The sequence below is a fragment of the Struthio camelus genome, chromosome 5 (assembly GCF_040807025.1).
Source record: "Struthio camelus isolate bStrCam1 chromosome 5, bStrCam1.hap1, whole genome shotgun sequence".
Taxonomy (NCBI): Eukaryota; Metazoa; Chordata; class Aves; order Struthioniformes; family Struthionidae; genus Struthio; species Struthio camelus.
Window position 1 is genome coordinate 4,706,471 of NC_090946.1, and position 123,932 is coordinate 4,830,402.

At 48.4% G+C, this 123,932-nt stretch overlaps 3 protein-coding genes across 3 annotated transcripts; 1 reads left to right on the forward strand and 2 right to left on the reverse strand.

Moving 5' to 3' along the window:
* The first annotated feature begins 2,991 nt into the window (after positions 1-2,991).
* On the forward strand, positions 2,992-8,987 carry LOC104141495 (prolactin-releasing peptide receptor-like). The gene is made up of 2 exons (XM_068944298.1): positions 2,992-3,042; positions 5,136-8,987. The coding sequence occupies exon 2, from the start codon at positions 5,138-5,140 to the stop codon at positions 6,263-6,265; it is 1,128 nt and encodes a 375-aa protein (XP_068800399.1). The 5' UTR covers positions 2,992-3,042; positions 5,136-5,137; the 3' UTR covers positions 6,266-8,987.
* A 42,548-nt stretch (positions 8,988-51,535) lies between these two features.
* CHST14 (carbohydrate sulfotransferase 14) lies at positions 51,536-53,548 on the reverse strand. The gene has a single exon (XM_009670835.2). It carries the CDS (start codon positions 53,466-53,468, stop codon positions 52,494-52,496), a length of 975 nt encoding a protein of 324 aa, XP_009669130.2. The 5' UTR covers positions 53,469-53,548; the 3' UTR covers positions 51,536-52,493.
* Positions 53,549-69,343: 15,795 nt separating this feature from the next.
* On the reverse strand, positions 69,344-107,524 carry BAHD1 (bromo adjacent homology domain containing 1). Its single transcript, XM_068944299.1, has 7 exons — positions 107,437-107,524; positions 83,209-84,861; positions 80,009-80,370; positions 78,109-78,268; positions 77,081-77,157; positions 74,531-74,622; positions 69,344-71,430 (listed from the first exon to the last, which is right to left on the reverse strand). Exons 2-7 carry the CDS (start codon positions 84,842-84,844, stop codon positions 71,241-71,243), a joined length of 2,517 nt encoding a protein of 838 aa, XP_068800400.1. The 5' UTR covers positions 84,845-84,861; positions 107,437-107,524; the 3' UTR covers positions 69,344-71,240.
* Between the last annotated feature and the right edge of the window lie 16,408 nt (positions 107,525-123,932).

Genomic DNA, 123,932 nt, shown 5'->3' on the forward strand with positions numbered 1-123,932 from the left:
GGTGAGAAACGAGCTCTGGAGGAGCTATGGGAAACAGGCTCTCCTGCAGAAAGGAGTGAAGTCAAGTCACTGCCCATGGAAGGGAAGGGGAAGGCAAGGGGGGAGGAAAAAAACAGTTTTCCAGAACTATAGTTTTTAAAAACTAGCAATGTTCATTCCAAGAGTGAATAGCGTATGAACAGCTTTGTTTTATTTTGAAAGCTATTTACGTTACTTGCAATGGCGTGCACAGTTAAGAATAAAAATCTAATCCTGCTTCCTGCGTGTCCTAAACACCAGAGTACATTGCAGCAGGTTTTTCAATAAAAAGTGTCTGTGCAAAGAGTATTTTAGTGACAAAGCTTTTCTCCTAGACTCTTAAAAATACCAGTAGTGCAGTTACCTTGAAAGTAGATGGTTCATTGATTTGAGCAAGTCTTATATTTCTGTTGTGCTTCTGTGTAAATCCTCTTGAAAATATGGAGTTTCTTGAGCACATCTGTGATAAAGGGTGACCTGAGATGTTTCCGGAGAAGTAGGGAAAAAAAGATGTTTTGGTGGAAGGAAACAAATCACCAGTGACGTTATGACTAGACCTGGCTCCTGCTTGCCCTGATGCAACCCAAACTTGGAACAATTCTGCTTAAAGGCCACCTCTTCTGTCCCTCTGCCCCAACGTGGAACAGGATGGAGGGCTGGGGAGCACCCAGTGTCGAGGTGTCTAGGTACCCGGCACCACCATGTATGATTCCTCCTCTCTCCTGGGGACACCCTACAGCTCAGGGGGTGGCAAATATAGCTCCCAAGGGAGCCCCAGAGCTCTCATGAAAGGACATTGCTAGGCCACTCTGCATCATCTTGGAAAGGTCATAGCAATCAGGAGAGGTGCCTGAGGACTGGAAGAAAGCAAACATCACCCCAGTCTTCAAAAAGGGCAAGAAGGAGGAGCCGGGGAACTACAGGCCTGTCAGCCTCACCTCCATCCCTGGAAAGGTGATGGGACAGCTCCTCCTGGAGGTCATCACTAAGCATGTGGAGGACAAGAAGGTGATCAGGAGTAGTCAGCATGGATTCACCAAAGGGAAATCATGCTTAACCTACCTGGTAGCCTTCTATGATGGGACAACTGGCTGGGTAGGTGAGGGCAGAGCAGTGGATTTTGTCTCCCTGGACTTCAGCAAGGCTTTGGACGCTGCCTCCCATCACATCCTCATAGGCAAGCCCAGGAAGTGTGAGCTGGATGAGTGGCCAGTGAGGTGGATTAAGAACTGGCTGCATGACAGAGCTCAGGGTTGTGATGAGTGGCGCAGAGTCTAGTTGGAGGCCTGTAGCTAGCAGTGGCCCCCAGGGGTCACCACTGGGTCTAGTGTTGTTTAACTTATTCATCAATGACTTGGATGAAGGGATAGAGTGCCTCCTCAGCAAGTCTGCTGATGATACTAGGCTGGGGAGAGTGGCTGATACACCAGAGGGCTGTGCTGCCATCCAGAGGGACCTCAACAGCCTGGAGAGATGGCTAGAGAGGAACCTCCAGAAGTTCAGCAAAGGCAAGTGCAGGGTCCTGCACCTGGGGAGGAAGAACCCCATGCAGCAGGACAGACTGAGGGCTGAGCTGCTGAAGAGCAGCTCTGCAGAGAAGGACCTGGGAGTTGTGGTGGACAAGTTGACCATGAGCCAGCAATGTGCCCTTGTGGCCAAGAAGGCCAATGGTATCCTGGCGTGCATTAGGTAGAGCATTGGCAGCAGGTCGAAGGAGGTGATCCTTGCCCTCTCCTCAGCCCTGGTGAGGCTGCATCTAGAGTACTGTGTGCAGTTCCGGGCTCCCCAGTACAAGAGAGACATGGAGTTCCTGGAGCGAGTCCAGTGAAGGGCTCCTAAGATGATGAAGGGACTGGAGCATCTCTGCTATGAGGAAAGGCTGAGAGCTAGGGCTGTTCAGTGTGGAGAAGAGAAGACTGAGGGGGGATCTGATCATTGTGTACAAGTATCTGAAGGGAGGATGTTAAGAGGATGGGGACAGACTGTTCTCCGTGGTGCCCAGTGATAGGACGAGAGGCAACAGGCACAAACTGAAACACAGGAAGCTCCATGTGAACATGAGGAAAAATTTCTTTCCTGTGAGGGTGACTGAGCACTGGCACAGGTTACCCGGAGAGGCTGTGGAGTCTCCTTCCCTGGAGGTATTCAAAAGCCATCTGGACACATGTCTGTGTAATGTGCTCTAGGTGACCCAGCTTGAGCAGGCAGGTTAGACTAGATGATCTCCAGAGGTCCCTTCCAACCTCATCCGCCCTGTAATTCTGTGACACAACATGCATCCCCGGCTGAGGCGGGGGGCGGGGGGGGGGTCAGCTCTGTGGTGCAAGTGCTGCTCAGAGCAGCGTGGGCTCCTTGCCTGACTTTTGTGTTTTTGGGTTTTTTTTTCCTCCTTCTTCACTAGGAAATAAAATGCGAAATGTCATCCCCCTCCCTCCCCTCAGTGGTTATTGGCTGGCGGCAATTCCACGCACACACCTCGCTCCCAGAAGACCCTTGCTTAAACTGGACGGCTGCGGCTCATTACCCACCTTTCACACATGCTCCCCACCCCCCCCAAATAACTCCTGCTCCTCACTGTCTGTTACTACCCCACTGTCCCCTGTCCCCACGGCGGGACCCCCCCCCCTACACCCGCAGCGCCCTCCATGGGGTGGGCACAGCCAGAGCCAGAGCCGGAGCCGGAGCCGGAGCCGCGGCTGGGGCTGCTTGTGTGGGACCCGATCAAGCAGGCTGTTGGCATACCTGGAAGGCCGATAAGTGCAGGTAGGAACACAAGCATCCTGTTGCTCCGTTCCTTTTCATTTCGCTGCTCAAGCGTCAGCGCTAAACAGGACGGAGGGCAAATGCATTCAGAGCCGCAGCTGCAAGAGGTCTTTCAGTGACTGACGCCCTGCGAATGAAACGGTCTTAGTCATCTTCGCTGAAATAATTTGCAAGCCAGCATGCTATTTAAACTCTGGTCTGCTTACCCAGGTCACCAGGAGCCACGGCAAACTCGAATTTCCAGTTTGTTTTAATGAAAAGGTAAGTCCGCTAACGGGAGCCCCTCCAGCAACCCCCAAGTCCGCGCAGATCTGAACACAGCCAGAGCAGCTCAGCATTAATACTTTTGATTCGCTTCAGCCTGAGAGAAGGATCTCTGTGATGTGCAAAAGGGCTGGCTTGATTCCTGTCTCCTTAAGAGAATTTTCTAACGAAAAGCTGAATATTTGTTATTGAGACTAATGATCCAATTTGCTTATTGGCTGTCAGTGTCCTTCCAGATTTCCTTTTGCAAACCAGGGCAGGGCATGAGGACCAGCTATTCTAAAGGTACATTACTTGTAGTGCATTACTTCTGTGTGCTTGGAGAGGTGTAGCTGTTATGCATGTGTGGCCATGAAGTAGAAAACCATGATCCCTCTCAGTAAATTACAGGGGTTAGTTAACTAACGCTGCTTTCACTGTCCACTGGAGGTAAGAAGAGAACTGTTCAGGTCCTGGTGGGGTGGACAGAGAGCTACATTTGACAGCATAGGGTCAGAAAGGGGTGTCCTGGAGTGTAAGTCTTCATTCCCTTATGCCTTGTGCCAGAATATATTTGGCATCTCCCTTGTACTGGTATAAGTAGTTTTGTGAATATATCCAGGAGCAGCAAAGTACTCCCTGTTGCTCCTGTTGCTACAAGGAAAGGTAGCAGAAAAACCATGCGGGGAAGGAAAAGAGCAAGCTTCACAGGCAATTAGGTAGAGCGATCTGGAAAGGTGAAAAGGGAGGACACTGAGTATAGCATGAGCCGGAGTGACCTGAAATCCTCCCAGCTGGAGCTGTCTGTTAGCCCGGCAGCTGAGTGTGCTGCTGTGAAATCAATGCACAAAGTGCAGGGCACAGGAGGGCTGAGCTGCGCGGGGTGGAAAGGATAGCGGGGGAAGGTGTTCAATAGGGTCGGCCTGCCAGGGCCATCGGGAGGGAGGGCTGACAAGTCAGCTGCAGTGGGTCTGGGGCAGGATGGGCGAGATGAGAGAGGAGTGGAGAGAGCAGTCAGAAACCTGTTTTCTGCCCAGCTGGAAACGGTAGCAGGATCTCTGCCCTGGGAGGCTGGCTGGGTGGCTGGAGAGCTGCGGCAGGGTGGAGAGGTGCTCTGGGATGAAGGAGGAAGCATGGGGTAGGGCATAGGGTTGGCAAGTGAAAAGCTAAAAGCAAAAATGCGGGAGTGCCTTTTTCTGCCGTATGTCAGAAGAGCCCAGAGATTACTTTCCATTAGGTATCCCGAGCCGCTGGAGGTGACCTGCAGCTCCAAACTGGCAGCTTCCCATGGATTCACAAACCAACAAACCAGATGATTAACTATTTCTTAGCCAAGTTTCAAGTTTTCTCCATACCAACGCTCAGCTCTACGTCTGCCACTAAGGATATTCCTTTTTTTTTTTTTTTTTTTTTTGATGTAACCTCTTTTAAGTCAGCCAGTGTGTCACTTGAGGCAACACAGGACTCTGAGACCCCTTTGTCCACCCTCCCTCCTACCCTTGGGTGATGCATGGATGTTGCCCCCTTCCTCCCTCAGTCCTCTGTCCTGGCTCTGGCAGGGCTGGGAGCTGGGAAGCCTAGTGACGTGGCCAGCCATACTCCAAGGACCGAGGAGGACGACACTAGCACCCTGTTCAGTCAGGGAGACTTTCCTGAGCTTCCCAAGTGTTGCTGTGACCACCTCTAGGCTCTTCACACAGGTGAGGGCCTGCAGCACCATCTCCGAGCATGAGCCACACAAGTCCAAAGAGCCAAGAGGTGGCAGTACTGGTGCTCTCATGACACCTCTGTTCCCACATCCTGTCAGGCCAGAAGGATGAGGGTGCACTTGGGGTTTGACCTGGCTGTCAGGACAGCCCTACTGCAGGCCAGTGGAGATATCTAATGGACAGTAATCTCTGGACTATTCTGACATATGGCAGAAAACCATAGCCAGCCCCAAATTGGGGCCACCTAAAGACAGCTTAGTATCACCTTTGCTAGCCCAGGCTAGTATTTGGCAACCAAAGGGGACCTATGCCCTGGAGACAGGTTCCTCTGCGCAAAAGTAAAAACAAAGCACGTTTCTTTCCTCTCCAGGTCTAACAAACTCATCTCTGTTTGACTTTAAGGCATGGAGAAGCAGCATCTGTTACAGGAGAGACCTAGCATGGCTTACAGTCAGCTCCCAAATGATTCCTGGCAGAACAGCTCAGCCCCTCTGTTCACTGGCCTGGACCTCCTCTTGGAGCTGAAACCGCTCTTCATCCCTCTCTATGCCACCTTGGTGACAGTGGCGTGCACAGGGAACCTCTTCCTCATCCTTCTCATTGCTCTCTCCAAGAAGCTGCACTGCACCACTAATTTCCTGATAGGGAACCTGGCTGCAGCTGACTTCATCATGTGCCTCGCATGTGTCCCACTGACCGTGTCCTACGCCTTCGAGATCCGGGGCTGGCTCTTTGGGATGTTCATGTGCTACTTTGTCACCTTGATGCAGGCTGCCACTGTGTTTGTGTCAGTGCTCTCTCTCACTGCTATTGCAGTGGACCGGTATGTTGTTGTTGCTTACCCTATTCGCAGAAGGATAAGCTGCAAATCCTGCATCTGCATGGTGACCTTCATTTGGTTGCTCTCTATTATGGCCTCCATTCCCACTTCGTTGCACACCCACTACTTGGATCTCAACAAGATTGGCCATGACATGATCATCTGTGAAGAGTTTTGGAAGCATGAAGAGAGAGAGAGGCTGCTGTACTCATGCTTGATGCTCCTCTTGTCCTATATGCTCCCACTTCTGGCAGTATCGGTCTCTTTCTGTGCCATTTCTTACCACCTCAGGAAGAGGAATATCCCAGGTGCTGCCTACCCCTGCCACGACAGATGGATGAAGACAAAGCAGAAGACCTTCCGGGTGCTCACCATATCAGTGGTGTGCTTTGCTATCTGCTGGCTACCTCTGCAAGTTGTAAACTTCATCAGAGACATAGATGAGGAATTCACCATCCTGGACAAGAGGTACGTGAACGTCATCCAAGTCTCGTGTCACTTGTTTGCCATGAGTTCTGCCTGCTACAACCCCTTCATATATGCCTCCCTCCATGACAAATTCCGATTCCACCTTAGCAACTACTTTTACCGCAAGAAGAAGAGCTCTAACATTATGTCTTGCAAGGCATCTCGATTCAACACCTGCTCCACCCTGGCAGATGCTCCTACTGGGTTCTCAGAGAAGATAGCTTTGCAAACAAGAGTATCTTAATTGAAATACCCAAGAAGATCAGTTTTGCTCTTGGACCTGATGTGCACCTCTGCTTTAGGCGGGTCATAGAAGCCCATTACTCAAGCCTGGTGACACTGATATGTTGCTATTCCCCAAAAGAGGACTCTTGTGCCTGAGAACTGAGAAATGTGAGATTTGTGTCTTTTTAAAGAGCAGCTCTTCTGAGCAACTCAAGTATACTTTGTTCTTTCTGAAAAACAAACAAGTGCAACAACAAACAGCAATTGCACAAATGCAGATTCTGAGCCAGCTTTACTTGCTCTCCTTCTATATATAGAAATGCTGAAGGAATGGTAGGTGCTTCTAATAGACTTAGTTCAAGGCATAAATAAAAAGAAGTGAGTGTCCATGAAACAACAGTAGCTTGCCCTATTGAAACAAAACAACGAATGTATATCTGGATTAATGACCAAACACTTAACTATTCTGATATATTTCTTTACAAGCCTCAGTGTTTAGAAATGGCCTACCTATCTACATGGTCAGAGTTCTGCCTCAGTTTTTGTGCTTGCTCAGTAGTGCTAACTGAAGCATGAGAGAGAAAAATGGCATTTTTATCACTCACTTACAAACTCTAAAAATTGTTCAGTTTTGCATGCCTCAAGGGTACAATCAAGCAGTAGGGACTAACAATCTGAACCATACACACCAGAGAGATGATACATGCATGCACAAAGATCCCTTTCTCAGAACTTTCAAGGCCACTTTTGTGGTTCTCTGATAATTTCGCAAATTTGGCAAACCTCTTAATCATGCAGCTTTCTAATACAGCTGCTGGACTAGTATTTGAAGGCAAAGCGTTGCTGTACAAAGCAAGTGTTTCCCTCAGGTAGGAGACTGCAATGATGTGATGACAAGCACCTTTGACATCATATGACTCCCACACGTGTGGGAACAGAGATCACATGCTCTCCCAGCATGTAGGGAGCTGGGTGAATGATGAGGAACACCAGCAAGCTGAAAATCTGCAGAAAACCTTTGGATGGGTGTGAGCCCAAATGTGTTTCTGGTTGGAGGTAAGTCCAAAAGGAGCAAAATGCCGAGGAGAAATGCCTAAGCCACATCCTTGCAAGCACTGGGTCATGCAGTGAGGAACATATGCCAGGTGCCGGGGCAGAGAAAGCGTGGGCTTGCTGAGACAAGCAAGTGTCCCATCAAGCTTTTATAGAGGGCATCCAGATTTCCTATCACAACTGGGTAGAAGTAGGTGGCCAGTGCTATTTCTGGAGCACAGGAAGACTTCTCCCCACAGCTTATTTAGGAGGTGGGTCCATTCTAGGCAAGACAAACACACATTAGGTGCGTTTAAGTCTTTTGAGTGTATGGATTCATTTTGTAGGATAAAGATTGTTCCTAAGCAACAGATAGCGTATTCTGCCTTCTGTAAGAACACCAGCTCTCACAGGTAACAGTTAAATTGCTGTGTATGTGTGTGTTTTTGTTTTTTTTTTAAATTGCAATTCACTGGTAAAGGACAATATACATTCAGCAATGTGCATTCTTCTCTTGGAGACTGTGTGGGGGCATGTAGCAGATTTCTCCTTTTGAGTGGCATAGGGGGACTTTCACAATCTACTTAACTTTCTGAAGAAGCCGTTTGTGTAACGAGACCGGAAGGTCCCAATTTCCCCGGCTTTTAGTGTGTGATGGCAAGCATGTAGGACATCCAAATAATGGAGAAGCATCCAGGACTCATTATTGAAATTCTTGCAGTTCCTCATAGCAAAGTAGTCCTCAAGGCGGAGGTGACACATTAAAGTGGGCATCTTATGTTGTTGTTTTCCTGAGGAAGAAATCTCAACCTCTGCTCTGAGAACAATTTAAGATCACCAGACAAAGTTCAAACTCCTTGGGCCGAGGTGGCAGTTCTGGCAACGGACTGTTCTAACCCAGAAATGACTGGCTAAAAGCTGGATTTGCTGGTCGGACCCAGCTTAGTTTCTCTAGGCACCTCGTGTATTTGCTGTCCATCAGCCTGGTGTTTAAGTGACACACCGTCTGCCCAGCTTAGGTTTAACCTTTCAGTTTCTCACAAGAAACCCTTTGGGGACAGCAGTGGGTCCCGCAGGCACCAGCTTTACCCTCAGCCCCGAGTTTCAGGGTCATGACTGGTGCCAGGTCACCCATAGCAATGCCTTTAGTTCATCATTCTCTACAGCACTCCGTATGACTGAGCTGTGTATCCATCACAGCTCTTCACAACAGGGGAAAGGACATGAAAGACTCCAGATTGCATTTCTTCGCTGCCGGATGAAAGCTCTCCACCATGTTGGACATCACTCATGTCACTCTGCTTTTAGAGAGCAGCTTGGCATCCTCCAGCGCAAACACAGCTGGTTGGGCCATAACAGTCTCAGCAGGTTCCCTAATCTGTTCTCGTTATGCCCAGGGATGAACTGCTGCATGCTTATGTTCCTACTGAGACCTTTGTGCATCCTAACGGTGCTCCTATAAGGACTTATTATTGTCTGTGGCATGACCAGCTGAGACTGGGCCCTACTAAATGCAAAGTAATGTGGACGCTTGTGATCTGTTCTGCACCTATAAAGCAGTTAATTCTGTTCGCTTTTCACAGCTGTCTAGTTATCATGCAGAATTGTGCTCAGGGGAAGAGGCTGGCTCATTTGTCCTGAAGGAGCAAAGGAAAGCAAACCAGAAGAGTGATGCTTGTCCTTTCCTCCAATAAAGGTTTGAAAAACTCAGACTGTGTGCTTGAATTGATTCAGCTCTAAAAAATAAGGCCTAATTTTGATGTCCTTGAGTGCAACTTAATCTCATTCCAGGAAAACAATAAATTTAGGCGTATTTATCTGTGTTGCTGTGACAGCACTAGTGACAGCAGCCACTTGGGGGTCAATCTGAGCTCAGAGATGGAGAAATTAGACTGGCTGATGTGTTAGGATGGCTCTGCAGAGAAACAGCTCTGGCTAAAGAGAAAAAGTTGGGTGTGCAACTTTTAGTGAGGTAATGAATCAAGATTTGCTTCAATTGACTTTGCATTTCTCACTGCAGTGCTATAAATGCTCTGTGTCTGTCTGCCTGAAATTTGCAATAGAAAAGAGTTGATCTTTGGGAAAGAAGGAAGGCAGAGCATGATATCCCCCTGGCACAATGGGTGCTCAGCTGTCGTTCAATCCTTGGCCATCAGAAACATTTTGGGACCCTTTTTATGTATTACTGGACTGTGCGCTCTCCAGCATCTAATTGTCTGCTAGCTCATCGTGGTGTTAGTGCCCGCTTCTGCTAACAGTGCTGTGCGTGCTCACACAAGTTTGACTTGCACCACCAGCACAAGACATTTCCTTCCAGCTCATTCATTAGGTGCCTCTCGGTCTTCCTAACATTTGCTGTAAAATCCGGTTCCCATTCTTGCCAGGGCAGCATGCCCTCCGCCAGACCAGTAAACCAGAACCAAGGTGACCCCTCTTTACGCAGAGCTCAGCAGGCAGCTGAAGAGCATGCATCAAGTGGGCGCAGCACGTCTAAACACCTTTTCTTTGGTCCTGCTCTCCCTGCTGTCAGCGTGAAGCCACTTGCATTCAAGACTGGCATGTGGGAGACAGCATCAAGGCCTGGGTCTGTGTTGGCCATGGCTTGGCCACCCCATTGGGTTGGCCACCATGTTGAGTTAGCCACCATGTTGGGTTGGTCACCATGTTGGGGTGGTGCTGCTGATGGGCAGGCACCCTAAGCTGCATGCATTGGCTGGGCTGCAAATGAAAGCGGACCCTGTGGCACCAGCGCAGCTCTACAGAGCTTATGCTCCTGCATTATCACTTCTAGCTTTTCACCTGCCCACTCTTTTCCAGGTAAAACCCATGTTCCTGCAGGTCTGTGGTTAGGAGTGTTACAAATGTAGAGCCTCTTGTGCTACGATGCAGCACTGATAGGACTCCAAACCCAAGAATCCCAGGTACCGTAAGTGGTGTCATTTAAGTCGCATTAAATGCCCATGAGGTCACAGATACAGATATAGATACATACCAAAATGAACTTTTTTGTTTGTTTGTTTGTTTGTTTGTTTTTAAAGCAATGCAGGAATTCAGCAATAAAATAGGGATATTCTGATTCCCAGCTCTATTTTTTAGCAACATCATCCTTTTAGTTATGCTGGTTGACCCAAGCCTCAGTGCTGATATTGCCATGCAATTCCTGCTAAAGGATCTATTTTCAAAAGTTTTAAGCAGCAGCTATTTCAGCTTTTAAATCTTTGCTTACAAAAATGTGATGGACAATATTAACATCCATCTTCACTATCAAAAGGCAGTGTTCAGACATAAAGGTCAGGATAATTTCCTTGCCACCGCCAGCAGCAAGCCAAAACAAGTTACACAGCTGCCAAGCAAAGCCAGGAGAAGCCCTAGTATTACAGGAAAGTGTGTGGCTTGCGCATAGTTTGGACTTGAAATATGCTTCTCTTAATGATGCAACAGGAGAAATATCCATTTGTTCCCCTTCTCCTCTTCATGTGCTAGCAGAGGTGGTTGGAACAGCTGCTGATTTCCTTATTTTTTGAGCTGTTGATATGGTGAAGCATCTATCTCTCCCCACGCTGCAGATAAGAACCACTGGTCTGCCACTGGGAGAGGTTTGCAGGACGCTTACTGGGATGGAGGTGCTTTGGAAGAGCATTCCAGTAAAGTAATTTTCCCCCACTGAAAAAAGGGTGGAGGAAAATCCCAGGGTTAGAGGACTCCTGATCCCATCCTGGGACCTACAGGTCTCCTTGGACCACTCTTCCCTCCTAGATAGACCCATCCCCGCATCAACCTGCCCCACAGAAAAATCTAAATATGAAAATATCATGTTTCTGGGAGGTGCCAGTTTTCTTCAGCTGAGGCTTAGCTAAAAGAAAAAAAAAAAAGAGACTTGTCCTCAGCAGGGACAATTTTGCGTGGCAGTCGAAGGTTGTTTCCTTCCCCCACCAAAAGTAACTACAGCTGGTATTGCTGATATGTACCATCCTAGCTATCGACTTTAGTTTGCAGTGTTGCCAGGAGGAGGCTTTTATTGGTCTCAGTTCCGCACAGAATTTCCCCAATCCCCATTTTACTTATCCGGCAAGCCCAGCTAAACCTTTCTGCCACCTTTTCACCTCATTAAGTGTTCTGAGAATTGCAGGGGAGGAACTTCTCCTGGGGCTGATGCAAGCTTTGCACTTTCACTGCTGCCCCTTTTTCTGAATGCCAAGCTCATACTCGAAAAGTCCAGCCATGCTTGCTGCCAGGGAATTTTTTGTGCTTCCGCCTTTGAGACGAGCAAAAGAAGACAAGGCCGTTTTGCTAAGCTGTGAGGCACGAGCAAGTTGAGCTGCAGCAGGAAATGGGAAGTGTCGTGGCTGGGGCAGGCATTGCATCGTGTGGGGGTGACCAGGTGGTACAATGCAGGATTTTTCCATCTAATAGTATCAGAAGCAGGTGGTGCTAGGTATGAGGTGGGGAGGAAGGTTGGGGTACTCATCCTCCTCATGGCCTGCTGGTGCTGTGGAACTTTCTGGCCTGAGCACCCTAAAGCTCTGGGGCCTGTAACCTAACTCAAATTCATCTTAGGCTGAGTTAGACTGGGTCAAATCCATTGCTCTTCCAGTCCCTCAGATGGTTGCCTATTTCATCTTGCTATTATATGTGTTTGTGTGCAGTCTGGAAAGACCTCCACCTGCCTCAAGTTCTCTCACCCTATGGGATAAAGTGTTATGGGGAACATTATCAGTGCATGGTATTTAACAGCTTTTAGGGCTTTATGAGCCAGTCCCTCCACCTGCTTAGTCTCAGGGCAAACAAAATCTTTTTGACCCTTGGCTAAAGATGCAGAGAAGAAAAGCTAAAGAGTTTTAGCATTTGCAGTGTAAAGGATTAAATAAGAAAACCTCTTGAGCATCATGCCTTATCCTATTGCCCTGCAGAATGTAAGGACTTCTCCCTCTTTAACTATCTTTTCCCCAGCTGGAGAGAGAAAGTGAGAGAGTGAGCTAGCTGAGACAGGCTGCAGCTGCTGCTGTCACCACTGCCTCTAGTGATGTTTTCTTGAAGATGAAACAAGAGAAACATAAAAAGGGAGAAGAGCAGCACAGACAGAAGATGCAGCTTCTCTTCCCGCTGCAGACCTCGCTGCTGCAGAAAGACCTGCAATCTTCTAGCTGTATTTTTTAGCCCCATGTAGATCTAGCAGAGGTGCTAAGGGGTTTGCAGACCCCTCACAGAATCCATCTTCTATAAAACTCGGTCTGGTCAAGGTCATATTTAAGATCTGAGGGTCAGTGAACCAGCTTTGGCCCATAGGATCCCAAGTGGCAGCTGCAATGGGAAGCTCATCCTGGCCTAGGCTGGGGGTGACAGGCCCTTCTTGCATGGTCTTATCCCCTGTTACTGTGACTGGTTTGGGGCCCCACACTCCTCATCTTTGCCCAGCACAATCCCAACACAGCCATAGGGTGGCAGTGCTTGGCTTAAATGCTCTTTAATAGTTTCCAGCATTGGGGAAATGGATACAGACATCCTGGACGCCTCAGCATACAAGCGGGGCAGAGGATTAAACGGTGCTGCCTTGTTCCCACTGTGCAACCTGGTGCTCCTGCAGAGGAAAAGCCTTTTCCTTCCTGCCCAGCAACCGTCTCACTGCCACATCTCCTTGTGAACCACCCAGGCTGGCTCTGAGAGCCGTGTAAAGCCTTGCAGGTGAACCTGCAGGCATCTTACAATCCTTCTGCGCCCTCGCAGGGCTGCCAGAGACTGCTTTTTGGGTTTCCCATGGATTCAGCACAGCAGCAAGGCCAGGGCTGCACCTCAACAGCCACAGCAGGATCTCCCATCCTCAGGGACACGCACCTCAATTTCCCGCTCAGGACTCAGGCAACCACATGGGTTTTAAAATGTACAAAACTTACTTGAGTGTGTTCTTTGCCCAGACAACGACAGAAATAGGCTCACGAACCATATCGTGATAGTGACGGCCATACGGGCAAATTTCTGGGAATGTTTCAGGGTCAAATTCGTATGATTTGAGAGACTGCACAAGCTTTGCTGTTCTTCATCTCAAAGGGATCAGGAGATGGCCTGAGATGCAAATCGATTTCTTCCTGAAGGGTGCTGAGCCTGGGTGGAGATGCAGGCCCGTTCCTTTCAAGTTTCTTACGGGAAAACAATATCCCACTGTTTGTTCATGATAAGACAAAGAAGCAAGTCAAAGCTGGAATCCAAGCTGCAACAGGGCATTTTCATTGCAATAGGCGCCTCTGTCTATGAAGAAATATATCTTACAAATTCTGCTGAAAATTTTCTTCTTTAAAAGAAAGCTACTTTTTTGATTAATTTCACCCACTGATAAAAATCTCTGTAGTTTCAAAGTCAAATCAAGCGTCTTCTAAATTCAAAACTGTATTAGAGGCATTTACTGAATGAGCAGAGTTCATGGACTCAGTATTTTATAGCTACATATAGAAAAAATTCAGTTTTGTATCTCTGACAGTATATATCAGTCTAGAAAAGGGAAGGACTATGGGTAGCATCCCAGCTGTTCCCTCATACAAGAATTCTTTCAGTGTTCCTAGCATTTTGTCCCACTTAGTTTTAATTGACCTGAAATAATGACATTTTTACTCCTTGCCTTGGGCTATTAATCCTTCTTCTAACTGATGGAACCATAGGAATGCAAGAGCCTGTTATCCAATGTCAATTCTTTCTTTCTTAATTTCCTCCTAGCACAAGCTCTATTACTCCAGCCTTAATTAAAACCCCCTGAATTGCCCTAAATTGCTCTTCTTGTCCCTTTTTTTTCCTGCCACACATTCAGAGGCACAAACACAATTGAGCAGGGCGGCTTTGAAAGAACAGACCTACCACCCGTTCAGAGGGAGAAGGTAGGCTTGCTATCAGGCTTTTCTCCTGCTTTCTCCCTTCCAATCTCTTTCATATATTCCTATAATCTGAAACAGTGCACATTTGCCTGCCCTATTGCCCTGCCAAGCGACGAGACTAGACTGAATGAACACCATCTCCCATTCTGCTCCCACTAGTAGCAAGAGCTGCAGAGCCAGTCCTCAACTTTTATAAAATTGTCTTGACTTTTGTAGCCCAGAGTATTTGCTCACTCAGTCTTCACGGCAGTGTTGATGATAGCAACCCCACCTCTGGTCCAGATTTTCTGCTCACCTGCCAAAGTTAAGCACAGCAAATGGGAAAACACTATTTTGCAAGGGTAAGCTGAAAAAAAAATGTGTTGTTTGAGAATAAATTCAGAACCACCTTCACAAATCCAGTAGCCACAGTCTCTGATTCAAATAAATTAATAATATAAAGAAGAATATGATCTGTTCATTTAATGAAATGAAAGTTTATAGCCCTTTTTCCTTGAGAAGAGCCCTAAGTCCCCACATAGCTCATGTAAGTTTTCTAAAACTGATAGGGATGAGTGGTTGCAATCTCCTTCTGAAGATTGGTCTTACTCTCTGACAGCAACATGCTTGCACACACGCAACATTCCCAAGACAAGATGAGAGCTGTTGACCACATGACCAATAATTGTAGCAGACTGGGTAGAAAAGTTCTAGGCTCCTGTGAAGATAAACTGATTGGGAATGCCTGGGAATCAGAACGACTTACCTTGAGCCAAAAACAAAAAAACCCCACAAATCTTTCTATTAACTGCATATAAATAAAGGAGGGGGCTATGTTGATTTGGTGGATTGCAATGGGTTAAGATTGAGAGTTAAAGATGCTTGGCAAGGTATCTGTGAGTTAGCAGGGGTTTTGGAAACTTTTACCTAGATTGCATGCATCTGGCTCATGTGATCCTCCTTAAATTGATTATAACTACTGACTTTAATAGTCCAGGCATGCAGCTTCAGTCCACCTGTTTTGAGCTAATGTGTCTTCGTCCTCTGTGCTTCCTGTGTTTTCACTCTCACTGCTTGCCCTGCCCCATTAGCCTTCAGTTTTGCATGATATTCCCTCCCTGCAGGTATGGCAACTGAAGCACTCCGAGCTTCCCTCTGTTTCCAGTGACTTGACAGCTTTTTCCTTACCTTTAGGTAACCTTAGGGATGCTGATGCTTCACAGACTAGGCAACTTGAGGTATCTCCAAGGACTACCTTCCCAAATCACAAATCTTTTCCTCTACTGCAGTCCCCAGCTTGAGCTTCAGGCAGGGATTACCTCCTGGTTTTAGGCAGGGAAGAGCAACCACACAATTGGTGCAGGTCACAGTCCCTGTCCAGTTTTGAGCCAGCACAAATTTGCCGGGCTTATGTGCTGAGCCCTGTGGTCCTGCTCTATGCTCCTGCCAACAAAGACGGATTAACTCCCCAGATGTCAAATAGGGGTGCTGACACAACCCTCCTGGTGGCCCAGGCTTGTGGCCAGTACAACTGGTGCTGTTTCAGCTCACCTAATCCACAGCCTCCCCAGACCCACTGCTCTTCTCATCTCTCTCTGCCTTGGGCTGCTCCTCCATCACCAACCTGCCCTCTCAAGGTCCCTGCTCTGACTTCATCCTCCAGAAAAGCAAATAATGGCCTTCTGGGTTTTTATCCCCTTTCCCCAGGAGGGTAAAAGAGGCTAGTGATGGGAAGAAGTGCCTTGGTGATCCCTGGGATCCTCTTGGTAGGAATTGCTGCGTGATCTTGGCTATGGTGGTCATGCCCTGAGTGATCCCAGGTTTGAGTGGAGTTGCAGGTACTCAGCCCTCCTGAAAACACTGGGTACTGCCACTGCGGTACCTGTTATCACAAAGGCCCCAAAATAGAAAATGTGAAGGATAAAGTTATAGAGGGAGGTAACAAGAGCAGCCTCTCCCAATGTGAGGGCTCAGGCCATTTAGCTTTAATCTGTTTAGATGTCTATAGCTCTAAGAGGAAGATAATGTTTATTTATTACAGTGCTGTTCTTTAGAAAGCACTTGAGAGATTATCATTTGAAAGAGCTTACATACGTGCAAGATATTATTACCATTATTTGATTACCATTCAGGTTTCTCCCACAGCTGCAAATGATGAAATCCTTTGTCCTCTTTTTGATAATTAATCAAGACATAGCATTAGTTATAAATGTACATGAAGGAGCATTGTTTTTTTTTCATGTATACTGAATCACCTCTTGGAAATTTCCTCCTTTGTCTTCCAGTCAGGCACAGCAAACAAAATTAGCCTGGTAGTTTTCCACTGGTCCGAGCCCACCTTGCTATGTTTGCTCTGCTACAATGTCATCAGTGATGGATGCTATTGCAGTTGACAAAACAGCCATTAAAGGAGAACATCCTTTGTTGTACTGGAATCATTAGACAAATTTTGTTCATAAAGGAACTTGGATGAAAAATGTGCAGGAAATTTTGATTTTTTTTATTGTTTCCTAGCTCATTAAGAATAATATTATGAATCTAGCTGGGGATCCTCTCGTTTCTGATTTCCTTGACAGGTCTTGCAAAATAGCTTTCACATTTGAAACCACAAACTTAGTTGTAAATAGCGGTTATAGAGGCTGTACAAACTGTCCTTCAGGATAGGCCCACCACTTTCTTTTCAGGTCTTGGCTCCAGCTGAAGATGACAGTTTGCAACATATAGCTGGCTAAAACTATACTTCTTTTGAGTAAAACCAGTTACTTCACCTGAGGTCTCCAGCCACGACTATTTCTCTGGCTTCTGCAATTCCTACTCTCCCTAGTTACCTTTCTGAGAGGTCTCTTCTTTATTCACAAACCCCCTTAGCTATCTTCAAATCAAAAAGGATAGATAAGACCAGTAGCAGAAAAAGAGAAATTTATATTTACCTCTAAGGAAAGAAGGAGAGAGCTCCTAGCAAGGTTCAAGTAGTGCGAACACTGCCTGTGTTGGCACACATGCTCATGCTGCTTCACAGCTGGAGATAATAAATAACATGTGAATTCAAGGCTTGCAGAGGGATTTTTCCAGCTGAGCTCAGAATGTTTTTAGGCCTGATAGATCTGAAGTTTCCTCATCCGGCTAAGCTCAAGATTTACTGCAGTTCATCCTTAAGTGGGAAAGGAGAAAAGGGTAGTCCTGGTTACAATTACGATTGTCCAAACTGGGCATGAACGAAGCAAAGAAGAGGAGCACCTGCTGAAAAGCAGCTGGAGGCCCAAGTGGGACAAGAGTGACGACTAAGAGGGTAAACATTTGGGACCAAATTCTTTGTGCGGCAGCTTGCTCTTGCTACGCTCTCTGCGTAGGGTAACTGAGTCCATGTCTCATGGACTTCCTCTAGCAAACTTCCTGAAATGAGTTTATTTTGCCCAACGTGCCTTAAAACTAGACAGGGGCTGGCAGGGCAATTCTCCGTGCATATATGCTCTGTAAGGCTGCAGCTGTGAGACCAGCAAGGCCATCTGTCATCAGCAAGACCCCGCTTGCTGACTGAAACAACATCAGATGCAGGATCTTAGTCTGTGGTTCCAGGGACCAAGAACCAAGGCCTGGAGAAAACGGATGCCTGAAAAAAAAAAAAAAGTCAGGACCAGAAAGCTGCAGTGTTGGCCTTGACCTGCTTACCGTCCAGTGTGTGAGGGATAAAGTGCTGTGGCTAGTTGACGTGTGCACACTGACGTGTGCTCCTAGCTCTCCTAGTGTAGCAGAAGCTTTGGCTCATCCTAAATATGCATTGTAGGAATACCTGGGAAGCAAAAGCCTGTTCCAACCCTAAGTCAGTGGCTGCAGAGTAATGCAGGAGTAATGCAGGAGTGAGTCTGGAAGGCGACTAAGGGGCAGCTGGCTGGCAGCGTCTGCACCCCAGGGCTGGAGCTGGTGGATATTTGGCCCTTTCGGAGTCCAAATTGAAATGACACCCCTCTCCCTCCTGAGAAGCTGGGTAGCTCTATGCGCATGTTAACAGCCTGCCTGAGATAAAGACATATTGTGCCTGTTCTCCCCTGCTTAAGTTTTCTCCTTTGACATTTGTTTAGCTGTTGTTTTGTATTAAAGACTCCTCATAGTTATGAGCTCCAGTTTGGTGTTCCCATTAATCATGAGTGAAGATCAGTGCAGAAATAGCTCCCATACTCTTCCCCATACTGGGAGGGGAGAAGCAAAGACTCGTAGCTGAGCCAAGCCCCCAGGGAGATCTGGAGCACGCTGCCAGGCTTTCCCAGCTATGTGCCAGGCAGCAGATTTAACACTTCTTTACTGTCATGCTCTTTGGTAATGCTCTTACTGGGGATCACTATTTGCCTTGGCCCGTTCTCAGTTATAGCAGTGGAAGAATGGGATTGAGGCAGGTTGAGAAAATGTTAGAAGACAGTGCAGCACTGTAGTGCTCACCTGGCTTCCAGGCTGGCTAGCTGATGGGTCAGCTGAAGCAGGGTGTACATATTCAAGGTGATGGAGCTGCCCTAAGCAGCCCAAGGGCATTTCTGCCTGTGGCAGGGGGCCCTTACTGGGTGGTGTCGGGGAAGCTGCTGAGACACAATTTCCATTTCTCCCTGCTCAGAAACAAGCTTCTCAGTTTGGGCTGAAGTTTAAAGCCACAGCTGATCCCAGAAGTGAACGCCATCCTTTTCCCAGTAATACTAAATTACCTGGGCTCAGCAGAAGTAAATGGAAAAGTCTGATGGCAAAATCACTTGGGCATGAGGTACAGCTTGAAAGTGAAGCAGTCAGCAAAGGGGAAGAGGTGGGAGGGCTAGGTAGGTACCCCATCACTTTTACTTCTGTTACACTGATTTTCAGAAACATAAACCTGTCCCTGCTCCGTTAAGCTATTACAGAGGTAGGAACTTCTGCAAGGCAGTCAGATAATAAAGCTGAAGAGCTTCCACAAGACCCCTATCACAGGCATGAACTGACCCCATTTTATGCTGGCTCAAATCATCACTCAGATTAGTGCTGTGCTGTCAGACTTCCTGGGGTTTGCTCACTCCCAGAGCCCTTGGGCATAGCTGAGATGAGTAATTTCTGCAGAAATAAAGAATAATAGCTTCTTTCTAAAGATGAATCACCTTCTGTGCATGAAGCTGGTTACAGCAGGATGCACGTGGCTGACCTACCCACTGCACTTGTATCTCATTTCTAGCTGCTCCCCACCACTGGCAGTGGTCTGGTCCTGAGGAGCTGGGGCACCTGGCTGGTGTTCCCCACACTCTGTCATCTTGGGGACGATCCTCCCTCCTGCTTCTTTGGGAAGCACAGACTGTTGTGGCTGGCTCCCACACATTGGTTTTGGAACAGTATCCCCTTTGCTCCTCTGGCCATGGAGTCTGCAGATGGGAGAGGTCTGGGAAAGGGTCCCTCAGGATGATGTTGACTTCTCGCTGGGGCTCCATTGAACAAGAAAGGATGTCCCTTGTTGCTTGGGACTTTCGTTTTGCTCCATGAGAGATGAACCTTTGTGGCCCTGCATGTTTTAACCTTGACCTAGGGAGGCTGCAGCCTCAGGTCTTGCCTTTGCTCCTGCAACTCCAGTTGGGGAACTCATTCTTCTGCTACAGGCACTTGCTTCTTTGAGGTGTTTCTTCCCATGCTTTTCTTATGGGTGGAAAAGCTCCTAGGCACAGTCAAGCAAAACTAAGGAGAGAAGGCTCATATATGTACAATAAGACTTAGCTTCTCTTTACAGCCCTCAGATACTAAAGGTTGTTGGTGTCCTAAGCAAGATGCTCAGGAGATAAAAGGGCTGGAGTTTCCAGGAGATCATTCCTGAAGAAGCCAGCTGGCCCCATTTCTTCTTGGTTAGCATCATCAGCCAAATTGGCTTTGAACTGTTTCACACTGTTAGGCTCCTCTTCCACCAATTTGCACCCTGCTGGAGTCTGTGGGACTTGGCAGGCCTCAGTGCTCCCACTTCTACAGAAATAGGAAGTAATTTATCCCATGGGAGAATGAGTCATTCTTTTTGGTGCAGGATGCTGGCTAGGTCAGGTGGTACACGGACTGCTTTACCCACTGCTGCCAGCTCTGGCCTCCTTCAAATCGTTCATCCAAGCTTACCTCGTTCCTGGAGAAAGCTGCTGGGCAAGTAGCTGAGCTCACTGAGAGCCCTAAACTGCACTAAGTTTGGTTTGTTTCTCCCACCTACCTGGCCTGGGCTTCTTGTTTGTCCCTTCCAGTCACTAGGCCTTGGTTAATTGAATTATGAAGTCTTGGAGGAGATACAGTAGTGTACAGTTGCAGAATAGGGATGCACAGGGATGAACCTGTTCTAAGGGCACTAGATGAGCCATTACGCTGCTCATCTGTAGCTGTGATGATGCTGTTGGGGAACCATGATTTTAGGTGTGCCTAAACTGTATGTTAAATAATAACAGAGTTGTCATCACAGCACAATCTAAATAAGTATTCCCTAGGTCACTGAAGGATTAAGGGAAACAACTTGCAGACTGAACAAAGCACTTAGCAAAACTAGGCTAAGACATTTTGACACTCATTTTTCCCGTCAGTATTCTCTGTGTCTTCTTTTCAGCAGGAGGCCAATGCCTTGCCTTGATAGGGTGAGATATGGAAGGACCACTCACCAAAGCTGCTTCTGAAATCCAGATGAACTGACTTGTAACAGTGGCTCCTACTCGTACACCATATCCCAGCAAAGCTTCAGAAACAACTGGGATTTCAGATAGAGCTAACGGCTAGGAAGAAAAAAGGAGCTAAGAAGAACGGGGACAGACAACAAACCTTCTAGAGAAGTATGTGGAGTAATTCAGGAAGTTCAACTGGAATCACTTAATCTCATTTGCTGGTTACTTCTGCTTTTCTGACCCAGGCTCAGACAAAGTAACAAAATGCAGCTCCATGCAGAGGCCCCTACGAAAGCACTAAAGGAAGGGAGCAACCACATCAGCACCACATCTGGAATGTCTCCACAACACTAAGTAGGTTAAGCTTCTGCCCTAACACTACTAGGCCATTTCCATTGCCACTCTAGTTCAGAGCTGGTTCATGCATACACGTATGCTGCATTTCTCTGTGGGATGTGGACATAACCTAAGGTATGGGCCATAAGGGCTTTGTCCAAAAGGCCAAATCTGAATGTTTGCAGGAGAAAGGAAACTTATATGTTGCAGACTCTCTCAAAGAGATGGTCAGAAATCAGGTGCATCAAATCCAGTAGCACCCAGGATGGTTCATAACCAACTAATCTGGTCTCTGTCAAGAACTAGTGATGAACTGGATTTATTAATCTCATGTATAAATTTGTAAAAAGAAATATCAATTTTTGTGTTTCTGTGCGGTTTATGCTGTTCAACAGACAGAAAGATTTCACATTGAAACTACATTTTGCCAAGCTAGGATGTGTGTTTTACCCCTCACTGGATTAATAAAGTGCTAATGGCTCAGTTTATGAATGATTCCTAACAGTTGAACCCAGCCCTTGTGGCTGCCAATCAAAGGCTGGCAGAGAGAGTATGGTGGCATTTTCCACTCCCCTTGGGCAAGCATAAATGGTTGCATCAGATCCAAGGCCCTGAGCCATCAAGCCTGAGAGGAGGAGGCAGGCCAACAAGGCATGTGGCTTGCAGAGAGATGCTGACACTTGGCTGGAGCTAGGGTAGGACGTGCCATTCAATCATCTGCAAGCTGGATCCAGGCCGTGAGACCACAGGGGAAAGGAATAGCCCAATGACTTCTGCTAGACTTTTGAACAGCATAGCAACAGTGCTGACTGCTGCTACATGCGCTTGGCGCTCCCCTGGGTGTCTCATGCAGGACTCAGCACCGAGGAAGGCTCTAGTCTGGCCTCTGAGTGTGGTCCCAGGGCACTGATGCAGCACTTGGGGCACTGTAGGTTTGAGCACAGTCTGCTGAGCCCCAGAGGTGCCAGGGTGGCAATCTCTGCTATGACTGTACACGTGATTGTGGAGACCGTTTGAATCCTGGCAATGCATAGTCTAATGAGACGCTGGAGAAGCAGAAACAGCCCTTTCAGCCATGAAGATGAGGTACAGTGGTCTCCCCCCGCTTCTACTGTAGATCAGCATTAAAGGATTGCACTCTCCCTCCTTTGTGCTATATCCACAGCTATATCCACCATCTCTTCCTCCTTTCAGATCCAAGGCCACAGTTTTCAGACAGGACTACAAAGAAGATATATGAACAAGCATAGCTGGCTGCCCAGATGTGAAGAAAACCTGTTAAGCAAGTTGGAAAAGGTGGGTCTGCCCTGTACAGGGCTCAGTAGCATGAAGTTATTGAAAAAACAAGAGTTTGGCCAAGCACCCACCACAGAAAGAAGAACCAGGTTTATTCCTTCTGGATTACCCAAGTTTGTGGATCTGAAACTATATCTCATCCTTTCATGCCACTGATATTTCACTGCTCTCGATGTTTAATTGTTAGTAACATTATTGTCCCTACAAAATTATCTGCACCACTTCACGTTACTCAGCAATATCACAAGGCTGGTCTTCCCTGAGTTATGAGCACTTGTTTAGCAGCACACTATGCTGTGTAGGTGCCAAAAGTGGAATAACAGGGCTCTCACTCAAGATGTACAGCACAGTGCATGCAGACAGCAGCAGGGCAGCCACAACGGCATCCCTCAGGGGTGCAGCTCTCCCCGCAGTTCTCCATGGCCAGGGCGCAGTGGTGGCAATTATTAAATATCAAGAGCTTTTAGTTGTGTTAACAGGCCCCAGGCAGGAGCCCAGAAGCCAGCCTAATGGGGCAGGAAATCTCCCGTTTCTAATCCTGGGAATGTCAAAGTAGGAATTTACAGGCCTTTTTTTTTCCTCCTGGAACAGAGTATTTGGCAACCAAATAGATAATGAGGCAGCACAGCAGAGAAACATTTTCACTTTAACCACACCACCTATTGCTTTCTTTTGTCCAGAGGGCCTAATGGAAACCATTGGCAAGTCTATTTCTGGCAAAAGGTAACAACACTGAAAGCACAGGCTGCAACAACAATGCGCTGTTCAGTGGACAAGAAGCACGAATGCAGTACTCTACTCATTAAGCTCCTCTATTTTCATTTATTGCTAAGAGTTTTGTATTGTGTTCCAAAGACCAAGCAAAACAAACAGTTATTATGTGCTCTTTTTTTCATCATTTATTAACTAACACAGCTGAGTCATTCCTGCTCAGTGGAGCTGTTGGCCAGGTCTGGTCTCAGTGCCTTGCTGTGGTTTGTAAAACTATTTTTTCATCCCCAGATGTGCAAGTGCTTTGGTTTCACTGGTCATTTGGCCTCTGGGGTTAAGAAGGATGTTTAGTGCTATGAGTATATTCGTAGGATCATAAGTATATTAATCACTAGGTACGCAGCTGTGTTTTCAGCTGGTAGGGTGGCTTTGCATCTGGGGTCCTTTTGCATCTGGCCACTGAGCTGGAAGAATGCATGCTGAATCCAAGCTCTGATGCACCTCCTCTCCTTCACCTTCACTGTTGTTTTTTGTGGGGGCTCTTGCTCTGAGCCTGTTTTCCCCACTGTTTCCTTAGAAATCATTCTTTCACACGTCTTTATCAAATAGCAGATCACCTCTGAAGCTGTTTTGCTAGTACTATTCAGACTAGATTAGGAGGTTTATGTTTGGTATAAGGTCGTTTTACGATAGAAGCCTACTGGTATGGAGATACTTCTTTATTTAAAAAAAAAAAAGACCCTATGAGCTCTGGCAATGATTAGCTTAGTGAAGAATTATTACAAAAAGCATCTCATGGCAAAAAAAGAAAAAGAAAATTTCAATTGTTTAATAAGCTGTATACATATAAGGCATACTGAATCTAACAAAAGCAGTTTGGCTTTCCTGCGTTAAAGAATCCTTAATATTTAGCTTAATCTGCTGGTGTCACTGCACTAAACACATGAAGAGCACCTTAACCATACATTGCAATGCTGACCTTCTAGTGCAATATTATCAAATAGTTCAATAACAGTCATCCTGAAATTATGATCTTGGCATTTCCACACGCCATTATGCAGAAGGAGTTGTATCTAATATGTACTTTGTAGCACCTATATAGCGCCAAGTACTCTTGGCATCATCAAAAATCTTCAGGTGTCTGACTTCTGAAACCACTATGGTTTCTTCCTGTGAGCAGCTATCTGGAGAAGAGGAGTGAGTTTTCCAGAGACAGCACATTCATTTTTGTTAAATGGACTTTTCTACTGACAGTTAATGTCATTTATGCAACACTTGAGCATGGCTTCCCACCATTTCATATAGAAGGTTGTCTTCTTCCTGCTTCACGGAACATTAAAAGCTGAGTTCAAACAAACAGTAATTTCAGGGATGACAAAAGCAAAATCTCTCCCTAGGAGAGTAGCTAGCTCAATGCAAGGCCTTTTCCACAACCAAATTACAACTGCAGTTATTCTTCTTGTCTCATGCTGCTCAGAAGTTCCTGAGAAATCTCTGTTAAAATTCACGTTCCTCTGTAAGTGCAGAGCTAACAAAGTCGGGCTTCCTTCAGGTTTGCCTCCATGCTTCCGCTAAGCCTCACCCACCCACCTGACTCACCTGCTGCTGCAACACCCTCCACTCCTCTCCACATCTTTTCAACCCCCTGTTATACTCATCCCTCATCTCTCATCCCTTAACTTTTAGCAAAGGACTCAGCGGAGCCGGCAGTGGCCAGTCACCTATGGAGCTTGGCCAACCTGAATGGTCTTTTGGACCTCCATTGGCCCATGAAGAGCAGGTATGAGCTGAGTTTGCACTGTGGCCTCCGGACAGCTCTCACCTTGATCTCTTCTACACAGCCACTAATTTTTTGTTAAAAGTCAGAACTCTTTTGCTGGAAACCTTGTCTTCTCCATTAGACGTGGTTGAAAAGGACCACTCTGTTCGAAATTTCCAAGGAAAAGATGAGGAATAGACTAGCAAGCAGCATAATCATATATATACTCCTTTTTAAAAGAAACTAGGTTAAAGAGATGCCATGCAAAGATGAATTACTGGCTTTTAACAGCAGAAAGTTAGATCTCAGAAGGAGAGAGCTAATGCTACATGGAGAGACTTGTTATACCAACATTAAAAATGCAGCTTGTATAAACGTGCGTAATGTTTCTTACTCTTTAAGGAAAACTAAAATCATGACTTATGCAAAATGTAATAAAAAGCAACCTTATAACAAGCCATTTTACACAACACCTTCTCTTTCTTCTGAATTTTGCCTAGTGAATTTAGTGTTTGGGCACCACTTTGGGAACTATCACAGTCCTACCAGCAAGGCTTGTGTGATAGTTTTACTCACTAATTTCTCCTTGCTTTGTGCCTGCTTTGAAAAATACCCAGAATTCACTCACCTGCTCCAGTTTCTTGTCCCAGCCTTTGAGCTAACACAGCTGGGTCTGAGTAAGTTATTAGCATTGAGAATCGAGCCTTGGGTGGCAGGCTCTAATAAGCACAAGCCTTTATTGCCTGAGCTAATAGCATCATTCTTACAAATGCTGTAGCAACTTTGTAAGCCTCTGGAAATTATAAAGGGGGACAAAATGTTGCAAAACAATGGATTACATACCACCAGGCACAAAAGCACTTCACCCTAACATGTGGCATCTTTGCATTGCAAGGTTTTGTAGGATCTCAAATTCCTTAATTCAGGACTACTTCCAGTTTTTCTTTCTTCTCTTTATACATATGTCTTCCAGATCCAGCTGCATGCCTGCAAGAAAAGCATAAATTTTACTGCTGGTCTTTCTGGATCAAAAGCAGAGCAAATTCTGCTCCACGTATAGCTAAAAACAAATGTAAGCCCTTCTTTCTTGCCTTGTGCACCTGGGAATGACTGCGCTTTGTGCAAACCAGTGATCCAGGAGCTGATTTCCTGGCTGGTGAGCAGGCAGCGCACTGCAGGACTCTCGTCACTTCCTACTCTGCCACTCCAGGTTGGTCCCACACAGCACACCATCCACGCCACCTTGGGGACAAGTGCCACTGCCACTGCCCCTGTACTTCCCGGTCCACAGCATAGCTGCCTCCACTTTGCCTGACCAAATCCTTTTTCCTGAGTTCATGAAGCCGTTTGCAGTGCTATTAAAACAGTAATTTCCTTAAAGCTCAACCGATCTTTTTCAAGCACAACACAACTCCTACCTAGCACCACAGCATCCAAATATTTGCCTTGTTTTTATAGCATATAAAATAACATATATAAGAGCCTATTTTTATTCCTAGAACTTTTTCCGCTGCCTTTCAAAAATGGACTTTCTTCAGCCCATGCACAGAGGCACCTACTCTTTCCCATCCCTTCTGCTTCTGCTAAGAATTTAAAACCTCATTTCCAAAGAGCTTAGATGATTATTTTGTTTAATTCAAATAATTTAGTTTGTTTAACTCAAAGCTTTCTATGATGCTAAGCCCTTGGAGAGTTGAAACCAAAAACCTTGCTGGTGACTCAGTAGGTGGTAATCTCCAATGGGCACATGGTCCATATACAATATCAAACATTACCATTTCTTGTATTACCCTGATTAGACTAGCTGAATCCTGTTTTCCCTCTGCAACGCTAGCTTGGAAAAAGGGCAGCAGGGAAATCACAGAGTCACAGAATCATTTAGGTTGGAAGGGACCTCTGGAGATCATCTAGTCCAACCTCCCTGCTCAAGCAGGGTCACCTAGAGCATATTGCCCAGGATCACATCCAGACGGCTTTTGAATATCTCCAGGGAAGGAGACTCCACCACCTCTCTGGGCAACCTGGTCCAATGCTCTGTCACCCTCACAGTGAAGAAGTTTTTTCTCAGGTTCAGGTGGAACTTCCTGTGGTTCAGTTTCTGCCCATTGCCTCTTGTCCTGTGGCTGGGCAACACGGAGAAGAGATTGGCCTCATCCTCTTGACACTTCCCCTTCAGATACTTGTACACGTTGATGAGATCGCCTCTCAATCTTCTCTTCTCCAGGCTGAACAGGCCCAGCTCTTGCAGTCTTTCTTCCTAGGAGAGGTGCTCCAGCCCTCTAATCATCTTGGTAGCCCTCCGCTGGACTCTCTCCAGGAGTGCCATGTCTCTCTTGTACTGGGGAGCCCAGAACTGGACACAGTACTCCAGGTGAGGCCTCCCCAGGGCTGAGGAGAGGGGCAGGATCACTTCCCTCGACCTGCTGGCAACACTCTGCCTAATGCACCCCAGGATCCCCTTGGCCTTCTTGGCCACAAGGGCACACTGCTGCCTCATGTTTAATGTGTTGTCCACCAGCACTCTCAGGTCCTTCTCGGCAGAGCTACTTTCCAAGAGGTCAATCCCCAGCCTGTACTGGTGCATGGGATTGTTCCTGCCTAGGTGCAGGACCTTGCACTTGCCTTTGTTGAACTGCAGCAGGTTCCTCTCCGCCCACCTCTCCAGCCTGTCCAGGTCCCTCTGAATGGCAGCACAGTCTTCTGGTGTGTTAGCCTCTCCCCCCAGTTTAGTATCATCAGCAAACTTGCTGAGGGTGCACTCTGTCCCTTCCTCCAGGTCATTGATGAATATATTGAACAAGACTGGACCCAGGACTGAGCCCTGGGGGACACCACTAGCCACAGGCCTCCAACTTAACTCTGTGCCATTCACCACAACCCTCTGAGCTCGCTGGAGGTATTTGAGGTATTTGTTATACCAACATTAGCTCTCTCCTTCTGAGATCTTCTCCTTCTCCATAGCTCTCTCCTTCTGAGATCTAACTTTCTGCTGTTAAAAGCCAGTAATTCATCTTTGCAGCTGGATCTGGAAGACATATGTATAAAGAGAAGAAAGAAAAACTGGAAGTAGTCCTGAATTAAGGAATTTGAGATCCTACAAAACCTTGCAATGCAAATGTCATGAATCTCACTGAATCAGGCAAACTTAACATCCCCACCTGGACTTTTCTGCTCCATGAATGGCCAAATTCTTTAGCAGTGATAAGTTATTGAAATGGCTGTAGCGGATTTATGAATGTACTTGTTTCCATCTTATTACCTATTCCCCATGATATCTACTACCCCTTAGCTCATTGAAAGATGGTTTTGAGAGCTAACGTTTTCATTTCTTTAAATATAGCAAGGTCTTGCTGCAGCAAATTAATGAAGATTTCTTAAACCCCAGTTCACCCTTCATTCAGTTAGCTTACCCTTCATTCTGTTCCCATAGCAGATGGTGAGAAGTTCTGTAATTATACACAAAGGTTGCAGAATACTCTCTCAGAGAACGATCTGGCATTTGCTGTGCTTCTGTCTTCATTTTCAACCAGCTCGCAAGGAGAGATGGGGCGCCTTGTGCCAGTCTGTAAAGACTTATGTGCTCATCCCACAAAGCATCCCCAGCTGGGTACCACTGTATAGGGTTCTCCCAGAAGGTGAGACGTTAAGAAGCTCCAGGGAAGACTGGACATTCATTGCAGACTTTGCATACCCTATATACCATACGATAACACCTCGTTTCCTGTGCCCATTGATGACTTTGCTGGAATGGGAACGTTAACAAGAAGTTTCCCCTGTGGGCTCAGGACGAGGTTCACAAAGGGCAAAGTGTATTGGGGGTGTCACAGCGCCACTGGTGGCTCCAGCTACTGGCTTGAGACTTCCTAGAAGTGTCAATAAAACTGGGGTTGGGCATCCCAGGACTGCACCACTCCTGCCAGGGAACGGCAGGAACAAGCTGGGCTTTGGCTAGGCAAAGAAGGCATTGGGAAGGGGTTAGCCTGCAGCCCCCATTTTGCTGTCTCTGGCAGCAGCCAGCTTTTGCCATTCCTAGAGCAGTCAGGCTGAGACCCCTCCATGGGGTCTGAGGTGCCTGGGCAGAGGGTAATCACCTCAGCCTCTGCTTTACTTCAGCCAATGTACTGAGTGCTGATTAGGATAATCACGTTGACGACATGCAAGCGGCACCACAATATGCAGGGTGACTGGCACTAATTTCAGAAAATGAGTGTAAGCGCTCTTTTATTGTCATGAAGGTAAAAGCTGCCCTGAACATCCCGCTGTTGCTATAGAAACAAATAAACCAAGGGGAAATGCCAAATAGCTGGACTGACTTGGCTCCTTCTGAGGTGGAACTGGAAATCTGTGGTATCTTTCCAATGACTTCCGTTAACACCCCTCATTTCCAAGAATAGCACTATGGTAACTTTGGGAAGCAAAAAGCAATGGTGTGGAAGTTTTCTAGCCATGCTCCGCTCTAAGTACTGCACACCCTGGTGCTGTTACATGGCAATACCCACACTGTGGACCTGGTACATACACAGCCTTCAATTCCCCTGTCCAAAATCAGGCATTTGTGGTGTAGATGCTTAGCTCTGAGCTTTGTTATACATGAGTGGAAATGGCTTGCTTATGCAAAGGTGGAAATGGCAACTCTGATGGTCTGGCTGAGCTCTGGCAGTGCCTAAACCTGGCCAGATGTTGTGCTCTGGAGATGCCTATTTTTTGTGTTGTCTATAAAGAGAACCTGGTTCTGATGTACCTGCCTCTATTTCAATCACCCAAAACTAGGTGAAATCCATTCCTGTTCTGTAAGGGATCCCTGTTTTTTCCTGCAGACTTGCAGACGAAGTAGAGAAGACAAACAGGAACAGAGGCAGGCATCTAAACGAAAGAGCTCTTCCCAGGGTGGAGACACAGGATGGAACTCAGCTCTCCAGAATTCACCTTTACCCTGCCCTAGGTCTCCGATTTCCACCCCTGTACACCGGGAAACTCAGACAGCTCTTTTGCCTCCTAGGCTTGGCCCCCAACCTTTCCACTTATCCTACCAACTTGCTGGGACCTGCCTCTTTTGTTTTTTTAAGCCTCATTCCTTGCATGTAAAGCTGCAGCACGAACATGCCACAATTTTTTTTTAGCAAATGTATAGTACGATGCTTTTGTTCAAGACTGAACAAAAGTAGGTCCAAAGATGAATTTTAGCAGCTGCATTGTGAAACCTCACCAGTTGCTTGCTAGCCAGCAACTTGCCAGTGTTGTCCTGCAGGCTCTAGTGCTAGAATAGAAGGAAACCCAGGAGACAATTCCATTGCTAAGCTGAGCTCATGATGAGCAAGGACAAAATCCAAAGGAAGAGATCAAAGGGGAAGAGGCAAATGAATGAAAAGGTCTCTATCATCTCTATCATCAAGCCACCATCTTCTAATTGCCACGTTTGCAGCTGGGAAGGGCTGGCTAGGAATCCCTCACAGGCTGGGACATATGTGCAGAGACTGTCTTTGCGGGGTATTGTCTAGAAACACCCGGTCTCCCGAGGAGGCAGAGCAAAATTCTTCCCTGCTAGCCTCAGGACATTAAATTCACTAATTGCTTTGGAATGATTCAGGTGTGGTTCAGGCAAGTGAGATGTCTGTCACTTCATGTCTAGAGATTCATCCCTACTGTTGCCATGCATGAAGGTTCCCCCGGCTGCCCTGAAGGGTGGCAGGATTGCAGCAGCATTGCACCAGCTCTCCTAGATACTGCGGGCTTGCAGAGGATGCTGTAAGAGCTCTTGTCATGTAATTGCTAGTTTTGCTGCTTACTTTTTTGAAGCAAAAGTGCTGCAGTTGTGGGAAGGACTAAAATGAACAAGACAGCAGGTGAGATGCAAGCTGTTGAGCACAAGTGGCCCTGTTCAATCACAGCACCTCATAGTCTTATCTATTTCTGAATCTGAAGCAATTTGCTCTGCAGTTATCATCAGGAGTGACAAAGAAAAAATTGCTCTTCTTGCAGAGATGGACATGGAACAGAAGGGGAGAGAAACTTGAAAAGAAAGAGGTCAAAGGAAGCAGGAGCAAGGTGACTTGGCTTTCCCACCTATCCTGTGCGTGCTGCCGGAGACCTGGGAGCTACATCACTGGAGATACACCAGTCTAACTCAGGGCTTTTATTTCAGACTCTGAAATAATGCCAGGTGTAAACTGAAAGTGGAGCAAGCACTCCAGATTAACTCCCCAGCACACTGGCTTTTGCATCCCCAGGATCTGAAGTCGCCAAAGCAAGGATGGTTTTACGACCGCGTCTGAGAGCAGCTTCTTCGTTTCCCTGTTTCACTCATGTGATTCGCAGATACTGAGTCTGATCCTGCAAACATCCCTGGGGCCAAGAGCTCTGCTGAAGCTGCTGGGATTGCTAATGCTAGGGAACTTTTTGCTCAGTGATGAAAACAACATCCAGCCTTACTGCAGGACACTCTGAAGTGCAGAGATAATGCTATGGTAATCACACCTCTCTCCAGCACCACCCTAGCCTACACTGCTAAAAGAAAATTATCACTCGCCTCCCTGCAATTGCCCAGTTTGGAAAAATTTTATTGGAAGCCAGGAAATGAGATAAATCCTCTCCTCGTCGTTGTTTTTTCTCCGTTGGACAGCTCTACATTCACCAGGAGCGCTATCACCAGGCTGCCAAGGACAGCGCACGCTGGCATTGGATTTTGCTCTTTTAAGGCAGAACAACATCTATCTCCTTCTGCAGTATGGCTCAGTCAAGAGTTCAACCAAGAGGGCTTTGCCAGGGCTAAAGCCTTCCAGATAGCCTGATGCTGTCCCTTAGTATTTTCTCCTTTTTAATTCACAGCCTCCAGATCTGAGTACTGCGCCGCAATCACTGAGCCTCTCTCTCATCTAATATATTGATGAGAGATAGGATCAGCTCAAAACTTTAGGTACATCTCCCGACTGAAACACAGATTTCAGATCTCAGACCAAAATAAGGATGCCCTACAGCTATTTTCTAGTGCTGAAAAGAAAAAAAAAATCCAGATCCAAATGTCGCTAAGCTCTGGAGTGTCTGAAATTAGGAATTCAGTGGGACGGCAGGTTACATTTAATAGAAACAACGGAAATCTGAGGGACATGTGAAGATGTCACTAGCTGAGCAACTTGGAACTGCAGCTTGTCTCTCCACTTCTACTTTAACCTAAATCTGCGATTCCCGGCAGCCCAGGGTCTCGCCATATCCCATGCTCCCAGCCTCGAAGCCCCTGCACAGCCGTGCTCCAAATGGAAAGCTCTTGACGGACGGCCACGGTGCACGAGCCCCAGCCCTGAACACGGCTACCATCGCAGCGCTTGAGCTGCCACGGATGGGATCGATTTGCCCCTTCTCCGTTCAGAGACGATCTTCCAGAAGAAAAGCAGAAAGCGGCTGTGTCTTGAAAGGCCAGTAACACGTCAGCAGGAGCACAGTGTGGCTGGGTGTTACCCAGCTGTAACAGCTGCCTTTCCAGCTGCAGATGGCCTTAGCAGGTGGAAATTGGCTGTGAAAACATTTTAATTGGCATAGATAATTTCCTATCAATATGTTGTTTGCAAACCACAGGGGTTCTTAGGCGCAAACCAGAGAGGAGAGTTGTGATCCCCTTGTGAAAGATGAAGACAAGGGGGAAAAAACCCAAAAAACTCCTGGCCCCAAAGCTTGCAGGCCAAATTTAAGTCAGTAACTAAAAGGTGCCTAAGGCCAATGGGGTTATGCAAGAGCACCCTCACCGTGACAGATAGCGGTGTCAGCTCACCAGTAGCCCAATCAGGGTAACATTCTCCTAAGTGTCAGGAAAAAGGAGGAGTTGCAAGAGGAAAGTGAGTGGCAGTCCAGGAGAGAGAGCACAGAAACGCTTGGCTGGGTGATGGATGCAGCCATGAGCATCTTGAGAGTTGGGGGGAAGGACTGGCGGGGCGAGGACAGGCTGAACAGGGCTCTGGGGAACAAAAAAGAAAACAAAAAATTGTACTATTTGCTGCGAGCGTGTAACGATGCTTGCAAAGGCCCAAAGTTTTGGGCTAAGATCCTTGCCGCTCTTTATCCAAATAAACACAGCAAAAGAAAAGGACCTGGCACTAATCGTGCAAGAGCCTATACAAAGTTGTATCTGACCATGGGGAGAAAAGGTTGAATTTTAAAGGTTTTCCCCTCCTTAGGCTCGGCCATGAGCACAGCCTGGCCCCTTCCACCCCGGCAGGGACCCTCACCCTGCTCACGCAGCCCAAAGCGAGGACGGGAGACACCAGGGCGGCTTTCGCGCCCTTCCATGTGACGCTCGCTCCTCATGCGTTAACAAGCAAGCTTCATTTATACCCTTGCCGCAGGGAGTTTTCCGGCTGCCAGGTCCTTCCTTTCACAGAAGACAAGGCAGTTTCTGCGGCTCCATAATTATTTACACGTGGGCTGTATTTATTGGCAATTAAATGGTTAAGTGGCTCTGAGACATTAGTCTCCTCCAAACATGCTATCTGCCAGATTGCTTCCTGCCAGCAGGCCCTGTGGGCTGGGAAATTTTGTCGAGCCGGCTGCGGCTGCGCGTGTATCAGAGGGAGCAGCTGGCGGAGGCCCCCCGCCACCAAGGCCACGGCACCCCGCGCTCGCTCGCTCGGAGAAATAATGATATAACGCAGCCCCACGTTGGGCAATTTGGAGTCCATGGGAAGGGGACGGTGTTTGTTTGAAATTCGCTTGCGGCCAGGCAGAGCTGAGCCCCAGATCGGCAAGGTTCCCACGGCTGGCGGGCGCAGAGAGCTGCTGCATGGCACCTGCACGTGGCCCCCCGGGAAACGGCCCCGGAAAACACACTGCGGCCTGGTAAAACGTGCTGCGAGCCTGTGAAAACATGCTGCCACCCTGGCAAAGCATGCAACAACTCTGGCAAAACCTGCGGCGGCCCTGGAAAAACATGTCTGTGACCCCGTGAAAATATGCAGCAACCCTAGTAAAACCTGCAGCAGCCCTGGAAAACCATGCAGTGGCCTGCAGAAACCTGTAGCAACCCCACTAAAACATGCAGTGACCGTGGCAAAATATGCAATAACCCCAGTAAAATATGCAGTTATCTGGCAAAACATGCAGCAGCTCCAGTAAAGCACGCAGCGATCCTGGCAAAACATGCAGTGACCCTGCTAAAACGTGCGGTGGCCCTGCTGAAACATGCAGCAGTGCCAGTAAAACACACAAGAGACTGGCAAAACATGCAGTGATCCCAGGGAAACATGCAACAACTGGGTAAAAACATGCAGTGACCCAGGAAAACACACAGTAAACCAAGTAAAATATGGAGTAGGCTCAGAACTAAAGGTCTGGGAGCAGAACAGACCGGTCTTGACTGCGGCGATGGAGCTGCATGTGGCATGGTTCAAAGGCATTTCTATCCACAAGTGAATCTCTGAAGACAGGTTCCTGCGGTTGCTTGCAACACCAGCTTAATTAAAACAACTTATATTTTGAAAAATCATCTTTTTAGTTAAAACAGACTCCTGAGAATGAAAGGTGATTTCAAAGTGGAAATTCATTTCTAACCTCAAAATTGCACGTTGCCTTGCCAAAACAGCAAGAGTGGCTGCTACGCTCCAAAACCTGCCCTCCCCCGATCAGCCACCATCCCCAAAACAGCCACACTGAGATGCCTGCACAAGGCTTTTTGGGTATAACTAGGCTTCAGAAAAATCCTGCATCTTGCAAACAGCAGCCTAGGCTCGGCACAGAGCATTTTAGTATCAGGAACCATCACCTGCAATCGTTTCCCTCTTTCTTGCAACCAGCAGTGCTTAGTGCAGTGCTCTGCATGTCCGCTTCTTGCCTTGGGCCGCCTCAAAATTACCTATGATAAAAAGCAGAAAGTGCCAGCCTTGACGAGGCACTAATTAGACAGCATTGCATACACCAGCCACGTCCGCAGGTGGCGTCCCATTTGTTAACGGGTTCACAGGGTTGGTCACAGAATCACAGCATCACAGAACGGTTGAGGTTGGCAGGGACCTCTGGAGATCATCTAGTCTGACCTCCCTGCTCAAGCAGGGTCACCTAGAGCATATTGCCCAGGATCACATGCAGATGGGTTTTGACTGTCTCCAGGGAAGGAGACTCCACAACCTCTCTGGGCAACCTGTGCCAGTGCTCTGTCACCCTCACAGTGAAGAAGTTTTTCCTCAGGTTTAGATGGAACTTCCTGGCTTCCAGTTTCTGCCCATTGCCTCTTGGTCCTTCCCTGGCTGCTTGCATTAGGAAGCCTGTAAATGCCGTCCCATCTGTCACCAATCCCCTTTCCCAGTCACCCATCAGCCGGTGACTGGGAAAGGGGAAAGGCTAAGGGATGGGAGCGAAAAGATCCGCACTGAGAGCCTCTCTGCATTGGAACGGGGAACGCAGCCAGGCAGCTCAAACTCCTTTCGAAAAGCAGGGGAGTGGGCAGGGTCTTAGGAATCACAGGGGAAAAGGCAACGTTGGATCTCCAGCTCAGCTCCTCGCGTTGATGTGAGTGCAGGGTAAAGAACTCCACCCTGTCAACCAAGAGGAAACGTTTGGCCTCTGGCCTTCAGGAGGCGGCTCTGATTTTTAAGGGTCGGCTGCTGCGACAGATCCACCGCAGCAATTGTGCTGGCATAAAACTTCTCAGACAGCCTTTTGGTGATGGGACGCAAGAATGAGAAGAGCTTTATGCTGGGCGAACCACGTGGGAAATATGACCTCCTGTACCAGGAGCATCACAAGCCAGCAGGGAGAAAGCGGAGACGCGGAGTTACCCGACTGAGCACCGAGGAATGAACTCATGCTGTCCTAACACCGCCGCTAGAGGGAAGAGCAAACGCAAACAACCAGGCAAAAACACTAAAAAAGGATGCCTGCGTTTATTCAAAGATTCGTTACAGTAAGAGGCAGGGCTTGCTCGCGTTATTGAAAGATTTATTTCGTAATTAATTTAAGAGATTGCCCGCAGCTTCCAAGCTCCTGGCAGACAGCCCTGGTCTGCAACACCCCACAGGGATCATGTCCAGCGTGGTGCCGATGGCCTGGGGCCGAAGCAGGGCTCTGGAGAGGGTTTGCATCTGGCAGCGTCATTGCTTTAGCGCGGGGGATTTGCTGCCAAAGCCTCAATCCCCGCCCCGCTCCATTGAGCAGAAATGCCGATCAGCCTGGCAAAGGCTTTCGTGAATCAGCAGCAGGGAAGAGAAACAAAATGTGCCCTTCCACCCAGGGGAAAGAGAGGTTTTCTCAAGAAACCAGATGTTTTTGCTGCTGCTCCACATGTCCCCTCCCCCGGGAGTTGCTGCTTGTTGCAGAGCGAGGTTCATTAAAAGCCTTGTGAACCAAAAGCACCTCCAAGCTCCTGTGAGCTCTGATAACGCCAAACCACCTCATTCTCTTCAAAGGTCAGGCTTTCTAGAAGTCAGTCTCTCTAATCAGCTTAAGATCCGCTTGGACTTGCTAATGAAGACCGATATTTAGCTATTTAGGCTTTGCTCCTCACTTTATTTGTTGATTGGCTTAAAAAAATCTGTTAAATAGGGGCCTCAGCTCCAGAGGTGTTATTGCCATGGGTCTGTGTATGGTTCCTCTATTTAGCATCCCTGTTTCCCTCCTTGGTTGTCACCTGAAGCTCCCGTATAGAGATACAGCAACAAATAGGATTTTTAATGTTGTTGTGAGCATGTTTCCATGCTACTGATCACTATGTGTCTTATTGGGGGAAATGCAACCCTACCAGTCCTAGCATGGCAGAAGGACATGAGTTGGGCCAGGAGTGCATTGTTATTTCCTGCTTTAAAGAATTTTCTTGCTTAGCCCGGAAGATACAAGCAATTCACTTCTGAACCCAGAGAATAAAAGAAGTCAAGCAAGAAATGTGGTGATCGCTAAGCTCAAGCATTCAGAAATATGCAGAAATAGTTAAGTCCACTGCAACATCGCCACCCTCCAAATCTTGGAAATCAGGAGTTTTTTTGAAAAGTTCATTTGGCTTTGGTTGGTTTCTAGGTTGGCTCCTGAAAAAGCAGAGCTTAGTCAGTCCCAGTGTGAGATTTGGACAGCCTATTCCCCTGCCTCCCTTCTGTGTAGCTTAACTGATTGGCGCTGTTTGGCCAATTTAGCAAAAAATCAACAATCCCTCCTTTGCTGTGTTGCTTCAAGGTAAAGCTTCTTCCCTCACAGCTACAGTGGACGTGGAAGTTAAGATACTCATGTACTTTCTAGGCCCCTGGAACTGGTTTTTCTGTGGAAAGGCCAAAATCGCAAGTCCTGACACCAAGTTGCAAGAGCTAACAACACTGCATCCACGAGCACAGCATGGTTTCTGTGGCTCCTGTTAGCACTTCCAAGAGTATAAAGTGAATTCATCAGGCTCCTTGGCTCAGCTTGCACGAGAGCAATTGCATCAAGCTGTGCTAAAAGCAAATGGAAGATGCATTTTATAATTCTGTGTTTGGGGAATGCAGGAAAAGGCTCTTTGTAAGTTTTAAAAAAATAAAGATTTTTTTTCCCTAGAAGAATGGGGAGGCAAATCATACCTTTTTAAAGGCAAATGCAGAACAAATTTGGAAAATTCACTGACACTGAAAGGAAGTAGGATGTAACGGTAAGCCAGGAGCCTCCTCTCTACCACATGACATGGCACTTCAATTTTGGCTACCAGCTCCACCAATGACCACCTTTGAGATCCCAAACACCCAGTACATCATGGTTGTTCTTTACTGCTTTGAGGCATGTGAGACCTGCTTGCGTAGGAGGTTGAAGTGCCCACAGGAGCAATGCAGAAATCACTTCAGGTGTTATTCATGTCAGGCAAGATCATTCAGTTAAGAGTAATTAACAATGGGGAAGGAGAATATGGAAATGCTGGTCACTGCCCTGCTGTTCAGAGTCCCTTCCAAAGGCTCTGGAAAGTTGCTGTATGGACACGCTTCAGTCATCACCTAAAGCAAAAGCTGTTAATCTAGCAACAACTGATTAAGCATTGAAGCCAGCAGAGCACATCCACTCTGCCTGCACAGGCCAGTTGACCCCGAGCGACTCACTTATCTAAAAATGATCCCGGCAAAACACAGCTCAGACACACAGAGGAGCCCGAAGAGGAAGGAAGGGCAGAAACAGTGCCATGCCTTGGTTCAGAAATCCTGCAATCAAGAGCAGAAGGATTTTGACCAGCCTTCTTAGGCCACATGACAGGACCTGTCAGCCTAGGATTTGCCTTTGGCGGTGGAGGCATGGGACCCCTCTCCCATGGCCACCAACACTTGGGACACAGTCTGGGAGGTGCCCCTTCCAGGTCCTGATCTCAATATTTAAGTTCCTTTAGCCTTTAATGTCCTCCTTTGGTTTATTCACTGCACCCCAGACTCAGCTGATTCATAGGTGTTACCTTTTTCCTCCAGAGTCTCCCCCATGCCCAGGTATGCTTCCCAGTTTTTGCATGATTTGAAAATGTTACTTTCCCCTGATTCCTGTGTCTGGTGTAAGAGTATAGAAAAGCCCCAGGTGCCACAGCCACCTTGAGCACCGATTTGGGAAATTTTAGTCTTGTTCCAAGCCCAGGTAGTTTGTCCCTGGAGAAAGAATTTCTTCTTGGGCCAGATGCTCATTCGCGCAAGAAGCCTCAAGATCTCCTGTCTTAAGGCAACTTTGTGTAACTGCGGCATCATGGAGTGGGGTGCAAAGAGGGCCAGCATCAGCAGAGATGCTGGCAACACTCATCCTTCCAGTCCCTGGGATGTCTCGTGAAACACCACAGCCATTTGCGTTCACATAAAGTGAAAAATGCCCTTTGGGAGAATTTTATGGTGCTTTTAACCAGAGCTTTTTGCACAGAGAAGATAAGATTGCATAAAATAAAGGCAGCCCCATATGGTCTTTCTTCCATTCTCTACACACTGGAATTTCAAAAGACTGTCATTACATGCAGTTGTCTCTAATGCATGGGCAGACATCACACTTTTGCTCCCAGAGGCTAGAGCTCGTGTGCAAATCGCTTGATTTTCCTAATTGCCATTGCTAAGGTCAAACAGAAATCATCATTTTGCTCTTGGGATCTGAAACAAGCTCCCCAGTCACAAACCCCAGGGAGGCACACTTCATGGGCCAAATAGCATCTGTCATCCATGCCTTTGCATTTCTGCACGAAGGTTGCAGAATTGGTCCCGCAGAGATTCCTCCAACATGAAGGGACATGGGTTCCCGCTAATGTCCCTGATGACAACAGTGAGAAAGTCATGGGTGAGCTGACCCCAGCACCCCAAACTCAGAGTCAGTTTGTACATGGTACAGGGAAGAGGCATTGAACTGGCCACATGTAGGAAGGGTTCATTTGTGAACACATGGAGCACACACTTAGTTGGAGGCAAATAGCTCTGAGCCCTGCTTCTGCTTTATTTGTTAAATACTTTTTCTGGTATCTGCATTGATTAAATTCTTTTTTTTTTTCCATTAGAGTGCAGTCAAAACTTACACATAAGCATCGGCAACCAGATGTCATAATCCCATAGCTTTCTGTGACCTTGTTGAAACAGACCTGTTTTATAGCAGAAATAACCAGCGCCGCCTTAAATGTCTGCTAATGCTCTAGCAAAACTATTTGTGAAAACTTTGGGTGCTGTCCCAGCTTTCAAGAGGTTTACTTTCAGATCCCATCAGATATATTTGAGCTATAAGCTCTGTGGCCTCAGCTTGCAGTTTAAAGGGGGGAACATTTTTTTTGGCTCAAGCATCACTGAAGTGACCATGCTGGCAGTGCTCAGCCAGCGGCTGATGATTAAGCAGAAAAATCTAACAGCAAAGGGAGGAGGCGCTGGCTTCAGCGATTGAAGAGCAGTGATTTATGGGTTTTATTTTAGGGAGCAAGGCAGTGGCTGAGAGCCTGCGCAGAGCCAGGCAGGAGTGAGCCGGGAGCTCTCAGTGGCTGTTTCACCTGGGGTCTTGGCAGGTGTTACCCTGTGCCGAGCTGAGCGTCCCTTCATGGGTATCTCTGCACGGTGGCTGCAGCGTCCAAATCTCTGCGTGCTGGAGGAAACCTGTGGCAGGACAACTCACTTTTCCTGCTCAGTAAAAGGTGTGAGTACCCCAGCATGCCCCACCGCTACAGCCGCACAGCTCACAGCCTCAAATAATGTGTTGCCTACCAGAGAGCCAAGTCTGCACTGGCTAAAGAGCTAGAAAAATAATCACTGTGGCGCCCTGAAGCACCTACCATTCTGTGAAGCCCTGAAGCCTATAAAAACTCTCTTTTATAGCATTAATCAGTTTTTCTCTCGTTGTTGCAATAAGAAAGGAGGAAAGATCGATGCGGTGTAGCAAAGCAGCCTGGGCTTGGGCTTAGGCGAGGGGGACTAAGCAGTTAAAACCGAACTGTGGACAGGGACTTCATGCCAAAAAAGCAGTGGGGCAGGGCTCACAGCTCTCTACAGCCTGGCTTGCTGCTCACCCAGACTGTGATCTCACCGGGAGACTCGAAAATATTACAGCCTTTTTCCCACGATTGCTCCCCTACTATTCTTCTTAGCAGCCTGTGAAGTGATTGTCGCATCCAGAAGCGATTTAGCTAATAGGACCCAAATCTAAAGCACGAACTGGCAGCACTGAGGAAAGCTGAAGGGATGGAAAAAGATCACCAGGCTGTCTATATTTCTAACATGTTCTAAGGAAACAAGAAAACCCAGGAGTTAAGGAGGCCCGTGGGGCAGAATCAGGCGCTGCGCTGAGCGCTTGCTGGCCGCCTGCCCAGGGATCCCCATCGGAAGCCCTTCATAGCCGTTCCCTAGGGAGATGCTCCCTTTTTTCCCCTGCCCCACAAAGCTTGGAGACAAGCCAGGACCAGCCGGCTGGCCGCAGGATGCTACTTTAGCAGCCATGCTCATGGAGAGGCGCAGGAAAACAGCTTTTCAACATTATGCTGTTAGACCTCTCCTCCTTTTTTCTTTTGTTCTTTAACTGCTTTATCAGCTGGACAGCAAATCTGTCTTTGGGAAGGAAATTGTATCAACATCTCCTCCTTTGCGATAGCTGACAATGACTCCTGCTGGGAAATGTACGTTAATCCCTAACTCCCATCGAGAGAGAACAGACGACGCTGACTAACCGCTCCGTTTCTCCATTGTTGGAGCAGTGCCTGAAGTCCCAGCAACGATGATCGTTTCATTCTGCAGAACTGGGATTGCGTTCAAGGAAAGCGATAGCATAAAAATGCCATCTTTCCCACCAAATCTGCTCCATGTGTGCGTGCACTGGGGTCGTATCTGCTCAAGTTAGCAGCCAGGAAAGTCAGACCTTTTCACGTGGGAATCCACCTGGCTGCCCTGACTGTGAGCGAGCTAGCCGTGTCCCTCTCTGGCTTATTCATCAGCAAAGCTGTTAGCCAAAATCTGCCCAGAAGCCTGACTTTCTTAGGGAGGGCATCGCCAATGAGGACAGCATGCAAATAGAGAAGTGAAGATGGGGACCCATGAAGTAGCCCCAGGGTGACAAGGAGGAAAGAGCCTGTCCTGCAGAAGTTATTTCTGTCCAAGCCCAGTGGAAGCTTGGTTGCTTAAAAACAATAAATTGGCCTGTTTATACGAAGAGTGGATTCAGATCTGGACCCCCGGGACACAATGAACCTAACTTCCCTGATGCCAGTTCTCTGAAGTCCCTTTCCAGAGTTGACTAAAAGCCCTTCACTAAAGGACTCTCAGCAGTCAGTGCAATTCTTCATAAACAAGCTTCTTGCATGGGGCTGCATTGATCTCTCCTGCTGGGACCGAGAAGATAATTAAGAGCAACCTCTTCAGGCACCACTTAGCAGGAAGCAAGACACTTTCCTATCAGCCTATTGCAATCGTTTGCAGCTGATGGAATTCACTTGTTGGCTCTCTCTGCAGCACATGTGCACAGGGCTGGCCACCCACCCCAATTAAATGGTCCAGCTCTGCTTCTGCCGTTCAGCTGGGAAAAGCGAAAGCTTTCACACTCCTGCTTTTTTCTAATTGCCTCATTTGGCCACTGATACCCAAGCGCTAATCGATGATGGTCAACAAACCATCAAAACTAGCTGGCACGATTTTAACCAGTTGTTTTTGTTTTTGTTTTTTTCACTCTCCCTTTCTTGGCAAGACTTTGTCGTTCCACTAGCAGAAGGTCAAAAAGCACAGTCCTCCTTGGGGTACCAAAATAGCTACATGCACAGTGGACCAGGCCCCAGCCTGGGCCTGGGGAATTTGGGGATAATGATGCTGAACTCCATTTTTCGTCCTTGATCCCAACAAGGCTATTGAAAGGTATAGCCCTTCCCTCCAACTAAACATCGTAAGTAGATATCATGTGTCTTAAAGCCCACTGTGGTCACCCCAGGTATGTTCTGCGCTGCCTTGTAGCCACCTGCTGCAAAACCAAAGCCTGTAATTCCTGGCGCATGGGTTACAAGGGATCAGAAGCACCAGACGGAATCTTTTTTCAGCATCACACATTTGGGAGCTGAGCTGGCAAAATGATCTGCGAGCACACTACTAACGCCAGAGCTGCCAGCTCCCTTTCTTTGATCACTCTGCCCTGGTATCTTCCCGCTGCCAGAACAGAGTATCCATTTCTAAATTACCATAACTTGATGCTAACAAACAGCTGAATTCAGCCTTGGTGCATGCATGTTGATTTTGAATGATGAAAGACTCATTCTCATTAAAATGTAGTTCTCTGGAGCTCTGGACTGGGGGATACATGTCACCATCTAATTCCAAATTCATACCTCTGTTAAAATAAGGATTATCATTTCTTAACGAGTCCCAACCTGGGGGAGGCTAAATTCCTTCTAAGCTATGCCACTTAAATCCCAAAATCTGGAAACTGTCTCTTTTGAAAGGAGGCCCAGCAGCATCTTTTAAAAACAAGAAAGCTTTTGTCCATGCCTAGAGTTATATAGCCAGATTCTGAAGAAATTGTTTTATCACAAAAGACAACTTCTTAAATCGCTCTAGTCACTGTGCAAAGCACTAGTATTATAGGGGAAGCATCCTTTATCACTTTGACCCCAGATCCCCACAAATATTTAGATAAATGCTGCGGTGAATTAGAAGCCCAAGTCCATCATCCTTGAATTCACAGTACCAGTTTTCTGAACACCCAGTAGTTGTTCCTGAAAAGCCTGACACTCTCACTGATTTCCTTGGATAGTCAGTCCCATAGATAGGGCACCTACTTGTTTTCTCTTTGGAGCTCATTGCCTGTTTTTAAGCATTGTACTCATTCAGTCAGCAAGCAGGGGCAACACCTCGAGGCTTGTGCTACTGCCAAATCCAATAGATGGACACTGAGCAACGGCACGCAAGAGTTTCAGCTGTGACATGGGCTGGCTATGTCCTCATCTTCCAATTTCTTGATATGCTTTCTCAAAGAATGAGAGTATTGTTTGATGGATGTTTTGTTAACCTGAAGAGATTTTAATAAATCAACTGATTCTGATCTTATACAGCAGAATAAATCTGCATGTGGGGCAATTTTGCTGAAATCAATGGTGTTAGCACTAGAGAGATATCAGATCTGGCATCTATGAGCATTTTCTATGCAGTTATGAGGTTTCATATTTCTCCATTTGTTTTGGCTCTTTTGAGCCTAAGGAAAAATTGCCAGGAATAAGGGAAACTGTCGCAGGTATCTGAGCCCATGGATGTTCCTGTTGAAGCCACTTACTATTTGCATGGAGCCACGTGGGCTAGCTCCCACCGAAGTTGTGTAGCAATCAAGGTGTCTCCTCCTCCTCTGCTCATCCTCTTTCCCACCAGCTTCAGGCCTGAAGACATTTTGCTCATGATACAACTTCAATTATTTCCATAGCAACCATCTTTTGTCACATTTCAGGCTAGAGATTTTTAACAACTTCATTTGCCAATTCAAGTCGCAGAAGGAAGTGGGCTGCAAAAGGAGAAAGTTTTTATTCAAATGCAAATAGCTACGATAATAGCTGAAGTGGTATGGGGAGGGGGACAACTGGCTGGGCATGTTGGATTTTATCCAACTGGTGAGTTTTATGTAGTGTGAAAGAACCTCATCAAGTGACACTTTTGACAATGGAAGCCATGATGTGCTTTGGGGCACTCAGACAATGCCCAGCCCAGCTGGCACAGTCCTAAACGAAATTTTCTTCTCCTTACTGAAAATACATTAGCTTACTTCAGTGAGAGCTTTGATCTATTTCTGTCAAAATCACCCTGGGGTCCCTTGGGAATATGCTTGAGTCCTACTAGCCCCAGTTCCTGTAGGGCAAAGCTCTGAGCTCACTGTCCTCGGGTGCATTGGTCACCTCAGCCCAGTACTGACGGCAGACAACAATCACAGAAGAGAAGTCCTCTGCTCTCCGTCCCCTTCTTGCAAGAAGTGTCATCTTCCATTCAGTTGCATCTCAACTCTTGATAGGCCTAAAAGTAATGTTTGGCCTGCAATTAAAAAAAACAGAAGAGGCATTTCTGACTCTCTCTTTCTCCAAAATTTCCCAATGTGAAAGTGGAAGATTTTCCCAGCTGGGTTGCTTCATGACTGGTACAGTACAGCTGAGAACTTGCAGCTTGCTGTTCCTCAGTGCCTGGTCGGAGTAGCCTGAATCGCATTGGTGCCAGCCAGTTGTGACCATGGGGCTGGCAAATGCACAGCAACTCCAGGCTATTTTTCCTATACAAATCAGGACCCAAAGATCCTTGGAGAGAACCTGGGCACCCTTGCAAGGGGCACAGTGAGATCAGTACAGGTGACACAAACTCCCCTCTATGCCAGTGCCATAGGCCCCTGTGCAGCATTTCTGAGGGTTTTCAGCCACCCCTCAGCCCTGCCCCAGAGCCATCTGCATTTTGACATATGCTCTGAAGTGGGCTACAAAGGGGCTGCATATTGTCACACAGGGCAAGAAATGCAGGAGTCTCCACAGCCAGTGACACTGCCGAGCACTTTGTGCAGTGCAACCACAGCCCAAGGCGATGAGGCTTGTCGCTTCTGCCCATCTATCAGGGCACAGACTGTTACCACTGATAAATGATAAATATTTCACGCAAGCATACTGTCCTGTCTTCCCTAGCTCCTTGCTAGTGTATGTGGACACCAGTCCATATTGGACTCTTTTGAAGCCAAGGGAGTCCTATAAACCCCAATAAATCTTAGCCTAGAGGGTCCTATTGGCCTCATCCCAAATTTCTGCCCAAGAGGTCCCTCCTGAAACCAGCTTTGCTCTGCTTCCTAGGGTAAGGTGGATGTTTCTTCTCCCAGAAGTAGACTAGGTTCATCAAAGTCAACCTCTTGCCAAATAATTTGGTTGATCATTAGAAGAAGTAGTGCACTAAAGAAGTATTTTGCGCTTGTGTCTTTGGTTTTTCTTATTGTCACTTGGTTCTGCCAAAGTCAGCAGCAGCCTAGGCCACCTTCGTGCTAGCCTGTTTCATTGAGGCCGCTTTCCTCTTGTCTCCCAGTATAAGCTGTGCAGTGTTGGGACTGGAGGCAGCCTTGGTGGCAATGAATCATGCGGTGGAAGGGGCGAGGAAGAGGGGCTGACAGCTGAAAATGCAGCCTTTCCAGGGGCTTCCCAGAAGGAAGACATCTCCCTGGCCATCAGATGTCTGCCTACAAGTTTCATTCTCCTCCATGAAAAGCAGTGAGCAAATCTAAGGGCAACCATGAAAACTGGTCTTGCTCTAAGGAGCATGCAGCATCCCCAGCTCCTGGCATTAGCAGGTTCTGGCACGGTGGTCTCATGCCTGTGCTAGCCATGTTACTCCCTGCCTGGCCAATTAGACAAAGTATCTTTTAAGTTGTAATCCTGCAAAGAAAAAGACCCAGGAAACTCAGACTCCCAAAAGGAGAGCTTTGAATATCCTACCCTTCCCTGCAACCTTTTATAATATCTTTGACAATGGCTGCGCTGTCCTTTTCTGGGACCTTTGTCAAACTGATAACGATGTCAGAGTCCCACCACCTTGGCAAATCTTGGCTGATATCATTACCAACAAAAGACTCTAAAAGCCTGTTTGATGTTTTCGCTTGATGATTATATTTTTGCTCTTTAATGACTAAACCCTTCTGTGACTCAGGAAGTTGCTGCTGCGTGTGTGGATATACTTAGCCCAGAGGAAATCCCAGCTCCAGCCCGAGAGGAAAGCTTTCACAGGCTGCCTCATGGGGGCCATTGCATTTGCTCCAGCTGAGTGTTCAAACCCATCTTCAGCTTTCATCTCGCCCTAAGTACCCCGATCTTGGCACAGGCAAGCAGGAAAGATATCTGGCCTTCAGGACAGCGGCAGCCTGACGTCAAAGTATGTGTTTATCCTCCACATGCCAATGCCTTTTTAACTTGTAACTTTTATCTTAAGCTGCTATGCTCCCCTTTGGCCTTGCATTGAAGAAGGCAAAGCAGAGCATCATGCTCTACCTGGGAATCCTTGGGCAAAAACAACTGTGTCAAAGGAGAAGAGGTTTCCACTACCTCCCTGAGCCCTGTCACCCAGAGCAGGAAAATCCTCCCTCTGAGCACCTGACGTTTTTCAGCATGGGGAAGCTGGGGAGGCCACTCTTGTCCCAGAAAGCACTACCCCTTCACAACTTTCTCTGCAGTCGAGGAGGACAGCAGCACGCACCTTGGCTCCTTCCCCTTCCAGGGGGAGCAATGTAGCCCCGCGCACCCGCTGCTGCCTGAGAGGGGTGGCATGGGTTCAGAAGACAAAAGTCAGGTTAAGCAGAAAACTTGCAGTGGTATTTTTACCTCACTTTAGGAGTGGATGTCCCCTTTGGCTCCCAGACACAGGGCCAACCTTTTCAGGCACAGCTGCATTTTCACAAGGAGAGAGCACAGGAAGAAGATTTTTTAATAGGGCAGTTAAAGGATAATACACCCCAGTGGAAGCACGAACTGACGGCAGCTGAGCTATCAGCTGCCCATACACAGTAAATGTGCAAGGGCTGTGAAAGCGGAATAGGCTAGGTCATGCTCAAGAAAGCCCAGACGCACTTGGGAATGCCCCAAGGCAGGTCCTTGCATGCTTGGTGGAGACCTGAGAACACCTCCAGCTCAACCCTTTTCCCTCTGTCGTGGAGGTGGGCATATACACATAATTTTACTCAGCTTCAGCCTCTCCACCAGCATGTATGACGGGAAGGACCCAACCGTTGGGCCCAGGGTCACCATCTGGACATTGCACCATGCAGCCCGAGAGTGTAGTGCACTGTAGTGCTGAGCTCTAGTGCTGTTAGTGCATAACAGTGGAGAGGTTGGGGCCCCTGCTCCTTTTTTTTTTTTTTTTTTTTTAATAAAAAAGGTCTTCCTGAAGCTAGGTGGCATTGCTTTGGCTTCATCTGCAAACAAACTCTGCCCAATAAACCGAGACAAACTTTTCTGCCATTGCAGAAGAAAAAGCACACTGCTCACCCGCATGCTGCTATGTAAAGGGCTGGAGCCTTTAATCTGTGGCGGCCAGACTAGGGGAGAACTATGTTTGTTTTTTTTTAATAATGCTTTGCATTTTGATAGTGCCATAGTTCAGGATTTTCGAAAGATACTACCAACTCTTTCCATTCACCTCCCCGGAGCAACGTAAGCATTTGAACACAGCGGCGTGTTCGCCTCAGCACTATCGTCATTCGGTACAAATGACCTAATGGAGCTGAGCGGAGCAGAAGCAAAGCTGGTTTTATGCATCGCGCAGGCATTAAATATGCCATCTGTGGCACTGCTTCCTCACACTGCGCTTCAGCAAGCTTTATTCCAGTTAGACACAGGGTTACGGCTAGCAGCCAGCAAGGTGATTGGCAGCATTAATGCATTGACTTCAGCACCACTGACTGGTAGGGAAGTTACTTATTTCTGCAAAAGCCGTAGGAAAAAGCCCACAGGAAATAGGAAAAAAACTGTGACATGTGCAGTAAAGCTTGTTTGTGCAGACCGAAAAGGAACATGTTTCATACCCTTTTCTGCCTGTGAGCGGCTGCCTGAACTGACCTCCATTTTGAAATCAGGAGCCACCAGGCTGCAGATGCCAAATTCTGGCTGGCTCAGCACTGGCTCAGCTCCCAGTGGCCGATGCGCCCTCCTGAAGCAACCAGGGCAAAAGCGTTTCTTCTGCATGCCAGAAAATCAGTGTTGCATTGTGAGAAGCCAGCTCCTCTGGTTTTAGGTATGGTGAAATGAAGCTTCCCAGACCACATACCAATGGAAAGGTAAACAAGAAGACCCAAGAAACAAGATTTTTTTTGACTCAATAAGGGAACCTGACCTGTCCCAGTCCCTCATCCATGCACCATGAGATACCAATCAAGCAGATTCAAATGCTGAAAATCAAAGCAGAGAGCTTACTCTTCCTCCATGGTGGTAGTCTAAAGGTAATCTTGAAGGTATTAAAAATATTGACTTGATGATGTGCTGTAATTATTTAAACAACAGGACACGCAGCCCAGGGATTAATTTCCCGTGCCACTCACAAAATGCTCTAACCATGAGGAAACAGAGGTTTTCCCACACGCAGAGGTTTTACTGCATGCCAGCGGCCATTTTTAAGGAAATGCTCAGAGCGACAGTATTTCCATCATTTCAGACATCGAGGTCCTTTTCCATTTGTCATTAAGTAGCTTGACGTATGAATTTCATTTCATAGGGAGGATTGCCTAAATCGGGCTTTTCCATGTGAGCAAATAAATCAATCTAAAGCATAACGGATGAAAATAACCCAGCAGATTATATATACATTAAAAAATCATAATGACAGGACTGAATGCATGCCAAGCGTGACTCTACTTGCAGATTAACCATGTGATGACCTAGGTATTTGGCAATATAAAACTGGGAATCTAGCGCTTGACCTGACAGAGGAGGTTTGTCCCTGCCAGACTCTTCATCTATTGTCTTCTCTGATCACTGTATTTCTTGGAAGAGTGATTAAAGCGTCTGTAAAACCTTGGACAGTTCTCTGTAATTAGCAGCAAGTTTTAGGATAAAATCAACTCTTTTGGACCGGGTTCTTAAACATACTTTTGAGATGGTCTCAACAGACTTCCTCAGAGCATCAGGGTGATGCAACTGGCCAAGATGCTCGATGCACTTCTCCAACACTGCCTTATGGCCAAAGGAGTTGGGAGCAAGAAAAGGATGTGGTAAAATATATTCTTCTCTGCTTTGGTGGAAGTCAATTAGCAGATAGAAGAGTAACTAGGGGAGGAGGCATAAATAAATACGCAACAATGGCAAAACTGATGAGCACATAAAACACCTTTTTTTTTTTTTCTCTTTAGGCAAGCCTGCTAAAAAGGGACTCATGGAGAAGTCAAATAAAATATCCTTCAGATAATTTAGAGGGGTATTTTCAGAAGCTCGCAATATAATAAGGTGGGATTAAACTACTGACTTGGCTCCATGCATCTTTGCATGCTTCTATAGGGAAAAAGTCAACGCTTCAGGGCACAGTCTTGGGGCTTTTCAAGCCTGACCAAGCCGAGGAGGAAGCAACTTCCAGGGGATTCCCACGTCTTTCCCAGCGCAAGCATCACTAATAAGTTAGGAAAGGCAACAATTTCCTCAGAATCACGGGAAGTGTGGCAGAAACATGCATATGCTGCCAGCTCCCTGTGGCATCAATGCTAGGGGCCTGGCATCGAAGCCCAGCCTGGCGCATGCTAGCAGTTTCTCTGATTTTATGGCTCTTGGAATAAGCCATGCAGCTCTATCCGTGGGCACAGAGGGAATTTCACAACTGGCTTCCCAGGTTCGTGGCTGGCCATTCCCAGCCTGGGGAAGAGCTCAGCTTTTGCAGGGGCACAGGCAGGACAAAACAGGTGAATCTCTCACGATTTAAGCTTGTCGGCTTCCCCAGGGTTGAAGCAATGCTCGTTAAACCCAGGAAATGACTTCTGTTGCCTCTGGTGGATGCCAATCAGAGCGCTACACTTCCCTTAATCCCCCCTTTTACCTGTATTTTTCCATTAGCAAATGCTTGCTTTGGCTCATAAACTCTTTATGGCAGGAATTGTTTATTTGGGGACATTTGGGGCACTCGCTACAGTGTTGAGGCTTGATATGTAATAATAATTCCTAAGAGAAAGGATTGTCTTTTTATTGTGCTCCGTGACCGCAAGCCCTGAGACAGAAAGGCAGAAAAGGAAGCACTTTTGATGCTATTGTAGAGTAACCAGCAAGGAGAGCTGCCAACCCGGAACAGACTCAGAGAGAAGCAACGTTAAACACAGTTTGATCAAACTGAAAGAGTTAATGGTTTTATGGTTACTTCCTCCCAATTCGTACTGGAGCTGGTATAAAACCCTCCCTCCTCTCTGCTTTTGCATACGTTTCCCCTGTATTAAAACGTTGCTCACCTACAAGAAGGTGAGAGAAGGCTATTTTCCCTTATTTAAAGAGAAACAGGTAATCAGTGACATCCAGTAAGAGGATGAGAGTAAGAGTTAAGAGGAGAGAGTCAAAGGGAAGCAAAATCCTTCTGTGCACAGAAATTAAACTAAGGGGACTAGAGAAGAAAAATTTAATCTAGAGGATGGAAACTGCAGCAGATCAAACAAACAAGCACTGCAGACCTTTAAAACTATGAAAAATAAGCATTTAATTAAAAACTCAATAGCTAAACAAGTAGGAAATGCTCCCTCAGCCTCCCAGATGCAGACAACAATAGTAGATCCTAACTCGGTTATTCCTGGTCAGAGACACCTGAAGGTCAGATTTAATTAAAACTCAACCTGGTCCATGGCTGGCATCTCTTTGGCAAAATCAAAACAAATCAATTTCCCAACTATTATCTGGTGCATTTGGCTGGAGAACAAGTCAGATACCTCCAGGTGATCCCAACAGTGGGAGACAGACATCCCCACGCTGGCCCAGAAATCAGTGAGGACAGGAATTGCGCAGGTCACGGCTTAGTCACGCAGAGACCAGACCCAATAACAGCGAAACAACGCACTAAGTCATTTTTTTCTAAGGGGCAGAGGTAGACAGTGGGGCTGGGACACAGCCAGGTTGAAATCCCTGTATGCACCAGTCTCACTTAAGTTTCCTTTCCCCTTGAAGAGATTCCAGGAAGCCACCAGTTCTCCATTGTATCTATAAACCACCTGTGCTGCTCCGTATCAATGCCACAGCAATTAGGCACCTATTTGATCGTTTACTACTGCTTTTCGTCAAGTTGCCTGTATCATATAATTGGTCTGTTGTTCTGCTCACATGTGTTTCTTTCCTTGTTACCTCTGGGCTGACGCTTAAATTATTCAAGACAGGAACTGCCTGTACATAGTGACTGCAGAGTAGGCAGTGACTTAGCACGACGTGCAAAAGGCCTTTCACGGCTGCCAGAATACTAATAAATACTAACACTGAAGGGAAAGCACTAAGCAACAGATTAATTCATATAGAAATTTTATTAAAAATGAGGACACCGCTTCCCAGGAACACCACTGCACAGTCTCTTCCAAACTTTTACGGTGTAATGCTCATACATACAAGTAGCTCTTAAATACAAGTAGCTACGAAAATGGTCTGCATGAAATATTGAAGAAGGAGACCTAATCATCCAATTTCAGTTGTTTCAAATGTGGCTAAGAGGGTGTTTTTCCACGGTGGTTTGCATGAATGTGGGCTCGCAAACATTCCCAGAGGCTGTAGGCAGGCACATATAAGTTATTTTGGTTGTTGTTCTCTGCCATATGAGCTAGGATCTTTTCTTTCTTTTCCTTTTTCTTTTTTTTTTTAATCTTATCAGAAGTCTGTATTGCTTTCAATTAAAGAGAAGCAGCAGAACAAATTGTTAGGACTCGATGTGGCACAAAATATGCTTTACTGGGTAAATAATTGGTACTTTCAAGCCTTAAATCACAGAAAATAAAACAAAGAGTCTTTTTATTGTCTTATCGTCGGTTTTATTTAAATGCTACATTAAAAAAAAAAACGCAAACAAGAAGTATTACTGCTAAGACAGAACAAAACCAGACTCATTTAACCACCAGATGAGAAAATAAAAGGATAGTAGGGCCTAATTTACAAAAGCTTTTTTTTCTATTCCCTCCCCAAAAACTACCTTCAGTCTGATCTGGGAACAGTTTTAACTGCCTTGGAGTTACTGCCTTGGAGTAACTTTCGGAGTATCAAGCACTATATTAGGTTCTGTCTGTGGTTCCACCAGGTACTATGTAGTATGAAACACAGAAACGGAAGAAAAATACTTTGCAGTTAAGATACGGCTGGTCCTTGATTTTCTTATGGACATTTTCTGTGTCATGCCATAAAAAGAATTTAAAACAAAAGAGATGATACACAAAAGCTATTGTGCTCAATTCAGCGGCATATGTACACTTTAAAATTGGAACAATAGAAAGATTAAAAAGGTACTCTGGTAGAAAAGGCAATATATAACATTTTATATAAAAAGTGTTTCAAAAGTATAAAATTAGAAACTAATGCATAGAACAGAGCGTTTCACTGACCCTGAAGCAACGTATTACTCATAGAAATGGCTATATTAGCAAAAGCTGGCAGTGCAGGTAAGAGTTTAAACTAGGTCCTGAAACAAAGCTGATGAGAAGCCCTTTATGTCGGGCTACCTGCTTTCGCTCGCATTGAAACATGGCATCAAAACCAACAGAGCACCCCCCCAAAAATCCGCATTCCAGACTGCATCCCTGTACCAGCAAAACTGTATTTGGGAACCTGGCCGGCAAAGCTCACTGCCTGCAAAATTCGCTGGTTACATTTGGAAGAGGGTAGGCAAACAAGGAGAAATCCAGGATGTATTTTGGCAGCAGTTCTTTTATGAGCCGGCGCTGAGTATTGCACAGATAGTAATGGAGCGTCTCTGCAGTCACCGGCTTGTACCACGACTGCCTTTCTGGGAAGCGGATGAAAGAGGGCGACTGGACTCGCTCCAGCACGTAGTTGGCGTCCGCGTTGAGTCTTTCGTACGAGCCGATGAAGTCGTACCGCACAGCGCAGGGCTGGCACAGGTTGTAGATGGGCATCCAGTGCTCGTTCATCCGCTCCGCCTCTTCATCCAGCAGGTACCGCAGAAACTCGGAGAAGGTCACGTCGTCGCCTGCGGACTTGCCCGCGTTCTTCCGGTACCGCCTCACTATCTCCACGCCGTACTTGAGCTGGTATTCCTTGATCTCTCCGAATTTATTCCGATAGGCCGATAGGAGCCGCTCCATCGGGTTTCGCACAAAGAGGAACTTGTAGTAGTTCTTCAGCCTGTAGCTGATCTCGTCGGGCTTCATGTCGCCAAGGAAAACCAGGTCGCTCTTGTGGTCCATCTTGAGCTTGACGTCGACGCTCTCCAGCGCCCCGTCCAAGACCTTCAGGATGCGCTTCCAGTTGGAGCAGGCGACCTTGGGGACGTAGCAGTAGAGGAAGCGGTACTTGTCGCTGACCAGGAGGTGCTTGAGGACGGTCCTGCGCTGGCCAGCTGTCAGGTCCCAGATGCTGCGGGGCATGGCCCGCTGGCCACACACGGCGCGGATGGTGCGGTTACGGGTGTCCTGCAGCACCTGGTGCTCCAGGTCGCCGCTGGCTGCCACCGGCCGCCGCCGCGGGACCTCTCCTGCTGCCGGGTGCAGCGGCGGTGGCCTCACCTCGGCCAGGATGCCCTTCTCGATCATGAGCAGCAGCCCGCTGGACGCCAGGATCACGGCGAACATGAGCATGGAGGGCAGCAGCACGGCGCCGCCGCCGGCACCGCCCCGCGGCCGCGACCGCGACCGCCCGCCCACCGCAACCCGCCGCCCCGCCGCCGCCCCGGCCTCCCCGCCGCGGCCCGCCGCGGGGCCCAGCGGCCGGGGGAGCATGGCTCCCGGGGGGGTGTCGGCGGGGGGAAGCGGGGCCGCGGCGCCGCCGTCAGGGGACAGCGGGAAGCGAGCGGGGAGGGGCCGGCAGTGACGGCCGCGGCGGGCGGGGGCCGCGGCCCGGCGGAGGCGGCGCCATTTCGCGGCGGCTCCGCCCCGGCGCGGTGGCGCCTGTTGGCGCCGCCCGCCCTCAGCAGGGGCCGGGGGCGCCGCCGCCGCCGCGCAGAGGCCGGCGGCCGGGTGAGGGGCGGCCGCGGCGGGGCCCTGGCGGAGAGGCGCCCCGCGGCCCTGTGGTGGCTTCGCTGCTGTTGGGCTCCTTAACGCTTGGCGGGTGTCTGCAAAGATGCACGACGCTCCCCTGAGGCCCTCTTTCAATTTTTTAATTGAAAGAAACGAGACAAAACGAAAGACAACGCCTCGGGGTAATGCCGCGGCGTACGGGGATCCAGCTCCGGACCCGGCCTGCCTCGCAAGTGGGGGAAGGCCGCTGGTGCGCCGCCCTGCCAAGTGCCTTTGGGGATGGGGCAGCTCTGCGAGGCCCCGAGCACCACCGGCGTTCACAGCCCGGCTGTTTGAGGCTACGCGCAGCATATGCTGCCTTGTGCCTCGTCGCTCTGTGGAGACCCGCAGCGGCGCCATCTTTAATCGCACCACTGTGGCCCGTATTCCCCACGGCACTTTGTTAAGCGTCCAAGCAGGAGGCCCACTCAGTTAATTAATAGCTGTTTCACGCTTCACTTAACCTTCGCGTTCAGGGCCTAGGTGCCAGGCTTTCTGCCGGCGCGGGAGTAGCGCCCCGCGAGGCAAGAGCAAGAGGTGAAGTTGCGGTGTGAGATGAGTGGCCGCAGTTTGCGCAGCGAAGGGTAAAACTCGGCCAGGTGTCTAAAAACCGGAAGAGCAAATGGCAGGTCCCTTCAATGCTGCGTTCGGTCTCCAGGTGACCGAGCGCTGGAGATGACCAAAGGAAAAGATTGCTAAAACTTGGTAGGTACTTCCCCCTAACCTTAGCACTTTGAATTAGCTGAACATCTCCAGCCAAAATTTCCCTAGCGTCACCTCAGCCTAAGACAAACCGCTTGGCAAGAAACCTTTGACCAAGTCAGCTAAACTTGCAGCAAGCTATAACCAGAGGCCTGTAATTAGAGCCAGGTAGGCAGCCCTGATGGCAGGCAGTGTTAAGCCAGCCATAATGATGGAGTTTCTAAAGTGGCCCTTCCTGGAGTCTCAAGTATTTGGTATCACAGAATCACAGAATGGTTGAGATTGGAAAGGACCTCTGCAGATCACAGAATCACAGAATCGTTTAGGTTGGAAGGGACCTCTGGAGATCATCTCGTCCAACCTCCCTGCTCAAGCAGGGTCACCTAGAGCATATTGCCCAGGATCACATCCAGACGGGTTTTGAATATCTCCAGCGAAGGAGACTCCACTACCTCTCTGGGCAACCTGGTCCAATGCTCTGTCACCCTCACAGTGAAGAAGTTTTTTCTCAGGTTCAGGTGGAACTTCCTGTGGTTCAGTTTCTGCCCGTTGCCTCTTGTCCTGTTGCTGGGCACCACGGAGAAGAGATTGGCCTCATCCTCTTGACACTCCCCCTTCAGATACTGGTACACGTTGATGAGATCGCCTCTCAATCTTCTCTTCCCCAGGCTGAACAGGCCCAGCTCTTGCAGCCTTTCTTCCTAGGAGAGGTGCTCCAGCCCTCTAATCATCTTGGTAGCCCTCCGCTGGACTCTCTCCAGTAGTGCCATGTCTCTCTTGTACTGGGGAGCCCAGAACTGGACACAGCACTCCAGGTGAGGCCTCCCCAGGGCTGAGGAGAGGGGCAGGATCACCTCCCTCGACCTGCTGGCAACACTCTGCCTAATGCACCCCAGGATCCCCTTGGCCTTCTTGGCCACAAGGCCACATTGCTGCCTCATGCTTCACTTGTTGTCCACCAGCACTCCCAGGTCCTTCTCTGCAGAGCTGCTTTCCAGCAGGTCAGCCCCCTACTCTCTCTCCCTCCCTCCCCCAAGCCTGTCCTGCTGCTTGTGGGGGTGTGTGTGTGGGGGGGGGTGTCTTCCTCCCTAGGTGCAGCACCTTACCCTTGCCTTTGTTGAACTGCAGCAGGTTCCTCTCCGCCCAGCTCGCCAGCCTGCCCAGGTGCCTCGGCATGGCAGCGCAGCCTCCTGGTGTGTCAGCCACTCTGCTCACCTTTGGAGCATCAGCAAACTTGCTGAGGGGGCACTCTGTGCCTTCCTCCAGCTCCTCGAGGAAGACATTGAACAAGACTGGAGCCAGCACTGACCCCTGCGGCACACCGCCAGCTACAGGCCTCCAACTAGACTCTGCGCCACTCACCACCACCCTCCGAGCTCTGCCAGCCAGCCAGTTCTCCATCCACCTCACTGCACACTCATCTCAGCCACACTTCCTCAGTTCACCTGGGAGGATGTGATGGCAGGCAGCGTCCAAAGCCTCGCTGAAGTCCAGGGAGACAACAGCCACTGCTCTGCCCTCACCTACCCAGCCAGTCCTTCCAGCACAGAAGGCTAGCACATTGCTCAAGCATCACTTCCCTTAGCTGAAGCCATGCTCACTACTCCTGCTCACCTTCTTGTCCTCCTCATGCTTGGCGAGGACCTCCAGCAGGAGTTGTTCCATCACCTTTCCAGCGATGCAGGTGAGGCTGACAGGCCTGGCGGTTCCTGCCTCCTCCTTCTTGCCCTTTGGGAAGACTGGCGTGACGCTGGCTTTCTTCCAGGCCTCAGGCACCGCTCCTGTTCTCCAGGACCTTGCCACGATGATGGAGAGCGGCCTAGCAATAACATCCGCCAGCACCCGCAGCACTCGGGGATGTAGGGTTTGTGGCTGTCAGGTTTGCACAAACGAGCTCTAACCCCATCCTCCTGCACCAAGGGAGAGTCTTCCTTTCTCCAGACGTTCTCTCTTGTCCCCAGGCTCTGGAATTCCCCAGGGCTGGCCTTAGCAGCAAAGACTGAAGCAAAGAAAGCATTCAGCAACTCTGCCTGAACTCAAATTGTACATTGCTTCTGTACTCAGTGTTGCGTGTTGTTTTTTGTCCAATGCACTTCCAGCACATGCCACCGGGGTCGCGCTTCTCAACTAGGACTGCGTGGACTGTCACTGTCAAAAGCTGTCTCAGCAGCAAGAGAAAACAGCTTCCGCTTAGTTTTTTTTGATCGAAGGCCAAAAGCATTTTGTCAGCCAGCGCAGACAAAGCAGTTGTAGTGAAGTGGGAGAGCCTGAAGATAGATTATTTTGTCTTTTACAGCTCTATTCTGATGTAAATATAAGCTTGGGGAAGATGCTGGATATTCTGCTCTGCCAGCAGCAGCACAGCTGTAAATTTGCGGCATCTGTAGCGTTACCGGATTTGTGCTCTGCTTGCAGAAGGCAGATCCTAGAATCTGATCTTGATCTCAACACCGGAGGAAATTGAAGCTGTGCCAGGGTATATAATCCACGGCACTGAGATGAGATGCAGGTCTACTTGGAAAGCCTGCATCTTAGAGAGAAAGACTGACTACAGTAAACTCCTGCACAGGCACTAATCCTATTTTCAAAGCAGCCAAGGGAAATCTTTCTTTCTTAGAAGGTATGTTAGTCTGGCACCACTTTTCCTCTTTTTTTCTGTCACTCTGAATATATATGGGTCTAGAGTAATTATATGTGATAACCGAGAGGTTCTGAATACATATTCAAGACTGCTAAGAGTAGAAGGTAGCCCAAGATGTCTGTGGACTTATTTTTCTCCTAGGTATGCAAGGAAACTTTGATTTGAGGACTGGTCTTAATTAGCACAGGTGTCTGATAGGATGCAGGGTCTCTATAGAAACAACACAGCCAAGCAAATACAGTGGGTTTTTTTTTTGGCGGGGGGGGGGGAGGGGAGGGGAAGCTGTTTTGTTCATTTGCAAGGCTAAATCCCATGCTAACGGAAAAAAAAAATTAACTGTGGTTATACCGAGCCTGCCTAGTGCTCACTCTGGATGTTAACACATTCAATCTTACAAACAGTTAAGCCTGGCAAGAATGTGCAAAAGTATCTTGGAATATATTTTACACCGAGACCTATTTCTTCCAAAAAATATGCATTTAAAATATAAAACGGGGCTGAGAGAACCCAACTTTAACTACTGTGGTTTGCCTATAAACTCACAGTAAACTCACAAAGCACAAGTGATGGAAGTGTTTAGTGCTCTCTTACAGATACATACAGAGGATTTTGGTAAGTCACAGCACTTTCAAGATGCTTTCAAACCCCGCCGTTTACCTTTGTTACTTTATTCCAAACAGCTAAAAGCTAAACCTTCCCTTACTTTGGCTTACTCAATATGCATTCTGGCTCTGCCACAATTAAAGGGCTTGTGCAGAAGAGGCACATGGAAACCGAAGGTGTGGTGGTGACAACATCTGTGAGTGTTGCAAAGATCCAAATTAGAAACTGTGAGCTTGGGAACGAAGAGGCTTGGAGATGTGCTGTTTCCTCTAATTGATCTGCTGTCTTCATGGTGCTCACACATGATGGACTGACTTTGATGCTCCTTTCTGTAAAATAGCCAGGTATTTCTGCCGTATTCATCATCCGGCTGCTTAGCCCAGACTAGTATGTAATGACTAGCCACTGCAAACTGATGCTATCACTGAAGCTTGCTGGAGCATGTAGAGCATTGTGTTAAAAAATTGCCTTCTACATGGTGTGAAATAAAATGTTCTTATCTACTGAAATGTAAAATTTTGAAGTATCTCTTCCTTTGTTTTTTCATGTTTAAAAAGACATCCATGAAGCCATAAAAATCTATGCTGTCCTCTGCTAACTTGGACAGGTCTTACAGCACACATTGCTGTTAGTCCCCCATACTAGCGCACTTACAGCAGTGCACAGGACAACCTTCTCAATCCGCTGTGAGTGCCTGGGAAAATAGGTAGGCTTTGCAGCATGCCCAGTAGATTAACCAAACCCAGCTGTCATTGCTATATATGGGTGAATCACAGCCTGTACTTAAACTGTGCCTTTCATTTGTAGGAACCCGAAAGTCCATATAGCTGATGCAGAAGACAGAGTTATTCACAGACCTCAAGTCAGGACAACTTGTTTGCATCCCATGGCTGTATGCAGCACCTTGGGACAAGGAAGAGCAATACAGCCATGCCCATGGAGATAGTTTACCAGATTTCGCTGTGATCCTCATCTACCCCTGGGGTGAAGCAGCAGCCGCTTCGCCACAATTGCCTTTGCAATAAGCGTGCAAACCTTGATGTCCCACAGCCAAGCACAACCAAGCTTCTCATTGCAATCCTTGGTAAGACAGCTATTGCTCAGTGAAGACCTTTCCCGACAGCAGGGAGAGAAAGCCTTAATGCATTACATTAAGCTGCTCTGCCAGCATCATTTATGTGGCGCAAACTCAGGTTTGAGTTTGTCGTACAAACCATACAGCTGAGCTGACCATACAGCTGAGCCCTGGCTACCAGAAATGGTGGTCTAATAAGGAAAGCCGTACTTCTTAGAAGGGATGGAGAGAAAGACTGAGGGACACTCCCATCCTTCCAGCTCAGAGCCAGGTTAAATGCTGATCGTCACGCCAAGCCTGGCTGCATGCTGTAGCAAGGCTCTGGTGGTTATTTGGATAAGGGTAGATATTTATTTCAGTCTGAGAAGCTGGAAAAGGAAGCATGCACAAGACCTCGAAAGCTCAGCAAGCGAAAGAAGGTTTCTTTAAAGAGCAATAATTTGAGCTGATGCCAGCTTCCCAAACCAGCGGAGATGTGCATTGCAAGAGGCTCAGAGAAGCTGTGAGGACAGGGACCAACAACCCTCATAGGCAAGTGGGACTTCTTCGACTGATCTGAGCAGTTCCACATCAAAAAGTAAAATGTGAAGCTTTAGGAGAAGAGATCTGATGTTGTGGCTGTGTGTCCAGAGATTATCCAGTAATTTAGTGTAATGAAGCCTCCTAACTGTGTGGATAAGCATGGTGAGCAAACCACGAAATGGCTTCTATATAAAGCAGAGTTTCTTATCTCTAGGCAAAAAGTCTTTTTAAACAACTCAAACATGCTGGATGAATATGCTAAGTAATTCAGAGGAGGTTGTTATGATAGGCTAGGTGTATCTCCCTCATTAAAAAACCCACTATTTTCAATGAAAATGTAGTGCTGAAGGATCTACTTGTCTTGCAGCCGCAGATTAATTGATACGCAGCTGGCTGAACTTACAAAGACCTTACATTGAGCTTAATGACATTTCACTATTCAGGTGTGCATAACTATGCAATTGCTTTAGAACTAAGCAATTTCAGAGTTTCAGGTCATATTCTGGAGAAGTTAGGGGCAAAATATGAAAGGGGAGATGGAGGACACATGGTGTTCCAGACCTCTGGGCAAGGAGACCTGCTGGTAGTGGCCACACACCTATGTTATCAGAAGCTGTAACGGTTCCTCCCATCTTCCCAGCATAGGTGTGGGATGCGGATGCGGGGAAGGAGAAGGGAGAAAGAGAGGACATTCGGATCCCTGGGCATCGCACAGATGACAGGATGGAGGGGTCGTGGAGCGGCAGGAGGCCATCCCTGAACGGGCAAGAGTGGGGGGTCCTCCGCGTGCTCCCAGCTTGGGGGAACCCCGAGGGAGCTCAAGGAAAGCTGGTGGGCCAGGCTGTGAGGGATGCTGGGAGCCTGTGGGGAACGCAGTTCCCGAGTGTTTAGACCATTGCTGGTCCTTGGTGGTTGAGCAGGGCAGGCAAAGCAGGTGTTTTAGCATCAATTTTCAATATGCATGTACATTAAATCCAACAAGCCCATGTTGAAAGAGAGTCTCAAAGTCTCTCAACTCATTCGTGGCACATCTAGCGCTCTTTATGATAGGCAGTTGCCTGAAGCTCGCAAATAGCTCTGGCAGGGTGTAATGAAGCTCCGAGTCCCGCAGGATCCTTTCTGATGATCACCAACAGCATCGCTACTCCTTCTCCATCCAGCCTCACACACTTAAACAACACAGGGAGAGGCCAGGGTAGTCACAGTGAGGTACACAAATGGTAGCTATAACCGACTTCTTGTGCATGGCAAATGAGTTTGTTCCTGTTATTTAGCGTTTCCCCACGGAGAGGAACCATATGGTTTAGCGTAGCCTAAAGGGCAAAAGCAGGAACGCAGCAGCGCAAGAACCAATTTGTAGAAATGGGAATTGCTGCAGGGTTTATGCTTTGCCACCTTCTAAATAGTTGACTTAGCTGGATTAGAGAGCCCGTATAAATGTGCTAGATGAGGCATTATTTCCAGTAAAAAATAATTTCAGAAGGGTTGACTGTCTCATGAAAATATGTTGTTCGCGCTGATGCAAGTTTAGTGGCTGGTGAGAAACACTTCTTCATTACATGTATTCCTTGCAAGCCCTGACTGAGAGGCACATTCATCTTTTAAGGAGGTGCAGGAGTATGCTGCATCTAATAATGCTTTTTTGAGTCTGACGCCTCCAAGTTGAACTTACATTCCTTAATAAAACAAAAGCAAATACAAATATCTGGATGATGAGAAACAGCGACCTCCTTCCTGGATGAAACAGCAAAATGGACATAGTCAAAGCCCAGGTCACTTTACCATTCACTGGGCAGCTGGCCAGCATCTTCTCTTGGCAGCATCAACAAAATTTTTGGTACTTGCTGCTTGAATTTGTCTGACTAATGTTTCTGTGACCCACTTAATTTCAGAGGCAGCAGAGCAAGGACTCAGCCTGCTTCAGTGCCTTTAAAACCTGAAGCATCTTGTCTCTGACACCAGACATTATCATCACAAGGCAAGAAAAATGGTGTGTGGAACAGGACTGATCATTACCCATTTGACCTCAGCCCTGTTTCAGTTCGCAATATCCTTTCATGCATTCAGTAGCAATAAACAGCCTGCAGGCTAGCTGTGTTGCCCCGTGAAATTTGTTTGAGAGGCAATCATGGACTGGCATTGAATGGGTGCTGTAAGATGAGAGACAACGGGCATAAGTTGAAGCAAGAGAGTTTCAGACTGGAAATGAGGAACTTTTCCTCAAGACAACGGTCAAGCGTTGCAGCCCATTGCCCAGAATGCCCAGCACAGATTGCAAAGAGATCCTCTCATCCAGCAAAGGAAATGCAGCCAGGAGGAAGGCGGCAGTTGCTGGTAGCTGTATTCTGCTGGAGATTCGGACAAGAAATAAAGCACGTTGTTCCCCCATTGAACGAAGCAGCCTAGGCCAGTGCAATAAGGAGGTGGGGCTGCCGACTCTCCTTTTCAGAGCATTGGGGATCTGCAGTGCCTGCAGTAGGGCAGGACCTCAGGCTGCACCAGAGATGGCAAATGGCACATGCTTTGCCTCTCAAATGCCTTTTTCTCCCCCACCCTAGGCTTTGGACATCAGGAAAAATGGTTGGGTTTGAGTGAGGAAATAAATGCATCCGTTCCCCCATTGCTCTCTTGCTATAAACCATGTTTACCCCCTGCTGCCAGGATGCAGCCCAAGCCTGGGAGCACAGCAGTGAGAGCTGCAGAGATCGTGCCCCCTGCAGCATTGCCAGGTGGGGTACAAACATGCAAGAGAGCTCAGCATGCCTGCTTTTTGGTGGTGAAGGCAGAAAAAAGTCATTTCCTTTAGCTTCCTTTACCCAAGACCTGAGTTGTCAAGGGGCTGCAGCATCACCCTTATGTCCTGGTTTGCTAAGATCCTCATCACTCTCCCAGAGGGACAAATGCAACAACTACCTTGAAAAGAGACAGTAGACTAATCTAGATCCCAAAGTGGGATGCCATAAGCAAAGCTTTTTAAGTTAACAAAAAATATACAGTGAGTCTTTAACTTTGCATGGACACAGCATATCTGGAAAAGTGTTAATGATGTTGCATGCAGGCTGGCCCCGCTGCTCTCCTAAGTCCAGGGTTTCACACCAGCTACAGTCGGCTGCTGACTTCAGACGTTAAAGCAGCTCAAGCTAGTGCTCTCGGCGTTCCCGAGATAGGGAGCTCCCATTGGGAAATCAATTCCCGCAGGGTTTTCCAGCTTTGTTCTTGTAGGACAGGAAGAACAAAAGCCAACCAGGCTCACTCGCCTGCCTGAAAATGGCTCATACGGTAAAATAGATGGTGCTAATAGGCCATATAATTCCCCTTTTATAGGGTGCAATTATGCAATGTGCTATTAATATGACACTCCTCCTCTGTGTTGCCTGCCTGTATGCTAACACGGGGGACGGGTGCATGTTTTTAACCTGCATTCAGCTCCCACAGGCTACGATTCGCAGGGCCCTCCTGGGGAAAGCAGCCATGCAAAGACAAGAGCGACCAAGACCTTAGCAGCCCGGCTTATTAAAAATGATGCAGAGCTATCATCTACTGCTCAAGCTTCAAGTCCGAAATTAAGTAGGAAGCCCCAAGCAGCTGCCTGCTTGTGGTAGGAGGAAAAATAAAAGGTTGTAAAATGGGCTGGGCCACAGGGATGCGTAAAAGTGCAAACCAGCAGCTCCTTATGCGCTCAGGGCTGCTCTTGCTGCCCGCTGAAAGACTTCAAAGGCCTCTCTGCTTTCTAAATCTGCATTCAAGGACTGCCAAAAAGCTGTTTGTTGCTTCAACCTGAAGAGCCTTTGTGTGGGTCAGGCTCTACATGCTAAAAAGCAGTGCGTGCAGGGCACGGGAGAAAACGCGGGAAAGGCTCTCGTACCTGCTGCATCGAGTCACGGTGCTCTGAAGAAAGAAGGAGAATTTACATGTCGGAGAGGAAAGGATAGAAAAGTTTTTTCCCTCAGCTCTCCCTTGCATGCCTGATGCTTTCAAACCCACTACATTTCTGGCTTGGGAAGCGGTAATGTGCTGGCAAACGGCTTCCCCGAGGGGCAAGCCTGCCATTGCTGGCTCTTCCCTTTCCAAAATCTGCCTCGCCAGCCCCCAGCTCGTCACACTGGCTTCTCCATGCAGGTGCTGTTGGCTGTCCCAGCAGCAAAGAGGTGCAGCCAGCCATATCCCTGCGCTCCTAACCGCAGTGCTGTGAGCAGAGCACGGCCAGCACGGGAAGCAAACCTGGGGATGCACAGCTAAAAAACAGGGTAATTTATGACCTGCCTGGACGCGGAGCAAACCAATGCACTTCCAAGAGATTGGCTGTGCTATAGCAGATGTTTGCATAGGTGCCAATTTCTTTGCTGGGGCAGAGGTTTTGCTATTTTCCCATTGAAAATACCTTGCAGTGAGAGTGGTTTGGTTGCCCATTTTCTAATGCAAATAGCGCAGCTTGCTTACCACTACGGAGAGCAGAAAATAGTCACAGAGCTGCAGGCCGCTTTCAGTGTTGTTAAACTGATTTGCTTGGAAAAATTACTAGGTAGTCGAACATACTCAAATTCTACCTGGTTTTGCAGAACACTGGAGAGGTTTATAGAGGTATTAAAATTAAATATGAAGCCACAGAGTAAACGGTGCTTCCATTCAGCCTATCTTGTAAATCCAGTTTAAATTGTTTCCTTTATTAAATATCCTTTCCTCTTAAAAATGGATGAACTGCTCTCACTGGGGGATCTGACGGCAAAGCCACCTCATCTCTATAGCAACAAGTTACACAAACGCAGCACTGGCTTCCATAGCAGGGACTTGGCTTAATACTCTCCATTATGTTGCCCCTTTTTAACATCACCCTTGCAGCGTTTCCCACTATTAACTCTCTCTGTTAGGCCAAGACCTAGAGGAGCACCAGGATTTCGCAGCATGCTGGGCTTTCCTCTGCAAAGGCTCTCCAGTCACAAATGCCGTCCCGTCCTGTGCGGATGTACACTAGACCCAGTGGTGACCCCTGGGGGCCACCGCTAGCTACAGGCCTCCAACTAGACTCTGCGCCACTCATCACAACCCTGAGCTCTGTCATGCAGCCAGTTCTTAATCCACCTCACTGGCCACTCATCCAGCTCACACTTCCTGGGCTTGCCTATGAGGATGTGATGGGAGGCAGCGTCCAAAGCCTTGCTGAAGTCCAGGGAGACAACATCCACTGCTCTGCCCTCACCTACCCAGCCAGTTGTCCCATCATAGAAGGCTACCAGGTGGGTTAAGCATGATTTCCCTTTGGTGAATCCATGCTGACTACTCCTGATCACCTTCTTGTCCTCCACATGCTTAGTGATGACCTCCAGGAGGAGCTGTCCCATCACCTTTCCAGGGATGGAGGGGAGGCTGACAGGCCTGTAGTTCCCCGGCTCCTCCTTCTTGCCCTTCTTGAAGGGTCATTTGTTCTTTATAGGATAAATTTTCAAGGCTCAAGCCTCACAGGAAGATAATTTGGCGCTGCAGAAGGGCCAAAGCAGAGCATGCTCAAGCACTGGGGGCCCTGCCCAGTCACTCCAGAGATGTGTCCTTGTCCCGACATAACGCCAAAGGCCCTGGGGCCTGATCCTGCCTGCTCCATCACAGCAAGCCTCATGCAGATACATGCGCTGCTCCTCTGTCACAGCTCATTTATCAGTAGCTGCTTTGAAGACACCGAGCTGGGAGAGTGACTGAGTGCTCTGTCACGTTAATATGACAGTCAGAATTGCTCCTGTCTCTTAGCTGGGATGAATTTTGGCACAATTACAGTCAATTCCACTTAGTGGCACTAAAGCGGCAGTTAAACATAACCAGGAGCTCCCAGCTCTTGCTCTGATGGGAAGACACTATGGCAACCAGAAGAGGCCCTGGCTGCTGCTTTGGGGGTCACTTGGCTGCAAGTTGCAAGAAAACAAATGCAGCAGTAAGCCCCATGGGGAAGCTACCGCAGAGCTGCATGCTAGAAGCCCCGCTGGTGTCTTCCTAGGAAAAAGCACCTGGTTCAAAGCAAAGAAAAGCTTAAGGCTGTGAAGCAAATGGATGTTTCAGCTTCTCTGAGGCTGCAGTGAGCTGTAGCAGTAATGTGAAAGTCTGAACCATCCCATCCATCTCAAGGGATTTCATTCTCAAGCCTAAGGACACCCTTTTAAACATCTCCCACCCATTCGACATGCTTGTCCCAGAACCCAAACCTCATACAAACCCTCTGCAGGTGCCTATAACCCTGATCGCTCCTTTCTGGCGCCCCAAGTACCCCAGCAATTTCCACAAGGCTGCTGTACGTTGCCATCTCCAGATGAAGCATACTAAAAGTAGGAGGCCCTGGAGATCTGAATGTTTGCATTAATCACTGTTATAATTGGTTCATTAAAAATAGCAGAGTTTTATTCATTTAAATGGCACCACTGGGATATCCTCAGCTTGCTACTAAGTGATGCAGGATTCAGGCCCAGCCTGGTGCCCTGCATGTCTGCACGTCCCAGGTTTAGGCACTCACCAGATTGTCCTGTACAAGGATGATCCCAGCACCAGGTGTATTGCAAGAGCAGGAGGAGTTTGTCTAATGCTAGATCTGGAAGAGCTGGATACACTCAGGGCAGCCTCCCGCGTGTAGCTGATATCAACAGTAAATCCAATTTTCTTCAACATTAATCCCAACTTTGCAATCAACCCCAGATTAGCCTAGTGACAACAGCTCACCGTGCAGAAAGAGCTGAGACAGAGAAGCTTTTTCTGGGTTTGTCCTCCTTACCAAGTCCTAAGCGAGATTGGTACCATCTGACAAAGCACAGGAGCTGGCCAGACGTATGGGATACACACAGAGGACAGCTTTGGGCTAGACTTCTGGAGTCCAAGTTACTAAAGCCCATGATGATACCACTGGGTCTCCGCACTAGCCTCTTATTCTTGTTAAGTACAACTTAAACGTTTCTCCCCCAGCCATAGAGGCAGGTGCTTTCCAAACCTGAAGAACTCAAGTAGGTTTACTTTGCAGTGGAAAAGGTATGTGCAGGGCATGGGGTGTGTATGTAATAATAATATATAATAAATAGAAAAAGGCAGCAAGCTTTGGTTCTGTAGCAAAAAGCAGTGTCAGAAATATCATGCCCCCTGACCCTATACAAGCTTGTCAATTTAAACATCGCTGAAAAAAGTTCCTTAGTCCTTTTGGGAAGCCATTCACAGCCTAATGCATTTTACCATTGAGACGGTTTCCTTTTTCAGCCTAAAACCTTTCATTTCTATCCACTTCTCCAGGTTTGCCATTAACGTGCTTGCAGCTGTCTTGCAAGGAGCAGCACCGTAACAAGGAGCATCGTTAAATGCAATAGGTACAGAAAGCAAGGGCAGGTGGCAAAAGAGACCCAATCCCATGCAGTCAGTCTGGGAGCTTTTATGGCAGGGCAGGAGGGGGACAGTGATTAGAGGACTCAGGAGCTACAGCTGCAGCTTTTGCGGGACCGGCAGATGCCCCAGCTTCATGCACCAGACAGCTTTCAGGTCTGCTGGTGGGGAGCACCGATGCGCAGCCTCCTGCGCAAGCTCACCTGCGAGTAAAGGTAGCGATGCTGCTGCTACAGAAAAACCCCCTTGTTTTGCTGGTGCACCACTCCCCAGGTCGCTGAGACAGTCAGCAGGGATGCGAGGCATAGTTTAAGCTGTGGTTACTGTGCCCAACTCATCTGCAATCCTTTCACAAGCTGCACTTGCTGCTGGCTCCCCGCTCTATAATTAGGAGCAGATTCAGTATCAGGAGCAGACGGTACTTTTCTTCCCGCTTGTTTTTGTTCCCAGATCTTGTTCTCTCCCTCCCTAAGCAGGCAAGGGTCCATCTCTAATTAATACATGGTATTATTTATATGAATAGCTGATCCCAAGGGTCAGTTGCCCGGGCCAAGAAACTAAATCATGTCTCCTCCCTGCCCGCAGGTGTGTTAAGTGCCCGCTGAGCTGGGGGTGCAGGGCGAAAGGCACAAGGCGCAAGCCCCAGCAACGGGCACCGCTTCAGCCATCCTCATGGCACGCATCCCCCCAGCCATGGCTCCAGGATGCTCCTGCTCCGTCAGGCCACAAAACGCTTTGCCAAAAGTGATGTTTGGGCCAACTCCCTTTCTGAAGCATGGGCTGACACAGCAAGCTCTGTGGCGTAGCCACAGCTGCCTTCTCCGTCTTCAATGCTTTTAACTATTCCCTCTGATGACAGCGGTAGAGAGCAGACTGAGTGAAAACAAAATCAACCCCTCCCCACCCCCAAACCCACGTCCCCGACTGGTACACCTTCCACTTGCTCCATCTGCAGTAGACAACTCAAGAACAGTTCAGGCCCGGGCTACGTCCTAGCAAGGACGAGGAGCCCTTCCTCCTGGCAAAATTCCTTCTTGATCCCAAGTCCCAAACCCCGAAGTCTGCGCTCCCATATCGACCCCTTTGAGGCACTTCTGGTTCCCGTGCTACCATCCCATCCTGCTTTCTCCCCACCAGTCGACTGTCCCCAAGCAGGCCTGGGTTGGAATTTTGTGCCTGGTTCATGAGAGGAAGAGAAAGACAGTGCAATACTGACCTGTTTTCTAAATCAATACAATTTTTCAAATTTATTTTTTTTAAGAATTACTTCTAATATATCTTTCTCACAGAAGGGGGGGGTATAGGGAATGTTCTCATTCCATCTGTAAACACTGAAATACAGATCTGGGAAACCAGGGAAGAGACACAAAAAAAGTGCATTTTACAAAATTATCAACTAAAATATATTTTACATGTATTACGTTTCAATTTAAATTCTACTGACTGCATTTTCAGTTTCAAAAAATATTTCCATATCTAATAGATTAAAAAAGCATGAAATATTTTCATTATGGATAAGACATTTCGATTCATTTACATGCTGTTTGCACAACAGCATAAGCAACCATATGAATCTTGAACAATGTTCTTGGCCTGAAGCAGATTCTCACGCCAGAGAAGTCCAGATTTGGCCTCTCCAGACATGGGCAAAAGCCCGTTACAGACTGAGGGCAAGTACAGTTTCTCTTCTACCTGGAGAGGAGTCAGGACAAAGTTGGAAGTTGGGGTGGGGGTAGGGGGTCAGGAGAAGGAATTTCAGCAAGTTACTGTGGTTTCCAAGGCTAGGTTTCAAACCCTTCCCTGACTATGCAGCAATGCTCAGGGTTGGACTGGAAGGTGGTCTTGAAATATGGCGCGTCTGATGGCACCTCTGCTAAAGGAAGGTAGCTGCAGGAAGCTTGCCTTCTTCAGGCCGGATACCAAAGGAGACCCTAGCGAGTCAAGCATGTGCACTGAGGGGTTCCCCTGACCTTTCAACGCCATCATGGTGAACCACGTCCCCCCTGGCTGAGCTGGGCCCTTTCCCTCAAGCACTGCTCTGCCCCCTCTGCATGCAGGGCTAGCCACAAGCGCCCTTTGCAATAGGCTGCAAGGGCAGGAGCAGCTCCGCTTCTCCAGCATCCTCCCTTGCTGCTAAGGGGAAGGCCGTTGAAGACATCCTCGCCCATCAGCATCAGTGATCACTTTCTCTGGCACCTTCTCATCCCATGCCAGCACTTTCCCCTGGCTGAGCGAGAGTCCCGAAAGCAATCCTGACTCCGTCCCGATACCGCGCTGTCACAGCTGCAGCCCAATTACATCGCTCCAAGAGACCACCAGTGTCCAAGCTAATTGTTAAGGAGAAATCTGAGCAATTACTTCGACACTAACAGTATCTTGAGGTATAAATGAGATTCGATGCTTCACCCACGGATTCTTGCTTACGTACCTAGGATCACACCTCCTACGGCTGGGCATTTTCCCCTGGGCCACACAGGCAAGAACAACAGGCTTTTCCACCATCCTCCGCAACACTGAGCGGGAATTGTCCACTGGGGCAGGGAGATGCAGGCCCTGCTGTCCTACTGTGGTGGGTCTCAAACCTTTTCATCTCCTCTTGAGTCTTCTTCTTCTAGACACGTTCCCCTCTTTGGTATGTAGAGCAAAACTCGGGAGATCTATGTTAACCAACAGAGGTTACGCAATTTCCACCTCACGGATTTGATGCTGCAGGGTTTTCTCCAGGCCAGGTAGGTGTCAGAGCAAGCCAACAAGCCCTCTGTTCCCAACGCGCCAGTCTCCGTGGTGAGTACAGGTAGTGCTACTTCCACTGACAGGACAACATTAAAGCAGTATGAACACTTCTATCATTTAACACTAGTTCAGAAGACCCACCCCAAAACTGAAAATGCAGATCCCTAGTTTAAACGAGTGACTTCAGCCAGCAGTCAGCAGACCCAAGGATCGATAACGGTGCTGATTCACGTTCTTTAAATTAGTGCAATCTACAACCAGGTTCCCAGCTTTGTGTGACTGATCCAGCGGACTCTGTTAGGCTGTCCTTTGGTTTGCTTTAGAATTAACTTGAATAGTTTGTGTTAAGATAAACTAGAGTCTATCTAGGATCTACAGACATAAGGCAAGAGGCAAAAATCTGTAGGAATCAGGTAGCATTTATCAATGCAAACCTCTTCCTGGTCAGTTCCTTTCAGGAGCCACAAAGCCACTTTGGTGAGCTTCCTCAGGTGCCAGGATGAGTTTGCGGGGAGGCTGCAAGGCAGCGCTGAGACAGCACTGCTGACTGCTTCAGCAGTACATCCAGGGCCAGGACAGTCACCTCAGGGCCGTTTAAAATTTTTTTTTTTAAAAAGTCTCCAGAAAAACGATTGCCATTTCTCCCCCTGCCTCTGGCTTCTCCAAACACTGAAGACACCTGGATTCAACAGGGACCACAAACAAAAAGTAAACTGGGAAGAGAGAATAAAACCCACTTTCATCACTATGCCCTCTAACAACCGCTGGAGGAAGGGAAACACTTGGAAGGGAAGACAAAGCATGGTTTTCCTGCACGGAGCCACTTTGGGTGCCGCCAGCTCTAGAACAAGGCATGCCTGCTGGGGCAAGAGATCCTCTGGGGCAAGGTTAGGGCATCTGCAGCAGCCGCACAGCTCTCCGTAATGCTGCGCTGGGAGGTAGAGCCTACGATCATGTTGACTTTCTGCCTGCCTTTGAGATAGAGGAGATTTCCAGGTCCAGCTGTGAAGCCCCGTTCTAGGCAGTAAATTATAGAACAGTTCTCGAGAAGGTAAGGGGAAGAGAAACGCAAGGAGAAAAAGGGGCCACCTCTTCCCTTGATGGGGCAAAAACCTATTCAAGCATGACAGGAGGCCATTCCGTATCCAGGTAGCTTCAAAGGGAACTGGTGTATTTTGAAGGAGCTCTCACTCACCAAGAATCCTCTGTCTTTTCTGCCGGGCAAAGATGACTATCCTGTGCTCTGCACCAAGGAATTGATCTCAGTCCTCACACTTCACATTAGGACATGAAAACCACAGAACTGTCACAGCTTGACTCATACAATGCACCAAAGCATCCTTCCTGCACCTTCTGACCTTTCCCAGCGACGATGGCTCTGGATTCAGTTTACTGGCTTTTATCCCCTGCAAACCCCTCCCAATATATGCATCTTTAGATACATATATAGATATAGATTTACATATGCAGGTACCTATATCTATATACATATATTTATTTTATACGTATATATTTTCATTTATGCTTTTAATGAAGTGCTGTGCTTTGAACTGCTGCCTTCCTCCACAGGGATCTGCTCCTGCACACGTTTTTCAGTTTGAGGAAAGAGCGCTGGGCCCACCTGCCTGCAAGCAGCACAAGGAAAGTTGTTGAGAGTGCACAAACGTCCCAGACCGTCACCCTGCTATCAGCTCTCCGGTGCTGCTCGTCCTCACTGTGGTCCAACTGAAGGGTTGTGCTACTGTGGGTTCTTCAAGATGCGTCCGTGTCTGAAATCGTAGACGTGACGACAGAGGAAAACCAGCTCAGGGTCAGTGTCCTCGGGCACCTTGCGGTGCAGAGGCGTGGAGTACTCCTCTGAGGGAGGAACCATAATGGTTTTCCTGCCTGGGATCCCTTCAACTCGACGCTTTGCCAAGGCACAAAATCTGCAATGCAATTACATGAGAAGAGTTGACATCGACTCATTTAATCTCTTACTGTACAGCTTTCGCTGTTCATGTCCGTATGGCTCGCTAGAAGCCACCACAACAGCTACCCAAGGATATGAAGGGTAGGGGAAGGGAAAAGGGGAAGAGCATGGAAGAGAATTAACCTTTGCTCAAGAAGAAAACGTGAAGTGGCTGTTGCTTTTTATCCCACTCTGACCTATAGGAAGTAGCACACAAGTTTATATTTCTGTCCTGCTAGATTCCCTATGTTGTATAGTATGAAAGATTACTCAAATTAATCAATCCTGTTTTTACCACCTTGGCCTTGTTTCAGTTAATTAGCCCCAAAGGCTTACCCATCAGACCATTGTTTAGATGGACACACCAGTGACTGGGTACGGCAGGGTCAAACACTCCATTTCCAGTCAACAGTATCACAGCAGTTAGACGAATGCTTGCAAGAGTGGGATGCTCTGCACTGATATTTTCCATTTACAAGTCAAATTCCTGTTACAGGAGAATATACACAACCTCCTACAACATTTCAGAGCAATCCACACTTGCCTGAGTCACTGATAAAGCCACTTGCCCTAAGAGAAAGCATTTGCCCAGCTGAGTTGTAATCCAGCTTTTTGCCTTGAGGTCATCCGTGCTGGCAGGTATCTCAAACATTTCAACAACAGCCGGAAGAGCACAAAACTAAGGTCAGGTGCAGAACGAGCCAGACCACCCAAAGAGGGTATAAACTAAGGTGCTCTGAGCTCCAAGCCAGTACATATGCTGAAGTGATAGCAAGAACAGCCTGCTAAAGCCTTCAGAGAAGCTTCGGCCCTTTATATTTCCTACCGCTCTGGCTAGACAGCAGCAACAACTGCTGTCCGGGTACCTGCTCACCAGGTAGACACTGCAACTAGCGGTGCACGGGTGTTACACTTGCAGCCAAAGGCTCCTCCGGCAGCCTTGGCTTGCAGCAGCTACGTTCCTTCAGCAAACCAAAACCCCAGTCTTCTCCCCAGCCTGGACCAAAGCAATGCAGCTGAAGGGTCAAATCTAGGGATTTTCCCACCAAGATAGCATCAAGATATGGGCCTCTCAGTGTGGAATATTTTTAGAGCTAAAGCCACTTTTTGTGCACAGGATTTATGCATTAGTCATTAATAGTCTTCTTCAGGAGGCTCTTTCCACCCTCACTTGAACGCGTGCCAGACAGCACCACCACTGAGGACACAAGGCTCTCACTGGGTAAGGCAAGACCCTCTCTTTACTCAGCTTAAGTTCAAAATCACTTTTCCACATCAACCAGGCAAGCACCAAGGGATGTGCTCGCCAATCCAACAGCCGGTCTTCCTATCCTAACATGTAACGGATTAAGCAGGCTGTTTGAATGAGACCCTATAGCTCATCCTAGCTTCAGATCTGAGGTTCCTCTGAAAGCAGCACACCTACAGCGGTGATCCTGGAAGAGTTTGGGCCAAAATTTCAGTGAGCTTTCAGACAAGCTCTGGAAACAACTGCTAAAAAAAGCTGCTGTCATTTTTGCAGCCACTCAGACCCCAAACAACGGATGAGACAGTTCTTACAGATACATCTTTCCAACATCAACTGTCCTGTCTGCACTCCAGGCTAGAAAAGCTGGTTGCACCGTGGCAAGTCAAGTAGCTTGGCCCTTGGTCAGAGATAAACGTGTTGAGTGCTGAGCTGTTGAGCCCTTCACAAACACCAGGTAAGAGCAACAACAGGATATCAGCAGCTTCATGTTATCAACTGCACTGGCCCTTAAAGGATTAATAAACCAGAGTAAGAAAAACAAACAAACAAACAAAAAAACCCCCAAAACTCCACCCTGTTTTAGCTGGCTAGCTGTTTCCAACCAGGTGTATCAAGCCAGGTTGACAGCCCTTTTACAGGCATCTATGGGTACGGCTGAGGTTTTGTGGCCTTCTAATTTTGCAGCCTACACTGGTAAATCCTTCTGAGAAGCTGACCAAAGACAAAAGCTGTCTTCGAAAGTAGTCAGTAGAGCTAGCTCAACTGGCCCACAACTCCTAAATCACTTAGAGCTGCTTCCAAGCTTCTGAACCCCTTTAGCTCCTTGTCAGACTTCCATGTAAAGAGTTCAGGCTGCCTTCTGGGAACATCTGGCCAAGGAAGACCTTATCCACAACGGCCATCATGGTAATATTCCTGTCAACAGCTATTCCAGAGGATGGGGTTGTTAGAAGGGAAATGAGCTGTCTGAATCCAAAGCTTAGGTTGTTTTTAGAGATTTCAAAGAGGGAGTAAAATTCAGCTTAAAAAATAGTTTAGAAAATAGTTTGTTTCTAGAAATCCAAACAGTGGTGTCCTGGGCTAGGAGCAGGAAGATAAAGGAAAGAGCAGTGGGACTTAATAAATCCTCCTGAAACGACTACAAAGTCAACAACAAGCATCCAGTAAAGCTGAAGATATTCAAGGGGTCATTCTGCATTTTAACAATTGTCCATTCAACCCCCATTTTCATTCTGCCACAGACACCTATCTTTCCAAGGATGGCAGTTGTGAATATGGATGGCCTGATAATTTTTCCTCGCCAAGATTTAATTCAGTCACAAGAGTTTAACTGTAGATGCTTCAGTTACTACACTGAGTAATGCTGTTGCCAAAGTATCCAAATCTGTACACACATAAACCAGCATCTAGTAGTAACACAACCAGCAGGCATTTTAGCTAGCTAAGGCACATGTGTTTCATAAGGGATGGATGTGCAGGATAACTTCTAGCCTTGCTCAATTCTTACTTCACTGTTGAGTTAGCTCCAGCGTTATGGGTCTTCCAATGGTGTCCAAACACTGTGGTACCAAGGTCATGCACATATAAACATTTATAAGCCCCTTAAAGCACTTATAAAACACAGAGCAAGGAGATATTTAATAGAACCTGAGTGCAAGAAGCACTCTTGGATTACAGCACCAAACTGCATAATCCAGCCAACTCCACGTAGACCAAAACCTGAAGGTCATGTAGGGTTCTGCTGGATGATGGCTAGTAATGGAAAGAGTGACCAAAGCTGGAGACAGACAGGTCTGGGGAACAGCAGCAAGTTAAGAGCACCACCTACCTGCAGTACTCTGCAAAGGTCAGCACGTAGCACTTCTCCTCTATGCAGGCAACACTGTTCTCATCCTGATGCCGGGATGCAAAGATCTCATTCTGAAAGATAACACAGAAGAAGGTCACCCAGGTAGCCAGGAGCCTCTTGGCAGGCACCGCCAGCTCTGCCCCTTCTCCCATCATCTCAGGGGGAGGCTACCAAAGCATGCTCGCAGCAGATGCTCTTTAGAGCTGGTTTCGCATAACCCAAACACCTTCCAGGTACGGCTTGCGACCTGTTTATTTACTGCCTGCAGCACAATTTTGCCCAGCAATGCAGAGCCAAAGCCTTCGGAGCTCTCCCGTTATTGAACGCCCCCTACAACAACCTTTGTGGGGCCAGGTGTCACAAGTAGCACTAGCATTTCAAAAGCACTTCAACAACAGGGCCACTGCCAGCTACACCACTCTGCCTCCTTTTTCCTTCTGGGGGTGACAGACAGCTTGTGGCTTCCTGAGAAGCACCCGAGATGAGTTTTTTTGAATACTGTGCTAGAAAAATAAAAGCAGCATTTTGAAAACACTATTCCGATACTTAGGAATAACAATGGGGCAGACAAGAGGGGAAGGCTGAGTACATCAGGACAGGTCCTGCAGAGGCCTGGGAAACTAAGTAAGAGAAAATCCCCAGCAAGAGGTGCTTTAGCTCTAACATATCCTAAAATCTGACTTTGAAAATAGATAGACTCCCTGCGCAACAAGCCTTCAGACTGCATCCAGAAAACTCAGTGAGCAATACTCCTGCAGGCAGGAGGTGGGAGCTCTCTCCACCCACACATTCCTCCAAGCTCCTAGGGACATTCTTCATTCATTTTCTCTTCCTTGTGCTGCTAACCCTTCCAATTCATTTGTACAGCTAAGCAATAGAAATGGAGTTTGAATAGCATTTTGCTATCTTTACTGCCAGCCTCTGACACACTATCAGAGTCTAACTCATTTCTGTATCAAAGATACAGGAACCCCTTCTTTTCCAAATCTTTCCTCATCCCAATTCAATTTTAAAAAAAGGGTATTTTAGTAAGGAAAGTGGCAACAGCCTTTTCTCCCAGGGTAATTTAGGAAACTTGGCTCTGCTGCAGGCAGGATGGTTAGATATGGAGCAACCCAGATGGAGCCAATTTAAAGAATTTCAGGCCTGGCTACAGCAGCCAAGAAGATCTCTGCAAATAAAGATGCTCTGCACAAGTCCGAAAACATTACCTGCAGGCTTTGCTTCTACTCACAGCCCCAAGGAAGCAGGCAAGAAGACTCAGAAAGCAGGGTCACAATTTGGGGACAGGCTTAATCACAGAAACCGAAAATACCACGCCTTGATTCTGTGCCTTAGAGGTTTTGGTCTACTCCTTAAATCAAGATTATCTGAGTCATCTTTGGCAAGCCCATCCCAGCTACTCAGTCTTTCATTTGAAGTCTTGTGTAATTAAGCAGGTGTGCAAAAAACTGGCTTGATTCCTTCCAGCCAGACCTCTAGCTCTCTCGACTGTATCCAGTTGTATTTTATTGTAATGTGTCATTTATGGACCTAGAAAACTACATAAGGTACTGCATTTTGCTTTAGAAGCTAATCTGTCCCCTGCAAGTCAGACAGGCACCATTCACCATTTCCTAGTCCTGCTCTTCCTCTCCACAACACACGCTTTTTTTTTTTTTTTTTTAATTAATAAAAGGCACCAATGACTTTTGGTGGATTGAAAACAGCAGTAAATTCTCTACTTCTTGTTTAAAAACAGCTTGTTTTGTCACCCAACACAAGCCTAGGCAAAGCAGAGCAAGGCGTGAAGGCAAAATGATTCACACAGTTGTCTTTTAAAAAGTGAACTCTATTATACTAGCACAACATCCTCAGTCAGCTTTTAATTCTCATCACAAATCTCTATGTCGGGAGAAGGATGCATCCACATTTCTGTGCCAAACACATACATTTCTGCAGTTTAAATAGCAGATTCGGAGATTTTTATGATAAAAAAAAGGCAGTACGAGACATATCTACTCCAACATCCCACATGATATAGACTGCAGAATTTCAGCCAGGAGTTTTTGCATCAAGCTCAGCATTTCTGGATGAATTGGGATACTTTTTTTTGGAAAAGCATCTGCTCTGGCTTCAATATAAACGCATTCTCCCTTGCTCCTAAGGCAGAAGTCAAAACAACTTTGCACTTGATGCTCATGATTCTCTCAGAGGGAGAAAGGTAAAAAACTAAGACTCAACACAAAGGCAGCCATGTGAAAGACAGAGCAACTTCTGTTGTAGCCCAGAGCCGTTGTCACGTGCAGAAAACTTGAGGGAAGCCCGTATGCAGGACATCACCATCCGACACATGGGGCAACAGCTTCACAGTAGCCAAGAGACAGCTCCACTTTACTCCAACCAGATCTTCAGCTCCCTGAGTTTGAAAGGCCATGCAGGAACATAGGGGGATAGTCATACTAATCCCCTCTTCTCGCAAGAAAAACACATATTTAGGAATTGGGCCACAAGCTCCTTCACCTCAGGTTTAGCATTTGGACTGCTCACCTGGTGCATACTGGGATTGCGGCCTCCCTGAGTGTGCTCCGGTCTGTAATACCACAGGAGGCTCATCATCAGCTCCCCTGCAAGAAGATTTGTTGAAATATGTCAAGACTTTGTTTTCCCCTTAGCGTTTTCCCACTAGCATTCAGCTTCCTCCTTCTGCTTCAGCCCTTTCATTTCCATAGCTCTCACGTAAATGCAGCTGTGCCGTGACAATATTTGATGCTGAACTAGGTTTCGTCAAGCTACTATTCCATTATACCTTCGACCCCTCCTACACGTGTCATGTCCTCCCAAAGAGGTCAGTTCTGAACAAAATCAAACATTGCCATATGAAAAAGTATCCATTCCAGCTCGCAGCTGGAAAAGACACTCATCCAAAGATCAGTACCTGCAGCATTAACTCACAGACCAATGCCAGAACTGCTGTCACTGGCTGATGTGACTGAGATTGGCCTCATCACACAATGATCACTTTTTCCTATGCAAAGCGAGAGCGGTACTCAGTAACATTCAACACTGTTTCTCTTGTTCGGGCGTGAGATGCTAGTCAGGCCCAAGACTTTTAATACCAACCCACACTACTTCAGCCACCACCTCTACTCAAGTCCCATCAAGAACCTTTGCAGATAAGCCAGGGTGCCTCACCACCTCCCAGCCCTGACGTTGGGTAGAGCATGTGAGTAAACAGCAGCTCCTGAGATACCTGCTGCCGTGAAATAATAATAATAATAAAATAATAATAATTAAAAGAGATCACTGCTAAGACGTGCAATGGGCAGACATAATGTGCTTTCACGACCAGGAAGGTTTTGATTACCAGTCCCTGGCTAGCAATTAAAGAGTATTTCAGTTCTTGGAACAATTTGAAGGTAAAGCCACAGAGCTAATCTTCCCCTTTATCACCCAATCTGGTAGCAGTGAAGTACCCTAACATGCTTGCAGCTCTGCCGAGATACATCACTTCCCCATTTCCAGCTTGCTCTCATCTGTCAAGCACAGAGGCAAAAAATACTCTTTTGGCATAGTACCTGTTTTGGGGTCTTCCCACAATGCTGATATCTTCGCAACATACGGCATAGATTTCTTCCGGGGTCCTGATTTCAAGAGGACTGTATCTCGTACCCGGATAATTTCCCCATCTCTCTCCACAGCCTGATAGCTCTTGCGAACAGCTGGCTCAGGCTCATTCTACAGTATTGGGACGGGGGGGAAAAGTTAGTTTATTGTTTGCTAGCCCAATCCAAGTCTCCTTTTCTCCTGCTTATTAAAATTGAGAGAATTAAAAGCTCGACTAAGCTACTAAAGCTAGGTGCTTCCACCCTAAGAGATCTCTGAGAGAAGTCATACAGCATAAGACCACTCACGGCAACTCTGTTCCCAGTGGGTCAGTTTGTAAAAGCAAAGGTCAGGCCAAACTGTTTACCTATGAAAGCCCTACCTATAAAAAAAAAGTAAAGGAAGTTCACCTGGGTATAGCAACCAAATGCCTGCAGGTCACACACAGCCATCATTTTCAAAAAAAGCAAGAGAAAACTGTTTCTCCCACGTAGTGCTGGCAGGAAAGATCAGCTCAGCAACTTGAGAGCAGCTCTCCCAAAAGCACATACTTCTGAAATTAATACCCTTATTTCAAATTAAACCAAAAGCAATCATTCCTTCTGTTTTGCATGCAGAAAGCGTGCCTTCAGAAAAAAAATCACAATTTCATCAGCCTGCCTGTAGGTGTGCATCTCCTCCATATTCAAAGGCACTAAAGACTATGCATATTTTGAAGCTATAGGCTTATTTGATAAGAAAGCAAATAAAGCATGCAATATTCACATGGACAGGGCAGGTAGTGCCAGTGTGGCTGTGGAGTAAAACCTTCTGTAACAGGGCTGTTAACATTTCCTTTGCACCCACTAACATTACAAAAGAGAGAGAACATCTGTGAAAATCACTTTTTGGACTGCAAGTTTTTTGGGGGAGGGGAGGAGGGAGAGGTCTTGATTTTTGGTCTGAAAACTGATTTCAAAGCACCTGAGCAGGATGGGCTTAACCTCCTGCCAGATTGCCCCTGATCCGCTCTTAGGGCTGTGTAAGCACCAAATGTTTTCCTAGGTGATGATCCCTGCAGCTTGAGGTTAAACCAGTGTGCCAAGCAGCCTCCAGCTCAGGGCTGCCGGTCTCTGAAAGGTGCGGGCAGTGCAGATCAGTCCCCTTGGGCCATGGCTCACTGCCCATATTTACTGAACATGTCTCAATACTTTGTTGTCTCCCACCTTTCCAGACAGAGATGGGTGCTAGAGGACAACCAGTTGGGAACCACTGTACTCAGACATTTGGGCTCTCCTTGGGAGAAAACTGCTGGGCTACCGAAACCATCAGTGAGAAGAATAAGCTTTCAAGAGCTACCTTTAGAAAACTGCTCCTCTAGCAAGGCTAAAACTTCACTCATTTTCTCAAACAGGCCTGCCCTAACCCAGAGGGAAGCAGCTGGAGGACGAACTCTCCCTAGGACGGACTCATACACGCAGCAGCAGGTGCCACCCTTATAAATGCCAAAGCCAGAAGCATTCATTATTGGGGCATTTCACCTGACGTTAGGACAGGAGTAGCAGGTTTTCCTTCCTTTCAAACTGCTCGTCATGCTGGGCAAGGTAATACCAGAGCAGGAGAGAACAAACAAGGCCAGCAGCTCGGTCTTCAAGCCCAATCAAAAAGCGCTATTTACTGACCCGATTAGCACTTCGTCCAAGAGGTTCTAGATGGCATTTAGTGACCATCTCTACCTTGAAGAGAGCCTAAATGATGCAGGTCTTACTACTATTCAGTACAGAGAAGTCTTCCTGACCTGAAATTCTCCCAAACCTCCACAGTCTTAGTCCCCTGAGGACGCTCATTTGGCTAAGGCCATACGCAGAAAAATAACAGTTTACAGACACCTACCACAACGTAGACGGCCTTCTCACAGGCTGTGCCGACAGGTATCCAGCCATTGGTAGCCCTCCGCCTGCTAATGCGCTGCTGCTTTGGATGGGAATGGCCTCCTGCTGCTTTACTATCGGAGGCGTGGAGACAGCCCGTAGTATTTCGGAGACCAGATTTGGAGCCGCTGGGGGGCTTTGAGCTCTGCGGACATTCTCGGGCCATGGTCTGGGGGTCAGAGTTGGGGGTCTGCAGATGAGGAACAGGTTCTGCAGCTGGTGGCACACTGGGTACAGGACATCCTGAGAGTGGGTGGGCAGGTGACGCAGGGTGCCCTGCCACAGGGATTGTGAGGTTCAGCTGGTCCAGAGACTTGCAGCCTTCTAACAGAAAGGAAGAAGAGAGGCATGTATCTTGTTTGAAATACAAAAAGACAAAGCGATCAAGACCGTCCTCTGCTTTCACCTGGAATTCTCTTTATTGCATTACAGCAGTAAACAACCTTCACATCACCATTTGACGCTGATTTTGCACTGTCATTGGATTCTAAAAGCAAAGATATTTTAAGCTTACGATGCTCCAATATGTTGCTACTGATGACACTGCACTACAACAAACCCATCTGAAATCCCCCAAAGTAATGCCAGCCACACATAAGGCTGGCCAGTGTCCAAAGTGGTTCCAGCCTGTCAATATGTATAAAAGCAAAGAAAGGCTTATGAAAATGACGGGAAGGATTAAACTGCACTAGTGGAAGTGGACAGATTCTTTGAAAAAGCCAAAATCTAGTAATCAGGGAAAACTGCAAAGATCCCCTGAATAACTCCAGAGAGGTAAAAGGACAGAGGACAAAAGATCGTAAGATGCTACATGCTGCTGCCTTCAGCAAAACTCCAACTCCAAAGCAGACCAGTTAACCACAACAAGTTAGCAAGTCATCTGCCTCCCAAGGCACCCCAGGACACCTCCTTTCCCTCCAGCAGTCACAAAGCCAAGTGCTCAAGCCAGGGCAACACGCCCAAGGAAAGAACGAGTCGGATCTGAATAACCCCGCGTCAGCAGGAAGCAAGCTCCCGGCTTAGGGAACAGACCAACGTAGCACGCCCCTCTTGCCTAAACCTGAACGCCTGCCTTTCGGGGTGGCCAAAAGGGCAGCTTCCAGAGGGATGCCTGTAGACAGTGGCATGACACGTTAACCTGATCCCTTCGTTTGTACCAAGCGGATGCCACCATTTGCATATGAGCACCCTGAATGCACTTAATGAGACGGATGCAATGCAAGGCATTCGATACATCAAGCTGGAACCGCTCACATCGATGCTCTCCCCTACTCGGAGGGTTGCTTCCAACCAGCGTAATCCTTTTGCTTCACTGCAATAACCCGCTCTGGGGAAGGATCAGGTTTCAGAGACAGACACGTGTACAAAACCAACTCCGGAGCACAAACCCCGGTTAACATTCTCGAAGCCCTCCTCATACACTTCAGTTTGCAAAACAACAAAAAAAAAAACTTAAAAGTTAGTCCAACATTGCCGGCTTTTGAATGAGAGCTGCTCAGAGGAAGGAAGTGAGATCCAATGAAGCATTTATACCTTCAGCCAACTTTAACCCAGAATGCGCCACATCCAAAAACATGCTAGAAAATGAAATTTGCTTGCCACGTACAAGTCTACACCGAGAAAGAACCGAGCAGTGGGGTGACGTGCAGCTGCTACGCGTACCCCTGAGACTACTACTGCCACTGCTGGTGCCCTGAGAAACGCCTCCGTTCACAGGGAGGACTGAACTCCGACAAATTCTCCATCTGCACCACCAGAATCCTTCTGGCTGCGTGAAGTCAGAAGTGTTAGCATGCAAAATTTCGAGAGCAGAGTAGACCGACATGACCTCAGGGCACTACACAGAAAACTGTCAGACGAGAAGACATTGCTGAACTAGCTGTCTTGCAAGTGCTCTTCAGTTTTAAAGAGCATTAAAGCCACTAAGAAACACTGTCTAGCCCCTACCGCAGGAAGCAGCACCATGACAGCAGAGACATGCAGGGAAAACGGAAATTATACTTCAATCAAATGCTCCTGGGTTTCAGGGCCTTCCTCGAATAGAAGATGAGGAAGCCTCGCTCAAAGCAAGCACTCGGCCAAAGCTTCACCTGCCTACCTGAAAATGTATTTTAAATGGTAAGCTATGCCTCCTGTTGACTCATTCATGGGCACACAGTTACCTGAATACTGACTTTTACAATCCCGTTTCAATAGCTGAAGTAGCAGCCCTGTCTATAGGCTACCCCACTTGCAAATCATGGCACTGTCTAGCTTGAAGGCTTTTATACAAAGTCCTGGTGTCTAATAACCTCAGCCCGAGAATGCAGTTTTAACTATTTCAGAAGGTATTTTTCAATAGCAAAGGCAAAGCTCTAAGGTGAATCACACTGGAGGACAAAGTCTAAAAAAAAAGAGGCAGGGGACAGAGGAGAGCCAGGCAAATAGCTACACCACAGTAACCTGCCTTCGTTTCAAAGTCTCATTTTCAGACATTGCCTAATAGCAATGATGGGATCACTATTAGCAATGTACCCAGCACATGCATCACTGCAAAGAAGTTCAAGCATCTGCCCAAACGGTAGCCCCACAAGCTGAAACACCAGACAACCCCGTCTGTAGATCTGTAAAAACCTCCAAGGCCACATCGCCCATACAACTTACGCTGGTGAGAGTTTAATAACCAAGGTGACAGCAGCCTCCCCACACTGCTCTGTGAGGATGCTCCAGTCCCGAGAACGAGCTTCGAGCAACAGAGGGGTCGCTCGGCCCAATGTGTTTTAGACCCTCCGCTCTGCAGTAGGACGGCGGGGCAGCGAAAAGCTTTGCAGAGCATCTACGAACTAAAAATTACTCTTTTTACACAGATCAAAGCTAAGTGGTTAGCTTCAACGTGACAAGTCACGAGTCACCCTCCCACTGCCCAAATCCTTTCACTGATTCTAGGCTTTCCACACCAATCAGACCTCTCAGTGGGAAAAACCTTCAGGGCTAAAAATGGGGGCAGGGGAGGAGAAACGTGGATTCTTTCTGAGCTGCAGAGTTCAGATCCCAAGCTCAGATTAACCACGTACGCAGGGAGTTTGCCTCCTGGCAGCAAGATGCCTTCATTAGCGACGGCTCTAACCTAACCCTCTTCACCCAGGAACGCCAAACACGATTTGCTGGCACTTTGCACCTTACCTGCTGCAAAAGGCATTTTGTAGGGGTAGCTGTTTCGTCCTGTGTGCACACTGCTAATCCTGCCCTCTGGCACATGCACGACTCCACAGACACTGTAACTGTTAATAGCCGTTCCTTCTCCACAACAGTATGGAGAACTACACCAGTGAAGCGGCTGGAAATGAGCACCTGACGGCAAGGAACCAGGAGATACCAAGAGCCCCTCACAGGCAGCAGATTGAGGAAGCTCGTCCTTGGAGTAAACCGAGCAGTGAGAGTAGCCACTGTATCCACTTTGGCCATAATAAACATAAAACCCGTTCAGTGGAGTCAGATCTGAGGATTCATAGAGACATCCACAGTCCGTGTGATTTCCCGGCACAGGCAAGGGAGGGAACTGCTGCACCGGAAAGGAAGGCTGATGAAATTCCTGTTTGGGAGTTGGAGATTTCTCTCCAGGTCTTCCATACTCTGGTTTCATGGAAGCTTGTCCACCCATAAGCAAAGGCAGTCTGTGGTAGAAACCCTCTGTGTTAGCATAGGAGTTGGACAGCGATTCGTACGGGATGGGTTCTGTTGTCCCATAGAGCCTAGAGGAGTCTTGCTGGTCTGCTTTCCCAAAAGCACCTAGAGCAAGTCCTCGCCAGCCATGCTGACCTTCCATTTTTAAACTAGACATTTCCTTTTTGGTTTTGACACAATTCTTCCTATTAGCTTTGGCCCATTTGAGCGCAGATTTTGAACAGTGGTTCTCAGATTTGCCCTCGCCATCCGATTTAATCCTCTGCTTCAGAGGTTGGTCTTTCTCATGGGTCAGCTTCAGAAATGCCACCGCATTCAGACTGGCCAGTCTCTTTGGGGTGGGGTGATAGGAGATGGCACCATCCTCCTTCTTTGTCCCATCATCAAAGACCTCATCCAGTGCGTGGTCACAGCTATTGCATTTCTGACTGGGCTCATGCCGGTTCTTTCCTTTACCTGTTTTCACAGCATTTTTTTCTAACGCAGGCCAGTTGTCACTAACTTTGCAATGCAAGCTCTTAACGGTACAGTCTCCACTGGCTTTGACAGGGTCCCTCCGAAAACGCCTGCCAGACAATAAACCATCATCCCGTTCAAAAAGCAGATTGTTCACTGCCTCTGCGTTCAGCGAGGCTAGTCGCCGCTTTCTGGGCTCTGAAGGAGCAGCATTGAGTTCTTGCTCTGACCCTGGATAAGTTATTGTGCACTTTTCCCCAGAGGACTCGCTCTTTCCTACTGGCACAGACTGAACTTGTTCAGAGAAAAAGGCAGGTCCAAAACCCTCTATCCATCTGGGAAGGTCCTTTTTCCTACAACTCTGGCTCTCTTTCGACAAAGATCCGGCGACATCCTCTAGCCTGGTGAGGAGCACTTTGCAGGTTTTTTTGTTCACCGAAGGGAGCAGTCGTCTCCGCAGCGGGTATGTCTTGCGAACTTCCTGCAGATTCTTGCCTTTGTTTGCCCCCACAAACCCACTCGGACAGTTTGGAGCCTCGGTGGTTTCTCCGTCTCTTTGCTCGCTACAGTCTGCCTCGGTCCTATCCATCCTTCTGCGGCCCGTTGGTGATGAAGCTTGGCCAGCAGACCTAGCTGGATGTTTCAGAAGGAAAAGTTGTTTCTTCCGGGCATGCGTCATAGGATCAATGTCCAATCCTGAGAACAAACAGAAGAAATAATCTATTAATATCGCTGAAAGGGACTCATTTCCTCACAATGCACCAACTGCCAATTAGGAAATATTTGGGGAAGCTTGTTTCTATACACAGTAGAGCCTTTTTGGGTGACAGCCAGTTAAGCCAATTAAGAGACAGGATGCGATGAGATGCAATATTGAACCATAGAACACAATAGTAATTAAAGGCAAGGCGGTGAAAAAGTGCCAAGGAGCTAGGAAAACCAAGGTATGGCCAGAGAGCTATTATGCACAGCCACAAGCCCAAGTACATTCCCTGTCCCACTGATCCTGCTTCTAACACGTTAGCAATTTTCATCAAATCTACTAAAGCTGATCTGAATGCTGCTCAACAGCACGTGGCAGACATAAATGCCAGGTATCTGACTACTTGCAGGTTGCTACAGGCAGCCTGTTTCATTGTCATTTTCTGAAACAATTAAACAAAAGAAAACCAGCAGTCTACCTACTCATGCGAAAAGTAAGCTTTATCTATTGAACAGAGATCTGCCAGCATTAATAAATTAAATATATGCAAATCGTTATACAGGTTAGAACCTAGCTACATGTTGTTGTCGTTCCCTACAGTTGCATCTATGAAAGCCATGGACATTAAACAATCCAGTTATCAAGCTGTTCAGCTGGCAGGCTTGAAGAGCTACCCCAGGCCCTCAAAATGCATTTATAGGAGAAAAAGAATTACTCAGCCACGTATCATTTCTGAGTTTTCAGCTAGATGGTACATCAAGCCCCTGTTCAAAAGTCTAACATATAAGAAGGAAGAGAAAAAGAGCTGCACAGGGAACGAGAGCTGCTCCTCTCAAGGTACGGCTGAGTTGCGCAGCACCCAAATGAAATGCCAATAAGCCTGACTTCTTTGGCACATGTGGGTTTTCCAAGCCAAAGTTACAGAAATGGACCGGCTCTGGCCAGATCAAGAATATGAACTTACTACTAAGGGGCCTCTAAGTAAGCGCTGCTGGAGGAACGGCACCATCTGGACAGTCCCTTCAGCCACATGCTGACCTCCTGAGTTATCCACCAACCTAAGCCTGCATTTTTTTCTCCTGTTCCATTTTTTAGCAGAAGGGTGACCGTGCCTTCACACTCCTGCATTTCAAATTCGGCAAGCAACCTGTAGAAGGGCTCGGGGCAGCTATTTGAGAAATTAAAACAATTTTGCAGTCTGAAAGAGTACACATTTACAGGAGCAGCTGTGTATTTATTTAATGCTGAGAAAGGACACATGTAGGCAACACGAACCTATAAACAATTTAAAAAACCCTAACTTTTTGAGTTATATCAAAATAGCTGCAATTAAGCCTATATTTGAGCACAGGAAAGGGTGACTCCCTGCATTTAATGACATTTTGAAATAGTCAGATTCCTGACTATTCCTGACTGAAAGCATCAGTCTTGATATTAGCATCAACCTAAGAGTGAGCCAATCTTTCCTGTGTCAGATATTTGAAGGGAACACCTCACAATTGACACTACGATCAACGCTGCTCTGCTACTTTGGATGCTCATAATTAAAGCTACTGCTTTTGCAGTGATTAGAACAAAGCTACGAAATTACAAGAACAGTTCATTTGATACGGCTTAATCAAGCTGATAATTAGATTATCTATTTGAAATAAGCCCAGTGCATTTTAATTGACTTGCTTATATATGCATTAACTACAAGAAAACTAGAAGTTGAAAGGCACGGTGGTTTGCACATTGCTTTTCCAGATGCGAGACTCTTCAGAATTTCTTGGCGTAGCAGACCTTATTACACCCCAATACGCACAGGATAACTGCTGGGGCTAGCACCCAAACCAGAGTGCTCTGCGGGGAGCAAGCCTTCCCGTATATCTGTGTTGTTCTGAGGAGCAACGCAGAGCTTCCAGAAATTAGGAGGATGGTTTTCAGTTCAGACAGATAAGTTTCCCCTGGCCAAAACACCAGCACTGTCCTCACACAGAGAGCCCAATGAACTTACACGTACAACCTTTGGATTTAGGCAAGAGGACTTCTATTCAAAAGGGAACGAAGCAAAGGTGGTGGTGGGCCATGGCAATGGTAGACCAGACACCTTATATAACCTACCTGAGAAGGATCAGTTCTACCAGGTTATGTGGACCGTTGGTTTTTGGCAACTCTCCGATCCTGCTCTCTGTCGGCCCCATTAAGAGGCAGAAATGCTCAGCGGTGTTGGGGGGGGATTAAACACTCAACCACCATGGTTGTCCAGAGGAAACTACTTCTGGCCTCAGCTGTGCCTTTCTCCTCTAGCTCTCACCACTCTTCTGAAAGACACTGATCTTCTGGCCACTCACTACACATCCTTCACTTACCTGGGTTTATGATATGTTGGTATCGGAATGAGTTAGAATAGCTATTAAAAAGTTAATTGGATACTTTAGATGTGACATTGGATTCCCTCCCCCCGGCCCCTTTGTGCCCACCTGAGTGGACAATCATACCAAAACTGCTCTAAAGTTGGAAGAAAAAAAAAAGAAAAAAGGCCGGTACAGATTGAAGGAAAGGGATTAACAGCACAGCAAGTGTCTTCCCTGTTTGACCCTATGGGGAATGCCAAGGCAAACAAGGCTTTAAATAAAATACCTTTTCTGGAAACTAAATGTAGGAACGCTTTAAGTCATAAAACCCCAGATGACAACTGATACCTTTCAAAGAGCGTTTCTTAGAACTGCAAAGGAAAAAGAAAAAAAAAGCCTCCAAGCCCTGGATTTAAGGTCTGCAGTCTAGCACAGGACAGGTAGGAATTCCTTGCCATGCTGGAATGGATTTACAACCAATACCTGAAAACAGCTTTCATCCCTGACAGACTGCAACCTGGAGTGTGAAGATAAACACTTGAGTTTAACATGCAAAGATGACAATAGAGATCTCTAGGCAAAAAAAAAAAAAAAGCATTAAAAAGAAAGAGCAATTCATTTGGAGAGTTTCAGTCGTGTAAACCCTTTGATACGATGAGTCTTAGGCACAGTAGTAGTCGAGCAATCATGGGCAGCTGCTTTACTTTTATTAAAAGTAGGTTATGTCTGCATGTATCTCCTCTTCCTGTCATCTGGTCTCTTGAAGCTTTCTCTCCCATATTCAGATGTTAGCTTTGCTCATACAAAGCACTTACCTAGAGATGGAGAACTAAACAGCCACAAATTTGTAGAAAGCCAAAAGAAACCACACACATTCTGGCATTAGAGCCAAGCAAATCCTTTAAGTGCCAGCAAAGAAAACATCAGCTTCATCCAGTAACAATTTTGCAGTATTTTAAACCCTGTGAAGTCTGGCTTCATAGAAGGAACACAGGACAACACACAGAAACTGAAGTAACTTTAAGTAATGTCAATTTCTATATTTGTGCTCTCAAAAGTTCGCATTACAAGTTCTTCCACTAAACAACATCTCGGCCACGTTTTTCCCCAAGCCGCTCAAGCATTTGGTTTGGAAACAACAAGCAGATCATCTTGCTAGATCCTACTCCCCTAAAAAACTGAAGCCGGAAGATAGGTGAATTCTGTTCACCATCAAAGCACAATCCCATCCCAGTTGCTCTGTGCTAGCTCAAGAACATCGGTAGAAATAAACTGATTTTGAAGTCTAAGTGGGTTAGTTATGCCACAGTGTTGTGGGTAGGAAGGTTCAGTTCCTACATACAGAACTTCCCCATTTTATCATCACGGTAAAAAACTGCCACAGTCAGCGGACCAATTTGCAGAAGCTAGAGCTTTCTTTTTCTTCCAAGTTTCCCTCCTCCCCCCCCCCCCCGAAATAATCTGATGGAAGTGGGCACAATGAGGTTTATCATTCGGTAATGAATCTTGTTATTCCAGGGCAGCTCCGGGGCCATGTGCAGTGTTAATTTATTACAAGTCATCCTGACCTGGGGGGAGGAGAAAAATCCATAGATGGCTCCATATTCCACCAAAGCCAACTGCAACATCATAGATCCTTTCTTACCAGCTTGCTCCATCAAATCCAAGCCAGCTGTAGCACACTGCAGTACCAAGAAATTGTTTCACGCCAAACTCTCTTGTATTACACAGGTTGCATTACTCTATGCATTTTCTTTCTCATTCCCTTGCATAGAACAGCTGAACCACTGGCTTACCCGTAATCTATTGTTCCTGTCTTTTCCCCCAGCATCATTCACAGGCAGAGCTTCCAAATGTTACTCAAAAACCAAACAGCTGCCAGTCAAGCAAATCACAACTTCAAATCGGAGTCGTGCAAAGTTTACCAAGACATTCACGGCCTCCTTTCAGGAGGGAAAGAAGAACACCAAGGCCGCTTGTTCTCCTTCCGCTTACGTATCGCTAAGCTTCACAAAGCCAGGAATAAACTTGTGGGCACAGTCGGGTTTTGAGGTCTCAAAGAAACCTCGATATAACCTGAAGAGCTGAAAGTTAAGATGCTTCAGCTGGAACAACCCATTTAACTGCTCACAGCAGAGGAGCTGGATTAACAGTGAGAAAGGATTTCGATATAGCTCTGTTAGGAGTGAGATGAGCTCCACGCTGCGGCTTGGTCTACCCAGCTGCGTTCAGAGCCCAGCGGGCGTTTCAAAGCTAGTTGAAACCACTGACTTCTTCCTCAGACTGGCCCAATTTTAAAGAATTATCTGGACATCTGTTGAACCCAAACCAGAACCTGGTGCAGAGGGGAAAAAAAAAAAAAAAAAAATCACACAACGTACTGGTCCAATTCCCTGCTAGAATAAAACTACTACGCAAACAGCAAAATCAGAAGAGAGTTGACGCCTCATTAGCAGGAGAATAAGCAAGTGTGTTAACAGCTGCATCTTCTGTAATCATGCAGCTGCAGCATCTGTCTCCTCCTCTCTCTCACTTGATTGCAAGTGAAATTAGAAGAAACTAGTCTGGGACTACCCACTCAAGCCCCATTTCCTCTCTAAAGTTTTACTACAGTGGTGCACTCGTTCCAAGGAGACAACGCCAAAAGCGAGGAGTTTTAAAAGCTTTTAAAGCTAGAAAGCCATTTGGCACATCAGTAATACACAAAGAGTTACGACAACGCGACTCTTCCGTTTCTGTGCACGGCGTTGTCTTGTCTGCTTTCGGGCCTCATCCGCTTGAAGAAATTATATCCATTTAAACCAGTGCAGCTTATGCTATGACAACAGCCCTATAACTGCAAACATCTTGAGGATTGGCCCCTTCTCCCCCCTCACTGCTTTAAGAGAATCGAATGATCCTCGGTGCTATAAAGCACATGTTATGTGAAGAAAGTCTCCTAGGAGCTCTTGGGAAGCATGGTAAAGCACAGGAGCATCAGGTATCCCAGGCTGAATTACCTAAACACCAGGAGAGTCCCACGAGCGGAAGAGTCGTTTCAATCTCTAACACTCAGCCAAATTACTATTGTTGCGGGCTGCAATTCGTCTTCCCATGGTCCAGCCCCAATTTTTCTCCAGAGCCCCATCAACAGCTCAATCATCCACATCCTCCAGAGAAAACCGTTTGTACAGAGCTCATTATACTGCAGAAAAAGCTCGTTTTTCTGTCTCATCGACACAGCCCTAATCATTTGCCAGCACCTTTTCAAAACCATGTGAACACTGTCCTGCAGGACCCAGCCCGCATTTCCTTAGCTTCAGAAAGGCATGGAAAAAAAGAGATCTGGAGCTATTCTAACTCTTGCACAGTCAAGAGAGGATATCTGGAAATCGTATGGGGCTGAGTGCTGCTCACTCGACTCCCTGGTCCTGTACCAGTAATTATAACTTCATTGTGCAAGGCTGTGCCCCAGCCACATAGCTATGAGTGTCATAAAACCTGTGTGGCCCATGATAAATTGCAGCATTTGAAGAGCTGCAATTATAATCTGATGCTTGGAAAAGACTGCCCTACCGGTCTGAAAGCGATGACGGGCTGCAAATGAAACATGCTGGGGTGCAGCCCATACTTGCACAGCTGACCACTTGCATAAACACAAGCTGGAGCAGCAAACACCCCGGCAGAGGAGTTGCATGGCTGATTTCTTGGGAGGGCCTGTCCCATCCTCGCCTATCTGCTTTGAGATCTTGCCTAGTGGCAGTGCTCCGAAACGCTCCGCAGGGAAGCCAAAATTAAATTTCTCTGGCTGTTCGCACGCACTCTGCAGCCTCAGCAAGCAGGGCTTGTGAGAAAAAAAGAAAGCAAAAGACGAAAATCACTGCTGCCCCACTGCTGCTTGACCAGGCAGCATGCATTACTAGCACTGCGATACAGTTTGCCTGCCCTGGGGAAAGCAGCCCTTTCACATTCTCAAATGCTGGAATTCAAATCCCCTGGCCAAAGCAATTTGGGAAGTCCAAACAGGCAGGCTGTGCTAGCAGGGAAGGTATTTCACATCTGCTGCATCTCCTCTGCTATCGCTAATGGCTACAGCCCTGGTACTAGCTAGCAGCAACATGCAAGCTCAGGCTACAATAGCTGCGTTTCGTTCCCACTGTTTTGGGGAGGTTTGGATTTGGACCTTTATGCCTCCGCTTCTGCCCAAAGGCGCACACTGTCTGAGAGGAAAAATAAAATAAAATAAAATAATAAAAACAATCAAGAACTATTCAGTTAGCTTGACTTGCAAAATAAGCTTTTCTGTATGCAAGCAGAATTAAACAGTTTACTCCGAAGCAGTTGGGAAGAGTCAGTTCTTTTAAATATCAATGGAAAAGAATTAGATACTGCAGCAACAGTATCACAGGTTTGGGGAAGATGAAAGTGTTTCAGCTTGAAACTGATTAAGCTGAATCGTAGCAGCTTGAAATTGAGGACAAGTTTCTCTATTCGGGCAACTATTGTAATATCTGCAGGAGGGGAAAAAGTTCTTTTCAGAAACGCACTGTCTTTCCTTTCCTCGTTACGCATGGTGTAAAGCAGTAGTCCTGTATTTTGTTTTCTGCGAAAGGCTACCACTCATGCTGAAGAATACGCAGTAAATACTATAGCAAGGAATAAAGGTGGGATGTAAAAATATAAAATTTGGGCAACTCAAACTTTGGTCACCAAAACCAGACTGATGTTTATGAACGCTAAGCCTTCACCGAACACCTCTTCCTACAAGCATGACCAATCCTTGCAAAACCACTTCCTACGGCCTACAGGAGTGAAAGATTTCTAGCCCAAACAGTTGCTGCAAGCCTTTTAGTTGTGACCTGAACGTTCAGCAACGTTTCCCCCACCTCTGCGGAAGGTTTCGCTGCCTCTGCGCCGTCCGCGGCCTTGCCCAAGCAGCAAAGGGAAATCAGTCCCGGCGAGTGCAGCGCTCTAGGGGCAACGGCACAGCCACGCTTTTGTACCCTCTCTTCCAAGGAAGGAGGCAAAAAACCACACGATTATCCGCAAGAAAAGTCACCCTCGCTCCCTCCTCGCCTCCCCTAAATCAAGTCCAACACATGAAAACTGCAAATAATCGGAGATCAGGCTTTTGCTCCATCCCCTTCGTTTGCTCCGAGATGCACAAAGTGACTAGCTGCCCTCACTCAACGGGGACGTTTCTCTTGCCTTTCCACCTGTTCGAAAGGGCGCATCAAGGCGAGAATGAAGATTCGAGCTAGCCTTTAGGGTGCTACGACATAAAGCAGTTCCCGGTCGACGTTCCCACTCTGCATCCGCTGCTCAGGCGTCCTACGAGATGGCCTCTCGACTGCACCTGCAGCAACCCAGAGTCACCCCAAAACTCAAGGCCAGCAGCCACCAGCTTTGGACGCCCCTGCCAGCAAAAACGACATTCCCACAGCGGCCAGTATCACCGAGCCCAAGACTGTTCCTTCTTGCCTTTTTCGCGCTTTGGCGTTTCCATTCTGCACGCAGCAAGGCAGACTGGCGATGAGTCAGCATCCCACACGATTCCCGTTCCTACACTGAATGCTGGCCATTCGGGCCGCTGTCCCCCGGGCAAAAACCAGTACACGGCCATGTCGTAAGATGATCATACAAGCAAAGGCGCGTGCAGAAAACCATCCCCTTGCCCAAACAGAAACCAGCTCTTTGCTGGTGCAAACACCATCATTATCGCCCCCAGTGCAGAGCTCACTCTTGCTTCTCACCTCTCAAAGCCAACTGGACAAAAAACAAGCGAGAACCACAAATGGTCCGAGCCAGCCATCCTGCTCAAATTAAAGCAAAGGCACCAACCACTTAAAAGCCAGCTGAAATCCCTGGCGTTTGCAGGTACAGGAGAGGAGCACCTGAAGGTGGGGCAGAAATTGGGCTCAACTTGTCTCAAGACTGACCCTTTTGCACCAACATGCTCGAGCTAAAGAGACGGTTTGGCATTTGGCCTTAGCCATATCCTTCCTTGGCAAATCAGTGACTATCGTTTCCTTCCAGTCAAGACAGGTAGGCTACAGAAAGACGTGAGATGAGGGGAGCATTGTACAGGCAAGAGCAGCACCAGCTGCACCACCTGACACCGAGGAGAAAGTTTACAGATTATTATAGCAAAGTTATCAGTATTAAGCCCCTTTTCTGAGGGATATATTTGGATTTGACAAAGCTTAGCTCGGCCTTTCTATTTAAACCACTGACTTCTAACTGTGTAAATATCTGGCCGATACTCTTCCCCTCCCTCTCTGAAGTGTTCATACCAGGAGCCCTACACTAATTTTTCAAATCTTATTAAAAAAAAAAAAAAAGACATCCCTGTGACTGTCAGCAGCAAGCACTGCTACATATATAAGAGATATATTAAATATCACAGGATTCCCAAGGATTGCCTATTAGGACTTTAAACAGTCTCAGCACAAAGCTGCCTATGCGACAAGCTACGCTAACAACGCCCAGTAAGAAGCCTGTAAGCGGTCTGAAAAATCAAGTCAAAAATATTTCAGCATAGCTTTGATAGTCGTGTTTTTTGAAGGAACACAAGCTTTGCCAATCAAGTTAATCAAGGTGTTTCTAAAAAATAAATAAATAAAAACAAAACAAAACAAAAAACCCAAGCCCTGCTCATCTGATTTTCCATATATTCAAAATGCAAACGAAATTCCTTCACAGCAGAAGGCTGTCTGATAAAATATCAATCATACATCAGTTTGCTCAGAAAACGCTGGCACGACTCCTGGTTATAGGGACAAAACGGAATAACAAATCATTTCCTCAACTTTATTTTGAAGAACACAGTGCAAAAATTTCTCCTACAGTAAACATTAAAGCTTCCCTATATATTATAATCGCACCCTTCCACAGCCAGTTTACGATGGCACTCCAAGCAGCACAGCTTAAATAATGCAAGATGCACCATGATGTCAGGCGTTACACGTGCATCCGCAAAGCCAAGCTGCCTTTAGGAATCCAAGGGCAGGTGCGTCCTTGCCAGCTCCTCTCCATTTTGCAAAGCTGTCGTTTGCCATCCTACGTCTGGATCTGGACTCTTTCTTTCTCTTCTCCCTGGGTAACTCTGCCTCCGCAAAGGTCTCTATTGAATCTCTTAACTCTTTTTAGTACAGGAGCTCTCAGGATGGCACACTTGAGATGCCAGGACCACATGCTACTACGAAATCAAAAGTTGCTTTAGGGAAGGAATTAAAGCAGCATGGAAAACTCTCCAGAGAGCGAGGCATTCCTTCCATGCCATTTATTTAACTACTGAAAAATCTGATTCAAAAGGCAACTTTTCAGGAACGATTTTTGCCCCTCTCCCCTCCTTCAAATAACCTCAGCTCATTTGCAGACCTTCAGAGCATCCTTCAAAGCTGTCTGACAAGGAAGAGCCCCACCTCGGAGCCTCAGTCCTTTGCACTGCAGCTCCAAGAATTGACACCAGTAGTTATAATTCCTGAGAGAAAAGGGCAGAAGAAAAACTGGATTTTAAAATTTAGGAGACTCGCGTGTTTATAACCTTGGCCTAAATGTATAGAAGTTTTAAACCCAAGTTGGGGGGAGAGCAGGAGGCTGTATATAAATAACAAGTTCATCTTATATTTTAGAGGATCCTTCCATACACAAGGTGCAACAGATGTTTCAAGAGAAAGTCAAGTTTATGCATCTTTATTCTCACTCTCCGACTGTCACTTGAAATACCAACACATTCCACACACTTACCCAGCCTGAGTATACAGGTAACACATGAAGAGTCATGCTGAGCAGGTTTGCGCATAGAGAACTTTAACTTAAATTCTGGGCTGAAATTGAAGACGTTGACAAAACTTTTCCATTCCCACTAGAACCCACATGACCAAACATTCACCTTCCCAGTATATCATAAATGGCACGGTAGTGCTGAAAGCTAAATGGACCTAAATCCGAAGCTAAATCCGAAGCTGGCATTGCTGCATTTGAACTTTTTCATGGAAAAAACGTTGAAGCTTCAGTTATTCTTGTCCTAGGGCTCCTCAGATTGAACAGGGCTTCTACAGGTCTAGAAATTTGGATCTAGAAGATGGGAACAGTAAAAACCCAGGACACCAAACCTCTAGGCTACCCAGTATCATCCTAGTACCTACAAGCTATTACCTGTCCACGTAAGTCTCTTGAAGAAGCTAGCCCACCTAAAAGCAGCTCTGCAAAATATTTTTATACATTTAAAGATATCTGTACAAGTTTTGGGCGGTTTGTTGTTGTTGTTTTAAACACAAAATATGGTATCAGTTATCAACACCTATATAGGTGCATTTTCATGCATGATACTGTGACACAGTTGCAACTAAACCAGCATTTACCAGTTCTACCTAAACTTACTCTAACACCTTTATTCCCTTTTTTAGGGAAGGTACGAAAGTTCCCCTTAAAACATTCCTCAACTCAACTGTGTTAATACATAAGGTCAGTCCAAAAATTGGCATATCTGAATGCTGCTGCAGTACCTCGTGATGTCTCAGAGGAGAACAAGCTTCTTAATTCCTAAGCTGGCCTCAACACACTCACTTGTATACCTGAATTCAGATGAGCCGGGGGGGGGGGGGGGGGAGGAAGAGGAAGTAGATTAAGAAAGGAAAACTCTGGAACCAGCACACAAACATGTGCTCTGGTGAGCCAGTGGGTAGAAAGCTGGAAGATGGCTATAGCCTCAGGGGTGCAACGTGCAAATGGAGCGCACAGGAAACTCAAGGTGCAGTCGCACTTGCACAGGAAATAAATGAGATTTCAGTTTTGAAACCGATGTTATTAACGGCTTCATCAAACTAGACTGCAGCTCCAGCAGCCACTAAGTGCTTAAAGTTAATTGCTTGGCGATTACATTTTTCATTACTAAGTAATTAGCACTTCACGGTTTTAAGTGACAAGCCTTTGTAGTTTTGCAGAATTATTCAGGGTCCAGGGGTAGAGCTGTGCACGGAGCACTGGCTACGGCAAATATCATGGCTGCCCAACTGCTCCTGGCCAAGGGAGAGCAATCGTTGTCCTGTCTGCAACCACCCCATCTGATAACTTTAGGAGGCTCAAAGCTCGCATTGCAACAGGTCCCAGGTGGAACAGTGGAGCCAGAAGAACATTTCTATCACCCGGAACAGCCAGCATCTGGCACAACATCAGCATCAGAGACGAAACTCCCATGGAAGACTGTTGGATGTTGTATGTTTCCATGCAAGAACTGTTAAGAGATATTAAAATGCCAGCCTTGGGTAACACAGACACGAGCCGCTCTCGACGGCTGGAAGCCTGGTCACTGGAACGCAGCTTCCGCACAAGCCAACTTAACCCCCATTAGAACTTGGCCCAGCTCTTTCAGCCTTTACCCACACCATTAGAGAGAGATTTAAATACACACATTTGCTCGCATCCCAGGTTTGATCAGTCATAGCAACAAATATCACCTTTAAATAGACTGGACAGCATTTTTAGACCCGTGCCGGGAGCGACTTGTTTTATATCCACTCATTAACTTACATTTATCTACCTACACATGCATGACACTATTTGGCCATTTAGAAAGGGAGTGATTAAATGCACTTAGCTTTCAAAGCAATAGGTACGATAAGATGTTTTCGGTAAGCTTAGCCATTTAGACTACCTGAGACTGAAGTACCTTCCAGATTGCACTGGTTCTTGCACAGCTAGAAGGAAAGACCGAGTTTAAAAAAACTCCAGTACAGTTAAGGACAACAAATAAATTACATGCTCAGTCCCAGAGCTCTGGACTGAATTATTTGGGGATTTGGTCAAAGAAGGTGCCCCGTAAAGTTATGCTCCCTGGTTGCAGCACAGCTCCATGACCTTATACAGAAAGTGAGCTAATGTCAACTGTCTACAAAGAGAAATATTCGGGAATCACCTACTCTATCTGTCTCGTTACTGCCATCTCATCTATCCAGTGCTCTGCAGAAGGAGCAAGGCACTGGGTTTTGCTCTTCGCTTCTTCCGAGGCTGCTCCCCAGGTCTGGGGGATGCCAACTGGGGATGCACGGTCAAAGAAAACCACCATTAGGTAAACCCAAAACACGGCCTTTCCCCAGACCTAACGATTCAGTGACAAAACAGAATATATTAAGCAGGCTCCCTGGCAGCAGGCCTGAGACTACTCAATATTTTATGAGCAAGCCGCGTATCAGACTCACCTGCATGTAATACTAGGAGAGAGCACGAGCATGTCAGACAGGCTAAGGGTTGAAATATACTCTCGATTGACCAGTGAAGCATTTAAAAGATAAAGAAAACACCAATCGACAGGGATGAATACCAGATATAGGCACTATACAGGCAGGAATGAATCAGCTGCTCAAATGCACAACAGGAAAGAGCCAGGCAAGAGCAGCGGGGCTGAAGGAGATTTTAGAAGTCTTCTCCTGCATCTTTCCTTCCTGCTGGGCTAGGAAAGCACCAGACCACCTGAAGAAGTTGCTGATGTTTAAAAAAAGTTAGAAAAACATCCCTCAAGCATGCTTAGGTACACTTCACCCCCTGCCCCATGGCAGGGCCGATTTGGTGACTGCTCCAAGCTCCTTTTCGATAGCTGTTGCTGCCACGGGTACGCAGAAATAGGGGCCACAGGTCGCAAAGACACTCAAAAGCTTTGACCGTGATTTTCAGCGTTGCATTTTAAAAGCAAGTACGTCCAGCAATGCATCTCCTCCTGATTTGCACTTCAGTCTTGGACTGGAGATCACAGCAATGTCTACCATCCCGATTTCAGGCTAACCACATTTCTCACAAGACAACACAAGAAACGGGCTAGTCAACCCAAAGGAGCGCTGCTGTGACTTTACACCATGCTGCCGTGCTACACGCCAAGTGCTACCTGAGAACTACCAGAAGCTGTTTAGCTCACACACATGATATGCAATTTTGGGTGCAGATAAACTCCCAAGCACTAAGAGCTAGAATTTGCTTTGAGACTAGAACAGATTCATTAAAGGACTTCCACCTTCAATGCAAACTGTACCTACAGTTACTCTGACTTTATTCATACCAGAAAGTTTTTCATGCAAACTTGCAGCTACAAGACAGGCCCATTTAGACTTTTGCCCCTTAAGCAGAGGCACTGTCTCATCTCAAGGGCGGCCCACTGACATCAAGTCTTTGAAGGCTTAATTTTGCACATCAATGCAGGTCACCGTGAAGCAGTTTTGAACTCCAGACTATATACCAATATCGGATCTCTGGCAAAGGAGCGTAATTAAGACTTCCTCTTTGGAGCCACAAAGCTTGTAAGCAGCTCAATCTAGACTTATGGAAATGTCTTGGGTGCCTCCAACTGGATTTTCAGGAAGGTCCCTTGAAGCCAGACTGTGGCTTTGAAATATCTGAGCATACTGAGTACCAGGGACAAAAATCCTACAAGTGCTGTTTTCTGCAAATGACAGTTCTGATACTTCAAAGACACCCTGTGCTGCCTCCAAATGTGGCTTCAAGCAAAATATTATTGGGAAGAGGGAAAAGAGAAGTGCAGAACTTTTAAGCAACTCCAAGCACTACTATGCCAAGAAACCAAAAATCATCAATATTACCCCTTGATCATCAGCTACAGTATTTGATAATACCAACAGAGCTCCAAGAGCAAAAATACACCAAGATGGTCAACAGGCAGGGGGAGAGGGACGGGAGCAAGGTTACATCTAACAGCATGGGAAAAGACAGACGCCTTCGTACATCCAAGTCATCAGCACACGAGCACCGGGGTAAAAGATGTGAAGAGTTAGGAGCTACAGGCTCCAGCGTGCCAGAGTACAGGTAGACACGAATCCTAAGCTAGGCCATTAGAAATCCGACTGGAGAGGAATGCCTGAAGCTGGAACGGAGCCTCACCCAAGGACGGCTCCCGAGCACCCACCTCCCCATGGCTGCTTCAGCCCCCAGCAGGCCAGAACGCTGGAGATTTGAGCCAAAAAGGATGCGATGCTGGACAACAGCTGCAGGGAGCTCAAGAGCCGAGGCGTTTCTGCCTCCGATTGCAGTTATGACACACCAGGATACAATAAACCCATGCAGGATCTCCCCAGATACTAGGATTTCAGCTTCTGCTTCAGCTATTTGTCACAGTAAAGCATTTTAAACCCAAGTGTGCTAGCACCGCTCTTGAAACAAAAATGACAGATAACATCCTGCGTTAGAGCTCCAAAGTGGGAACCTTGCTACTCATTTCAATAACGAAGATAAACACTTTATTTGATGGCTGCATTAACAGGCAAAAAAAAAAAAAAAAAAACCCACACAAAAAACCCACCAAGAAAACCCCACACTTCTCTTTGGAAAGCAAGGTGGACTAATAGTTTCAGCCTGTATGCGATTTAAGCTCTCAGTTAAAACTGAATTCCTTCCTAACAGAGAGGAAGCTCTGTTTCTAAACAGAAGTCAAGCGCAACTGTGGTTTCCGAGTCTGCAGACTGCTCCGCTCCCAGCTTCCCAGTGGCACAACCAAGCCGACTAAGGTGTCTCATGGATGCGGGACACGTTGTGAGTCTTATCGGTTCTCCGCTGTCGCAGTCGATGGAGCACGCTGATGGGGCTTGGCAAAACACAGGGGAGAACCCACACAGATTTACGCTTCCTCTAGCTGGGAGCTACATTTCTACCGCGAGACGCAGGGCCGAGCTTTTCACCAGCGTGTCTTCAGACCTCATGGCTTGCCTTTCACACCTCCAAAAAGGCCAAACGCACTCGAGCTAGTCAAGGCGTGCCCGGGAATTCTCACGCCCGGGTAAGAGGTGCCCGCAGGACACTGCGGCGCGGTCGATCCGTTTGAGGGATCGGAAGTCAATATCCAAATATCCACCCGCTTTCCCAGTCCTCTGGCAAAGCGTTTCATTGCCACTGCCCTCTGCAACAGCATATACACACTCCAAAACGGGCAGCCCTACCATGCTTTGTTACTCTTTTAGGATGTTGCTAACATGAAAATCATTTACTTGCCTAACCACTTTCTACTTTCCACCCCCTCCCTCCGAAAACACACACATAAAGCCTCCTTTGGGCAGAACAGGGAGGAAGCACTCTGCAGCTTGCTTTGTTCATTCGAGAGGCTGGACGGGTTTTTATTCAGCTGCACGAGTTTGCCAGCATGCTAGAAAGGAAAGAGAAATAGGAGCATGCTACCTAAAACCATAATCTATATAGGAAAACGTAGAGCCCCAAGAGGGGAACTGAGACCTCTGCAGCAGCATCTGAAGCCACTTTTTTTTTTTTTTCTAAATCGACTCTGTTTCCTCCACAGATAATGCACGGTCCTCAAAGACAGACCATTTGACTTTTAAGTACTCTAAATACTGCTCTATATAGGGTTATTACAGCTAACTAGATTTTAACGATGTTTAAGGACCGAAAAGTAAGAACACTGCCGTTTCCTTCCCCTTCCTTCCACGCCGTGGTCCATTTCTTGCAATTGCCTCTGATGGTTTCCCTGGAAACATATGCAAGCTTAAATTGGATTGACATTCACTTAGTGGACAGATGGAGTTTGGAACAGCCCAACGCCAGAAATTCGAGGCAGAGACTTGGGATAAGTTATGTTATGAGTATCAAAATAAATAAGTAAAAATCCAGGCTTTGCAGGAAGGTATGAATTGTCAAATTATTCTGTAAGAAGCTCGGAGGCAGCATCTCTTCCAAGGCCAGCGATTACCCGTTGTGCTTGCATAAAGGCATCACGCACTAAATGCTCAATAACACTTCTGTTTGCGGGGAAGGATTTAATTTTTGTTAAGCATGGAGAAAATAGAAGAGTTAAGCTCATTAGTGCTTTCAGGCAGGACAATCACTCTAGGTTTATTCATATGCCAAGCATAGATGAGAGCCCTTCATACACAGCAATGCATTATCGCTATTGCATTTATACCACAGGTACCAAAAACTTTAGCGCTAGGCACTGAAGTTGCTCCTAATAACTACTGCGCAACAAACCTAATGGCAGGTAGCGCAAAGACTGACCCACAGTCCCCAAGCTAAGTTGCATCCCGCTTCCTTCCCAACGTCAAGAGGCGCAAGGTTTATATCACACCTTTACAGCCCTAGAGGCTGCTGGGCTGCAATTGCAGAAAAGCCCCTGATTTTTTTTCCCCAGAGAGGCAACAGGACTTCTCTCTCCTTCTGGTTCTTCATACCTGTCCTGCCACCTGGCATTTAGACAGCACTGTAAGATGAAGAAATAGTATTTTAAGAAATAGTCCTCTTCCCAGTCCACCCATCATTAGTGCCGCCAAATCCTTTTCCTTTGCTGTCTTCCTCCTCTTGGAGGGATCTGTCTCTCTACTCTGAACCATCTCCCACCTTTTATTTCTGAACAGATTGAAAATGAGTGGACAAAAAAAGACTAAACATCCTTCTTGCATCCTTTTCTTTTTCTAAGTTATTTTTTTCTTCCTTCTCCCCCTCCTTTTTAATTCTGCTGCCCACTGTTTCTTTCACTCGTCTGAGCTCTCCTCCTCTTTCCAAATCTTCCATGCTTATGAATATCTGATTATTGGTGCTTATTCACCATTTCTTACCTACCCTCAGCGCCTCTCGATTGTCCGTGAAGGGAGAGATGTCAATGCCCCTCTCCCTGCTGCCCAAATCCCTTCCTTTTTTATACTGTTCCCAAACCCAAACCAGCTGGAATCCAGTCAATCTTCCAGTCGCCGTAACCCTTTCAGCAGGAGCGTCTCGCACCGCCGTTCTCAACATCTCAGCGCTGCCTGGGGATCTCAATGCTGCGATTTTATGTAAGCCATGATAATACAGATGCTGAAAAGAAGCTGCCAGCCAAGTAGTTTCATTCCAAAGGAACTGAAGGAGGACACCTCACTTTTATTTCCAAAAAAAAAAAAAAAAAAAAAAAAAAAAGACCCCACCATAAATAATTTCCAAAAAGACCCCACCATAAATAATTTTCAATATTGTTTTTTCAATATTGTTATATTGTTATGTTTGCAGCCGCTGCAATCCAACATCTTTTACACAAATCGAGCCTGCTGAGCTGGGCAAGCTGCATGCTTTCAAACCTGAGCATGAGAAAGCTCTGCAAAAACCTGCTTTAACAACAATGGGTGCCAGAAAGCATTTCTGCAATGTCACTTACACAAGGAGAAGGGAACAAAAAAAACTCAAAAAACAAAAAAAAAATCATAGCTTTCTTGTTCAGTCACACCTTTGTTCCTAAAAGAATGGGACACGAGGAATATAACAACTGGCAGCCGCAGACTAAAACATCTCCTTTCCCAATGTGACAGGCTTGAAACAAACGTGGGGCTCTTCGACACCAAAAATCGTTGCAATTCAGGCACGCGGGAGCCAACCTGCCTAGAGTGCAATTTCTCAAGGCGCCCGCATCCACTGCGTGCAGAGCTGGAGCCAAATTATCATTGTTTAAAAAAAAAAAATCCTAACTGTATAACGCTTCCTTTTGACAGGTGAAGGAGCCCCTTGCAAAAAAAAACAAAAAAAAACAAAAAAAAACAAACCAACCAAACACCACCACCACCTCTCTCTATATACACACACATACACACACTGCAAAGCACACACCTCCGCGCTCCATATGACTCGCCAACATTAACGCTCGGGCGGGACGGCCGTAACGCAACGCGGCGCCAAGGCGAGCTGCTGCCCGGCTGAATCCCCGCCACCGTGTTTTACCCTGCGCGTTACAGCAAACGCCCCAAACGGCGGCGCATCCCTAACCGTGCCGGCAACGCAAACAGCAGGAGGAGGAGAATCTGGCCCTCAGCCGTTATTAAACTTCTTTATGAAGGTGCATCTCTAAATCAAAAGGGTTTTTTTGTTTTCTTTTTTTAACGTGATAAAAGCAGCATCCCTAGCCAAGTTGTCCCACATCTTATTTTAACTCCTGTTAACTACCATACATGCTCCACGCGAGACTTCCTTGGGATTCAACGCGTATAAGTGATTAGTGGGATACGTGAGCAAGAACTGGTTTTCCAGCCAAGTTCTCCTCATGTCAACTACTCCCGTTTAGCCAGACTCATCTAGAGGGGACCTGCCACCCCTAGCTGGGGGACTGCTGCTACAATTTAACTCCACATATTCTTTGCAATTTAAGCAAATAAAGCAAAAGACAAAAAAAAAAGTTTCAGTTGGTTAATTTAGTCGGCCGACTGCACTTTTCACGTCTAGCCACTTTCTCCATGTACTCTTATAGTCTCTCCCGGTTTGTATGGGTTTTCACCCAGGTTGCAAGAGAAGAGACAACACTGAAGAACGGGCTAATTAAATTCCCATACCACAGATACTGCCAGGGGACAAAGAACAGGTGCAAAGCAAATTCATTCTTAAATCGGATTTAAATTCATTTTTCTTAATTTCCTCCTTTAGTTTAACTCTTTATGGTAACATCAGTCTCTTTTGGTTTTACACTAAGATAAATATTTCCATCATGCTGCTATTCCAATGGAAGATTATTTAAAAAAATAAAAAAACTACTACATGACATATTGCTGCAACTTTTTGTTTTATTCTACCTTTTTATTAAAAAAAAAAAAAAATCAAGCATTACCAGTTCATGCTAGAACACCAGGTTTGGAAATTAATTGGATAAAGGCCTATTTCCTTGTGCCAAACAATTATATTGCTTTCAGCATTCAGAGATAAAAATAGTAGCATCACGTTTAAGTGCATTTTCCCCATTTAAAAAAAAATGCTGGTTACGAGTATGTGGATCCTAAAGCAAGCACAAAGACTTACGGGGTAAATCAAAATGGTCTTGGTACAGTTACAGATAATTCATTCACTCGTTAAAAAACATGCCTTTGGTCCAAACAAGAATGGAGATCGCTGTGCCGAACAGCTATGAACATTGCCAAAGAAACATCCTCCGCCCCGAAGGCTTACAGTCTCAGTTGTGAAGCAAGGGGCACAAATCTTTGTGAGCAATATCTACAATGCTTTTTTTTTTTTTTCCTCTCCTTTCTCTTTTTAATTTTACTACTTCTTTGGGCTGTTGATTTTTCTATTTTATAGCTCCGAGTCATCCAAAGTGTTTCGCATATTATTAACGATACGATAGTTGCAACTAAATTAGTTGGGCCTATCGGGCTCAATGTGGGCGGTTTTTTGCTGTAGTTACTTCTATGAGGTATAACGCCACGGTTAACCAAGTGTCAGATGGGGAGAGAGGAAAAAAGAAAAAAAAAATCCACGTGCAGCTACTTTTGGACGCAATATTTGCACATCCCAGTGTGCCTTCCAGTTCTTGCAGCACCAGATACAGTCACGGAGAAACATCTTCTCAGAATCTGAACTCAGCGACAAAGTGCAGCCACAAGCTTGCCTTCACCCAGGATTTCTAATTGTTTTCCAGTCGTTTACTTTGGGCAGGTTCACTGTTGAGAGCTTGGGCTCAGCACCGGAGGGATACTGACACAGCGGTTGCCGAAGGGTACGCTCCCCCAAATAATCACCCAGCACCATCTAAATAAAATATCCACGCGCTGTCCCAGCGCACACATCCCTACAGGCACCAAACCGCACCATCACAACTAACAAAATCAGTTTACACGTTCTGCCCATCAAGGAGGGAAAGAATACCCCAAAGAGATGATAAGGCCGTTGGGAATGAGGACAAAAAGGTGATGGGGATCATGGCATTTGAAGCAAGAAGGACAGAGTGCCTAACTTTAAACTACTTGATTTAGCTTGATGGGAAAACCTGAGCAGCTGTTGAAATAGAGATATTCCTGCAACAGATCCTGCTGCCCTGTCAGATCCAGCACGTGGGTCGGCATTAAATCCGTGCACATTTAACGTTTCTAAGGTGGCAATTCTGGTTCTGGAGAAGGAGAAAAATCAGGCCAGGCTCAGACGACACTTGCAGCTTAGCGCTGAAAAAAGGTCACAACCATTTTTCCCCCAAACGCTACATTTCTCAGGGGTGTTACGCTGCTCAGTGCGACTGTCGTTGCCAACTGGCACCAAATAGACTGCTCAGAAAGGATCTCCCTTTCACAAAGTTGAGGGAATTATTTTCACCAGGGAGTTCAGAGTTTTCCAGCCGATTTTAAACCTACCAAAAACACTGTACTTCACCAGAAGAGCAATTTTGCTCCACTCAGAAACAGCGGTTTGAGAAACTATGCTGCTGCTCCGTTTAAAATGCTGCACTGAACCCACTACAGGGGAAAAAAAAAAAAGCAATAACAACAACAAAGAATCCTCGAACATAAACCAGTGTTCTTCGCATTTAAATCAAACAAGTCCTGTTCAGGTTAACAAATAATTTTCTACTACAAGCAAATATTCGGACAGCTCCATCTGAAGCTCCAGGATGAGTCAGGTAGCCAGCACACGACAAACACGAGAGACTGCTCAGGATGAACACGTTACCAGGATATCCCTGCTAAAGTGATCGGCAGCACGCTGGTGCTGAAATTGCATTCAAATTTCAAAGGGGTCGTGCGGACTGCATGATGGACAGACAGTGAAAAGCACAACGATGTAAATTGGAAACCTCAAAATAAAAGCTCGGACACCGGCTCGCAGTTCTGCGACCACGAGCACACAGAGCCCCCGAGCCAGAAGTAACAGCCTGGCATAAGCATTTCCTAATTGTGGCAAACTGACGGACAGATCAATTAACCAGGCTACCGACAGCCCAGAAAAGCCCTTTTGCTCCGAGGTTTGTCTGTGACGACAATCGCGCCTTCAAGACGCGGAGCGAGCACGAGGGGCAGCTGCGTTCTTCAAAACAAAACCAAACCAGAACCTCTTTTCAGATAAGCACCCGTGGCAGAGCTGGAGGGGGGGAGGAAGCAGAGAGAATAAACCCCCAAACTGTTAATATCGTGCAAGTTTCCGCGGCTGCTCTTTCGCGAGCAGCGGGGACCTGGGCGCGGGGCGGTGGGTGAGACCCCGCGGCACGGGCATCCCCCCCGGCCGCGGCGGCGGTCGGGCGCTCGCCGAGGCTGGCTGCCGCGATCTGCCCAGTCACATGCGCTGGCTCCTGTGTCTTGTCGAAGCAGCTGGAAAAAGAGGGAGCCAGTGAAGCCGCCTCCATTAGGAGCTCCGGCTACACAAAAGGAGAAGAGGAAACAAGCTCGCCGCCACCAGAGCTACCGACAGGAAAGTGAGATGTCCAGGGCCATGGGAACAAGGGAAACAGGGAGCGAGGGTGCAGCAGAGCAGGCTGGAGGAAAGAGGATGGAGGTGGGGGGTAAAAAAAAAAAAAAAAAAAAAAAGGAAAACAAATAAATAAATAAATAGAGAGCTGCAAAGCTGGCATAAAACTCCTCCAGCAACCCCCGAACAGGCTCCATGCCACCTGCGCTTACGCAGCTAAACCGCTTGAAATTTCAGCATCGGCGCCAGCGCCCTATCGCCAATTACGAGAAAGTCAGGGAAGTCACCTAGGGAGTCCGCAGCCAGCTCCGGCGATGCTTTTATTTCTCTGCTCCCGCCGGCCTTTGCTCAGAGGAGGTTCCCCCCCCCGAAAAATGTATCCCCCCCCCCCCGGCTCCTGGGCAAACTTCTGTCCAACAGCCCACAGCTGGTTTTGTGCCGGGGCGCGAGGCGCCAAGGCCTTTGCCAAGGGCCAAAGGGGCGCAAGCCGGCGGCGCAGGGAGGGCGGCCGAGGGCGCGCTCCGCCAGCCGATGCCCAGCATTTTCGGGGCGCGCAAAGAGAACGTGGAAGCGCACGAAAAATCACCCAAAGCGCTTCTTCCCCGAGGAAGGAAGTGACACCTCATCCAGCCGCCGTCCGCGGGAGGAGACCCAAAGCCCGTTTCTCCCCCCCCCACCCCCCCAACAACCAACACCCCCCCCTCCCCAACCAGTTTCCCCTCAGCGCCCCCCACTCCCGCCCGCCCGCCCCGGCGGGGCCGTGAGCGCCCTCGGGGTGGGGGGCAACGGGGCCGACGGCGACCGGGCTGCTGTCAGGCCGCCGCCTTTGTCCTGCCGCGCCGTCGAGGCCGGACAGCTGCGCCCCGCGGCGGAGCGACGACCCCCGAGCGGCGCCGCCGTCCCGGCCCGGCCCAGCGCCGCCGCCCACACCTGCCCCGGGCCCGGCCCGGCCACCTGCCGCCCAGGCCGCGGCGCCGGAGCCGCCCCCCGCCGGCGCGTAAAGTTCCCGCTGCCCCCGACGCCCCCGGCACCTGTTCCTGGGCCCGGCCCGGCCCGGCCCGCCGCGGGGAGCGGGGCGGGAAGGGAGTTACCGGGGAGACGCGGCCCCGCCGCGTGGGGACTCACCGGGGCGCGCTCCCGCGCCGCTCCCTGTGCGGCCCGGCCCGGCCCGGCCCGGCCCGCGGCGGCCGCAGGCCCCGCTTGCGGCGATGATCGGGCGGCGGGAGCCCCTGCGGGCCACCCGAGCCGCGGGCTCCGCGCTGCTGCGTCAGCGCCGCCGCCTCTGCCGGAGCCTCCCGGCTGCGGGATGGGGGCGAGGCGCCGCCGCCGCTGCCGCCGCCCGCCCTCGCCGCAGGGCGCCGCGATGCGGTGCGGCGCGGTACGGTACGGTGCGGCGCGACGCGACGTGACGCGGCGGGGCGCGGCCCGGGCGGCGCGCACAGGCCGGGCGCGCGGGGGGCCGGGGCCGCGGGAAGGGGGGGGGGGGGGGGAGGCGCCGCCGCCGCTCGCCGCCGCTCGCCGCGAACTCCGCGACAGCCGCTCGCCCCTCCGTCCTCCTTCCTGCTTCCTCGTCCGCAGCCAATCGCCGCCCGCCGCTCCGCCGCTCGCTCCGCGGCGCCGGCCAATCGCGCGCGCCCCTGCCCGCCGCCGCCGGCCAATCCCCGCGCGCGCCCCCCTCCCCGCCCAAACACCCCCCCCGGGTCCCGCCCCCCCGGTGCCACCGCCCCGACGGGGGGGGGGGGGACGGAAAGCGGGGGGGGGGGTTCGGCGCCCCCCCCCCCCGTGGAGCATCCCCACGAACGGCGCCCCCCGGGACCCCCCCCCCACCCGCAGTGCCGAGGCAACCGCCGCTCACGCCCCCCCCCCCCACCCCCGCCGCCCCGTTCGCCCCGGCGGGGCCGCGGGGCCGTGAGCGGGCCCGGTGCGCCGGCGCTGCCGCATTGCATCGGCCCTGCCTAAACCTCCGCCGTCCGGCCTCTCGCTGAGGGCTTCGGGCATCAACCCCGCCGGGACCGACGGCGGCCTCGCGGCCCGGGCAGCCCTACGGGCGCCTCGGCGGCGGCTCCCACACGAGCAGCCCCGATGGGAGCCGTTGAGGGTGGCTGTCGGGCTGTTTTTTGCCTCCCCCCCGCCTTAAAAACGAAGCTGCTGCTTCTTTTCGGCTGCATCCGGACTCGGCAAAAGTTTCCAAGCATGGGGGGGGGAGGGAAATAAAGGCCACGCGCATCACGTAGGAGGGCAGGCGGCCCCCCGCCGCCGTCGCCCCCGCTCCTCCCGGCGGCGTTCGGCCTCCGGCGCCGTCTGCCACCGCCGCCGGTGGCCTCTGCCATCAGGCCTGGGATGCTGCAGCGATTTCTTCCCCTTCCTGAGCGGGAAAGCGGCCGAAACTGTCAATACGCTCCTGCAGGATGGGGTTTATAAGGCCGAAGAGTCGCAACGCTACGGTCGACCCCAAATGCCAAAAAAAAAAAAAAAAAAAAGGGCCTGGAAAGCTGGGAGGCTGAAACGCTCCCTCCGCCTCGGTCCTGGAGACTAACAGTGATGCTTGCAAGCAAGACCAAGATGAGCCGCTGCACCGGTCTTTGCGGTGCCCGAGTGCTCTGCCGGAGGAGGTCAGAAGGGGGAATCCAGCTGTTTGGGGGCGCTTGACTCCAAAGACGCGTGTGGTTTCTTGTGTAGCTGAAGTTTCAAGTCGAAGCTTCGGTTCCTTCCTCGGCGCGTGATTCCCAGAGGAACGCCAGCCGCTCCCCAACACCTGTCCGTCTCCGATGAACCGAGTGAAAGCAACCTCAGGCGATGCAACGCCGGGGGACGGTGGGGGGCGAGAGGCATGGAGGCGCAGCTTCGCCCATCCACCGTTTTCGCATGCCCAGAAAATAATCCCGAGTGCTCCTGCGGCGCTGAACAACCGGCTTTCCTGGCTGTTTAGGCAGCATTTGGATGGGAAACCATTCATGCACGGAAGCGGTTTGGAGCCCACCGTCACGTCGTTATCTAACGAGGAGACAGCAAGTATATCGCACGCCCAGCAGAACATCTTGCAGCAAGCAGGAAGAGCCGCTGCAGGACAGCAACGGGTAACCGCTCTTCTCCAGGCGCGAGCCCGCTCCCCACCCAAAAAGCAAAGGCAGGTCTTGCTTTGCTGCCGCCGGACGGCCCCGGCGCATTTGAAGAGGTCCTTCCCTCGGCCGCCAGCGCTAACCAGCAGGAGGGTGGCTAAAGCCCTGCGGCCGACTGTTGAGCGCCAGAGCTACTTAAATTTCGGTATAGCACAGGGCATGGCCATTAGCCGCGTTTGAGTTACTGTGGCGCAATCCGCTGTGGACCCTGTTAACTAAACGGGACCCGTATTTGGAGTCGGAGCGAGGCAAACAAAGGGGCTGGTAAAGCTTAGGGAATGGCACGCTGCTGCTGTGATGTTCACCGTGCAGATACGATCATTTCGCAAGGCGCCTCGCGGAAAGGGAATGCAAGCCCAACCGAGACGGACTGCTCGGAGATGAAACAGCCCTCTGAGGAGTGGCGCTGCCGGCCCCTGCTGGGGATCGGGTGACTGCAGCAGGGTTACCGAGGTTTTCTCTCCCCCCCAAAACGAGGAGAAGCTGTCCCGGAGATGGAATTGGAGGCCCGGGGAGACTTTGAGCTTTGCTCGTCGTTGGACTTGCCTCTGGATGCGGAGCAGCTTGCCCTACCACCGTGCCTCCGCCTGGTCCCTGTTCACCAGAAACAGCTTCAGCCTTGCCATGGATCAGCACCGTACCTGCAGCTTCCCAGCATTTAGAAGGCCAGTGCTTTGGCAGCGTTAACGCTGAAGTTTACGGTGAGCAGAGGCAACGCAGGGCTTTGCGGGCTTCCCCCCACTCCAGCGAAAGCACAGGTCAAGCCCCCTTCCCTCCACCAGGAGCTTGCCAAGGCTGGAGGACCCCATGCCCCAGAGCCCAGTAAGAGCCAGCAGTCCCAGAGAAAGCTGCCTGCAGGGCTCTCTGCCTTTTGAGGAACTAATTTATGCTGAAAAAGTGCCTTTCCTTGTCCCTTTCTCAAAGGGATGGGGGGAGAAAAGGAAAAAATAAAGCTAATTGTTGATTACAAGACTGTATGGCTGTGTGGTTGTTTTTCAGCCTGTTGGCGCAGAGGCACAGTGAGACATGTTTTTTTGGGGTTTTTTTCCCCCTCATTGATGAGGAAGAACAAACCTCCAGAGCCCTAATGCAAGGTCTTCCTACCAAAGCCTGCTAACTGAAGGCAGCAGAGAATTCACAGAAGGACAAAACAGTTGAGGTTGGAAGGGAACCTCTGGAGAACATCCAGTCCAACCCCCCTGCTCAAGCAGGGTCACCTAGAGCACATTACCCAGACCTGTGTCCGGGCAGCTTTCGAATACCTCCAGCGAAGGAGACTCCACTACCTCTCTGGGCAACCTGTGCCAGTGCTCTGTCACCCTCACAGTCAAGAAGTTTTTCCTCATGTTCAGATGGAACTGCCGGGGTTTCGGTTTGTGCCCGTCATCATGTTGCCTCTCGTCGTGTTGCTGGGCAGCACGGAGAAGAGCCTGGCCTCATCTTCTTGACACCCTCCCTTGAGATACTTATACCCACTGATCAGATCCCCCTTCAGTCTTCTCCAGGCTGAGGAGCCCTAGCTCTCTCAGCCGTACCTCGTATGAGAGATGCTCCTGTCCTGTTACCATCTTAGTAGCCCTCCGTTGGACTCATTCCAGGAGCTCCATGTCTCTCTTGTACTGGGGAGTGGAGAACTGCACAGAGCACTCCAGGTGAGGCCTGTCCAGGGCGGAGGAGAGGGGCAGGATCACCTCCCTCGACCTGCTGCCAACGCTCTGCCTAATGCACCCCAGGATACCATTGGTCTTCTATGCCACAAGGGCACACTGCTGGCTCATGCTTCACTTGTTGTCCACCAGGACTCCCAGGTCCTTCTCGGCAGAGCTGCTGTCCAGCAGCTCAGCCCCCGGTCTGTCCTGCTGCATGGGGTTTTTCCACCCCAGGTGCAGGACCTTCAGTCGCCTGTGTTGAACTTCAGGAGGTTCCTCTCTAGCCATCTCTCCAAGCTGTTGAGGTCCCTCTGGATGGCAGCACAGCCCTCTGGTGTGTCAGCCACTCCTCCCAGGTTAGTATCATCAGCAGACTTGCTGAGGAGGCACTCTATCCCTTCATCCAAGTCATTGATGAATAAGTTGAACAATAGTGGACCCACTGCTGAGCCCTGGGGGAAATTGCCCCCTGGGAATTGCCCCGTTGGCACAAATCAAACGAAGCGGAGTGCAACATAGGGAGCTTCTCTTCCCGAGATCTTCTCTTTAAACCCATTGCAAGGCAAAGTGGCATGCTCTTAAGCTTGATATGAGATAAGAGAGCCGCACTCTTCGCACACTGAGCTGTTCTCAGTCTCTAGCAAAGCGGCCTTGTGATGAGAACTTAACTGTGCTATGTTCTAGATCGGCCACCTAAAAAGGCTCTCCTTTACTAAAAATGATCAACCTCTGCTCCTTTGACAAATGGTGACATAAAGTGCAGCTTTTCCAGCCTGCCTAAGGTACTCACTTAGCCAGATACATCCTCCCTCAAAGGAAATGGCACAGGTTCATGCACATCACAGCTGCCCTTTAATTTCTCTTGCAATCTGTGTTCCCAGTCTCTAAAACAAGAGCAGGCTGTTCAGGCTGCTTTTTACACCTACCCAATTATCTCCCCCTCTCCATGGCTGTCCCACCTTTTCCAGGCATCTCCTCAACTGCAGCAAGCTTGGAAACATCCCCAAATCCAAATGACCCAAGTTGTCCCCAGCCTACCTCACCCCTCGGCATGGAAGATGCTCGCACTGCGCTCACTGCTGGCTAAAAGAGCTGGGTTGCAATGATTTCCCCCCGCATCGCCCTCTCCAAGGATAACCCGGTAAATATTAAAGGCTAAATTAATCCCTGGTGGAGCTCTATTGACTGACTTGGAATTATATTGCACCAAAAAGTGAATTGGCTGTCAGCATTTAGGTATGCGGCATACCAGCTGTGGTTACATGGGCGGCTTCCGTTCAGATTTCTATTTAAACACCAGTTTTTTCCTCATTCTCAGTTGGGTGAAGTATTTTCCTGTTCCCACTGACAGAAGTCAGTAGGGATCCAGGCTGCATGAGCAGGACCTGACAAAGGTACTGTATACTATCTCCTTACCTACCTGCAAAAATAGCCCAAAAAAAAAAAAAAAGCAGCGCACTGGAGTCTTAGGGTAGCATCTGCAGGTTTCTAGCTTCTTCAAAATTACGAGGGGTTTATTTTTTATTTTTTACTTTAAAAAAGTTGTTAGAGCTGGCATCAGATGCCAACTTCCACCCGGCAGCAGTACCAGGGAGGTCCAGCCCAGCTCATACCTATGCACCACAAAAGAAAGGGTATCGCTGGGAGGTGTTGCTGACTGTGCCATTCACCTCAAGACTTTAAAGGACTTTAGTGAGGAACATGTAAGCGCTATCAGCCAAATTTATTGATGGGAGAAGAGTTGAGGAACTGTGCATTGAAGGGACTTGCCTGCAGCGAGCTGGCCGGTGACGAGCGCAGGCAGCAAATGAGCCTCCAGGTTAAACGAAAGCAGAAAATCACAGCAGCAAAAGTTTAAAACATACCTAAGCGTTATCGTGGAATGAAGTGAATGCAGGTGCGTGCTTAGACGTATTGCAAAGCGAGGATTAAAGCCGAGGACTCTGCTTTCTGAGCTGGATCACCAAGCGTGATTCACGACAGCAGTGAGGGCTGGAGGCAGAGGAACGCAAAACACATGGCCCAAAAGGACACGACGGGAAAGCAGACGGCAATTACGTGACCATCTGCAAGCCGCAGGGCTGCCGGACGGGGCTTTAGCGAGCGCGGGGCACTCACGCAGCTGCGGCTGCCGCAGCCAGAGCCGTTCCCTCGCTCCACGGCTCGCTGCTGGGCTCAGGGCAGCGCGCGAGCTACGGTCCGCTTGGATCGGCCTGTGGGAACAAAACCATCGCTGTGTTGGCAGCTCCCGATGTGTGCTTCCCCCCCCCCCCCGCCTTTACGCTGAACTAATACAGGACACCTCATAAGCAATCCCCACGGCGTGAGCTTGGGGCCGCTCCACGCTTCCAGCGGAAGCAGCTGCGCTGCCGCAAAAAGCCTTTCAAATGTTACGAGCTGAGACGGATGGCAAAAAAAGAAAATAAATAAATAAAATAAATAAATAAAAATGAAAAAAGCCTTTTTGCCGTCCTAATTTTCGGGTTGTTTGGACGGCACTGGTGTGCTGAACCTCATGAGGCTGCTGCAAAACCAATGGCGCGTGGCTGTGGTTGCGAGTTAGCGGCGAAGAGGGCAGAACGGGCGCCACAAGGAAGAGCTGGCATTTCTCGCCAGGGACTCGGCCCGTTTATTTTGCTGCATGTGATTTCCTGCGAATTATTTAGCATAAGACTTCCGGGTGGGCGGGGGTGTCTGTAGTGAATATTGTGGAAATAATGAAATCCAGTTCACACGAGACGGGGCCCTACTCGATCTTCGCCGAGAGATGGGGAGCGGCTGCTGATTTTGGCAGGGTCGGAGGCAGCATGCAGCTTCGCAGAGGGTGGATTTAGGGGCTTCTCCAGGGGTTAGAAGCAGTTGCTCATTCTCGTCCTGCCCTGCATCCGCTTGTGCTGGTCGCTTGCCAGTAATCAAACACCAGAGTCACCCGAATTGAGTAACTTGGCTGGTGCGCGTGCTTGAGCCCGGTTTACTTGCACAGCATCCTCATTCTGCTGAGTTTTGAACTGCTGAGCATGCACAGAAATCCATATATCTCCAGGTCACTCTCGCTCAGAGATTAATTTATTGGGCTAAAGGCGACCCGGGCTTTATGGTGCAATTCAAAGTGTTTATCATTAAAACCAATGCCTTCTTAGGCGGCGGATTCCCTTTTTGGAGGCGGCTAACATGGTGTCTCCTGGGGCTCAGCAACCTGAAAAGGAGACGACAGCTCTTAAAGCGCTTCGCTATTTCCCCCCACAAAACACCATCTTCTCGGGCAGCTTTTTTCCTGGCTCTTTGGTGTCAGGTCCTGGCCGGCAAGGTGCTAGAAAACCCTCATCCCAAACTAGGTACCTTTTTGTTTTTTTCTTTTTAACTCAAGAGCTTCTGCACTGCATTTACCTAGGCCCTGCTTATCGTGCCACAGAGGAATGCACTGTATTATATATAATGCAGAGGAATGCACTATATTATATATAATATCATTTGTTACTGACAAGGGCCGAGATTAGGCAAACGCCGATGTGCTTGGAGAAATCCAGAAGTGAGCAGTCCGATGCCTCCAGTTCTGCCCGGCTCCAGCACGGGCAAAGATTGGCAAAGGAAAATGAGCTACATCCTCTTGGTTTCTATCTACATAGTCTATAAAGAATATCTGAGATTTTTTTTCTATTCAAAGGGGGGTCGCCAGATGTCTGTTTTTTCCATCGGAGAGTATACCTTCCTTTTCACGTGCCAGAACTCCCTAAAACGGGAAGCGCAAGCAATTTCTTTACTCTTTTTTTAAAAAAAATTCTTTCAAGTCTTTAAATTAACATATACATATATAAGTTCCTTCTTTGTGCAGCTCAGCAAAAAGAAATCTTTCTTGCAGATCGTCCAAGACGAATACACTCACAAGATGGCCTTAGAAAAGTCCAGAAAGAGCTAGAAAAACTTGCTTCTCCTCCCATTTCTTTTAAATGCCTAGAGATCATGAAACAAAGGAGTAAGAATAAATTTTGAAATGCTTTTATACTCAAGAAAGAAGGAACATGATAAACAGACCATCCTTTCCTTTGGCAGGCCACCTCTCAGGCTTTTTTTTTTTTTTTTTAATAACACACCGCAGAATGAAAATACGATGCGGATGAAGTATGTGCAGCTTAAATACTGAGGGAGCAACGCTGAAGTGGTATTTGGCTTTGAAAGTGTGATAGAGCTATCCACCGTGCATATTCAGGCAAGTATGCTGATTTTCCTGATAAACTATATTACTGCCATTTTTTTTTGCTCCAGCGTGTAAGCTGCTAGCATCATGAAGCCAGGACAGAACTGGAGTCTAGCCTAGCTTGTGGGTCACCTGCTGCATTATTTGAATTAAATCTTAACTGCAGAAGATGTGGCTTCGTTGACGGATGGGTCCAGCTTCGCTGTGGGGCTCTGAGCTGAGCTGGCAAGATTAGCATGCACAAAGCATCTATATGTTTATATAAAAACTGTAAATAAAACAAGTTCTGACCCAGGAATCGAAATAAATAAGTTTAACCCAGGGTGTGCGCTCCTCCCCCCTGCCCCAGCTCCCCTAGGCCCCATGGCCACCCCCAGCTCCCTGCAGCAGCCCCAGTTGGGCTGCTGGCCCCGAGGGGAGCACAGGCACTGTGGGGCGCAGGCAGGATCCTGGGGGCCCGGGGCCAGGGTGCTAGGGGTGTGGGTGGAGGATCCTGAGGGGTACGGGGCCGAGACCCCGGGGGGCACGGGGTGAGGATGCCCGGGGGGAGGGGCCGGCGATCCCGGGGTACACGGGGTGGGGATCCTGGGGGTGTGGAGCTGGGATCGTGGGGGTACAGGGCTGGGATCCCAGAGCGCGGAGCCACGATCCTGGGGGCATGGGGAGGGGAGACAAGGGACAGGGAGCCGGGATCCTGGGGGGTGTGGGCTGGGATTGGGGAGGGGTCAAGGCTGGATCCCGGGAGCATGGTGTAGGGATCCCAGAGGGTGTAGGGCAGGGATCCGGGGGGTGCAGAGCAGATATCCTGGGGGCGTGGGGTGGGGATCCTGGGGGGCATGAGGTGGGGATCTCGGGGACATGGGTCTGGGACCCCAGGGGACACTGGGCAGGGATCCTGGGGGGGGGGGGCACATGGCCAAGATCCTGGGGAATATGGGGCCAGGATCCTGGGGCTGTGGGGCGGGGATCCAGGGGGTGCAGGACTGGGATCATGGGGGGCACGGGGCTGAGATCCTGGGATGGGGATCCTGGGGGGGGTATAGGGCCAGGATCCCAAAGGTCACGGGGTGAGGATACCCAGGGGTATGGGCTGGGGATCCCAGAGGCATGGAGCCAAGATCCTGGGGGGTGCAGGGCTGGGATCCCAGGGGCACACAGCTGGGATCTGGCAGGAGCAAGGGGCTGGGATCCCAGTGGGTGTGGGGTGGGGATCCCGGGGGGCTCAGGGCTAGGATCCTGGGGTTTCAGAGCAGGGATTCAGGGGGTGCAGAGCTGGGATCCTAGGGGCATAGCGTGGGGATCCCGGGGGGTGTGGGGCCAGGATCCCAGGTCGCATGGAGCTGGGATCCCAGGGGCCACAGGGCCAGGATCCCAGGGGGGCTCCAGGTGGGGATGCTGGAGAATGCGGGGCTGGGATGCCAGGGTGCATGGAGCCAGGATCCCGGGGGGCTCGGGGCAGGGATGCCGGGGGGCATGGGGCTGAGGTCTCAGGGGGCTCAGGGTGGGGATGCCGGGGGGTGCGGAGCTGAGATGCCAGGGTGCATGGAGCCAGGATCCTTGGGGGTTTGGGGAGGGGATGCTGGGGGATGGGGGGCAGGGATCCTGGGGGGTGTGGGGCAGGGATGCCGGGGGGTGCGGGGCTGGGATCCTGGGGGGGGGTGTGGGGCAGGGATGCCGGGGGGTGCGGGGCTGGGATCCTGGGCGGGGGTGTGGGGCAGGGATGCCGCGGGGTGCGGGGCTGGGATCCTGGGGGGGGGTGTGGGGCAGGGATGCCGCGGGGTGCGGGGCTGGGATCCTGGGGGGGGGTGTGGGGCAGGGATGCCGCGGGGTGCGGGGCTGGGATCCTGGGGGGGGGTGTGGGGCAGGGATGCCGCGGGGTGCGGGGCTGGGATCCTGGGGGGGGGTGTGGGGCAGGGATGCCGCGGGGTGCGGGGCTGGGATCCTGGGGGGGGGTGTGGGGCAGGGATGCCGCGGGGTGCCGGGCTGGGATCCTGGGGGGGGGTGGGGCAGGGATGCCGGGGGGTGCGGGGCTGGGATCCTGGGGGGGGGTGTGGGGCAGGGATGCCGCGGGGTGCGGGGCTGGGATCCCCAGGCCCGCGGCGGGCGGCGGCGCGGCCGGGGCCCCGGGGCGGCGGGAAGCCCGAGGGCGGCGGCGGGGAAGGCGCCGGGAGGTGGCGGCGGGGACCGGGCGGCGACAAAGAGCCGCGCAGCGGAGCCGGCACCGGCAGCGGAGCGGGCAGCGGCGCCGGGAGCGCAGACAAAGGCAGGAGGAGGAGGAGGAGGAGGCGGCGGTGGGAGGAGGCGGCGGCTGCGCTCCGTCCTGGGGAGTAAAAAGTTTCTTCCACGGCCTTGTTGTTCCTTGGGGCGCTTCTAAAAATCACCCCCCCCCCCACCACCACACACCTTTTATTTTATTTTTTCTTAGGATTGGAAATTTCTTAGATACATAGTAGGGTTTGAGTTGTTTTGAGTGAAAACTAGCCAAGCATACAACTGAGCGCTTGGATGAGAAGAGGGACGGCCACGTCATTGCTATTTTCGCTTTCCGTGCCCATTGGCATCCAGCAGTTGGATGCACTCATCTCCAGGAGGGCTGGCCAGGGATATTTGTTGGCTGTTCCTGCTGAAAGTCCACACCGGGTCGTCAAAGGGTCCTTCTGGCTTTCCCGCCCGCCACCACCCCATCAGACCAAGCCTCCTATTTCTTTATTTATAGGTTGTAGAGATTCATGTGGCTCTTGTGAGGTGTTGGCATGCTGGAGGAAGCTTCCCCAAAGTGGGTAAATAATCAGAGTTGCTGTGTCCTTGCTTTCCATCACAGACTGGAGGGATGCTGGAGTGGACCTGAGCTGATGGCTGCTGCTTTGTAAGGAGGAATCGGCAACAGGGCAGTGCTTCTCCTCCAAAGTTTTGCATTTGCTGTTGCAGTTTTGGAGCTCCCCAGACCACTGACAGGTTCCTGCTTGGAGCTGGTTTTTCCTTTGCCTTTAGTAGCTTAAAGTCAGGCTACAGCTGAAGCAGAACAGCAAAAGGAATAACACCTACTTTGGCTTTTAGCAAAGGAGCAGGAAAAAGCTCAGGAAGCCTCATTACAATAACGAGAGCTTCTGAGTGGCAGGAGGCAAATATACGTACACACCTAATGCATTAACCTCTATTTAATTCCTTGGGCCCCAAGAATGAAGTCTAGTTCAGCATCCTGCATTTTGAAGATCACGGGAACGCTGCAGAGCAGCTGAATGACCACCCGACGTGCTGCTTTGATGGCTATATGTCAGATACCTGGAGAGCCGCAAAAGAGTTAAGACAACAACGGGGCTCCACAATGTTTTACTGTGAGGCTTGGAGTTTAGCTGTGCAGATCATATTAGCATTAACATCAGGAAAAAAAGTTAAAACTGACAGGAAGGAGCCGTATCTGAGGAGCTGGTGAGAGAAGCAGCAAGAGAAAAGGAAGAATCTAAGCAAGTATCCGCACTGGAGGAGGTCTGTCCTGAACCCCCAAAGCAGAAGAAAGGTACAAATATATTCAAATCCTGCTGGGACAAAACAGGTGGGTAGATCTATCTAGGAAATCCCAAACTGCTGGTAGCTTGCAGATACGTTTTGGTGTCCTGCCGGTCAGGTTCATGTGTTGTCCTCAAAAGTATGGATGGAGCCTGTGTCTGCAGAAAGGGAAAAGGAAAATGCAAGCATCACTAAAAGCCCATACGTGAAATACGGCAACGTCGCTTTTGGATGTGCCAGGTGGAGCTGGGTACCCTGGGCTGAAGCGGAAGGGAGGTAGTGGCAGCAGCAGACTAGATTTCCAGTTCAGTTCCTGTTCCTGGTCTTCCTCTTGGTTTCAACAAGGAGATTGTGGTTTTCAGCGCGGGGCCACAAATGCGGGGCTGCTGTATTCCAGCAGGGATGCAGCATCCAGCATTTTGCAGGTGGAACTTGGCTCCCTTTAACTTTCTTTCTGGCATCTTTCCCTATTACTGCTTTATTACAATGAGGGAGAGAGAGAGCAAAAAAAAAAAAAGGGGGGGGGGCAGTCCACCACTTCCTCCAAGGCTTTGAAACCCATGTCAGCATCAGCATCGGTTTTGATCAGTCAGCTCCCTCAGGAAAAGAAAAAAAAGAATTGCAGCTTTACTGCCTGGGAATTTAGGCATACATAACGAGTGGCACAGCTAATCTTTTAGCTTCGTCGTGGTTAGGAGAGGCTGTAAATGCGAGCTCCTGGCTAGGCGTCCCAGGCTGGTGCTGGGAGCATGTCCCATCCCCCTGGCCAACCTGGATGAAGAAGCCTCCTGCCAGGGCTCTGCCCACCATGAACTCTCCGAACCCCTTTTTTTTCCCCTGCCTGGGTCTGTCCCCCACAACAGCACTGAGCAGCGAACGTCACTGAGCGACTTGGCAAGGTCAGCAAGCTGTAAACAGCAGAGTCTGGGAGCCGGCTCACTCCCCGGGCCTCCTGTTCGCCAGAAAACGCATTGAGCTTTGAAGGAACCCCAGGCAGTGCTCAGCTCGTTGAAAACAACCTGAGGAAACCAACAGCGACTTAAATGAATGCTGGAAGAGCCGTCAGGAGGGCTTCACGAGATGCTAATGTGGTGCAGCTGTGCAAAAAGGACTTTACAGGGTGGGGGGGATAATGGATTTGTGTGTTTAAGTTGCCTTAAGTTCTGGGTGGAGCGGGATGGATCGTGCTGCCACTTACAGACCGGCAGCAAGGGCGGGAGCAAGTGGAATAAGCGGTGTCCATTTTCTCTGTTTGTTACAAGCGCGTGGCATTTCCCAAGGACGACTCAGCGCCGATGGCTCCAAGGTGTTCAACAGAGGACAACGGGTAGCACCACTCAAGAAGGCAGAGGATATGAAGGGCAAGCTAATGCTCACATTACGATGGGAGCCACGCCATGGCCCAGGCTGAGAATGTGGCGAAACTGTGTCTTCCTCAAACAGCTGGGAAAATGGCAGAGCCGTTATGGATGTTGATCTTGCAGTGTCCAAAACTGCCTTTCCAAATGCAAGCGGCAGGCAGCATCCTGGCTGCCATCCTTGCTGCAGAAGTAGCTGTTAACCCTAGTATCCTCATCAGATACTAATCGGATGAATTATATTCCACTAGTCTAAAGCGCTCTCCCAGTTTCAGCTGGGTGTGAGTATTTCTGCTTTCCCTGCTGTAGAGTTTTCACAGCATCACAGAACGGTGGAGGTAGGAAGGGACCTCTGGAGATCATCCAGTCCAACCTCCCTGCTCAAGCAGGGTCACCTAGAGCATATTGCCCAGGATCACATCCAGACGGCTTTTGAATATCTCCAGCGAAGGAGACTCCACCACTTCTCTGGGCAACCTGTTCCAATGCTCTGTCACCCTCACAGTGAAGAAGTTTTTTCTCAGGTTCAGGTGGAACTTCCTGTGGTTCAGTTTCTGCCCGTTGCCCGTTGTCCTGTTGCTGGGCACCACGGAGAAGAGATTGGCCTCATCCTCTTGACACTCCCCCTTCAGATACTTGTACACGTTGATGAGATCGCCTCTCAATCTTCTCTTCCCCAGGCTGAACAGGCCCAGCTCTTGCAGCCTTTCTTCAGAGGAGAGGTGCTCCAGCCCTCTAATCATCTTGGTAGCCCTCCGCTGGACTCTCTCCAGTAGTGCCATGTCTCTCTTGTACTGGGGAGCCCAGAACTGGACACAGCACTCCAGGTGAGGACCTCTGGAGAACATCCAGTCCAACCCCCCTGCTCAAGCAGGGTCACCTAGAGCACATTACCCAGACCTGTGTCCGGGCAGCTTTCGAATACCTCCAGCGAAGGAGACTCCACTACCTCTCTGGGCAACCTGTGCCAGTGCTCTGTCACCCTCACAGTCAAGAAGTTTTTCCTCATGTTCAGATGGAACTGCCGGGGTTTCGGTTTGTGCCCGTCATCATGTTGCCTCTCGTCGTGTTGCTGGGCAGCACGGAGAAGAGCCTGGCCTCATCTTCTTGACACCCTCCCTTGAGATACTTATACCCACTGATCAGATCCCCCTTCAGTCTTCTCCAGGCTGAGGAGCCCTAGCTCTCTCAGCCGTACCTCGTATGAGAGATGCTCCTGTCCTGTTACCATCTTAGTAGCCCTCCGTTGGACTCATTCCAGGAGCTCCATGTCTCTCTTGTACTGGGGAGTGGAGAACTGCACAGAGCACTCCAGGTGAGGCCTGTCCAGGGCGGAGGAGAGGGGCAGGATCACCTCCCTCGACCTGCTGCCAACGCTCTGCCTAATGCACCCCAGGATACCATTGGTCTTCTATGCCACAAGGGCACACTGCTGGCTCATGCTTCACTTGTCCACCAGGACTCCCAGGTCCTTCTCGGCAGAGCTGCTGTCCAGCAGCTCAGCCCCCAGTCTGTCCTGCTGCATGGGGTTTTTCCACCCCAGGTGTTTTTTACTCTCTCCTCCATTGCCAATTCATTGCCAAGGCTGCTGCGAGTTTGGCTACCTGGCTAGCAGGAACCACCTGCCTATGGCCTGACAGCCATTGTTGGGCTGTTTGGCTGAGGTATCTCCTGTTGGGAAGGGATCCCAAGGGGCAGCCAGTGGGCAGTGATGGGTTTGCTGGTGCTGCTGGCTCAACCCGCATATAACTCCTCCAAAGCTCCGCACCGCACATGTACACAGCTCCACATCGCAACCTAGGCACGGATCGTATGTTCTGGCTAAAATTGTCCTTACGTCAGAGCATGCGTGATGAACAAAACATTTTGGTTTGGATGAGCTGAATACAGCCATTAGTGCAGTTTTCTCCATGCGTGTGGTCAGGAATTGTTTTTGGGAAAATTGTGCCAAATCCTGCTTTAGATGGACACACAGTTTGACCAGCTACGAGCTTGAAGAAGAAGTGCATTCATACTTATTATGGAAACCATGTCAGAATCTACCATGCTTAAACAAGATGGCTTGTTAGCACTATTTGGATAGAAGCTTATATCAGAAGCCATTTATTCTGCTCTTAATATTCATTATTCCCTTCAGGGTTACCCTGGATGTTTGAGCTGGGATCTGCCTAATCCCATAAAGCTGGGCTTCTCCTTGTGCCAGACCAGGGAACAAAGTCATAATTCTCATTTTGCAACCTCACAGGCTGTTGCTATGGGAATGACTGTAATATCACACATTCAGCAGTACGGCTTTACTGTAAGCGCAGGTAGGAGAAGATGATTTTGCAAGGCACGCTTGCCCTAGTTTGAACACCGCACTTCAACAACGAGCCAGGGAAGTGACCCATCACTCAGTCAAAGTGACCTCCTCAGGAGGTATCCGACAGCTACGGGCACCCATGGTTTTGCTTGCGGGGGGGGGGGGTGTACCAAAAAAAATTCTCTTGCTGGGTTTGCCCAGCAAGACGTCAGAGCTGAGCTCCACGGTGCTGCCAGGGGACCTCAGCAGGAACTTCACAATTGGGACATGGCGCAGCCGGGTCCTCCCATGGTCTTGCTCAGTTCGGTTCCCCTACGGCAACAGTGATTTCTCCGAGTTCGTTTGCGGAAATGTGTCCCTGACGGCATACACTTTCTTTCTGCGCAGGGCAGTTCAGAAGCGGATGAATTTTAAAGGCTAAAATGTTGAAACCAAGCTACTGCTTGGTAGGTGGTGGACTGCTCCCTTGCTGAAATTTGGGGAAGTGAAACCGATTGAAAATAGTGAGGTTAAGAGCAAATAAAGACGCTCATTTTTGCCCTTGTGCTATGAAATTGCTACTGAGTTTGAAAATATGTAGGAAATTTAGCCCGTTCCGCCAGGTGTTACTGTGATTTATAAGTTCTCCCAGGGTGGTTCAGTGGGGACGCCCGCTCGCGGTGTGGGCTGCAATTACCCACTGCCTCATCTGTCATTTACTGCTCCCTGACCAGGCAAATGAAACTTTTAAAACCAGGAGACTAACGAAGGCTGGATGATATACAAGGGACTTGCAAAGTAGATATTTAAAGAAATACTCATTTACGCTAAACGGCTGACGCTAGCAGCATTTCGGCGAATACCAGGAGCGGCAGTGGGTGAAGCCGGTGTAGCAGCACCCCGTGAGCTATTCCATGCAAATCTCTGTTTGTGCTTCCGGCATGCTGCAGAGCTCTGTGGGAACTCCCTGAACTACAGTGAAATGGAGGCCCCAAACACTTGGGAGCATCAGGACTTCGCAAAGCAATGTCGGGATGCCCTTGGCCCCAGCCGGCTGCTGGCGCTCGCTGCCCAGAAAAAAGGACAACAACTTTTTTTTTTCCCCTAGTGTTCACTGAAATGATGAATTTTTTTTTTTTCCCTAGCCTAGCTGCAGCAAGATTAGCTTGCCTTGCTGGCAGGCTGGTAACATTTTGATAACGGCTTTGAACGTTAACTGTGCTTGACTGCATATAGAGTGTGCTGCATGGGGGAATTAATGCAGTGGCCTTCCTGCCTCCTCTCTTTTTTCGGTGCTTCAAACCGTCTAGCCATAATGTTGCACAGGTGCCTGCTTTTCTCACGTGGCTCCGGGGAAAGGGCTGCGGGTGCCACGTCCCCACTCAGAGACGTGGCATGGTCGCCTTCCTGCTGCTTTGGGGCTTCCCCATCTCTCACCTCCTTTTAGGGAGACAGTGACGGGTCCTAAGGCAATATAGCAAATCAGTGCTCTTTCACTGAGGGAAGAGAAAT

Excerpts from the sequence above, each read along its gene's own strand:
- LOC104141495 (XM_068944298.1), top strand. The coding sequence starts at position 5,138 with ATGGAGAAGCAGCATCTGTTACAGGAGAGACCTAGCATGGCTTACAGT.
- CHST14 (XM_009670835.2), bottom strand. The coding sequence starts at position 53,468 with ATGCTCATGTTCGCCGTGATCCTGGCGTCCAGCGGGCTGCTGCTCATG.
- BAHD1 (XM_068944299.1), bottom strand. The coding sequence starts at position 84,844 with ATGACGCATGCCCGGAAGAAACAACTTTTCCTTCTGAAACATCCAGCT. Across the intron at positions 80,371-83,208 it reads CAAAATGCCTTTTGCAGCAG|AAGGCTGCAAGTCTCTGGAC; the intron begins GTAAGGTGCAAA and ends CCTTTCTGTTAG. Across the intron at positions 71,431-74,530 it reads ACCTTTGCAGAGTACTGCAG|ATTTTGTGCCTTGGCAAAGC; the intron begins GTAGGTGGTGCT and ends ATTGCATTGCAG.